Source organism: Podarcis muralis, chromosome 7 (genome assembly GCF_964188315.1).
Source record: "Podarcis muralis chromosome 7, rPodMur119.hap1.1, whole genome shotgun sequence".
Classification (NCBI taxonomy): Eukaryota; Metazoa; Chordata; class Lepidosauria; order Squamata; family Lacertidae; genus Podarcis; species Podarcis muralis.
Window position 1 is genome coordinate 82,056,114 of NC_135661.1, and position 107,265 is coordinate 82,163,378.

General features: G+C 48.7%; 1 protein-coding gene across 2 annotated transcripts; it reads right to left on the reverse strand.

The window, feature by feature from the left end:
* Window positions 1-25,396: 25,396 nt before the first annotated feature.
* BCAM (basal cell adhesion molecule (Lutheran blood group)) lies at window positions 25,397-85,816 on the reverse strand. Of its 2 annotated transcripts, XM_028742233.2 has the most exons (16): window positions 85,393-85,816; window positions 53,085-53,218; window positions 52,760-52,976; window positions 49,037-49,107; window positions 47,904-48,000; window positions 47,021-47,203; window positions 45,491-45,615; window positions 44,683-44,842; window positions 44,066-44,181; window positions 42,656-42,797; window positions 41,109-41,236; window positions 39,052-39,190; window positions 35,234-35,269; window positions 32,565-32,712; window positions 29,929-30,043; window positions 25,397-29,179 (listed from the first exon to the last, which is right to left on the reverse strand). In XM_028742233.2, the coding sequence occupies exons 1-16, from the start codon at window positions 85,466-85,468 to the stop codon at window positions 29,174-29,176; spliced, it is 1,893 nt and encodes a 630-aa protein (XP_028598066.2). In that variant the 5' UTR covers window positions 85,469-85,816; the 3' UTR covers window positions 25,397-29,173. The 2 variants fall into 2 exon arrangements, with proteins under 2 accessions (XP_028598066.2, XP_077788366.1); XM_077932240.1 differs by lacking the exons at window positions 25,397-29,179; window positions 29,929-30,043; window positions 32,565-32,712 and adding an exon at window positions 34,736-35,055.
* Between the last annotated feature and the right edge of the window lie 21,449 nt (window positions 85,817-107,265).

Below are 107,265 nucleotides of genomic sequence, written 5' to 3' on the forward strand. Positions count from 1 at the left end.
TTGTGCCCTCCATCTTTCCCAGCATCAGGGTCTTTTCCAGGGAGTCTTCTCTTCTCATGAGGTGGCCAAAGTAGTGGAGCCTCAGCTTCACGATCTGTCCTTCCAGTGAGTACTCAGGGTTGATTTCCTTCAGAATGGAGAGGTTTGATCTTCTTGCTGTCCATGGGACTCTCAAGAGTCTCCTCCAGCACCATAGTTCAGAAGCATCAATTCTTTGGCGATCAGCCTTCTTTATGGTCCAGCTCTCACTTCCATACATCACTACTGGGAAAACCATAGCTTTAACAAGTTCAGGTTACATAACCTTTAAATTTCAAGTGCAGCGCTGGAAATTGTCCAAGGTTTAGGGTTTCTGCCATTTTAAAACGGATGTCCTATCTGTCCCTTTAGCCACACATGAAAGGGGATGTTTTCATGTGAAGCTCCGCCAGCGCCCACCCGACCTCACCACCACCCCGCCCCTGGCACTACCAATGAGGAAATACTTTGTCTGCGAAATTCCTCCATCTGAGGCTGCAGGATCTGAGCCTGTCAACGAAACCATGTCCCTGAGATGTGCCCAAAATATCAGGCAGGACATCCGAAGGAGGGGGGAAGCAAAGCAAAACACTGAAAGGGCAGGAACAAATAATTTCTCACCAAAAAAAGAGAAAAAGAAAAGGGGCAATGCATTTCCCCTCATATTGCAATTTTTGCAAATGCTAGGAATATTTGCTAGGAAGAAAAAGGAAGCTGGGGACCTGGAGGTTACAGTTTGTTGGAGGGGGGATTCCACACCCCCCCAAAAGATGTTCTCCACTACCTTGACCTGTGTGGCAATTTGCTCCTCCAGCGAGACTATTGATCTCGCTTCCCCAGGGGGAAGGAAGAGGTGGCTCACTGGCTCCGGGTGCTTTGGTGAGATCAGCTCCTATTCCGGGAACTGTTGAGAGCACAGATCAATGCTCTGTGGTGGAATGAAGAGCTCAGGAGGCGAGCAGAATAGAATCTGTGCGAAAACAGAGGAGGCTCAGAAGAAACCCCCCCTCCTTTGGACCGCCAAGGCACAAAGGCAGGTGGTGAAGATGAGGTGCTATTATGAGAGGCGGGTTCGTGGGGTGCAACTTGCTTTCCCCCCTCCCTTTCCTTGGGGGAATAGCAGTTGTGATCCGGCTGGAGGCTCCTATTGGGCAGTGCCCATGCCATCACCACTCGGGGCTTCTTCACAGGGCCATGCTTAGTAGCTCAGTGTCTGAGCGCTGTTGTTTGGGGGGGTTTTGCCCTGGAGTTTTCCCTGGGGAAACCCTCTCTTTAGCGCTCGACTGGAGCAAACATCAATTTGGGGGTTTCCAAATTGTGGACACATGCACCCCCAAACTACGCACCTGCTCCTCCACTGTAGCTCTGTGAGGGGTTAACTACATTTCCCAGGAGTGTTTGGGGGGGGGGAGCAGCAGCCAATAAGGTATAGGACAGCTCTTTAGTTACCCTGTGCTCATCCTTTGTGGCCTAAGCAGAAATGATGCTATTGGCATGGATGTAATTTGCAGTATATATGTTTTTAAATGTATATAGCAGTCACTGAGCTCGTGGGGGGGGGGGCAGGGGGAAGCAAGATCAGGATCCCAGTGGGTGTGGAGGGGGAGTTTAACCCTTTGCAACCCACTGCCTTGATCCCAGCAAAAGCCACCGCCACCCATTCGCCTTCTTCTCCCCACCTGCCTCTGGCGTTTTACCTGTTAACTTAATTCCATTTCTGCCCCACCTCTCATCCCAGGAGCCCAAGGCAGCGTGCGTGGTCTTCCCCCTCATCTCTTGATGTTCTCCTCACAACAACCGTGTGAGGTAGGTCGAGCTGGAAGAGGCAGCAACTGGCCCAAGGCCGCCCAGCTGAATTTTGGGGCTAAGGCTGTGGGATTTGAACCCAGATCTCCCAGGTCCGACACCCCTAACGGACTGGCACTGGAGGGAGAAGCCTTGATCACTGCCGGGCTACAGATCTGCCATTTTCCTCCATAACTCCTAACTCTGTTCTCCATCTGAGGCAAACTGGGCGGCGTGTGGGGGATTTAAATAGCTCCTGCCTCTTCTCCCCCATTCTGGCTCCTGCGATCTTATTTTCTTTCCATCCATCTCCACCCCCCACCCCCCGGGCATCCTACACCCACCCCCCCAGACGCCACTGCGCCAGCTGTAACCACGCTCCATTTCCCATCCAATTTCCCCTCAGCGAGAGCTGGAAGCAAACAAGAGGTGGGGAAGGACATTAGGGAGGGGTAGGCGATGGATAAATCATTGAGAGGCTTCCAAAATGGCCTCTTCCCCACACAACACAAACTGCACGGGCCTGGTGCGACTGACAGGACCAGCGAATGCATTTATCAGAAACGGGAGTCAAAATTCTCCCGCCTGGGGTGAGATATGGGCTGCCACACCCCGCAGAATAAAATATGGCAAGGAACTCGGAGATAATATTGTTGGGCTATTGGGGGGGGATAATCTCCTCCCCTCCCTTGAGGAAAGCAGCCATGGCTCCCGAGCCTATTATGAATCAGGCTAGTCTTGCTGCTGCTGCTCCCGCCATCCATAGGATTTGGTCCAGTTGGCAGGGAGAGAAGAGGCGGTTTCTACGGCAACAGATGAAGTGTCTTGTTCGGACAGTTGATTTCAAGGTTGGGATGGATGGGTGAGTGGGTGGGGGGTTGGGATTTGGGAGGGGGCAACATTGCCGGGAGGGACGTACCACAGAGGAGACTCAGTGAGGGGAAGAGATGGGGTCTGACAGAACTGGGGAGCTGGGGGGGGGAGACAGCCGTCCTAATATAGGGCACTGCCTGGGGCTGCTCAATGCTTCCCTCACAAGTTCCTAGGGGAACGTCGGTCCTCACCCAGGTCCCCTTGACGCCTCAGCCAGTGGACAACATCCCAGACTCCCCTCTCCTCCTGTAAGGTGGGGAGGGGGAGCCAGAGCCGCTCCCCCCCCACATCACTGAACTACATCTCCCATCATCGCATGTGGGCTGGGACTGTTGAGTCCAACTATGACTTGGTGGTTGGTGGCAGACGTTCCCCAGCCCTGATGTAAAGGAAGCTTTTTGCTGCAGGCCTGTGTTAAGAGCCCGGCCAGGGAACTGTATATATACCCTTGTCAATCATTCCGTTGCATCACAGAATGGGAAGCCTGGATCCAGTGGCGAAGATCCGGCTGCCTCTGCGTGCTTGCAACCTTGCACCGAACTTCGCTCACCCAATCTCCTGGAAGACACTTTGTCCCCCAAGTTCTGGGTCGCGTGATGGCTTAGCCCCCTGCTCAATCACCCCCAGGAGCCTGTCCCTTGTGGACATGCACACGAAACCCCTCTTTGTCTTCCTCTGCCGTCACACTCAGGCAGTCCCGGTATGGCGCTGAAAGGCCGGATACTCACCAGCCTTAATAGGGGTTTTCTGGCTCCCTTTGGCGGATGCTGATTTTCTCTGAGTCCATTAAATTGAGCCGGCTCATTAGCCACTCACTGCAGCTCTTCCCCGCCTGCTGCTCTAGCAATCGGAGCAGAGCGGCCCATGTCTCTCATTTCCCCCCCCCCACCTATGCCTTTGCTTTTAAGGGGGCGATCGAAGCTCCTCACACGTCTCCTCGCTTTCTCCTCAACGCAGGAAATGAGCCAAAGGAGGGAGAGGTGCTTAAGCACTCATTCCTGCAGCATGCAGCCTGGCTCACTTCCTCGAGCCAGCCAAAGCGCCCTAGGCCAGGGACAGGGAGCCATTTTCAGTCGAAAGGTGGGGGGGACCTTTGGCACAGGGTTGTGGGGACGCACATGGCAGTGTTGGGCAAAAGCAGGGAGAGCAACAGATGTCAAGTTCACCTTCACACGGTTGGCGACTTTCTACACACAGTGAAACATTCCTGTCTATTTTCCACCCAGGCAAGCGAGAGGCCTTATCGGAGCTGAAGAGCACATTCCAGGCTGGCAAACACTCAAGGAGGGTGCGGAGGAAGGAGGGCGGGTGAGACGGGCACCTGCAGGAATTTTTCTAGCAAACAGCAAGATGAAGCACTGAAAGGAGAGAACCAGCTAGTTTCTCTCTCTCACTAGAAGAGGAAGGAAGGAAGGAAGGAAGGAAGGAAGGAAGGAAGGAAGGAAGGAAGGAGCTGGGAATCTGGAGGTTAAGATTTATCCGGGGACAACTGCTCCTGAGTGTCTGCACTGCTGTGGACTGCCAAAACGGGGCAGGTGTGTCCTGGTGGGAGAGGGGGCTGGCTGAGAGGGAGTGTGGCCTGAGAGATTTTTAAAGGACAGAGAGAGATTGGGGTGGAGGGCTGCATTTAACACGAAAAAGGCACACACCAGACCCCCCAAGTGTCCCTCTTTTCCAGGGATAGACTCCCGAATGTCCAAAGTAAGTCCGTTTTGGGGGCCTAATGTGGCCCGCCGGTTGATTTAATCTGGCCCCCGTGGCAGTACATGTACTGGGGTAAAATCCTAAAAAAATCTCAACAACTTTCGTCGGCCCTCATGCATGTTCACTTCATCAAATTCAGCCCTCTTTGAAAAAAGTTTGGGCACCCCTAATGAGGGTGAAAGAGGAGAGCACAAAATATGGTCTGAAGCTCAACATCAAAAAAACGAAGATCATGGCCACTGGTCCCATCACCTCCTGGCAAATAGAAGGGGAAGAAATGGAGGCAGTGAGAGATTTTACTTTCTTGGGCTCCATGATCACTGCAGATGGTGACAGCAGCCACGAAATTAAAAGACGCCTGCTTCTTGGGAGAAAAGCAATGAGAAACCTAGATAGCATCTTAAAAAGCAGAGACATCACCTTGCCGGCAAAGGTCCGTATAGTTAAAGCTATGGTTTTCCCAGTAGTGATGTATGGAAGTGAGAGCTGGACCATAAAGAAGGCTGATCTCCGAAGAATAAATGCTTTTGAATTATGGTGCTGGAGGAGATTCTTGAGAGTCCCGTGGACTGCAAGAAGATCAAACCTACCCATTCTGAAGGAAATCAGCCCTGAGTGCTCAATGGAAGGTCAGATCCTGAAGCTGAGGCGCCAATACTTTGGCCACCTCATGAGAAGAGAAGACTCCCTGGAGAAGACCCTGATGTTGGGAAAGATGGAGGGCACAAGGAGAAGGGGACGACAGAGGAGGAGATGGTTGGACAGTGTTCTCGAAGCTACCAGCATGAGTTTGACCCAACTGCGGGAGGCAGTGGAAGACAGGAGTGCCTGGCGTGCTCCGGCCCATGGGGTCACAAAGAGTCAGACACGACTAAACAACTAAACAACAACAAAATCATTGATATAAGTAACCATAAGTAACCATACAATCTTTAGGACATGAGAAGGCAGCCCTGGGGATCCTAGGGATCCAAGTTACGCACCAAGGGGAAAGATTTAATGTAGTATCGATATACGCCCCTAATACAAACAAAACCGAGTTCTTTAGTAAACTGGAACAAATATTACTAGATCTAGAAAATAATAAATTAATCTTGTTAGGGGATCTGAATGGAGTCCCGGAACCCGACATTGACAGAAGCGAAAAAAGTAGGAAAGGGAAGCAGGGGAAACTCCCAAAAACTTTCGACGATCTCAAAGAAAATTTAGATCTAATAGACATCTGGAGACACAAAAACCCGACAGAGAAACAGTTTACCCATTTCTCCGGAGTACACCAGAGCTGGGGTAGAATAGACCAGATCTGGGTCTCCAGGGAACTTTCGTTGAGAACGGGGAGATGTACAATAGAACCCAGAACACTATCAGATCACAACTCAATCTTTTTGGAAATAAAGAGTACTTCACCAGGCCCGTATAGATGGAGACTGAACGACTACCTACTGGAACAGGATGAGATCACTGATAAGGCAAAGAAAGCCTTGAAAGAGTATTTTGACCATAACCTACACAAAGAAACAAAAATTAATGTGGTATGGGATGCCAGTAAAGCAGTCCTAAGAGGCTTTCTGATTCAACAGAACAAATATAGAAAGAACCTGAGAGAAGCAAAGAAGGAAGAGGTAGTTAAACAACTAAAAGAAGTAGAGGACAGATTAATAACAAACCCTGGGGATGAGAGGTATATTCAAAATTATAAATTACTACAAACCCAATACTCAATATTGCTGAATCATGAAATAGAATGGGGAATAAAGTCGATGAAACAAAGATACTTTGAAACAGCAAATAAAACTGGTAAGTTGTTAGCGTGGCAATTGAGGAAAAAGCAAAAGCAAAAGGTGATCAGTAAAATTAAAGTTGAAGATCAAATAATAGAGGACCCCAGTGAGGTTAAGGGAAAGTTCCTTCAATACTATGAAAATCTGTACAAAAAGAAAGAGGTAGAAGACATAAGTGAGATGGGAAGGTATTTGGAAAGATACGGGAAAGAAGACTTAACGGATGAGGAAAAGACAATGTTAAACGAGCCAGTAACTATGGATGAGGTTAGAGAAGTAATTAAGAAAATGAAACCCGGGAAAGCTCCCGGCCCAGATGGCCTCTCTCAAAAATACTACAAAGCCCTAGAGGAACAGCTGGTCCCAGTACTCTGTAGTGTAATTAATAATATCCTCCAAGGAGGGGAAATGCCTGATTCGTGGAGAGAGGCACATATCACACTGATACCCAAACCAGACTCTGATACACTTAATATATCAAACTACAGACCAATATCATTGCTTAATAATGACTACAAGATTTTTGCAGGAATAATGGCTAACAGGTTTAAGAAATATTTAAATAGAGTAATCCACAAAGACCAGGCCGGATTTCTGCCGGGTAGGCAGATGAAGGAGAATGTGAGGCATGTAGTTAATATAATCGAATATCTGGATCTTAAGATTGATATCCCTGCCGCCTTAATCTTTATAGACGCCGAAAAGGCTTTTGATAATGTGTCCTGGGAATTCCTCATTAAATGTATGGAGAGGGCAGGAATAAGAGGGCCATTCCTAGAAGGTATTAGAGCAATCTACTCAAACCAAAGAGCGAAACTCATTATCAATGGTAATCTAACAAACTCATTTAAGATCACAAAAGGTACAAGACAGGGGTGTCCTTTATCACCCCTGTTATTCATCATGGTCCTGGAGGTAATATTGAACAAGATCAGAGGAACCCAGGAAATAAGAGGGATTAAGATAGGCAAAAAAGAATATAAAGTTAAGGCTTACGCCGACGATCTTGTAATATCAATAGAAGAACCTCTAGAGAGGATGAATGTAGTCATTGAAGTAATGGAGGAATTTGGGAGATTATCTGGGTTTAAAGTGAATAAAACAAAAACGAAAATGTTGGTAAAGAATCTAGACGAACAAACAAAAAATAAAATTGAAACAGGATCTGGGATAAAGATATCAAAAAAGGTTAAGTATCTGGGTATTTGGCTCTCAACGAAAAATATAAATTTAGTGGAGGATAATTACAACAGAACATGGAGGGAATGCAAAAGGGATCTAGACAGTTGGAGTAGATTATACCTCTCATGGGAGGGGAGAATGGCTGCCATCAAAATGAACATCCTTCCCAAAATGATATTCCTGTTCCAAAATATTCCGGTAATCAGGGGCACAACAATGTTTAAAAACTGGCAGAGGACCCTTTCCAGATTTATTTGGCAGGGTAAAAGGGCCAGAATTAAGTACAAGCTACTCACGGACAAAAGAGATAGAGGTGGATTTGCGCTCCCGAACTTGCAACTTTATTATGAGGCCTCGTGTTTATGTTGGGTGAAGGAATGGATAGTACTGAACAATACCGAATTATTGGACCTGGAGGGTTTTAATGCTAGGTTTGGATGGCACGCCTACCTATGGCAAGATAAGGCAGGTGTGCACAAAGGTTTCTCCAACCATATTATAAGAGGAGCGTTATTGGAAGTGTGGAACAGGTGTAAGAACTTGGTAGAAAAAGATACCCCTCTATGGCTGTCACCCATTGATATTCTAGCAATAAAAAAAACGAATATGGAAGGTAGAAGATGGACCTATGAGGAACTCTTGAAAAGATCTGAGAAAGGATGGGAAATTAGACCCTACGAAGAGTTAAAAGATAAATTAACGGGGTGGATACAATACCATCAAATTCACTCGTTATGGAACGAACATAAAAAGGCTGGTATGAGTAAGAACAAATCCCAATTCCAGTTAGAAATAATAGAAGGGAAGTCTAAGCTCCTAACCAAAATGTATAACCAACTATTAGACTGGGATACTATGGATGAGGAAGTCAAAGAAGTTATGATTAAGTGGGCCATAGATATAGGACATCCCTTAGAATATGAAAAATGGAAAAAACTATGGACCAAAGACATGAAATTCTCAGCATGTGTCGGCCTCCGAGAGAACATGGAAAAGATGATGTACCGCTGGCACATCACTCCAACAAAACTAGCTAAAATGTATAAAACCGGAGATAAGACCTGTTGGAGGTGTAAAAAGAAGGAGGGAGACTTCTTCCATATGTGGTGGTCCTGCGATGTAGTAAAGAAGTTCTGGGGTTCCGTCTATGACGAACTAAAAAAGATGTTAAAGTATACCTTTCCAAAAAAGCCCGAAGCATTCCTTTTAGGAATGGTGGGTAGTGAGATCAGTAAAGACGACCAAACCCTATTCCAGTACGCAACAGTAGCCGCTAGGTTACTGTTGGCGCAGAAATGGAAAAATCCCAGTATTCCAACAATCACGGATTGGCGAACCAAACTAATTGAACACATCGACTTAGCAATAATGACGCAGAAGATTAGGCAGCAGAAAAATACTAAATTTATTAAGGACTGGAACAAATTTTTTTCATACATGGAGATGACATTAGGAGATACCAAAGTCACAGTAGGTATAATTTAAAAACTGCGAAGTAAACATGATAGTTAGTAAAAGACACTGCTGTAAATATTGTTGAGATAGAGATCTCGTCGTGGTGGTGGGAAGTCAAAGAACGGAAATATTGTATATTGATTTTGGACTATTCTATTATGTTTGTTTTTCTTGGACTATTCTATTATGTTTGTTTTTCTTTTTTATTTTTTATTAATAATGTACATGTGTTTTTTAGATGTTGGATTATAATAAAAACTTTAAAAAAAAAAAAAAGAGAGAAGGCAGCCCTGTATAGGGAAGATTTTTTAAAATGTATAATAATAATAATAATAATAATAATAATAATAATAATAATAATAATAATAATTGGAAGCCACCCAGGGTGGCCGGGGCAACCCAGCCAGATGGGCAGGGTATAAAAACAAGGACACTTGGAGGGTTGTGAATTCAGAATACAAACCCACTTTGAAAGGCCTTCATCTTGGGCTCTGTCACATCCGCTGCCCCCCAACTGCCACCGGTTTAGGGTATGGCAGTGCTCAAAGCCCCAGTGCTCTGCCACAAGTCCATGTAGCCAGGCTGGTCAAAGTTGCCTGTGGGGCAGCGCTTCATGAATTTCACTTTGACAGGGCTGCATTAATAGCAGGCAGCGTCAGTGGCTTCCAACCAGGGACACAGGTCTGCCTCCATCCCTTCCTGATAATGAGCATCCCTGAGGCAGCTAGCTGGCTGTCTACCATTAGCAGCCAAAGAAGTGGCCTAGAGTGGAGGACCTTTGGTCTGACCCAGCCGGCGAGCTCTTTGCTTTGGGGTGAGGGGCTGACTAGCGCTCGCCGGGCGAGACCTCTCCCATATGCTCCTCTGGAGGTCAGGTTGATGCCCAGAGGGAAGAGGAGCTGCCAGATGTCGTCTTGCTCATCTAAGTTTTCACCTTGAACATCCCGGCTCCACGCAGCACATAGAGAGGACATCCCTGCTCACAGAATACAGTGGTACCTCTGGTTGTGAACAGGATCCATTCCAGAAGAAGAAGAAGAAGAGTTTGGATTCGATATCCTGCTTTATCACTACCCTAAGGAGTCTCAAAGCGGCTAATATTCTCCTTTCCCTTCCTCCCCCACAACAAACACTCTGTGAGGTGAGTGGGACTGAGAGACTTCGGAGAAGTGTGACTGGCCCAAGGTCACCCAGCAGTTGCATGTGGAGGAGTGGAGATGCGAACCTGGTTCCCCAGATTACGAGGCCACCGCTCTTAACCACTACACCACACTGGCTCCAGAGGCCTATTCGCACCATGAAAAGAGTGCAACTCGCAGCGGCACGTCTGTGCACAAGCGGGTTGCAATTCGCTGCTTCTGCGCATGTGTGTGACGTCATTTTGCGCTTCTGCGCATGCGTGAGTGGCGAAACCCGGAAGTAACCCTTTTCGGTACTTCCGGGTTGCCGCAGGACATAACCTGAAAGAACGTAACATGAAGCGGACATAACATGAGGTATGACTATACTCCAATGCCACTGCTGTCGTTCTAAGAGAACGAGGGAGGCGTTCGCAGAGAGGTCCAGCAGCTTTCTCCCCCCCCCCCCCGGAAAATAGCACTGCGTTTGTGCCACATAAAAGCGGAATATATAGCACAAGCCCAGCGCTCATTTCCATGTTCTTTGCAAATGGGTCTTCTTCTTTTTTCCCTGGAAGGAAAGAACACGAAAACGAGCCCCAAATTTGCGCCACTGTTGTGTTATATTTCCAAAAGTGGCTTTTACACCATGTGAAAGTACAGGTACGTTGCAGAAGTTAACAGTTAAGGAAATGTTGAGGAAACGGAATAAATGGTTTCGTGAAGGCCACCTTGGGAGCGGCTGCATTCAACTGCCATGTCTCAAAAGACAACGCACATGCTTCTCCCATTTCTGCAGGCACCAGGTGCAATTTCTCAGGAGGAACATTTTTGTAGGGTGTACATACTCGGAGAATTCAAACGCTGAGGCCTGAACAACACCAGACCCTCCAAATGTCCCTATTTTCCAGAGACGGTCCCAGATTTACAAAAGCCGTCCCGGTTTCTGATTTGATCCCGGAATGTCCTAAGGACGTCCCTATTTTCATTGGAGAAATGTTGGAGGGTAGGAGTTATGCGACCCCTGAGCCAAGGAGATAAGAAACCATACATTCAGAAGGCATCTGAAGGCAGCTGTGTATAGGGGGGGAAATGTAGTGTTCAGTGTTTTATTATGTTTTTATAAATGTTGGAAGCCACCCAGAGTGGCTGGGGCAACCCAGTAAGATGGGCAGGGTATAAGTAATAAAAATTATTATTGTTGTTGTTGTTGTTGTTGTTGTTGAATAGGAAGTGAGAGCTGGACCATAAAGGCTGATCGCCGAAGAACTGGTGCTTTTGAATTCTGGTGCTGGAGGAGACTCTTGAGAGTCCCATGGACTGCAAGAAGATCAAACCTCTCCATTCTGAAGGAAATCAGCCCTGAGTGCTCACTGGAAGGACAGATCCTGAAGCTGAGGCTCCAAGACTTTGGCCACCTCATGAGAAGAGAAGACTCCCTGGAAAAGACCCTGATGCTGGGAAAGATGGAGGGCACAAGGAGAAGGGGACGACAGAGGACGAGATGGTGGCACAGTGTTCTCGAAGCTACCAGCAAGAGTTTGACCAAACTGCGGGAGGCAGTGGAAGACAGGAGTGCCTGGCGTGCTCTGGTCCAGGGGGTCACGAAGAGTCGGACACGACTAAACGACTCAACAACAACAATTTCTATTGGAGAAATGTTGGCGGGTATGCAGCACCATCGATACCCATAGCAAAAACCAAGAATGGAGCACACCCAGGAATCTGCCTAGACAGACCAGCAGTCGATCCAGATCAGTATTGTAGGCACTGAGTGGCAGCAGCCCTCCAGTAATCCCCCCCCCCCGAAGGCAGTGGGGTTTATTGTGGGTGTTTGTGGACGGGTACCTTCCACCCCTGGAGACTGGCTGTCTGTCAGATTCCTCCTCCTCCGCCTCTGTCTCAGTGCTGCCCCCTGTAGGACTCAGCTGGGAGCAGAAGATGGAGACCAAACGAGAGTCGGTTGCCCCTGCCTCACATTGGCTGTGGCGTCACCTGCTGTTGGGCTCCCCACTTTCCACCCTACCAGTCCCAAATGCCCACCCCACCCCTGCTGGCCGGAGCTGCAAAGGTGTGGGTTGGCTGCAGCTCATGTATTGATTTGAAATAAGTAGGGGCTTCTTGGTTTTGACATCCCACTAAGCCGAGGTCCTGAAGGGAAAGTGTCCTCTGTGTGTGTGTGTGTCACCTCTGAGTGAACCTTCACACACACACACACACACACACACACACACACACACACACACACAGCAAAGCACACTCAACCCCTTGCAAGCACTCAGTTGCTAGGAAATTGGAGCTCCGTCCCAGGGCTGCCCGTGAAGGGAAGGAAATTCACCGCCACTCCCACCCAGCCCTTCCGTCCAAAGGGGAACCCAGCCCAGATTCAGGACCACGGTTGCCTTAATAATCAGGAAAAGTCTCTCTGTGTGTGTCTCTCTCGCTCATGAACACACACATGTGCAGGATCACTTAACCCACACACAAACACCCTTTTCTACAAACCTTTGCTGGATTTCCATGTCTGCAATCAGGACCGCTGAGATTGTACCACCTGCTCACGTTTAATCGTACTTTGCATCGATCGAGCAATCAATTGCATACATATCCTGTCTTTTTTCTTCTTCAGGGAGCCATACATCCTTCCCCCCTCCTCATTCATTCCCCACAACAACCCTGTGAGATAGGTTGGGATGAGAGACAGTGACTGGCCTAAGGCCATCCTACGTGGCCAAGTGGGGATTTGAACCCTGGTCTCCCAGACCCTGGGCCAACACGCTAACCACTACACAGCACTGGCTCTCAAGCGACGACACCCTGTTGCCAGCATCCCATGAGCAACTTCTCAAAGCGGAGGCAGTCTCAGAGAGGGGTCTTTTCCCAGCCCAATCTGGAAGTGTTGAGGATTTGAACCCAGGATCTTCTGCCTACAAAACAGGTGATCAGCCACCGAACCCTGAATCCCTCCAATCTCCTTGTGTGGAGAGGAGGTTGGCATCCCTAGAACTACCTAGATTGCCAACCTTTCTTGGCAGCACCTGCCCCATGACTTAGTGCCATGCTAGGTAAAGACGCGGGTGGCGCTGTGGTCTAAACCACTGAGCCTAGGGCTTGCTGATCAGAAGGTTGGCGGTTTGAATCCCCACGATGGGGGGAGCTCCCGTTGCTCGGTCCCTGCTCCTGCCAACCTTAGCAGTTCGAAAGCACGTCAAAGTGCAAGTAGATAAATAGGTACCACTCCGGTGGGAAGGTAAACGGTGTTTCCGTGCACTGCTCTGGTTCGCCAGAAGCGGCTTAGTCATGCTGGCCACATGACCTGGAAGCTGTATGCCGGCTCCCTCGGCCTATAGAGCAAGATGAGCGCCACAACCCCAGAGTCATCCACGAGGTATCTTTACCTTTACCTTTAGGTAAAGATTCACCTGTAAAGCTTCATCTTGTGGGACGGGGTGCTATTGAAGTCAAAGCAGTGACTTTGCTTTTCGCCTGAGCTCTGCAAGTGCAGCTTTTTCCCGACTGAAGTGCAGAGTGTTTGAGGACCAGGACATTTGCAGGGAAACCAAAATGCTTGTTTACAAAGCTATTGTACTAACAACCTGACTGCATGCTTGTCAGACACTGACCACTTATAAACGCCATCTCCAACTTCTCAAAAGACTGCATCAATGGTGTCTCCGAAAAATGTTACATATCACTTGGGAAGACAGGCGAACTAATGCCAGTGTCCTGGAAGAAGCAAAGATCACCAGTGTCGAAGCAATGATTCTTCAACATCAACTTTGTTGGACTGGTCATGTTGTGCAGATGCCTGAATATCATCTTCCAAAGCAACTGCTCTATTCAGAACTTAAAAATGGAAAGTGTAATGCTGGTGGTCAACAAAAGAGGTTCAAAGACTTTCTCAAGACAAATCTTTAAAAATGTAGTATAAACACTGGCCTGCGAGTGCTCCAACTGGAGAACAGCCTTTACCAAAAGTGTCATAGGTTTTGAAGAAGCTCAAACTCAGAACACAAGGGAGAAACGCGCTAAGAGGAAGGCACACTTGGCAAACCCTCACTGTGATTAACTCCTGCCCGGAAACCTATGTCCCCACTGTGGAAGGACGTGTGGACCCAGAGTTGGCCTCTACACCCACTTACAGACTCACTGTTAAAACCGTGTTTATGGAAGACAATCTTACTAGGCTACGAATGATCACCAAAGATGATGAAGAAGTATTGAAATCAATGCACTGTAGTCCGTAAAGAGCATGGCATGCCTAACTGTATGTGGGGAGACAGCGGTGGGGCCATGTTTTTCCCTGCTGGGTCTTCTGTGCCTTTAATAGAGGGCAGCAACCCACCCGGGAGTCCAGCTCTAAACCCTGCTGCCCAGGAACCAGGAACAGAACCCCAAAAGCTGGCAGCGGGGGTGCTGATGATCTCAAGTGCACTAAAGCATGTGCAGAGTGCTGGTCCCCTGTTAAAGAGTTACTGCAAACAGGCCTCAGCAGAAACTCCCTTGCTTCCTTTTATGGACTGGTTCAGAAATCGCCAGTGATCCTTTCTCTCTTCCGCATCTCAGCAAAGGATGTCATATTTAGCACATCAACACAAGCCCCCAGGGGCCAGAGTTGGCATATGTGTGCGCCAACTGTGCAGGGCATGTCGAGAAGCTGCGCTGCACTGCGGCGCGATGATGGATAACACCTCTTTATGAAGCGAAGGGAGCTGAGAACGGGCCCCATTAAACACAGGCATATTCCTCAGGCGCCTCAATCTGGGGATAAAAGACCTTTCAAGGTCAAAGGACGGAAAATTCACATCGCTCTCAGAGCTGGGGCTTTTCGAAGAAACTGGTATGCAACATACTTAGAGCACATTATACCCCCACTCCCCCCCCAAAAGATTGCTGCGAGCTGCAGTTTAGCCCTCAGATAGCTACAATTCCCAGCACCCTTAGCAAACTATAGTTCCCAGGGTTCTAGAGTGTCTTGGAGTGTGCTTTAAAAGCCTGGTGTTTATGCAGCCAAATGGCCCATTGAGGCTTTGAGGCAGGGTAAGCTTTATTAGGGACACGGGTAGCGCTGTGGGTTAAACCACAGAGCCGAGGGCTTGCTGATCAGAAGTTCGGCGGTTCGAATCCCCGCGACGGGATGAGCTCCCGTTGTTCAGTCCCAGCTCCTGCCAACCTAGCAGTTCGAAAGCACGGCAAAGTGCAAGTAGATAAATAGGTACCGCTCCGGCGGGAAGGTAAACAGCGTTTCCGTGCGCTGCTCTGGTTCGCCAGAAGCGGCTTAGTCATGCTGGCCACATGACCCAGAAGCTGTATGCCGGCTCCCTCGGCCAATAAAGCAAGATGAGCGCCACAACCCCAGAGTCGTCCGCGACTGGACCTAACGGTCAGGGGTCCCTTTACCTTTTACCTTTAAGCTTCATTAATGATTCCAAGTTCTGATGACTTTCAAATTCCTGGAGAACTGGCTGCCTTGCTGCTGACAGCAGCTAGACTAGAAACATCTGGAGGTGGCAGGGGTCACCAAAGGCCAGACAGTTTGACACCCTGGCTAGCCTGAACACAGGGACGTGGTGTTATCAGAGCAATTGGTGTATCACACCCAAGCAGGCGAGAGGCATTGCAGACAGGAGAGAGAGATAAACTTGACATAATTCGGTGGTCACCTCGACGAAGATTTGTGCAAACCTCCATCAAGCCAGATATCAACGGGGAAAAGTTATATTTAAAGGACCGGCGACAGCTTGAGGACATCTGTAGGAAACTTTGCTCCACAGAAAGGACTGTGTCGTTGTACCATGGCGACCTTGTTGTTTCCTGTCTTGATTTGGCAAAAAGTTCAATAAAAACAACTCCTTTGGGAGCATGCAGTTCCTAGCCTCGTTTCGTCCCCAATGGCTCTTCAGTCATTGCATCCCCATGATTTATTTTAGCAGGCACCCACATGGAAACTTGGTGCTCAGCTGCCTGGGTGATTTGGCAGGTTTTGGGTGTGATCACCCTTTGCTTTCTGCCATCTACGCCAACTTGGCTTGTTCTTGGGCGCGGCATTTTGGTTAAGAAGGGATCAGGAAAGATTGTGTGGGACACGCCCAGCCCTCCCCAAATCCCCTGAGAGGTGACGTGATTGCCACCTTCAAATATCCAAAGAGCTGTCACGTGGAAGATGGAGCAAGTTTGTTTTCTACTGCTCCGAAGGGCAGGACTCAAGAAATCTCAAGGAAGGAGATTTCGATGAAACATCAGGAAGAACTTTCTGACAGTAAGAGCTGTTTGGCCATGGAATGGACTCCCTTGGAAGGTGGTGGACTCACCTTCATTGCAGGGTTTTAAGCAGAGGTTGGGTGGCCGTCTGTCATGGATGCTTGAGTTGAGATTCCTGCTTCGCAGGGGGTTGGACTAGATGACCCCTGGGGTCCATTCCAATTCTACAACAACAACAACAACAACAACAACAACAATTTATTATTTATACCCCACCCATCTGGCTGGGCTTCCCCAGCCACTCTGGGCGGCTTCCAACAAAATATTAAAATACCGTAATACATCAAACATTAAAAGCTTCCCTAAACAGGGCTGCCTTCAGATGTCTTCTAAAAGTCTGGTAGTTGTTGTTTTCTTTGACATCTGATTGGAGGGCGTACCGAGAAGGCCCTCTGCCTGGTTCCCTGTAACTTGGCTTCTTGCAGCGCCAGAAGGCCCTCGGCACTGGACCTTAGTGTCCGGGCAGAACGATGAGGGTGGAGACGCTCCTTCAGGTATACTGGACCGAGGCTGTTTAGGGCTTTAAAGGTCAGCACCAACACTTTGAATTCTATGATTCTATGGGAGCTTGGCCAAAGACCCCATATCTGACCCCATTGATCTCAGAAACCTTTAAGCTGGTGTTGATGATGGGGGCTGAGTCCTTCTGCATGCTAAGCATGTGTCCTTCTACCACGGTTTCCCACAAGCACACCTTTATTTCCAAAGTAAGTTGTCAGCCACCACTGTGTCCCTCTGATTTAGCCAGCTGAACGACATCTGTACAGGAGAGAGCCAGAGAGGACGCTGTAACACATCCGGTCAAGGACCACCTATAGAGTTCAGGAAGTGACAGAGTTTCCATCCACCACCCTTCTTCCATTCTCTCTTTTTTTCCCTTCCCCATGGCAGGCAGAAATCCAACAGGTCGAGCTTTCCTTGCCCACTCCATGCTGTTGAATTCCGAACCTGTTGAATTTTGTGTGCAATGCTACCAACCATAAATTAAGAGGTGTGGCTGTCTTTTGCCCGACGAAAGATTTCTGTGTCACACAGACGCTTGCTCGTTTTCTGGCACGCACACACACACAATTTTTTCACAATGCTTTCAGGGTCTCAAATTGCAGATTACACACACTGCATTATTGAACGCTGTAAAACTGAGATCATAAACGTCCCTACATTACTTACTAGATTCTGACTCCCCCGAGGATTTTTAGGTACATGTAAAACACAAAGAAAACTTCATGTTTAAGCCTTGTCTCTCTTCCCCCCGGATTTTTGTGAGTAGAAGTCTTAAACGAAATCAAGGAACGCCCTTGAGACCTAGCCTCCCAGCTTGCTCTTCTCACTTTCAATCATTCAGCACTAGAGCACCAGTTCATTTGAGCATGTACAGAGTGCTATTCCGGGTAGTCACACACAGCCCTCACCTCTTAAGGGTTTTCAAGCCAGAAAGGATTTCAGGTCAGAAAGGGGACTCCCAACTCCCTCTCCCCCATGTCTTTAACAGATACACAGCAGGCGGTAATTCAGCAGGTCCAGCCAAGTGGCCAGAGGTGGGGTGAGGTGCTCTCATAGGTAAACTGGTCCCAAGGGCTTTAGATACTAATAGGGACCCCTGACCGTTAGGTCCAGTCGTGGCTGACTCTGGGGTTGCGGCGCTCATCTCACTTTATTGGCCGAGGGAGCCGGTGTACAGCTTCCGGGTCATGTGGCCAGCATGACTAAGCCGCTCTGGCGAACCAGAGCAGCACACGGAAATGCCGTTTACCTTCCTGCTGGAGCAGTACCTATTTATCTCCTTGCACTTTGATGCGCTTTCGAACTGCTAGGTTGGCAGGAGCAGGGACCGAACCGCCGACCTTCTGATTGGATAGTCCAGTGTTTCCCAACCGGTGTTCCGCGGCACACTAGTGTGCCGCGAGACGTTGCCTGGTGTGCCGCGGGAAAAATTAAAAAATTCGAAAGATATCCAGAGAGGCGGCCTTCAGGCGAGTTTTAATTTTAATTTTCCTTCTCCCACTTAATGCCCCACGCTCGCCCGAGCAGCTTGCAGTCCTCGGTAACCACGGCGACCCGAGGGAGGGGAGGGAACAGGGAAGTCGAGGGCGGCGGCGAGCCGCGATGACGTCAGTGGGCCGCACCGCCTCGCCCTGGCATGGTGTGAGAGCCCCGGCTAGTGGCGCGAGCTTCGGAATATGTGGGATCCGCGTGCGCGAGACCGAGATCGCGGGTAAGGAGCTCAGCCCTGGGCAGGAGGAAGCGGGGCCGCGCGTGCGGGCCACATCCCCACAGAGAGCGAGCCTCCCCCGGCCCACCACTCCGGGCAGGTCCACTCGCATGAGGGGGCGGCGATGGCGACGGCCGGCAGCTTGCCTGCAATGCCATCCCTCGAGCAGGCGAGGAGCCCGGAGGCTACCAGATGTGAGTCCTCTTTCCCACCCTGCTCGGGAGTCCAGAGCACTTGGTCGCATTCAGGATCTAGAGTGGGGAAGCGGGGCTTGTGTCTGGGCTGGACACATTGGGCTGCCTGTGCCGCTCGACCTGCGGGGAGAAATCAGGGTGGGAGTCACGACCGTGAGGCAGGGCTGCCAAATGTGGCAGAAGAGGACACGGCCGTCGCACCTGTCCTTAGGTAGGAGCTTCTTCCGTGTCGACCTGCTGCCCTAAAGTCTTGGCTTTTTTCTTGGCTTTTTGGCGGTTGGCACAGAAGGAAGGCAAGGGGGAGGGGAAAAAATTGAAACTTACACTTTCGTGCGTCCCTCCCGGCGTGACGCTGTGCGCTGACGTCACGGGGCTGTAATGGTGGTGTGCCTCGAGATTTTTTTCATGAAACAAGTGTGCCTTTGCCCAAAAAAGGTTGGGAAACACTGGGATAGTCCTAGGCTCTGTGGTTTAACCCACAGCGCCACCCAAGTCCCTTTAGATACTAATAGTAGCACCTAAAACCTGGCCCGGTAGGAAATTGTAACCAAGGTAGATCTCTGAACACAGGTGTTATATGCTGACAAGACATATATTACTATTAGAAACCCTCTTCCTCAGCTGATCTGGAGAAAATACTCGGAACCAACATCTCTTCCTTGCAACCCCCCAGCAACGCTTTTTCCCTTCTGAGGGATTAATCCTCAGCCTGTGCGTATTCTCCTCAGTTATTGCAAAACAGGGCCTGTAGGTTGTGCCACTGCTGTTATCCCCATAGGGCAGGGAGGGGCCTGATTGACAGCAGTTGCCCTAAGCAAGACCACCTAGAAAGCTGGCTGCAGAAGTGCAAACTTGTTGATGCATGCACTTTTTATTAATTTTGCAAAAAGAAAGAAACAACAACCCACATGATAATTTCCCAGATTTACAGCAAGGGTAAGGAACAAAGGGCACTGCTGAGTGTGACTGCTGTCTCTCTTCACAGGCCCAGCAGCACAGGGTTCGAAACACACTGGCCAATGATCTCCAATGTCAAGTCTTTTCATTCTCAGAAACTCCCTGGTGGTGGTGGTTTGGCCCAGACAGCGGCTAGCCAGGGAGGGGGGTCCTTTCCAGTCAGGGCTGCCAACTTGGCCCCGCGACCGTGAGTGCCTGGGGTCGTGGGTGCTATGCAAGCACGCATGGCCCTGACATTTGTGGGTGCCCAGCCCCTTCATGGGGAATTTTGTGGGCGCTCGGCCACCCACAACCCTGGGGAGTTGGCACCAATGTTTCCATTTCACAATCTTACCAGACACACTCCCGGTTCACAGCCTCCTCTTATCCAGAGTCTACAGAAAAAGTTGGTTGGTTTTAAGAGCACAGGAGCCAAGACCAGGAAGTAAGTTGGCGCCCCTGAAGCAGAACAGGCTGAGTTGGGGCAGGCGAGTGCCCCTGGACATTCCTTGGAAAGAAACGAGGAGGAGAGCTAATGAGTTAAAAGCAAAAAGGGCGTGTGGGGAGTCAAGGGAGTAAGGAAGGATGTCTGACCAAGAAGGCAGGAAGGAACTGCTCCAATTAGCAGCTTATGAATCTTCCAGAGACTGAGAGAGTCCCTGCGGAAGAGGTGCAAAAGATGGGAGAGTCCAATACACTTTCGGGAAGGCGTGTACAGCCGTGGCGGCTGGCCTCGGCATAGACAGATCCAGCTCCGGAATCCACGTTTTATCCCACCCCTGTTCTAACCACAGGAAGGCTAGGTGGGACCTCCGAACAAGTTCACACATGCATGAAGGTCACAACCTGCCTTTGAAGTCCTAACAGGCAGTCAGCTGTGATGTCCCAAAGCAGGAGACATAGGCCATTTCTAACCTGTGATGGGCAATCATGTTTTGACTGCTCTGGTCATCCTTTGATATGGCAAGAACCCAAGAGCTGGGGTGGGAACTCCTTGCAAAGCAGGGGTGGTGAAGGGCATGCCTCAGGGCCGGATGTGGCCCTCTAGGACTCCCTATGTGGTCCTCAGACCATGGCACTTCCTCAGAGTACCGCAGCTGCTCTGGCCTCTCCTGAAATGCTTTCGACTGGCTAGAATGTGCCCGGGAACTGCTGCAATGCCTGATAGAGGGCAGAGAGGGGCTGTCTCAAAATCTGCCTTTTGCATGGTTGGAAAGTCACTGACTGTAGAAAGGCAATCATTGCCCCAAACACCCCCCCCCCCTCTTAAAGGTTGCTCAGGTTGAAAAAATGTACCCCTACTTCTGCGGTGAAGATTTCTGGCCATCTGTGTGCTTGACTGACTCCAGCTCCCATCAGGCCCAGTCAGCATTGCCAATAGCAAAGGATGATGGAAGCCGGAGTCCAACAATCTCAAGTGGCCTGTAGTTCCCTGACCCATTCCATCTCCTACAGCAGGCATGACCAAACTTGGTCCTCCAGCTGTTTTGGGACTACGATTCCCATCATCCCTGACCACTGGTCCTGTTAGCTAGGGATGATGGGAGTTGTAGTCCCCAAACAGCTGGAGGGCCAAGTTTGGCCTTGCCTGTCCCACAGCACACTGAGAGTCCAGGCTGCTTAACCCTGTCCCCACCAGGGTCTTCTGTTCATAACCTTTTCTGGTTGACTTTTCTTTATCTCCCTCACTCCCCCAATGGATGGGGAAACATCTGGGGAAGATTTTGAGCAGGGACCTTGCTAGAATTTAACAGCAGACATGTCTCCCCCTGACAGACGTCGACTCAAACCGGCAGCCTCCTGTACTGTAACTGGGGTTTTCCCTTGCATTAAGAGTAGCAGTGAGATAGTGTGTTTAGACTAGTGTCAGACTCTTAAAAGTGACCTGGATTCAAATTCCCACTCAGCCATGAAGCTCAAATGGCGATCTTGTGCCAGTCAGCCTAACCTACCTCACAGGGGATTAAACGAGGAGGGGGAGATTTCCTTGGAGACGGAGGTGAGATATAAATGCAAGGCAAGGCAATAATAGGACAGGCTCTTGCAGCCGCCAAATGTCACTGTCTACCAGGCTCCTACAGAAAATGGCTGGGCATTTCCAAGCCAAAGCATCCCCTAGGCTTCCCCTCCCAGTCCCGGCTTACGTTTTCTCCTTTGTTCAGGTCTCTGCAGGCAAATCCCTGCTTCCTGAGAAGGAACCTTGGCAGCTGTTCAGACCGGCAGCAGCAACAGGAGCTGCCAAAGGCCTCTGGAAAGGGAAGAAAAAGTTTCCTCCTTCTGTTTCTGTGGGTTCCTGGGCTCTCAACCCTGTACTTTGCCCAGTCTGGCCACGTCCTTAGCTTGCACCAAGGCAAACCACTAGCAGAAAGGGACCTCTGGAGCTCTGGGAGGTGTGGAGCTCCTCTCTTCCCAGTTTTCTTTCTGCTGGCAGAAATCTCACCCTCCTTTCATTGCTGCTTCCTTCTGTAATAAACAAAATCTGCCCTTATTCCCTTATGGGGTACACAAGAGCCCTTATAGAGCCCTTTGTAGGTTCTCCATCGGTAGGAGAAAATAAGAGGCCAACCAGAGAATATTGAGAAGCAAAGCAGCTAGTCAGCTTGATCTTTATTGATCTGTTGCAACAGGGTGCCCCCTCACAGACAGGAGAAAGGAGGAACCCCTAACAAAAGTGTGCCTGCCCTTATATAGACATTTAAAATTACCCACCCTCGAGTCCAAGACCACCCCCAGAAGCATCATACATACATCACAGAAAAGGCAGTCTACAACAGAAATCTGAGTGCATTGTTTATTTCCTGTCTGGCAGGTTACCTGTTACCTACGGGACCGCCTCTCCTGGTATGCCCCACAGAGAAATTTACGGTCTTCAAATAAAAACATCTTGAAGGTCCCTGGTCACAGAGAAGTTAGGCTGGCCTCAACGAGAGCCAGGGCCTTTTCGGCTGTGGCTCCGATCTGGTGGAACACTCTGTCACAAAAGACCAGGGCCCTGCGGGACTTGACATCTTTCCGCAGGGCCTGCAAGACAGAGCTGTTCCACCAGGCCTTTGGCAAGGGCACAGCATGACTCCCTCCTTCGGCAATCTTTGCGGAGCTCTGGCCCAATGGCTGCCAGTGGCTTGAATTAATTAATTTTAGAATGAATGATTTTAGAGTGTTGTTTATGTTGTACTTTTGTACTGTTTTATTGTTGTTAGCCGCCCTGAGCCCGGCTAAGGCTGGGGAGGGCGGGATATAAATAAAATTTATTATTATTATTATTTAATGGTCACTTGATTGGATTGCCTGGGGAGCCTGGCCAGTCTTTTGTAATGATAAATACTCAGTTCCTGAGCCAGGTCACAGGCTCATACCCTATTCATATCTTAAATGTGCCTTTAAGACAGGATTCGTGAGGAAAGAGACAATGGGGAGGTTTCCCACTTTGACCTTGCAGAGAAATACAGTGGTGCCTCGCAAGACGAAATTAATCCATTCCACGAGTTTTGTCGTCTTGCGATTTTTTTCGTCTTGCGAAGCACGGTGTCGGGAAAGTTTTGGAAAAGCTTCAAAAACCTCAAAAAGCTTTAAAAACCTCAAAAAAGGCTACCACACCGCGTTCTATGAGTTGCTCCTCGAAGTCAAGTCGCAACTGTATTAACGGTGTTAAGAAAAAGGAAACAAACTTGCAAGACGTTTCCGTCTTGCGAAGCAAGCCCATAGGGAAAATCGTCTTGCGAAGCAGCTCAAAAAACCAAAAACCCTTTCGTCTAGCGAGTTTTTTGTCTTGCAAGGCATTCGTTTTGCGAGGTACCACTGTATTTGAGGTCAATTTGTTCAGGACTTTTTTTCTGTGGGGTTTCAGACACGTGGTTTATATATTTATGTACGTGTTTGCTTGGTACATTTATGAACATTTTTTACATATCTTTCTGCTGCTCACCCCCAAAGCGAGTTTAACACCAATCTCTGCCTATAGTGACTTTCCTTCTTCGCCAGTAGTGTAACAGAAAACTCAGAAGGGCAGGGTTTCCTTCTCAATAGTCGCAGCCATGCCTCCGTCTAAGATTATACAATGATCTTACAATTGCCTGGGATAGCTCAGTTGGCAGAACACAAGATTCTTAATTGAGGGTCGTGGGTTCAAGCTCCAGATTCCTGTATTGCAGGGAGTTGGAATAGATGAGCCTTGTGGTCATTTCCAAGTGTAGAATTCTATGGTTCTATGAACCTTTTTACACTTGTATTCCCATTTGAATATTTAAGACAGATGCTTCCCGGCTGAGAATTTCTGGCTGGTGCCGAATTTCCAATGGACCACTTAGCGCCTGCCTGTTACTGGGATTATTGCAAGCTGCACTCAACCAAGTTGGGTCCTTGTCTAATTGAGCAACCTTTCTTGGCAACACCTGCCCCATGACTTAGTGCCATGCTAGGTAAAGATTCACCTGTAAAGCTTCATCTTGTGGGATGGGGTGCTATTGAAGTCAAAGCAGCGGCTTTGCTTTTCGCCTGAGCTCTGCAAGTGCAGCATTCTCCCCGACTGAAGTGCAGAGTGTTTGAGGACCAGGACATTTGCAGGGAAACCAAAATGCTTGTTTACAAAGCTATTGTACTAACAACCTGACTGTATGCTTGTCAGACACTGACCACTTAGAAACGCCATCTCCAACTCCTCAAAAGATCCCATCAGTTGTGTCTCCGAAAATTTTTACATATCACTTGGGAAGACAGGCGAACTAATACCAGTGTCCTGGAAGAAGCAAAGATCACCAGTGTTGAAGTGATGATTCTTCAACATCAACTTCGTTGGACTAGTCATGTTGTGTGGATGCCTGATGATCGTCTTCCAAAGCAACTACTCTATTCCGAACTTAAAAATAGAAAGCGTAATGTTGGTGGTCAACAAAAGAGGTTCAAAGACTCTCTCAAGGCAAATCTTAAAAAAAAGTAGTATAAACACCGACAACTGGGAAACACTGGCCTGCAAGCGGTCCAGTTGGAGAACAGCCTTGACCAAAGGTGTTGTGGGCTTTGAAGACACTCAAACTCAGGACGAAAGGGAGAAACGTGCTAGGAGGAAGGCACGCTTGGCAAACCCTCACTGTGATTAACTCCTGCCTGGAAACCAATGTCCCCACTGTGGAATGACGTGTGGATCCAGAATTGGCCTCCACAGTCACTTACGGACTCACTGTCAAAACCGTGTTTATGGGAGACAATCTTACTCGGCTACAAGGGATCCCCAAAGATAGAGAGAAATAGAAGAGACACACCCAATGCACATTTGAAGCACACAATTTCCCCCAAAGAATCCTGGGAATTGTGCTTCCCCCTCCCAGAGCTACAGTTCCCGGCACTCTTAACAAACCACAGTTCCTGGGATTCTTTGATATTGGGGGTGTGGGAGAGAATAATGTGCTTTAAAAGTAGGGATTTGCCTTACTAAAGGAGGATCTCTTAACAAATATCAAGCGTCCCCCACCTTCCACTGCTCAAGAGATCTCAAGCCTGCACTTTCGGCGTTTTCCGCGACAGCGGTGCATCGTGGGAATCCAGGGCCAAAAATAAGCAGGCCACGCAAGGCAGAAGGTCAAACCCAACCACAAGCACCTTGCAAGGAGAAGAACAAAACAAAACAAAACAAAAAACAAAACAAAAAATAAACTCGCTCCCGCTCCCAGCTGAAGTTTCCTTCCCAGGAGGAAGGAAGCCTTAACATCTCCAAAGCCAATGCCAACAGAATTTTTTGCTCCGTCCACGACTAGGGGCGACTCCAAATGGTACGTCCCAGATGAGAGAGATTGCATTTTTCAAAAAATCTAGTTTAAAAGGGGGACTTAGATGAAGGGGCACAAGGTCCGCAGGGAGAAGAAACGAACGCGGGAGCCAAACTGAGGTTACAATATTTTTTATTTGCTAATGTACAGTGTAACCCAGTTGGGGGGGGGGGGCAGCAGGTAACAGAGACATCCGAAGGGTTGGGGAGTGAGAAGCTGGAGCTATGGCAGGAGCCAAGAGGGGTGGCAGGTGGCTGCGTTTGCCAACTGACCTCCTCCTGCGTGGTTTTTGCAGTAAACTTAAGTCTGTGGGTGGATGGGGTGGAGAATGGCAGGTGAAACTTTTCATAGCAGTCTTACCTGCTAGTAGCTTGCAGATCGAACAGCTGTGGAAAGCAGAGGAGCCAGGTATCTGTTTCGTTTTTTAAAAGGTGGCAACCCTAAAAACAGCAGCAGGCACAAGTGAAAAGAGGCCATGAAACAAGGAGGGGTGTAAGGAGGGGGCAGTCTGGGCTAGTGGGCTGTGTTTAAGAGAGACACAACACCATCCCTCGCTAGGAAAATGTGGGGAAGGGCGTGAAGAAGGGGTCGCTAAGGAGTCTTGCAGCTGCCATACCGGGAGGGGAGTTATGGAAAAACCTCACCATCGTTTCTTGCAAGGATGGTTAAAGCTCAGTAGCCAGAATATTGCCCTCAGTGCTGCCTTCTCCCACACCTCCACCCTGGGCTCTGCCATAGCTCAGCGGCCTCAGCTTGCTCTCTAAGATGCAACACCATTACATACACTACATTTTTTAAAAAAGCCCAAAGTCTCCCCACACCCACCCACCCACCCAAACCGGAGCCAGTGTCTCGACAAGACAGTGCAAGAGACAGAGAAAGGACACAAGCCGTTGGGGGGTCAGGGGAGAGTAGGAAGACTAGAACCCCAAAAGGCTTGTCCCGTACAGATAATAGATGCCATTTTTTAAAACAACAACAACAGCAACAACACACACAACCCAATGCATTTCAATGAAGAAAATCAGAACGCCAAGAGATCAGGACGCCCCCTGTAGGCAGGGGTGGTGAACGACGAGAGCACGGACGGAGACGAAATGGGAGTGGCTGCCTAGTGGTAAGACTCAGGTGTTTAGGGGCAGGTCGCCCATTCTCCAGCTGCCGTGGCTTTTTTCATCGTGCGTGGAAAAACGTTAAGGCAGGGTGAGGCTGTAGCCCTCCAAGGCCCATCATCCCTGGCTGGTGGTGATGGGAGCTGAAATCCCAGGGGACCACTCACTCTTGTCAGAAGCGGTGTGTGGATGTGTACACAGAGGAGGAAACGCAGGCGCAGATTTGCTGCTGAATCTGCGAGAAAGATGGCGGCCGTCGAAAGCTGCCTAGAAGCCACAATATCTCTGGTGGCAAGGCCCCGCCGCCAAACCCCTGTAGGACGTAAGGCTGCCTTTAGGGATGGGAGCATTTTGCATAGGGAGACGCAGAGAGGGAGGGAAGCGCTCTCCAACAGCCAGCCTCCGGGAACAGAGATTTTAAAAAAGCAAGATCCTGATGCAACTTATTAGGAACCTGTGCGCCTATTCCGCATTGGGTGTGTGTGTGTGTGTTTGCTGGCATGCTTTATCTGGCACCGGCATGCTGCAAGGTTGCCAGCCGTGTAGCTACGGCAGGGGAACAAGCACACCCAAACCGGCCTGGGCTGCTGCAACAGAGTATTGATCTGCAGGAGAAATCTGCAAGCAAAGCTTTTCTTCTATTTCTTCTTCATGGCGTGGTGCCCTAAACGTCCTCCTTTGCTTGTTTGCTGCAAATCAAACGGTTGTTTAAAAGGGGTAGCCTGGTTCCAGAAGCTGGCTGCTTTAATATGCCAGCTTTAATATTCTAGCACATTGTGAATGTGCTAGAAACACAAATATACTTATGAAATGTATGTGGGTGGCAGCTGTTCTTATTATGGGGGTGGGCACACATGTGTGTTTGTGTGTGTGTGTGTGTAGGCACGCATTCATAAGGCTTCCATAAAACCACACAGCAGAGTAATTGTGGCAAAAGGGTCTCCCTCTGGCAAGTGATAACGAGGCTTTCAAATTCTACTACTGTCCGTGACATATTTGCTGCATTTAAAAAAAAATGTATGGAGCAGAGAGATTTTCTCTGTAGGGCAATGCTTGTTCTTATCTACGCAGATCAGCTGTGTCAAGCCAAGAACCCAGAACTAAAAACAGGAGGGTGAGTGAGCAAGACGGACGGCAGAGTCAGAGATCCTTGCTTGCGCTCATTAAGAGAAGGGAAATTGTTTTCTTAACTGATGGGATTTCTACTTCAGGCCATCAGTTTAAACAGAATAAACACCCCTTTGTGAGATTGTACACATTCCTAAACGAAAGCCGAACCTTGGCTGGCTGAAGATGGACTCTCTTAAAGTTGGGTATCGAACTAGTTTTACTGCTGACTTCAAAGGAACAAACTCCCCAGGTAGTCAGGTGACCTGCAGTCAGGTGATCAAAAAAAGATTTGGTTTTCAAGCGGCCACGGAAGTCCTCTTTCAAAAACTGCCCCAGCGCTCTTCAATTTTGTACTAAAACGCCTCAGAAAATTAAAAACAAGTAACTGATTAGCCAAACCCAACGCTTTCCTGTATTTTGAGGTTTGGTGCCAGAAAATAAGTGTGTGTGTGTGTGTGTGTGTGTGTGTGTGTGTGTGTGTGTGAAGAACAACCCTATAAATCTGAAGGAGACAAAAACAGGCAGAAGCTGTGGAATGAATCACAACTTGAAAGGATTTTTTTTTAAAAAAAAGATGCCATGTGTTTGTCAACCTAGATAAAAGCGTGACAGCATGATCTACTCAGAAGCAGGCATTATTGAGATAAATGGAGCTTAGTATATACAGAATTGCAGCCTGAGCGATATCACTTCATCAGACAGTTTCTGTGCTGATAAATGCATAGGATGCTGTTTGTGCTGTTATTGTGGAGTGGGCTGTCTAGTAGAAATTAATACTCAACTACGATGCCCACAGTTAATTTGCAAAGCCTTGGGTGCATATACACACACGAACATGTTAATGTATGGACGGAACACATTCACAAGCATGTGGGGAGCATGTCAACTTTGCAAGTCTTTGCACGACTTCCCGACAAGCACGCTCAACGGGTGTGGGGGTGTGGATGCGTGACGAAACAAGGGTGTGCCTGTATGTGTTCACTCACATTGCATGCTTCACGTGGAGGATAAAGAAGTGTTTGCAGGAATATAGGTGTCCACATGTCTTTGCCCAACGGCGAAAGACAGACACTGCTAGCCTGGTCACCTATGGCGAGCGAGAATCGCCTCCAAGCGACTAAGCAGGACGGGGTGGGAAGGTTTACAAAAAGCGGGTCCTTTCAGACCACAAGTGGCTAACAGTCGTGTGCCAGCAGAAAGGGGCCAGTCAACTTGTGTGAATTTTCTTCCAAGGCCGTGTTTCCGTGTTCAGGACGTAAGTGCACGTGTGGACTTAGTTCAGGTCCGCAAGTCAGCAAGAGGCATACCGGTGTGTGGAGAGACGGGCCTGTGTGTCGCTGGCACGTCTACTCACCCCAGAGGGGTCCGGGCAAGTGTCAGTTTCTTCAAAAATAATTACAAGAACAATAATAACAATCAGGCGTTTCAAGGAGGAAGAAGTAGTAGTAGCGGCAGCACAACCCCCTCACCTCACCCCATTTGCACACACACAAAAAAGAAGTCCGGACGCAAGGAAGGATGCTCCCCTGCCCTTGAAGAAGGAAGGGCCCCGGAGGGACCGGGTTCCCCTCGCACAGTCCAGCCCTGGTGTCCTCTTTGCCCCGTGGTTTGTGTGGTGCAGAGCAGGCAAGAGGCAGATCCTCCGGAAGAAGGCAACTCCAGGCTTGCTCTCAGCACTGCAGGGAGACAGGATTGGAAAGAGAGGGAGAATGAAACAGAGAGTCTGCGCCCCAGACTTCCCCCTCAGCTCCACCCCCCCAGCCTTCTCCCTAGGGGACCCATTGCAGTCCTGCCACAGAGACACAGGCTGTAACCGTGCGTTTGAAAGCACATCCCCGCACCAAAGAAATCCTGGAAACGGTAGCTTAGCCCTCGCTGTGTTACAATTCCCAGTAGCAAACCACCGTTTCCAGGATTCTTGGGCGGCAGAATATGTTTTCATGGAATCACAGAGCTGGAAGGAACCCCCTCAGGGCAAACTAGCCCAAGCCTCTGCAATGCAGGAATCGTTTGCCCAGCGTGGGGCTCAAAGTTTTTGGTTTTTTTGAAAAGTTTTTATTGTTAAAATAATTCAGCATTAATACACACATACTGCGAATATACAAACATACAATCCTTAAAAATGTTCAAATATACCTACAGTCAATCCCGCAGATAATTCCTTTCCCCATCACCATCCACCCCTCACCCCACTTTTGTGTTAGGGGCTCAAAGTTTTAAATGTGCTTTAAATAGATGTACGCAGCCCTGTTCCTCAAAGCAGGCCCCAGAAACGCTTCTTCTTTGCCCCAGGTCTGCAAAAGGAGTGGGAAACTGCCTTTGTGGAGCTACGATTCCTGGCACCCTCAAGAAAGAGGGAGAATCCCTTGCCCCAAGCTCAGTGAGAGCAGGGTTACCGCCTTCCGCCTTCTCCTCCGCTCCTCACCTCGTTTGCCCCACCGCCACCGCCGCCCCCAGGGCTCAAGAGCCCCGTCTGCTCGTTCCGTTTGTCCGTCTTCATCTCCACCACGGTGTCGTCAGGGTTCCCTTCCTTGGGGGTCCTGGCGAGAGGAGGAAACAGATATATCTGAGCGACGCATTCCGGGAACAGGTGGCAAGAAAGCCAACAGGGTACGGTTACGTCCAGCCTCTCCCCGAACCCACCCCACCCGGCACAACTCCCTAGTCCTTCATCCATTTATGGCTCTGCAGCCCAGGGAAGGCTGGTGAAGATTTACATATAATAAGGGGGGATATCTATCTATCATCTATCATCTATCTATCTATCATCTATCTATCTATCTATCTATCTATCTATCTATCTATCTATCTATCTATCTATCTATCATCTATCTAGGGCCATCTTGGAAGGTAGCCCATCTAAGGGAAGGGAAACTCTGATCCTAAATCTCCACTGTCTTGCAGGATATCTTCAGGAGGAGGAGGAAGAGGAGGAGAAGAAGGAAGAGGGGGAGTTTGGACAAAGAAGAGGAGGAGGAGGAGGAGTTTGGACTTGATATCCCGCCTTTCACTCCCCTTAAGGAGTCTCAAAGTGGCTAACATTCTCCTTTTCCCTTCCTTCCCCATAACAAACGCTCTGTGGGGTGAGTGAGGCTGAGAGACTTCATAGAAGTGTGACTAGCCCAAGGTCACCCAGCAGCTGCATGTGGAGGGGCAGGGAAGCGAACCCAGTTCACCAGATTACGAGTCCACCGCTCTTAACCACTACACCACACTGGCTAAGAAAGGGCTAAGCAGTAATCCGGAGTGGAAACCTTAAGGCGGTTGGATGGAGTCTTGTACGCCTCCTTCTGGCAACTCCTGCAGCTCAGCTGGTGCCCAGCGTCTTGCTCTGCTTTCCTTTGGACCACATCAGCGAGGCTGAGGGGTGTGTGGTGTTCATATCATCGGGGCAGCCCAGGACCTCCATGAACGATGCCCAGGCTTGCACCCTGGAGAGGTCACTTGGGTGCTGCTAATGCAATGCTTTTATGCCGCCCCCGAAGGACCCCTCTGTTGTCTCTCGAGACAGACAGATGCCAACAAAACACCCACATATACGGAACCAGAGGCCACAGGTTCGTCTACATTTACCGTATTTTTCACTCCATAAGACACACTTTTTTCCTCCTAAACAGTAAGGGGAAATGTCTGTGCGTCTTATGGAGCGAATGTGTGGTCCCTGGAGCCGAATCGCCCAGGGGCAAAAAGCAGGTCGTGCTTTTTTTTTTTTTTTTTTTTTGAAAGAGGGAAGGGGGTGTTGAAGCAAAGCTGCTGAGCAGCTGATCGGCAAGCGATTGGAGGGAGATAAGGGACTCTAGCGATAAAGGAGGCTGCCTGGGAGTGGGAAGGTAAAGACAGCGAACTTGCAAGGAGAGGAGACAGGAATACAAAAACAAGCAATGAGGAGAGAAATTAGAAGAAAAGGAGGAGCAAAAAACTGCTCCAGCTAAGGAAAAGACACTAAGGCAAACAAGAGGGAAGGGAGTGTTGAAACAAAGCTGCTGAGCAGCTGATTGGCAAGCGATCGGGGAGGGAGATAAGGGACTCTAGAGATAAAGGAGGCTGCCTTGGAGGGAGGAGGTAAAAGCACATGAATCCTCAGGATTTTTGCACTGGGTCACCCCAAACTCACCGTCAAATCACATATCATGTCTGTGGCCACAGCATGAACCACAAAAATCATATATCCACTGTTCCGTTCAGAATATTTCCCCCCCTTGTTTTCCTCCTCTAAAAACTAGGTGAGCTGGCAGGTAGGTTTTTTAAAAAAAGTGTGGCACCGTTTGGACTTAGCAAGAGTGAAGGGCTGTAGCATATGCCTTCTCCCCTTCCCCGATCAGCCATGATGGAAGAAAGGCAGAGGTCTTTAACCTCCTCCTCCCCAGCACTTCACACAACGCACAAAATAAGGAGCAGCAGAGGGGTTTGCCAGACACCGCTCAATGCATGTGTGTAACTAAGGCACAAACAATGGCAGATGAGGAGTACCGGAGGCCAGAACGCTTGGCGTGTCATTGCCTCTGTGGATCCTGCCGCCTGAGCCGGTCACCATAGATGGGCCGGCCCTGCTACTAGACACTGAAGGCCTTGTGGCTAGTTGCCATTGGTGCTGAGCCCCGCAGAGGCAGAAGGGGCTGTAGGATACATGCAGTTTGAGCAGCCCACGAGGCCTTACGGGTATGGAGCGTGGTATGCCCCGCGGAGGACCTTAAGGTCCACAAATGACAACATTTTGGAGGTCCCAGGTCGCAAGGTGGCTAGATTGGTCTCAACTAGGGCCAGGGCCTTTTCAGTACTGGCCCCTACTTGGTGGAACGCTCTGTCACAATGGACTAGGTCTCTGCGGGACTTGACATCTTTCCGCAGGGCCTGCAAGACAGAGCTGTTCCGCCTGGCCTTTGGTTTGGACTCAGTCTGACCCTTATGTTTCCCTCCCCTTATGGTCTTGATTTATCTTTTAAAATGAGGCTGCATTTTAAATTGTATTTCCCCCCCATTATGTTTTTACTGTGATTTATTGGTGTTAGCCGCCCTGAGGGCAGGGTATAAGTAAAATTTATTATTATTATTATTACTCACAAAGATCTCTTCTCGCCTCCGCCGCAGGGCAGCTGGCCGCGGCGCTGCATGAAGTAGAAGAAGCCCACGATGAGGAGAAGGAGCAAGACGCAGACGCACACGGCAATCACGGCGATGGTGCTGCCGCCCTGGCTCTGTTCCCCGTCCACTGTTGGAGGGAAGGAAGCAGAAAAAGTGAAGGGAGGCTGAGGCCCTGCAGACACTAGATCCTTCCCCAGCCTCCTTGCCTGTAGCCTGCTTCTGTCTGGCAAAGATTGGGAAGGACCACCTGAACAGCGGGGCCATTTTTCTACCCACATTTTTGTTCATTGCTGCAGATAAAAACTTTGTTGTTGCTTTTAAAGCGTTGTGGTTGTTATTATTTATTAGACTTATACGCAGCCCTGCATCGCAAGATCACAGAGCGGTTCACCAGAGAAACGTCTATTGTTAAACGTGCCACAATAACATTTTAATTTATTTTTTGCTGCTATGTAAGGATGTATTTACTGTTATAATACGTATAAATGGAATACATATTACAGTGGTACCTCGGGTTAAGTACTTAATTTGTTCCGGAGGTCCGTTCTTAACCTGAAACTGTTCTTAACCTGAAGAACCACTTTAGCTAACGGGGCCTCCCGCTGCCGCCGCGCGATTTCTGTTCTCATCCTGAAGCAAAGTTCTTAACCCGAGGTACTATTTCTGGGTTAGCGGAGTCTGTAACCTGAAGCGTATGTAACCTGAGGTACCACTGTATCATTAATAAGATCAACAACAATGTTGTTCAGCTTGTAACGAGAACAGCAAATTGCATTCCTGATAATTATAACGGCCATTTAAACTAAATACTCATTAGATAAAATCACACACACACGTGATCATCTGTAGTTCTGATCACTACTATTGCCGAACAGGAGGGCCATTTTGAAGGACCCCATGACTTCTCGTAAAGTTGCAGGAGGCTTACAGTCAATTGTTCCTCACTTACTATTCCAACAGGTACTTTGTGTTCTGGCAATTTAAAGCAGGTCAGTAGGTTGGTCAGGGAATGAATGAATGAATGAATGAATGTTGATCAGGATCTGCTGGTAGATCTCTTGCTTATTTATTTATTTCAACACCACCATTTTGTAATGTATCAGGGCGTTGTACAACATTAAAACAAGAAACACCAATAAAAACTACGTTTTGCAGCAAATCTATGAGGAATCTTACTGTGGAGGCAGGGCATAGCCATTGCGGCTAGTAGCCTTTCTCCTCCCCATGAATTTGCCTCTTAAAGCCATCCAAATTGGTTGGCTCCTGAGGCAGCGAGTTCCAGAGTTTAACTCCGTGCTGCGTGGAGAGGTGCTTTATTTTTATCTGTTCTGGATCTTCCCCAGGGAACCATGGGAAATGTTATTCTGAAGGAGGTGGGGCAAAACCACAATTCTCAGAATTTGGGCTGGAGTGCAGGAGGAAGAGGCAGTTTCTATAGGTCTAGCCGCATTCTCAAACTCAGGTTCTTAAGCTGCTGTTGGACTACAACTCTCATCATCCCTGACCCCTGCTAGGTAGGGATGATGGGAGTTGTAGTCCAACAACAGCTAGGGACTCAAACCTGAGGAAAAACTCGCTCCACGGTGTAGTTTCAGCCACAGGGCAACAGCACAAGGCCACACCTATTCATGTGGTGTGTTTTACACACACACACACACACACACACACACACACACACACACACACACACATATTGAGATCTTGAATTTTTTAAAAAAACCAATAAAACCCAAAACCTCAGGGAGAAATAAACTGTGGTAAGTGAATCATGTACTACTTCAAATTTGGATAGCATTTCTGAGCTCCGAAATTACACACAATGAACCTTCCCTGACCTTATTCCACTTGAAAGCAAAAGAAACCTGCAAGCAAAAACATCTGGGAAATTAATCTATTCCGATCTTTCTGTGGTGGAAAGAGATTCCATGAAAGGCTTCCCTCTTTTATTTCGCCTGTTTTCCCCCTCGCGTGGGGAGGGAGAAGTGGAAATAAGTCAAACCCAGAATACCTATTATTATTATTATTATTATTATTATTATTATTATTAGGCTTCTCCCCCAACCCCCCCCAAAAGGATTATACTCCACTATTTCCCCTTCACAGAGCAGTTGCTCAAAGAGACTTGTGAGTATCAAAGCAAGCAGAAAAGCCAAAGGGACCCAACTGTTAAGACATAAATTATCAAGCTTAAAAACGACAGCGCAAAGGTGACAACCGCAGAGACCAGCAGAGACAATTGATACCTTTAAGCAGCAACAGACTCGAAAGCTTGTTTAAAGGGAATTGTTATTATTTTTAAGGCTGTTTCCTTTATTTGGCTGAATGCAAATAAAGAAGAAGGCAACCCAATTTCTTGGGGCAGGGAGTTCCGCATACAGGGAGCCGCCACCAAAAAGGCCCTGTCTCTACCCTTTCCATATGGCCTGCCTTCTCATCCTCAAACACCCACCTGTCCGGAGCTCGGGGTTCCCTGAGGCAGCATGCATGAGAAGGAAAAAGCAGTTAGCCACCTGAACTGTCAGCAAGCCCACCCAGCTAAGCTGTGCTGTCATTGCCCACCAAGCCCACCCACTGTAATAGCAGTGCAGAGTCTGGGGGCAGCGGGGCGGGAAGAGAATGGAGAAGGAGGGAGGCAAAGAGGGGCTTACCTGCTGGCACAGGAGAGGCAGATGTCGTCGGCACAACTGCTTGGAAAGAGAGACAGGTACGTTAGCAAAGGTACAAGGTGAACTCTTGCTGCGGTCTGCAGTCGCTCAGTCTGCACCCAAATCCCTACTTCCCCTTATCCCTTTCATCATTCAGAGGACCAAAAGACTCCCACATCCGGTTCTGGGCACCACAATTTAAGGAGGAGATATATATATATATATTTACTGAATTTTACAAGAAAAGAAAAGAAAAAAGAAAGAACGATACATAACACTGTAAACACGTTTATATACATGTTTTCCAAAATGCAAACTAAAAAGAAAAAAAAAATACTTTTCATAACCAATAATATTACCAAATTCATGCTTCAGACATTACAATATATAAATCTTAGTTAAAATATTATAGAAGACTTCCACTGCATTCACCGCACGTCTCTTAATTATCTTGCTCGCCTTTACATCTGTTCTTCAATCATTTCCCCTCCTTAGATTCTTTCATAATCAGTCAAATCTTTCTGTTCTCTATATTCTTCACAAGGTTAGTCTAGGCACAACCAAACTTTCGTATTTGAGCCCTGCTTGTATAAATATTCATTTAAGCATCCCCATTGTTTCTGAATTATAATTTTTGGATTTATGCCTTATTAAATCCGTCAATTTTGCTAACTCCAGGTACTCACATAGTTTACTTAACCATTCCCCTTTTGTTGGGATATAATTTCCTTTCCAATGACTGGCTACCAACGTTCTCGCTGCTGTTGTTGCATACAGAAAGATGCTAATTTTGTCTTTCAAGGAGGATATTGACAAGCTGGAAGGTGTGCAGAGGAGGGCGACTAAGATGATCAAGGGTCTGGAAACCAGGCCTGATGAGGAATGGTTGAAGGAGCTGGGTATGTTTAGCCCAGGAAAGAGGAGGCTGAGAGGAGATAAGATAGCCATCTTCAAATATCTCAATGGAATATCTCATGGAAGATGGAGCAAGCTTGTTTTCTCCTTCTCCAGAGGGTAAGACTCAAACCAATGGATTCAAGTCACAAGGAAGGAGATTCCGACTAAACATCAGGAAGAACTTTCTGATAGTAAGAGCTGTTCGGCAGTGGAACAGACTCACACAACAGGTTGTGGGCTCTCCTTCCCTGAAGGTTTTTAAGCAACTGTCATGGATGCTTTAGTTGAGATTCGTGCATCGCAGGGGTTGGACTAGATGACCCTCGGGGTCCCAACCCTACAATTCTGTAACTGCACGGCCCACTAGTGCTTGGATTTCACGAGAGAGGCTCTCCCTTTCTGCAGCGCCCCTGTGTCATTGTGAAACGGCTTTGTACGTTTTTTTTCCGTTCTGAGGGGCTTGTTGGGCAGTTAAAGAAAAACAAGCACCTTTGTTATGTTCCCTTTTTGGGAAGGTGGGGGTGGGGGGAGGAGAGGTGGCTGTTGAAAGAATACAGGCAACGTATGGCGAAATCTTCGATGCTGGGGGAGGAGGAGGAAGCTGAGTACGATTTCTGTTGCTCCAGGAATGAGGCGTATTGCCCCATCCGTCGCCTAGCAGAGGAAGGACCTAGGCATGTTTTCGCAGAAGTAAACACACACCTTGCAAGAAGGCCTAAAGGGCCTTGGCCCAGTATACCTGAAGGAGCGTCTCCACGCCCATCATTCTGCCCAGACGCTGAGGTCCAGCGCCGAGGGCCTTCTGGCGGTTCCCTCACTGCGAGAAGCAAAGCTACAAGGAACCAGGCAGAGGGCCTTCTCGGTAGTGGTGCCCGCCCTGTGGAACGCCCTCCCATCAGATGTCAAAGCGACAAACAACTACCTGACATTCAGAAGACATCTTAAGGCAGCCCTGTTAGGGAAGTTTTTAATTTAATGTGTGACATTTTAGTGTATTTTTGGTCTCTGTGGAAGCCGCCCAGAATGGCTGGGGAAACCCAGCCAGATGGGCGGGGTACAAATAATAAATTATTATTATTATTAAAGTTTGTGGCAGAACTGAGCCTTTCTAAGCGCACACTTTTGGGTCGTGACTTTGTGCAGAGTTAACACAGCCATGGAAAAGGCTCCTTGGGTCATTTCCCAACCTGGTGCCCCCCCCCCCGATGGTCTTGGACTAGGGGCCTGATGGGATTTGTAGTCCAAAATGTTGGAGGGTGCTAGATTGGGGAAGGTTTGTCTAGGAGTCAAGTCAAACCCTAACGTCCACAACCCCTGTGCACAAACGCCACCCCCCCCCCCCAAGATAGGGAACCTGCACAGAAATTGCAACACCCCTCCTCACAAGATTATCCCACGTATCAGCTTGGGACCAGTTTACCTGCACGGCTGTGCACTTGACGGCTTCGGTTTTTAAACTGGCGATTGGGCATTGGGAGCGCAGCTACTTCCAGAATCGGGGAGGCGTGCACATTGAACTCCCGGCTAATACGAAGAGGGGACTCTCAGTTTTAGCAGCAGGTTCAATGCAAACCCCTTCCTGGTTCTGGAGCAAGGCATGACAAGAGCATGCCTTCACAGAGAGGCCCATCGTCACACACCAGGTTCCCCACAACTGGTTTAAATGCAAAGATTAATAATTTGTCAACAGCTTTAATGCCAGGAAATTAGAACGAGAGGCAGACCTACTGAAAAGGGGGTGGAAACGCCCCTTGCAGTGGCCTCAACCGATGTCTGTGGTTGTCTAACCACTGCCATGTGCTCCCTTTCCCTGCCAACCTGTCTACACCTGCCCAGCCCAGGGGGGGGGGGGGAGAGAAAGCAGCCTGAGCGCTCTCAAATGACTAAGCGCCACACCTGGACCAAAAATCTCCACTCATCTGAAGGGTTTGGGCACCCCCAAAACCAATGTAAGCCAGAGCCAAACTGAGCATGTAATTAATTGCACGACTGCAATTTAACATGCCCGACTTTTAAAGATGTCAGTAGCGGCTGTCAGGATTGGGACAGCAGCATGTGGGAGTGAGAAGACTTTGATCATGGATTCTTTAGCTGAGACTCCTGCATTGGGGTCCCTTCTACAATCCTGTGATTTCTGGGTAGGTAGCAGGACAAACCTAGACAGCATCTTAAAAAGCAGAGACATCACCTTGCTGACAAAGGTCTGTATTGTAAAAGCTATGGTTTTCCCAGTAGTGATGTATGGAAGTGAGAGCTGGACCATCAAGAAGGCTGATCGCCAAAGAATTGATGCTTTTGAATTATGGTGCTGGAGGAGACTCTTGAGAGTCCCATGGACTGCAAGAAGATCAAACCTCTCCATTCTGAAGGAAATCAGCCCTGAGTGCTCACTGGAAGGACAGATCGTGAAGCTGAGGCTCCAATACTTTGGCCACCTTGTGAGAAGAGAAGACTCCCTGGAAAAGACCCTGATGTTGGGAAAGATGGAGGGCACAAGGAGAAGGGGATGACAGAGGATGAGATGGTTGGATAGTGTCTTTGAAGCTACAAACATGAGTCTGACCAAACTGCGGAAGGCAGTGGAAGACAGGAGTGCCTGGCATGCTCTGATCCATGGGGTCACAAAGAGTCGGACACGACTAAACGACTAAACAACAACAACAGCAGTTTGGAGTGAGGAGAAGGCCGTGGTGAGCATTTGGGGAGGCAATCCTGCTCTTCCCCCAACCATTACCGCTGCCACTTAAATTTTAAAAACCACGCAGGTTGAATTGCAATTGTGCAGTGAACATTCTGCTTAATTCGGACCCTGGTTTATGCTGCTGCTTGGACTATTTACTACAAGTCATCTGCGAACAAAGATGAGCAGAGGCGTCTGCAGCGAAAGGGTGAAAGGTCCTGCACTTCCCTTTGTGGACACTCACCCATCTGTAACAGGAACGTCTGTTCGGCCTTGCCGTGCTCGTTCTCTGCCCAGCACGTGACCCCGTTCTGGGCCAGTTCAGGGGTCACCTCCACCGACAGTTCGCTGACGACTTTGTTGCCAAAGGTCCTCGCAGACGGCTGGGAAGAGAGAAGCCAAGAATGGCAGCATTTCACATGGGACGGAGTCTCTCTCCATCCCCAGCTCTCTGCCTCGCACCTGATTCACCTTTGTTTCTACCTGGACAGGTGGGTTGGGATGCCAGAGGCCCAACTCCATGCAGGAGCTACAACGAAAGCAGTCAAGAATGCTGCTGCAGAGTAGGGGGTCAAGAGACTGAGCTGAGAACCAGGTTAACGTGTGCAATGCCAGACCCGACCTCATTACAAATAACGACCTACCTAACAAGGTTGTTGCAAGGATGCCCAAGGGCAGAACTACAGCTTACTTTAGCCAATATGTGTCCCCAAACCTCCATAACTATAAGATAATTATACAAGCTATGGAAGACATCTGAAGGCAGCCTTGTACGGTGGTACCTCTGGTTGTGAACGGGATCCGTTCTGGAGGCCTGTTCGCAACATGAAAAGAGCGCAACCTGCAGCAGTGCGTCTGTGCACGCGCGGGTTGCAATTCGCCACTTCTGCGCATGCGCGTGGTGTCATTTTGCGCGTCTGCGCATGCGCGAGTGACGAAACCTGGAAGTAACCCTTTCTGGTACTTCAGGGTCGCCGCGGGACGTAACCTGAAAGAACGTAACATGAAGCGGACGTAACATGAGGTATGACTGTATAGGGGAGTTTTTAACGTTTAATGTTTCATTATGTTTTTGTATAGGCTGCAAGCCACCCAGATGCAACCCAGTCAGATGAACAGATGGAAATCCTCACAGAACGAAGGGAGAATTCTCAGCTCTGTCCTGTGGACTACAATTCCCAGTGTGCCTTGCATGTTGGTGGTGAGGGGGCGGACTGGGGCGAAGTCACAGCAGAGACAGCTCTTCTGTGTCTACTCATGACCTTGAGCTTCTTCTCGCAGCCCCTGCTCGCTCCCTCTGTTCATCTCGGCGCACAAAGAGGCCACCCAGGGAGTCCGCTTCCCCCAGCCTGACAGCTTGAGAGCAGCTGGGTATCAGCAGGCAAGGGTGTGGGGGAGAGAAGGGCCCCTAAAACCAGCGGTTTGCGAACCATCTTCCAGCAGGGAATCCTGCGGACGCTGACTCGCCCACTAATGAACCCCTTGCAAGCCTGCTTTTCAGCTCCAGGACGTTGCAGGGGATTATCTGGGTTCATTTTGGGGCACAGGTGCTGTATAGGGGCCCCCAAGCAGACCTGTCAGGTCTCCTTGTGATCTGTGGGGTGAGCTGCACGCTGCGCTGCCGGCCACGTGGGAACAAAGCCCTCTGGCCTAAGGCAGCAAATCGTCTGCTCCCCAGAATCAAAAGAAAAGACCCAACACACACACACCCCTTGAGGGAAGCTGATCTGCCACCACTGGCCTCATTTGAGAAAGACCCAACCAGCTCCCAAGAAATCCAGCAGAAACACACTCTGCAAACCTCAGTGCCCTCAGGCCCAGAGTAGGGTGAAGGGGAAGGTCCAGCGCCCCTGTAAGGTAAAGGTAAAGGGACCCCTGACCATTAGGTCCAGCCGTGACCGACTCTGGGGTTGCAGCGCTCATCTTGCTTTACTGGCCGAGGGAGCCGGCGTACAGCTTCCGGGTCATGTGGCCAGCATGACTAAGCCGCTTCTGGCGAACCAGAGCAGCGCACGGAAACGCCGTTTACCTTCCCGCCGGAGCGGTACCTATTTATCTACTTGCACTTTGACGTGCTTTCGAACTGCTAGGTTGGCAGGAGCAGGGACCGAGCAACGGGAGCTCATCCCATCACAGGGATTCGAACCGCAGACCTTCTGATCGGCAAGTCCTAGCTCTGTGGTTTAACCCACAGCACCCCCCGCGTCCCCAGCGCACCTGTAGGGTGCTACAATTGCTCCACAATCCTCACCAGCCGGTCCCCTGCGTTTCCCTGACAAAGTTCTTCGCCGCTGGACTCACCTCTTCCCCAGTGACGCTCCACTTGATCTCTGGCTCAGGGTAGCCGAAAGCAGCGCAGGTAAAGGTCAGTTTCTGGCCCAGGCTCTGGTAATGGCGTGTGGACTGGGGCTGCTCCACTTGCGGGGTTCCTGTTTTCGGGAAGGAGGAGGAAGTCAGGACATGACAACCAGGAGGGGGCACATGAACCCTGCCCCCCAAAGGCTTTTAAGTTCTGGGCCAAGGAAAAGGAGGGATTCTGCAACATGCACAGAAAATGCCAACCAGCCTCTCTCTGTGACTAACAGAATGAATTATATCGATCTATGTATTCTAGTGAGCTTCTAATATGGCCTATACACCTTCAAGCTGGTCTTCATAGTCTTAGGGACTGGAAAGTTGCTAAGGAAGGAAGGAAGGAGAGTAATTACAACAGCAAACCGTGTCCCCCGTCCCCCTTTCACAGAATCATGTACGAGATTTGTGTCCAAGATTTGCTTAAACTTGGCCTTTTCTCCAAGGAGCTCCCATTTTTATCGCCACGACAACCCTTTGAGGTAGGCTGGGCTGAGGGACAGCCGTAGGCCCAAGCCTATCCCAAGCAGTCAACAAACGCCCAAACGCCAGTGACTGAAAGACTTTGTCACTCGTGCAATACGTGTTGCGGTGGTTGATATTATTAATGTTTATTAAATTTGTATGCCGCCCTTCATCTGCAGATCTTAGGGCAGCTCATGACGTAACATTACAGCATAAAACCACAAAGCACGCAGTAAAAATATGAAAAACAACAAACCAAATAATCCCCTCTCTCCCACAACACTTTTAAAAGGGCAACGGATGAGAGTTGGAAGAGAAACTGGGAAGGAAGGATTCAAGCTCACCATGTGGCCTTGGGTCAGTTTCTGACTCTCAGGCAAACCTACCTCACAGGGTTGTTGCGGGGGGGAAACCATGCATGCCATCTTGAGAGGCTCAGGACCGCAATACCTCCAGGACTGCCTCTTTCCACATGAACTGCCCTGGACCCTGTGACCTTCCTCTGAGGCCCTTCCTCGTCTGTCTCCTCCACTAAAGGTCTGGAGGGTGGCAAGATGACAACGGGCCTTTTCTGTGGTGGTTCCCTGTTTGTGTCATGCACTCCCCAGGGAGGTCCGCCTGGCTCCTTCATCATAGGCGCCAGGCAAAAATGTCCGTCTCCAACCAGGCCTTCGGCTAATTAACGTCTGACGCCCTTTTAAACGTGTTTGTGAGAGGGGGTGGAGGTTATTGGTTTGTTGTTTTTATTCTGTATTTTGTGCTTTTGTCTTGTATTTTTATGTTGTGAACTGCCCTGAGCCCTACGGATGAAGGGCGGTTTACAAATTTAATTAATTAATCATAATAATAACAACAACACCACCTTGGAGGAATGTATCAAGACAGATAAATAACATGTCCTGTTCTGAGGCTTCCCTTGGGCATCAGGTTGTCTCCACTGTGAGAAAAGGATGCTGGAGTATTATGGGCCATCGGCCTGATTCTGCAGGGCAATTCTTTTCATAGCTTCCGCTGCCCCCCAACCAGCCTACCTTCCACGACGACTTCCACCGTCTGGGTCCGCTGCAGCCCAGGTATGCTGGGCACAGAGGCTTCACAGGTGTATCCGCCGGCCATGTCGTAGCTCAGTGAACTCAGGGGCAAAGTCTCGCCGTCTCCCACCTTAGTCTTTCCCTGCAGGGGGATGGGGGAGGAAAAACAAGAGACTGCATCTGAATGGTGGAATTCCCTCCCAAGAGAGGCTAGCCCAGCTCCCTCTTTGTCATCCGGCAGCCTGAGACCTCCCTGCTCAGGAAACAGAGCAGAAGACGGGATCTGCTCACTCAGCTGCTGTCCAGGCAAAGTGGATCTGAACTGCTGGTCCTAAATGTGTTCTGATGCATTTTAATTATTGTTTTTAGCTAGTTTGTTGCCTCATCCTTTTTAAACGCTGTAAGCCATACCTTGAACCCCAACTTGGGAAAAAGGCCAGACGTAAATGACCTTAAACCATCATCATTACTTCCGAAAGTGGGGTCACCTGCCTCAAGCCTTTGAGAATGGGCAGGATTTTCGGAAGACATTCATATTAGACAAGCCTACCCAGAAAGTTTGTAGGAGTTTTGATTTGTTTCATTCTATTCTACTGCGGTTTAAACTTTCTGCATGTTTTAAATTACGGCTGCAAATCTTTTAGTCATAAGGTTATTGCTTTATCAATTTTTTGTAAAACGCTTTTGAGGCTTTTTCCACAATCAGGCGGTATATAAATTTTATGAAATAAATAACTACAAGGCGAAGTACAATTAAAAACAAACCAGGGGGAGAGATTGCTCCTAGACTCACCACCCACCGCCAGATGAATTTTCCAAGCATCTCTAGTCTTACACTTAAAATGCAAGTTTCTATCCCTCAGTGTTGTCGCAACAGGTCTGATAAGCCACAGGCAGGGTGCCTTTTGAAAAGACTCTGGTATTTGGAGATTCATCCCTTCTGACTGCCTACCATTTCCACCCTTATGACCTGCAGGACAGTCTGCTACCCAACAGGGTGGTTCTCTTGCACAGTCTCCATTTACAACTATGGGAAGCTGGGCAAGAGAACCGTAGGATTCCTTTGAGTGTGCTGCTTTAGGCTTTGTTCTGCTAGCTGCGCCTTTTGACGTTTCAGCCTTGCAAGTTGCAAATTGAAAGACAGTTCTGCAAGACGAGATAAGGCCTGAGTTAAGCTGCTAGAGGAATGAAGACAATAGGGAGAGAAGTGTGGAAACCATCACAACCCGCCCAGGGCACCTGCGGAGTTTGTGCTTTGCAAGAGAGCAAGGACATGAGTCCAACTTCCGCTTGCTCCCCCACCTTCCCCCAGGAAAACCTGATGTTTAGTGCTGAATCGCAACAAATGGCGATACTGAGCTAGATCGTAGCTCCTGCATTATTTCGTAAGCATGTGGTGCCTGCACCCACCTTCTTCCATAGCAACGTGGGCATCTGGGAGCCAGAACCAGAGCAGGTCAGCTCGATGTTTTCGCCCAATCTTGCCATCACCGTCTTGTTTGGGTTCAGAACCAGGGGGTCCAGATCTAAAGTGGGAACAGGGAGAAGGGGGGGGGGAGGAAGAGAGAGAGAGAGACAAAGAGTGAGAGAGGCTGACAATACTCAGGGTTCTGATGGAAGTGCAACAGCAGGGATCATTCAGTTTGTAACTTAAGGGGTTAATTCCGTTCTCAGTGATAGTCAACTACCCAAGAAGGGCGTGTGCGTATGCGGAGGTGTTGCTTGGCAACCAGACAGATTGGCAAGATCTTCCGTGAAGCAGCGAGTGCTCTGGTTGGCTGTGTAGTTTGGAGGAAGTTTCTGCTCTGTATGTTTGGTTGTACATCTCCCTGCTATGTACATTCTCCTCAAATTCTACACCATTTTTGCTTCTTCTCTAAAGTGTTGTGGGGATTACTTTTCTCTCTGGACTCTGTGCTATTGAAGTGACTTTGCTAACAGGTTTCACTGCCGTCCCCCCCCCCCACACCCTGTCTCCCAGCACGAGGCCCTGTTGCCCCTCCCCCAGCAGTCCACGGGGCACTCACAGTTGACAGAGATGGTCACCTCCTTCTCCAGCTCTACGGTACTGGGGCTGTCAAAGTCCAGCACCTGACACCGGTACGTCCCGCCGTCTGCCTTGGTCACGTGCGGAAGGCTCAGGATTCCGTTGGCGCGGGACCCAAGGTCTACCTGTGTGTCTTCGCTCTGGATTTGCAAAAAGGCAAAAAGGGGAGGTCCCCCCCCAAAAAAAAGGTCAGGGGGCCAGTTTTGTCTGGAGTGAAATAGCAATGGCAACCACCACCCAGCCTGAGGCCTGGAGAAGTGACTTCATGCCCACTGCTGTCAGAAAGGATGTCCTTGTTTTTCAACTCATAAAGGTAAAGATAAAGGGACCCCTGACCATTAGGTCCAGTCGTGGCTGACTCTGGGGTTGCGGCACTCGTCTCACTTTATTGGCCGAGGGAGCCGGCGTACAGCTTCCGGATCATGTGGCCAGCAGGACTAAGCCACTTCTGGTGAACCAGAGCAGCGCACAGAAACGCCGTTTACCTTCCTGCCAGAGTGGTACCTATTTATCTACTTGCACTTTGACGTGCTTTCGAACTGCTAGGTTGGCAGGAGCAGGGACCAAGCAACGGGAGCTCACCCCGCTGCAGGGATTTGAACCGCAACCTTCTGATCGGCAAGCCCTAGGCTCTGTGGTTTAACCCACAGCGCCACCTGCGTCCCTCATTTCCAACTCATATCAGCAGATAAAACCAAAACACACAGATCGTCTCAAACCCCTCCCCCACTGCCTCCCCACAGGAAGGAAGAGGTTGGGCATGAATAATGCGTCATGGTCAACGGTACCTTTATTTTGTAAAAGACGTACTCCGGTGGGGGGTAGCCGTCCGCCTGGCATTGCAACTCGATATTATCCCCTTCCTTGATGACCTCTGGGGAATCTACAGAAAACTGCACGTTCTCTGTGAAGTCTGAAGAAAGAGGGTCACACTGAAACCACATGACTATTTATTTCTGTATTATTATTACTAGGTAAAGGTAAAGGGACCCCTGACCATTAGGTCCAGTCGTGACCGACTCTGGGGTTGCGGCGCTCGTCTCGCTCTATAGGCCGAGGGAGCCGGCATTTGTCCACAGACAGCATGGCCAGCATGACTAAGCTGCTTCTGGCGAATCAGAGCAGCGCACGGACACGCCGTTTACCTTCCCGCTGGAGCGGTCCCTATTTATCTACTTGCACATGACATGCTTTCGAACTGCTAGGTTGGCAGGAGCAGGGACTGAGCAACGGGAGCTCACCCCGTCAGGGGGATTTGAACCGCCGACCTTCTGATTGGCAAGTCCTAGGCTCTGTGGTTTAACCCACAGCGCCACCCGCGTCCCATATTTATTGCGTCCCATTATTATTACTACTACTACTACTATTCGTAGATCTCTGCCGTCTGTGGGAGAGTTTCTCCTGCATGTTCCAAAGATCGCGTAAGCCTGCTGCACGGTATTTAATTGCTTATTTCTTGCATTTATAACCCCACCTTTTCCTCCAAGGAGATCAAGGTAGTTTATATGGTTCTCCTCCTCCTTTAATCCCCATAACGACCCTGTGAGGAGGGCTAGGCTGAGAGAATTTGAGCCATGGGACCGTGCACCAATTCCTTTAAGTACCTAGCTACGCCTGACCACGATACAATAAAATTAGAACCAGCAGCAAGATCCTAGAAGCTGGAGCATTAAGGTCATACATCAAAGCCCTCAGCCAGGATTAAAGCAAATTAAAAGCCTGCCGGAACAGATTTATTCTGAACAATATTTGTAATCCTGCACCTTCTACCTGACTAGGAACCTCGGTGCAGCTTGCAACAAATATAATTTTGAAAGCAAAACCAAAAGGCGGGTGTCTTCGTAGACGCACAGAATTAGAAGGGACCACAAGAGTCGTCTCTAGCCCCCCCACCCCCCCCCCCCCAGCATCTTTCACCCAACCCACAACCCTGAGCTTAAGAGTCCCATGTTCTCTCAAATGAGCTATCCCTCAGGTGGCACCTAACCCTTCTGGCTGTACCTCTAAAAGCAGGTCAAAGAGGAAAGCTGCTGGAGGGCATTTTGCAGTCTGCGGGCCACCACCAAAAAGGCCCTGCAGCCATCCACTGGGCCTTCGCTGAGGATCAAAGGCAGGCCTCCAAAGTAGATCTTAAAACTTGGGCAGGGACACGAACATGTGTAAATCGCCTCAGAACGGTGGTTTGGAAGGGAATTAATAAAGCAATAATGATAACATTGACACTTGTCACATGGAAAATGCTTACTGAAGGCCACCACACCTGAAACCATACAGGATGAATGCTCCACAGAAGCTCCCAATATTTCCACGTAACTTACAGTGCAACGTGAGATGGAAGGGGTCCGACTCTGCGGTTCCGACTTTTCCGTGCGGCATTGCGTAGCTGACGTGGCAGAGGAAGCTGGAGTCCTTGTCAGATTTGTTCACCCGCAGGTACAGCGTGCTGGAGACAGAGAGCAGCCCTGACGCCTCTTTCACTGTCCGTGACACGACATACAGCTCTAGGGGGGGGAAACAGGTATAGCGGTGATGCAGAGTGAGGCCAGCCAGCCGAGGGGCACATGGGGAGGCGAGAACTCCACAAATGGGGCAGCACAAGGATATTTTCCAATGCATCATTTTGGTGATTTGAAAGAAATACAGTGGTACCTCGGGTTTCAAACGTAATCCATTCCGGAAGACCGGTCGAGTTCTGAAACATCTGAAAACCGAAAACTCAATAGCCAACAGCTAGGCCTCAGAATCTTGCGCTAAGGGGAAGCCACGTGGCATGTTCGACTTTGGAGGCGTGTTCGAAAACCAAAATGTTTGTCAACATAGACGTTCAAAAACCGAGGTACCATAAAATGGCAACTTTAGTGCAGTTTAAGGATTTAGCAGCTATATGGTTTTCAGCTGTGTGGTGGTTTTGTTTTAATGGGTGGTTTTAAGGTTCTGCAGGAATCGAGGCCTATTTTGAGTGATGCAGGCCTATTTTGAGGGGGGAAATAAATTTAAACAACAGGCAGCACTCTAGCACAGAGCAACCTGAGGAAAGGATGAGAGAGAGCACCTGTTTGTCTACATTTATTCCAAATTAGCCTCAGGGTGGCGTAAGATGCTCAGTGGCAGTCAGGAATGTAAGACTGAAACAGTCGGGGATGTACCTAGAGAGCTCATGTCCTAGAAGGAAAGACAACAGCAGAAAAACAGCTTCCTTACCCTTATTGCGTTCTGTGGAGGCGTTCAGAGAGCGGCCATCTTTGTACCAGCTGATGGTTGGCACTGGGTTGGCATTTTTGCTGGTGCATGTCGCAATCTGGGGAGGAAGGAAAGGCGGTGAATAACTGGTAAGGCCCTGCTATGACCACTTTCCCTCACTCTCCTCAGGAGAGTTCTCCCATCTGGCATGTTAGTTAGCCTTATTTACAGTCACAGCCTCCCACCTTGCCAGCGGGGCTGTACAAAAAAAAAAGAGGAAACGCTAAATTGCGTTGGTTTCTGCAACCTTTCCTAACTTCCTGTTAATCGCTTCCCGGCATAAAACATCCCGAAGCCATTTACAATTAAATATATATATATATATTAAAAGTTTTAGCTGCAACACGGATACGGAATGGGTTAAAATAATCTCTATTTTAAAATGTCTTGTTGAAAAAGGAAGGCATTCAATAGGAACCAATAAGATAATATTGGCAAGGCTGAAGGCCCAATTTTTGCGTCACTTGGAGGGGACCTCCTGAGGAGATGGCAGTTGGCTGGAGCACCATCTCCTGCCGAGCGCAATGAGTGTTTTGCATGATTTATTCTTTCTGCTGATTATGAGGAGAGACAAAGCTATATAGGGCAGAGAAGCCTGACTCCGGACAACTGGAAATCTTATTCAGTGGCCTCCCCTGAGATCCACCAGGCACAGCCCACACAGTTTGAAGCACGAGAGCTAGAAAGATGCTTCCTTTCTTTTTAAAAATGGAACTCAAAATGGAGAAGTAGTTGAAATCTGAGACTGATGCCATATTTAATTCCCATGGAACTGTGGGGTCTTCCAACTTGAAGGGAAGCTAGATCTACACACCCAAGGAAAGTCTTAAAAACCTCCCTCACAATAATAATTACGGGGCAGGGAACACTCTCAAGGCTGTTTCCAGCTCATCTCTTTGAGCCATTTCACTTCAGCACCAGGAAAGGGGCTGGAGAAGGGTGAATTCCTCTAAGCATGTACAGAGTGCTCTCCCTTTGGTGTGAAGGCACCATAGTCCGTGCACCTATTCCAAGCCCTGAGGTCAGGAAAGAAGGTTTTTGGGCACTTCCAAGGTTTTGTTTTTGTCTTTAAGAAAAGGATAGCAGCATCTCACCTCTGAGGCGTCCTCCTCAGTCACAGAGAGGGTCCTGCTGTTAGGTATGACCTCTGGGGCTTCTGGTGCACCTGTTTGAGGAGACAGTAGAGGTCAGACAAAGCAGGGCCATTGACTACTCTGCTCACTTACAAGACTTGCCATGTTCTGCGTGTACATCCCTGTTTATTAAGCTTTTCCTTTGAGGATGGGTCCTGAGTGGGTGACTATGCAAGGCGGGGCCTTTTCACCAGTGGCACCCAAACCACGGAAATTCCTTCCTAGGAAGTCCCACCTCCTCCCATCTTCATTCCCCAGGTTCAAGAGTAAATGAAGAGATTGGGAAAGCAAGCGAGGAGCTCTGGTCTCGGAACAAAATTCAGGGTGATCTCACCCACAAAATGCAGGGGCCCCCCACCAGTAAACAGGTTTCCCAAAATTTGTGGTGCGAAAAGGAAGCTGGGTTTCCTGCTACAAGTCACTAATCAGTATGTGGTATGGAGAGTTGCTTATTTTGCCATAAAGGCTGCTATTTATATAGGAATAAGTATGGAGGTACCTTGGAGATCTGAAAACACAAACGACATACCTTGATATCAGCTTTGTATTACACAAATGGTTGGTTTTTTTAAAGAATATGTTTTAATATGTTTCATGCTTCAGTGTGAATGTTTTCATTTTGCTAATCCTAATTATTAACTTTATGAATTACTGGTTATAAATAGAGAGCATTGAATTTTTTGTGTGCGTTTCTGTTATCTGGTTTAAATTTTTTTATCTCGCTTGGTGCTGCTGCGGTTCAAGGGCAAACACAATAGAAGTTATCTTATTCAATAAGCAAAGTTGGGGGGGGAGTGGACCCCAAAACAAACCAGCGCAGCGCTAGATTCTGGGACCACAAACCCCACTGCTTCCTCTTGATCAGAGAGGGGGAAATGATCAGGCGTCTCTGTTTATCAGCATGGAAGGTGTGTAGACAAACACAGCTGCTTCTCTTGTGCCATTTGTGTTTGCAGGTGCATGACAGAGCCACTGGGATGTTGTTGAAAGCAGCCGTTTGATGTCCCAAAGTCAGGGAGGCTGACCTGAACCTGGAAGACCATGGCCATGGAAGCTCGGCGCATACAAGACCCATCAGCATTAGGTTGCTGGAGGGGGAAAGTACAGACAGAATGAGAGATGCAAGCCACCTTTGGCCAAAGAGTGGAGGTGGCGTCTCCAGGTGTTTTGCTGCGGGCAGGGAAACGATTTCGTAAGGGAAGGAATTACGCATCATCGGGTGAAGAAGCAGCTGGGTGCTGGAGGGAAGGAGGTTGGCCCAGGAGGACTGGGTTGCAGGGAGTTATGAGAAGTCCTAGATAGTCCTAGATTTGGGGAGATCAACCAGGATAGCAAAGAGATGGGGGCACAGGGTATTTCTCGCCAGTTCAGAGCGGGAAGGTTGAGTGATCTCCCTGCAATGCTACAATATGTTCCATCGGTGTTCTGATAGTCGAGGCTCCTGCACCGCAAGGGGGTTGGACAATATGACCCTAGGGGTCCCTTCCAGCCCCACAATTCTATGATGCTATTTTATCTCTAAGAAATTATATCTTTCTCAAGCAGGACCAGCGTTAAGCAAGGCTGGGCTGCCACAAAACCAGGCTCAAGTTGTGTGTCTTGGTTTCTCAATTTGATCCTTCCTTGTGGTTCTGAACGTATTGTGGTATTTTTTGCGTTGTGACTTGCTGTCATTTTCACTGATTATAGTAATTTTTTATTGTACAGTAGTACCTCAGGTTACATACGCTTCAGGTTACATACACTCCAGGTTACAGACTCCGCTAACCCAGAAATAGTATCTCAGGTTAAGAACTTTGCTCCAGGATGAGAACAGAAATCGTGCTCCGGCGTCACGGCAGCAGCAGGAGGCCCCATTAGCTAAAGTGGTGCTTCAGGTTAAGAACAGTTTCAGGTTAAGAACAGACCTCCGGAACGAATTAAGTACGTAACCAGAGGTACCACTGTAATTGTTAAGAGTGAATTGCTATTTGATTGTGATTTGCCTATAATTTAATTTCATTACATACTATTATATTCTAACGGGTTATTTTATTTGACGTAAGTTGTTTATTTTAAAGTTATGTTTCTATTGCGCCTTATTTGTACTGGATCAGATTGTTATAAGGTGCTGTTTCTTCAGCTTGTAAACCGCCTTGCGTATAGTAATACAAGTAGGCGGTATACAAATTAAAAGTGAAATGAAATGAAAAGGAACACAAAAAACAGGGGCCTTCTAAGGAGATAAGGAAACAGGTTGACACAGGTTGAACTGATGCAAGGCAGGCATTTCACAATATCTTAACACTGTGTGTCCTGTCTCCACAAAACACCGGCTTAGTTCTAATTTATCCACAGGTTAATGTGGAGGACGACGCCTAGAGAGGACCGGCCTTATCATTACGCAAGGCAAGGAAGAGGCACCTCAGGCTGCAGCTCTGAGGGCACCATTAAGCTGCCAATCATAGTAATAGCATGAAATATATTACCACCATTATGGATGTTCTGCTTCGGGTACCAGAAATATACTGGGCCATATCAGGGCCTAGAACAGGGGTCTGCAACCCGCGGCTCTGGAGCCGCATGTGGCTCTTTTACACCTTTGCCGCGGCTCTGGGGTGGATACTAGCGAGGGGAGGAGGTGCATTGTGCGCCCCGACACTCCCCACTGTGACGGGCGCTGTACTGGCTGTGACGTCACATGGGGGCGGTCCGTGTGTTAGTCACACACCGTCCCGACGTCACCTTACCGCCCGCTGTCAGATCGCGGCTCCGGAGATATATTTGTTTTGAATGTCGCAATGGTTTTGTGGCTCCCAGTTGTTTTTTTCTTCAGAAATGGGTCCAAGTGGCTCTTTTTGTCTTAAAGGTTGCAGACCCCTGGCCTAGAACTTCCTCTTTAGGAGCCTTTCAGAGCTTGGCAAAGGGAATATGGAGATGACATAAAAGGGCCAAGACACCGGGAACAGAAAAAAAACCACATTTGGCCAAGAAGGGTTGGGCAGCAGGGATTGTTTTTCTTCTATCGATTGGTTCACACAGTGCTTTTAAGTGCTAGTCAAGCCAAGAAGAGCAAGATTTATTTTTACTGATTCACAAGGTGCGTATACAGCTAACTTAAGAGAGTGGGGAGAGGTCTCTGGCTCCAAGGATCTAAATCCCAGCCACAGGGACTTATTTAGGCTTTGTGCCAGTTCATGTGGAGGCCTAAGGGTTAACCAAAAACGGTGTCTTTGAAGGCAAGGTTGGGATCTGAAGGTGGAATCTGCAGGGCCAGTTCAAGACATTTTGCCGCCTGAGGCAGAGCAATAAATCTCCACCCGCCTGCAATTCTCATACAAAAAGCCTGAGGGTGGCCAAATTATTTTGGTCCTGCAGGCAGAAAATCCTATAAGCACCTCTTCTCCTCCTCCTTGCCAATCTACTAGCAATTAATTTAGGTAGCTGGTCATTTGCTAGCATTCTTTGACAGCCAAAACCAGGACCCTGAGACGGCCATTTCACACTGCCCCAACGGTAGGGCCGGCCCAAAGGAGAGTTTCAGGTGCAAGGGGAGCAAGGGTGGAGCCAGGAGAGCTGTGGGCAGGCAGTGAAAACACGGACAAGCCGTAAAGAGAGCTTTACGAGGGAAGGACAAGGAGATAAGATGGCGGCAGGAGCGCCTCGTGGTCCGAATGGCGAGAGAAGCAATGGCAGGAGCCTCACCGTACACCTTGAGTTGCGTCACTCCCATTCCGCTCCCTGCGGCGCCCGCCGTCACCTGGCAGGAGAAGGCTCTCTCGTCAATCACCTCAGCCGCTTTGATGACCAAACTGTGGCCGGCTTCCATGGAGGCGCGGTCCGTGTACTCGGTGCCTCTGTCCACCCCCTGCCGACCCTGATCGCTGTAGGCCACACGCCGCTGCTCCCCATTCTTGTCCGTCTGCAGAGGGTTTCATGGACAAGGACAAAAGGGCTGGTTACTAAGGGCGTCTAAAAGCACCACACCCCCAGCCGCCATGATCCGCCTTCCCAAGACCCGCATACTTACGATGAACCACTCCACCAGGGGCAAGCCATCGTGACCTTCCGTGGTGTGAGTGCAGGAGATGGACACTTTGTGGCCTAGCTGGACCTCCAACAAAGCCGGGACGGACACTTGCACTTCTGCGTGGCATTCTGGGGCTGAGGAGAGGAGAAAAAGAATGAATGAATGAATGAATGGCGATCAGGACTGACCAGAAAACAACCTAAGGTCATGCTCAGTAGTAGATTTTGTCAGAGGTTTCCTCAAAACGGATAGGCCCAAGGCCCACCTGCCTAAGGACCTACCCAAGCAAGCCCCATATCCACCGTCAATGGTTCTTCCATATCCCATATTTTTGCCTCCAAGCTGGCAACTTTGGGGCTTCCTTCTAGGGGGGGCGGATTCAGCTTGGGGGCCGCCAGTTGCTGACCTTTATCTTAACGGCTGTGTCGCTGTCAAGAGCTCATTCACTGTAATCCTCACAAAGTGCTCGGTGCTGCCCACCATTTTTTCACGGGGCATGTACGTTACAGACTCAATTTCCCAAAAATGTTAACCGCCAAAATTAATTACAGAACGAAATGGATGTCGCAGACATAAACATGTACTTTTATTGTGGCCACATAAAGGTCTTAAAAGAGGATTGGACAACTTAACTTAATGTTCAAAGTTGAGCCTGTGGTTTAAATCCATGGGAAGCCACCTTAAACCAAGTCAGACCAATGCTCCATCTACCTCAGTGCTGCCTACACTGATCGGCAGCAGGTCTCCAGGCCCTCAGGGAAGGCCCGACCCGGAGATGCCAGGAATTGAACCGTGGGCCTTCGACAAGAAAGGGCAGCTACGGCTCTCGCCCATCATTTTAAATAACAAATAACAGCAGCGTGTTTTAGGATTTATGCAGCTCCCACAAAGTGTTTTTCAAAGTGCTTCCTCTCAGGCCTCGCCGGTGAAATCCTGCAAGATAGGCATTTATTCTCATATTGCAAAGGTTGAGGCTGAGGAGGGGAAAAAATCCGGGCGAGGAGAGGGGGTGTGTGGTTGGTTATTTGCCCAAAGCTATCTAATAAATTCAGAGCAGAGATGAAATCTGAACCGTGTGCTTCCTGGCTCACAGCACTTGCTCTTATCTATTATGTGACAGCAGCAGCTTTCGCCAGCCTATCTTTTCAACAAACAGGTCATCCCCCCTTCACGGGGCGGCCCTTTCCTCTGCCCCGTCCATGGCAACAGAAGGAGGAGGAGAAACATTGAAATTGGCAGCTCATCTTTTATCACAATGGGTAACATTCCCAATGGGAAGTAAAACGGCCTCTGAAGGGAATGCGATTCATCTCTCTGGCCTATAAATGCCTTGATTTGAAAGGTGTGAAACTTGTTCTGTATAGAATTATGATTCCCACAACATGCGAGGTCTCTCTCGTGTGTGTGTGTGTGTGTGTGTGTGTGTGTGGTTGAAATAAATGCCCTCAGCAGATTCTCTCCTTGCCCCTGTCATCACCAGGGACCATTCTGAAAGGAGAAATTTGATGTTGATCTTAACAAGAAATTCCCCAAATCTGCACTTCTCGAAACATGACTATTCTTTCAAAATCTGCACTTCTCTGAATTTTGCGGCGGAGTTCTTAAAGCAACCAAAGTGTACAAAGTCCTTAATTATAGTAAGGAAAAACTGTACACTTGCGCAAATGTACACTGTACACTTGCGCAAATGTGTACAGTGGTACCTTGGTTTTTGAACAGAATGCGTTCCGGGTATCCATTCGACTCTCGGAAACGTTCAAAAACCAAAGTGTGGCTTCCGATTGGCTGCAGGAGTCTCCTGCAGCCAATCGGAAGCCACGGAAGCTGTGCCGGACCTTCGACTTCCGAAAATCATTCGAAAACCGGAAGACTCACTTCTGGGTTTTGATCGTTCGGGAGCCGATTTGTTTGGGAGCCAAGGCGTTCGGCTTCCAACGACTGTACATTTATCAAACCTGTGTACATGTATGTACATTAGGACAGATTTCCACTAAAAACACTGGCAACTTCTCTGGAGGGCTTCCATGCTTTAAAAAAAACCCCGCATGTGGCTGCAGAAATATGGGGAGCGAGATTTACGACAGGGTTGTTGTGAGGAGTAAATGAAATGGGGAGGAGAAACACATACACAATCTTGAGATCCTTGGAAGATAAAGATGGCATATAAATGTAATAAGTAAATAAAACAAAATTTTAGTGTACACCATGAATGTGGCCCTAGCCTCCACCAAAGAATCCTGGGAACTGTAGTTTGTTAGGAGCACTGAGAGTTGCTAGGAGACCCCCCTATTCCCCTCTCAGAACTACGCTTCCCATGGTAATTTAACCATCCACCTCTCTTCCCAAGCAACTCTGGGAATTGCAAATATGTGGAAAGGCAGACATGCTGCGTTCGGCAGAGTAAGGTCCTTGACATTCACCCTAAAGTCCTGCCCTGAGGGCGGTGCTGGGGGTCTCCACAACTGTTGAAAACCATCAGCTCCCCACAGTACTCAACAAACGTTTTCTAACATTGGTTTTCCCCACCGCTGTTGAGAGAGATGGTTCCAAAGGGAAGTTTGCCCTCGAAAGTTTCTAAGCTGCAAAGCAGAACCACCGAATGCCCGGCTCCTCTTTCCTCAGCCGTTCTAAAAATATCCACGGCTCGTTCTCTCTCTCTCTGCTGCCGTGTCTTAGAAGCAGATAAGGGCCAGGGCAGCTTGGCTTTAAGTGGAAAACACAATCCTTTTATTCTCCACTCGCTGGCCACCACAAGACCGCCTAATGCTTCTGAACCAGAAGCCACGTTCTTTGCAACATCCTGAGGAGAAATTTCAAATTCTAAGTCCCAGAGGTATACTGCTGCAACTTCCGGTTTTACTACTAGAATAAAGTTGGTAAAGTGGGGTCTGAGGATACCCTGACAATTGTACCCAATCCTCCCGCGCTACATAGGATTGTAGCTGGTATGCGTGTACTCATTAATACCCCTCCAAATATTACTATTTTTATTATACGGACTTTCCTTTGAGGTTTTTAAGCAGAGTATGGGTGACCGTTTGCCATGGATGCTATAGACGAGATTCCTGCATTGCAGGGAGTATACTAGGTGACGCTCAGGGTCTCTTCCAAGGCTACAATTATATGATCAATACTCTTCCAGATATACCACCTTTCCTCCTTTCATACGCAACTCAACAATCTGCAAGCTTACACAGGGTTTTTGCACTCCTGCACATCCACACAAATGAACACAGAGCCAAAACTGCATCTTTCCAATTTGCAGAGAAACAACAGCACAGTGGAGAGCAGAAGCTAACCATAGTTTGCTGACCTGGGTGCCATGACAAACTATGGTTAGCTGCAAACAGGAAATGGGGAAGGGAGCCCATGGTTTATGCCCAGTCCTCCAAACCATGGTTAGGGGATCATCTGAACTAAGCAATGGGTCTTTTCATCATAACCCTGTTAACCACAGGTTAGCGTTGTGTGTGGGTTATAGGGAGACTGGTTCATGTGGCATCACACACAAACACCTAACACACACCACACACACACACACACACACACACACACACAGAGCTTTCTCTGCTTCATTGTATGTTGTGCATTTCTCATGCACTCAAAACAGGACAAGCCTGCCCCTTTTCCCTCCATCAAATATCAGATATTATATGCCTTTAGCTACACTTAAGGCAATCTTGATTGAGAATTGCTGGGAGGAGCTGGTATGGGGCGGGGGGGGGGGAGAGAAGAAGAGAGAAGAGGAATAAAGCAGCTATCTGGCGCTGGGGGGGGGGGTGTGAAAGGAGAGAGAGAAATTGGCGATATGAAAGGGCCCACAAGGAAGCAAGCAAGCCGGCAGCTGCTTGGGATTCCAGGCTGGCGCTGAGGGCTTTGTTCCAGGATAAGCCCCTCCAAATGAGGGGGTGGGGGGAGAGAGCCAGCTTTCATCTCCCAGCCGGGTAATGGAGAGGGAGGGGGGGCCTGTTCTGGCAAGGCGGAATGCCCAGAAACTGCTGAGCGCCAGGGAACCAGCTGGGAAAACCCAGGGAAGAAAAAGAGATTGATTCATAAACCCTGGTGCATAGACAGAAGGCTCCTCGTCTTCACGTAACATCTCAAACCAAGGCAGACGGAGGAACGGAGCACGTCCCCCCACCAAAACACCCCCCAAGGGTACCGAAAGTTAGAGGCAGAGACAGGGCTATGATAAGCTCCTCTGTAAAAGATTCTCTGGGAAGGAAGGAACTTATTCGGACTGCAGAGCAGGCAGGCACAAGGCCCAGAGACAGGGAGGGATTGCAAGGTCTAAAGGATGCTGGATGAATGCAATGCCCAAGCGAAGGCAGAAGCATGTCCAGGGTTGAAAATGGGGTGGCAGAGGCATCGCTGTCTCTGAGGTACAACGCACAAATGCCTTTCCCCCCTCTTTCGGTTACACTCAGCTGCTTAAGGTTTTGCAAGGAAAGATTGCTTACTAAGGGGGGTGAATGTTTGTGTTGCAGGGGGGAGGAGGAGGAGTTTGGATTTGATATCCCGCTTTATCACTACCTAAGGTGTCTCAAAGCGGCTAACAATCTCCTTTCCCTTCCTCCCCCACAACAAACACTCTGTGAGGTGAGTGGGGCTGAGAAACTTTAGAGAAGTGTGACCCAGCAGCTGCATGTGGAGGAGTGGGGAAGTGAACCCAGTTCCCCAGATTACGAGACTACCGCTCTTAACCACTACACCACACTGGCTCTCAGGGAAAATATCCCTTGTGTGAAACACCTCCAGCAATCCACAATCCTCCTGGGGAAAGGGGCGTAGCATAGCTCAGGGGTACGGCATGTGTCTTATATGTAAAAGGCACCGGGTTCAATCCTGGCAATCTCCAGGTAAGGCTCAGAACATCCCTTACCTTAAACTCTGGAAAGGAGGTGCCTGTTAGTGAGACAATCCTGAGCTAGCCGGACTCTTTATTAGAAAGAAAAAGTGTGTCAGGTCTACTGAGCACAGCAAATCATCTTTGGTGAGTCTTGTCGCTATGGAGCAGTTGTGGAGGCTGAAGCTCCCTGCCTTCTCACAGCTGCCTAGGTTCCCTCCTATGTAGAGTTTTCCCCAAGCAATCTGAGACTGCACCTTCATGGTGCTAATTTCTCCTCCACCCTCTTCATGCCTCTCCTGGTTCTGGGAGACAAGGGAGGAGGGGAGCTTGTTGGAGCAGGAGGGTGAGCTCTGAGCCTTCTTCCCTTGGGGGTTCCCCACCTGGTTCCTCCCACCATTCCTCTGTGTCCAGCCAGTCCCTGACAGGTACCCTCTAAGGACTCTGTAGTTCTGTCATAGATGCATTCCTAGGGAAATCTAGGAAACTGCATAATACCAAAGTCAGACTATCCATCTAGTTCAGTGCTGTCTACAATGTGAGGCAGTGGCTCTCCAGGGTTCCCGGCAGGAAGTCTGTCCCAGTCCTACCTGGAGATTATCAGGGATTGAACCAAAGGCTTTTTACATCCAAAACCTGTACATTGCCATGGAAGAAGAAGAAGAGTTTGGATTTTATATCCCGCTTTATCAAAAAAATACATAATAAAATAAAAACAAGACAATAACTTCCATCCTACGAACCCATTTAAAAGGCCGTAGAATCAAAGGCCTGGTTGAAGAGGAACGTTTCCACCTGGCGCCTAAAGATATGCAATGGAGGCTCCAGGCAAGCCTCCCTGGGGAGAGCATCCCACCAACAGGGAGCCACCACAGAAAAGGCCCCGTTCTCGTGTTGCCACTCTCCAGACCTCTCGTGGAGGAGGCACACAAAGAAGGGGCTCAGATGATGGTCACAGGGTCTGGGTTGGTTCATATAGAGATAAGCTGTCCTTGAAGTACTGCGGTCCTGAGGACAGGTATCCTGTTCACTGTTCTTTAATTCCAAGTCTTTTGCACGCAATTCTGCCTTGCAGATTCCAGGGTTCTAGAAGTCTGCCTACCCCTGTTCTGAATAACTATTAGAGGTTCAGGACAGCCTTGGGTTTATTTAAGTGCTGCCACCCTAGAATGTTTATGGGGAAAGAGAAAACAGGTGCCCCCAGATAGAAGAGGAAATGAAATTGAAATTAAGAGCACAGCAGGAACAGAGAGGCCAAACCAAAAGCTTTCAGCTCCTGGCATTATTCAGATGCAAGCGCCTTTGTGCTAAAGGACCAGCAGCAAAGCTCAAACAACCCTGTGGCAAAGAGATGCATAAGCAGCTGGCCTGGCAACTTAAAAAGATTTTAGCTTCAAGGCCAACCATTCCCAAATATCCTCCCACACCCCTCTTATCCGTGGTGCTTAACCCTTTTCTCTCTCTTTTTGGCGGATGTTTCTGTTCCACTCTGACTTCTGGGAGCTCAGAGAACTATTGCACTTCATAAGGGGACATGAGGCTGGTGCTGAATGGAGCAGGAACACGTCAAGTTCTCTTTCCCTGTGTCCCAACCAGTAGAGTAATGGTTCAGGGCACAGGGTGTATGTGTCTTGAATACCCCTTACTGTTTCTGCAACGGGGTCCCTGTCTCCAACGTTAGTGTGAAAGTGGGGATTCGTAGTCACTCCGTGCAAAGCTAAGCCTTTAGGAACACTGTTTCAAGAGAACGGTGTGAAATAATAATAATAATAATTTTGTTATGTATATGCCCCCAATCTGACTGAGTTGCCCCAGCCACTCTGGGTGGCTCCCAGCAAAATATTAAACACACAGTAAAACATCAAACATTAAAAACTTCCCTGTACAGGGCTGCCTTCGGATGTCTCCTAAAAGTCAAATAGTTGTTTATCTCTTTGACATTTGGGAGGGTGTTCCACAGGGTGGGTGCCACCACCGAGAAGGCCCTCTGCCTGCTTCCCTGTAGCTTCACTTCTCGCAATGAGCGTACCGCCAGAAGGCCCTCGGAGCTGGACCTCAGTGTACGGGCTGAATGATGGGATTGGAGACGCTCCTTCAGGTATACAGGGCCGAGCCCATTTAGTTCTGTTATGCCCAATGGAACTTGACAGAAAACATAACCCAAGTCACTTCGAAAGAATAACCTCTGAAAACAGTTTGGAAACCCCAGATGGTGCAGAATTTGGCGGCTAGGCTGCTCTCCGGGGCAAGATGGTTTGAGCACACTGCACCGATCCTGGCCTGACTGCACTGGCTGCTGATAAGTTTCCGGACCAAATTCAAAGTGCTAGTTTTGACCTATAAAGCTTTTAACAGCTTGTTGTTGTTTAGTCGTGTCCGACTCTTCGTGACCCCATGGACCAGAGCACGCCAGGCACTCCTGTCTTCCACTGCCTCCCGCAGTTTGGTCAAACTCATGCTGGTAGCTTTGAGAACACTGTCCAACCATCTCGTCCTCTGTCGTCCCCTTCTCCTTGTGCCCTCCATCTTTCCCAGCATCAGGGTCTTTCCCAAGGAGTCTTCTCTTCTCATGAGGTGGCCAAAGTGTGATCGTCATCTGAGGCCCTTCTTTATGTGCCTCCTCCACGAGAGGTCCGGAGGGTGGCAACACAAGGGCAGGCCTTTTCTGTGGTGGCCCCCACTTGTGAAATCCTCTCCTCTCCCCAGCACCAGCATAAACCATTAAAAACAGCGCCATATTTACCCAAATATCACAGGCCTTCGGCCAGGCCGCTGAGAAGAGGCCTTTTAGTTGATAAATTTAAAGAAAATGAATTGATACCCCAGCTCCATTTTATGAAAACCAAAGCCCTGAGGCTTTGCCCTTGTTAGCCTGGACAATACAGTGGTACCTCAGGTTACATATGCTTCAGGTTACATATGCTTCAGGTTACAGACTCCGCTAACCCAGAAATAGTGCTTCAGGTTAAGAACTTTGCTTCATGATGAGAACAGAAATCGTGCTCTGGCGGCGCAGTGGCAGCAGGAGGCCCCATTAGCTAAAGTGGTGCTTCAGGGTAAGAACAGTTTCAGGTTAAGAACGGACCTCTGGAACGAATTAAGTTCTTAACCCAAGGTACCACTGTAATCCGGTCCTGGGCAAAACAGCTTCGATCTCAGACATCAGAAAAAAATACATGAATCAAGGCCAAGGCCATTCTTGAGTGTTCTGCAACATTTTGGAGTAGATGCGCCCATAATCACTCTCCATATAATGCCGTTTTTCATGCTGAGGTATGGAGGGGTGATTCACAGCAGAAAGACATGAAGGCATGGGCCAAGTTCTCAAAGAAAGAACACGTGCTGTTGTTTTAAAATGCCCAAGAGCTGCAGATGCTGAGCAAAACCAATTCGGGTTTCTCTCTTGGGAGAAGCAGAAGCTTTGGTAAAAGAGATGAAAGGGGAGGAGTGGTTACCGAACAAGCCCTTACCATTCTCCTTCCTGCAGCAGGCTAAAACACGCTCCTGAGAAGGCAATTGCCCCGGAGCGAGTGACAAAATGGAGCCGAGAAAATACTGAGCGTTCCTCTCTTGCATACGGTGAGATGAGTGATATGCACAAGATCAGGACTGTGACAGGCAAGTCCTGCGATCCAGTCCCCATACAGGGGCACACTAGCAGGTTTGTCTAAACTACGCAAGTTGATTTATTCACTTTGGAATTTGTTTTTTTCTAGTTGCGGAACAGTGAGAGGAGGAAAGAACTCAATTTCCCCTCCAATTTTCAGCCTCCTGAGTTGGAGATGCAACTCTGGTAAACACCTTATTATCAAAACTCAGAAGAACTTCAAATGCACCCCTATAATGCTGAGAGACAGCATTGTGATTTTGAATGTTTAGGGACAACAGCTTTATGGCTCTGGCTGAATTTAGGCATCCAAAGCATGGTTCCTGTAGTTTTAACTATGGCTTGGCATAATGTCCAAGTTGACAGACCGTGGCTCACAACTGGACAGCAAACTGGAATCCAAAACTGTAGCCTGAAGTGGGTTTGCAAACCATGCTTTAGGTTAACTTAGGATTGGTACGTCTGAGTTGACAAACCCTCATTTTGGCTGGGGCAAGGCAATGGAAAGGAGGGCACTCCTGTCCCCATCAATGAAAGGCGTTTTAGCAGATATACCTTGCCTTGGCCTAGGTGAAAAATGTTCTGTTTGTTTACATTCACCTTTCTTCACAACCACTGACTCCCAGCCTCCGTTAAATATGACTGGAAGACTTTGCAAAAGGAGACCTGCGACCTCCGTTTGCAAAGAGCTGAAACCGTCCATTTTCTCACTTGTCTCCAGAGTGACATAGGTTTATTATGAACAACTGCGGTGGGGGGGGGGGTGTAACTGCTCTGAGCTTGAGAAGGTGCAGCAATCTCACACTTAAGCAACAAGAAAATAAACAACAGCTCACTCCTGGCCTCAGCCTAGAAATTACACAAAAGACAGACGCGGAAATGTTGCAATATGTCCACCGGCTGTAGTCTTCCACTCGCCGAGCACATGCTTAATTGTATGCAAATGAGGTTAATTATGTATAAATAAGATGGGCAGGTTATCTGCCGCCTGTCAGCTCACAATGTGGCTGCCGGAGCTGAACCAACTGTCGGCCACAGAGGTGGCGAGGCTGAACTACAACAGCAAATATGCATTGTTACATTAATCTCCTCTAAACCCAGTAGTGGAAAACTGATGGCCCTAACCAAAGCAATTAAAAATCTCCCTCCCTCCCTCTCTCTTCCCCTGTCTCTCGTTTATATTGCTTACAGATATTTTTAAATTTTAGACCATTCAGCAGGCTTTGCACATAATAATATGTGAGTTTCGACTTGGTTAACTGATGGAAAACAAGGCAGTGTCTCCCCCCCCCCCTCCATGCCGTATCCTTTTAGTGCTTTGTTCGTTAGGACTGGGCAATATCTGGTTTTCAGCATCACGATATATCACCAGGTAAGCATCACAATATCTCGATATATTGCGATGTTTGATAGCGATGGAGATATGAAGAGACCCCCCTGTCTGATCGTATCTTGCGACCGAATGTGGATGCGGAGCTCTGTTTTTCTACAATATATTCCACAATAAACATTACCAACACAAATAACAACCAAAACATTACCAAACATTACCAAAACAATAACAACAACCCTGAAAATGGATGCCCTTTGGCTTAGGATTGGGTGTGCCTGCACGCCTGATGTTCAGAGTGCAAGTCAGGTCTCCCATGGGAAGGAGGCCGAGACAGATGCCAGCGACTGGCAGTCTGTACCAGAAGGCAGCTTGCCAGCTTGCTGCCACCCTGCAGCAGTGAAAACAGAGCTTGGGTGACGCCATGTCTCACAAGAATGGTCGACACCAGGAATCGAAAACACACACACCCATTTTCCCTCCACCTGAGGTGCGCCTCCAGCGGCCTAAAACCGTATGGAACCATATAGACCCACACGCCTTTCTCTAGTCCCCAGGGTGTGCTGTCAGGCCCGTTTTCTCTGGGGATTATTTCATTTTATTTTGGGGACATTAAACTTGGGAAGGCCAACCAGCTGTTTCCATCGTGACTGAGAAAGGACGAGAATGAGGACCTCTGGCCCACATCCAGAGGCTCTTTGGTCAGGCTGGGCCTTGTTGGTTCAGGCCTGTGAAGCACACTTTCCCCTGGGGCCATGCGCATCGAAGAAGCGGGGTGGGAAAGAGATTTCCAAGGGCTCCCCTGTGGGAAGAACATTATTCTCAAAAGGCCTGTATAGATAATGGTGAAGAAAACGCGAGCTGCCAGCCTTAGATGTGTGCCACTCGCTCACTTTGTCTCCTGTCCGCACGGTGAGGGAGACAGGGCCATAGTGGCACACTGGCTGCGCCCAGGCAGAAGGCTCCACTGGGATGCATGGCTTCATGCCTTTCTGTGAGTAGTGGAAAAGCACATTCGGAACATGAACATCTCCCTCCTTCCCTCTCAGTTCGCTGGCACTCAGGAGAGCACGGCAGAGGAAAGTGACGTTGCGCTCTACTGACAGGGAGAAAGTTCATGTGCAACCCAGAACTGTTCCACTTAACCGGGTACATCTGGCACCCGTATCACAAGGTCAGCTCCAGAGAGGGAGTCCATGGCTTAAGTACAATTTGAACCTGAGCAGACCATTATCCTCCCTTGTTTAAGGTAAAGGTAAAGGGACCCCTGACCATTAGGTCCAGTCGTGGCCGACTCTGGGGTTGCGGCACTCATCTCGCTTTATTGGCTGAGGGAGCCGGCATACAGCTTCCGGGTCATGTGGCCAGCATGACTAAGCCGCTTCTGGCAAACCAGAGCAGCACACGGAAACGCCGTTTACCTTCCCACCGGAGTGGTACCTATTTATCTACTTGCACTTTGATGTGCTTTTGAACTGCTAGGTTGGCAGGAGTCCCTTGTTTAGGGAAGCTTTTAATGTTTGATGGACTACTGTATTTTAATATTTTGTTGGAAGCTACCCAGAGTGGCTGGGGAAACCCAGCCAGATGGGCGGGGTATAAATAAATTATTATTATTATTAGCTGTTTTATTAGAAGTTAAGAGCATTGGGTCACGTGGCTCAGTAGTGCGGACATCAAGGGCAGAAGCATAGCTGTCAACTTACAGATTTGAAAATAAGGGACCAGCAGCCTCGAAAATAAGGGATCAGCAGCCAAAATAAGGGATTTTCCGGGCACAGGTATGTTCAACCTCTGAGCCCCTCCAAGCCAAAGGCATAAAGCCCAGCCAGCAGCCAAACGAAGCCTCATCAATAAGGGACAGCACCGGGACATGGCACTGGGATAAGGGACTGTCCCGCCCAGTAAGGGACGCTTGACAGCTATGAGCAGAAGCTCCCTAGAGGTTCAGAAAGGGAGACATTCCCAGCCCTACCAAGAGATTCTAGAGATTGAATTTGGAACCTTCTACATGCAAAGCAGATGTCCTCTTACTGAACTATGTATGGGCCCTTCCGCTTGTGTAGGAGAGGAACCATTACTCATGTAGGTAAACAGTCCCATGGCTCAGCTTGCAACATCCCCAAGCTTTGTTTTGTTTTAAAAGATATCTCTGGTAGCGAGACCAGGGAGGAACTCTGCCAGAGAACATGGCGATCCAGGCTAGACTTGTGGCTTTTCACACTGTGGCTGGGAAACTCCTGCAAGGTTACGGTAATTTTAAGCAGAGGCTGAACGGCCATCTTTCATGGATGATTTAGTTGAGGTCTTGCATTCCAGGGGGTTGGACTAGATGTCCCTTGGGGTCCCTCTGATTTCTCTGCAGGGTGTATTGGCGTGCTCTGAAGAAGGGGTGGGCAGATGCCAGGCTTGTGGAATCTACTTTATTCACCAACAGGAGCCAAATGCAAAACAGAGAGTGGGGAGGGATGGAGAGTGTGGACAAGTCACACTCTTAAAATTAAAGAACACAGCACACATGAACACACACTCAACCTGAGCATTTATTTTCAGAAATGAGCTGGCGGTCATTTCACACACTCCTGCCTAGGGCAGCCTTTCAATTTACATAGGGCCACAGCAAGACTCAATAGGCCTGCAACAAACGCCATGCGTGAGCGAAGCCTTCTCACAAAAACCTGCCCAGAATCCTCTTCATCACAGAAAAGCTCAGGTAATGCGTAGGTATCACTCGAAAGGCAAGTTGAAGCGGAAAATGACCGAGATGCTTAGAGGGGAAAACCACCGGGCTAGATGAAACGGCATCACGAGAGCCAAATTCGCATGTTTACTTATGAAAACTACACAAGATCAAGTGATAAAACATACAGGCAGCGACCTCAACTGTCAACGTGTTTTTCAACCAGCCAGGATTCCCGGCATTACACCCAAAAGCGGAGATTGGGAAAGGGCAAGGAAAGGAAGCCCCATTCACTCAAATGCTGAACCATGCAAGGGTTTTGCCACTCAGATTCAGATAATCTTAGCAGCTGGGTTTAGAAGCATAGGCTAGATTTAAGGCAGTCCCTTGAAGAATGTCCGTCTTGTAATGAGCTTCTGCAGCAGAAAAGTGTCTCCCTTTGGCAGAAGAGGAAGGCTTGTGATTCTGGTAACAACTCACTGAACCCAACGTGTGACTGGCTGGGGGTAAAAAGGTTTTCTGCCCCCTCTGCTGCGTGCCTGCATGCAAACAAATGCACGAGCACATGTACATGTTTGCAAATAGTGTGCAGTTAATCCCCCCTTCCTAGCCATGTGTGTGGGCAAGCAAAAGACCTTGAAAAGCATTTTGTACGCTGCCCGCTTTGCAAAACGAGATTCACCAAGGCTCTTTTGTTTGTGGAGAAACCTTTTTTTTTTTTTTTTCCATATAATTTTTATTGATATAGGAGAAACCTAGCCCTGCTAAGATCCTGGGTGAGCGAGGACTGGCTGTGGTGGCTGCGTCAAGGGAACTGAACTCTGCATGTACCTAGGGGCACTCTCTCCACTACACAAAGGAAATTAGCCTCATGCACATCGGAAGAATGAGATGGTAGGTGTTAACTCCAACACTGAAAAGACTAGATTTTGGAGCCTAAGTCAGCTCACCACTGTTCTGGAAACACAGTACACACAAAATAACTGCTATATTCCCTATCTATCCTGCAGTTTCTTATGAAACACTGCGCTTTGATGCATCTGCCGCCCAAACCATCTCCCATTGAAACTGAGGAACAAAATGAAGCAGCTGAGTTTCACGTTGGGAATGTACACATAGCCATGTTTGTGTTCATCTATTCATCTCCCCACCACCTCCAACCAGATTAGCTTTTGGAGCTATCAAATTCTTGAATTTTATTTTTTATGTAGAAGGGAACATTCAGCTACACGAGGGATCACCATTTGGGGGGGGCACATTTGCAAACCAACAAACAGTTGTGGGCCTCATAGCATGGTTGTGAGGGTAAAATGGGGGGGGGGGGGGTGGACCCTGAACCCTGGTTGTCAAATGAGCCACTGGTGCTTTGAAAAACAAAAATATAAGGAAATGCGCATCTTAACATCCATCTAAAGCCGCATTGCCCTGTATAAAGAACAGCTAAATGGATTTTATCCCGGTGCTAGTTCTCCCAGAATTTGGCAAAGCGTTGCTTTTTTCCCCTTTCTTAAATTTCCTCTCACCGCCCTATCCAAACTGTAAATACCCAGCCACTTCTGACAGCTTAACAGCCCCCTAGATTTCACTCGAAGGTTTTGTTTACTTGTTTTTAAAAGCAAATTCCGAGGCTCTGGCCAAACCCCAATCTGTGACTCCCCACCACCTCCCACTGCAAAAAGCTATGTGAGGCTTGTCTGGTTAGCTTAAAATGTCTGCTTGCAGAAGCTGCCTCGCCCCATATCAGACCGGAGGACCACGGTGTCCCACCTCTGAGGCACGCACACAAAAGCTGTCCCATCTGAGCCCAACCCGGCCATCTTTCTCTCTCCCACCCCCAGCCCCCCAGCCCTGTCTGGGTTCAGGTTGCCCTGTCCTCCCTCAGGCCTTCCCTGCCGGGGAAGAGAAGCTGGAGTGACAGATTAGCCTTGTTAGTGGGATTCCCGCAGAGGGGACGCAGACCAGCGACAGCTGGCGCTGGGGACGCTCCCACACCCCCTCGCCCACACCCACCCCAAATCCCCGAGCCTGTGCCAGACGCAGCCCGCAGTGGCATGGGAAGGGCAGATGAAAGAGGCCGGCGAACACCCAGGCCCGCCTCTTTATTCATATTGAGGAGGGGTCTCCTAAGAATAGCCAACTTCTCTCAGGGCAGAGGAGAAAGCAAAGGGGCGGGGGATTTGCAAAAGCAATGAGACCCTGCAGACAATCTTACTCATGGGTAGGCAAACTAAGGCCCAGGGGCCGGATCTGGCCCAATCGCCTTCGCAATCTGGCCTGTGGACGGTCCAGGAATCAGCATGTTTTTACATGAGTAGAATGTGTCCTTTTATTTAAAACGCATCTCTGGGTTATTTGTGGGGCCTGCCTGGTGTTTTTACATGAGCAGAATGTGTGCTTTTATTTAAAATGGATCTCTGGGTTATTTGTGGGGCATAGGAATTCGTTCATTTCCCCCCCAAAATATAGTCCAGTCCCCCACAAGGTCTGAGGGACAGTGGACCGGCCCTCTGCTGAAAAAGTTTGCTGATGCCTGATCTAACTTTATCAGTTGCACCAGACATTTAAAGCACACTGCCTCCCCTCTAAGAATCCTTGGGAACCGTAGTTCATCCCTCACATATACAATTCCCAGTAACCTTAAGAAACTACAGTTCCCTAGATTCTTGGTGGGATTTTATGTATGTTTAAAGGCTTTACGTGTGTGTTGATTGTGCTCCAAATGTTCAGCCTCTATCTCCTGCATCAAAAAAGAGAATTTTTACCACTGCCAACATGTACAGTGGTACCTCGGGTTAAGTACTTAATTCGTTCTGGAGGTCCGTACTTAACCTGAAACTGTTCTTAACCTGAAGCACCACTTTAGCTAATGGGGCCTCCTGCTGCCGCCGCGCCGCTGAAGCACAATTTCTGTTCTCATCCTGAAGCAAAGTTCTTAACCTGAAGCACCATTTCTGGGTTAGTGGAGTCTGTAACCTGAAGCGTATGTAACCTGAAGCGTATGTAACCTGAAGTGTATGTAACCTGAGGTACCACTGTAGTAAAATGTGGGGTGAAATGTTTGTCTGCTATTACATTTCGATCCCACTTTCACTCCAAGGAGTTGAGGGCGGTCAGTGCACATTGTTCCCCAACCCTCCGCTCCGGCAGCATACACAATTTGATCCTCACAACAACCTTGTGCGGTAGGTTTCGTGACTGGGGAAGGATTTGAACTTGGGTCTCGTCATTTCTCGTTTGGCACTCTAGCCCAGCTTTCCCCAACCAAGTGCCCTCCGGCTGTTTTGGACTACAGTTCCCATCCTGATGTGAGTTTTAGCCCAAACCGTCTAAAGGCCACCATGCTGGGGAAAGCTGCTTTAACCGCTACGCCACACTGCCTCTCAGTGAGCCCCAAATTCCTCGGCTAGTTCCTACAACCCCCTTTTCCCAAACTCTGAAAGTTCCTAATCCCTCCTGCCCTGAACTCTGTCCAGCCAACTCCAGCCAAGCTTTTACCACCTTTTATGGACTCTCCAGATAACCATCCTATCCGTAAGAAAACAGGAAGTTTTTTTCCCTCTCCGCCTCCAAGCACATTTTCAAAACCGGAGCCAAAACAGATTGAAATGCAAGAAATCCCGTCCTCACCAGAACAAACAAAACCGCAACTCTAACACACTTTTTGCTCGTTGAAGACAGAGCTCCTGGAGCGTGAACATTTAGTAAAAATAATGGATCCACCAGAAGTGGGAAGAAGAGAACCCAGGAGTCCTACCTCCCAGCTTGATGGCAGGTTTGCAAATAAATAAATAAATATGTGATCCTTAACTCCTGCCCTGATGCAGAGAAGATTATTCACACCTTGGACCCTACAAGTCTCTTCCCAAAAATGGGAAAAGAAACCAGGGACCTCAGCTGCAAATCTTGACCTTCTTCCTCCCCACCTGAATTCATCCCCTACAGCAGGGATAGCGAACTAGGTACTTTTCACGTATTAAGGTAAAGGTAAAGGGACCCCTGACCATTAGGTCCAGTCGTGACCGACTCTGGGGTTGCGGTGCTCATCTCGCTTTATTGGCCGAGGAAGCCGGTATACAGCTTCCGGGTCATGTGGCCAGCATGACTAAGCCGCTTCTGGCAAACCAGAGCAGCACACGGAAACACCGTTTACCTTCCCGCCGTAGTGGTACCTATTTATCTACTTGCACTTTGATGTGCTTTTGAACTGCTAGGTTGGCAGGAGCAGGGACCGAGCAACGGGAGCTCACCCCGTCGCGGGGATTCGAACCGCCAACCATCTGATCGGCAAGTCCTAGGCTCTGTGGTTTAACCCACAGCGCCACATATTGCTGAACTACAATTCCCATCATTCCTGACCACTGGGCATGCTGGTTGGTTGGTGCCGGTGGGAATTGGAATCGAAACAATACAGTGTCAGGCTATAGGTGTCCCAACTCTGCCTTGCTGAGAGCCATGGAAGTGATGCAATAATCCAGACACATCATCCCTCTCTTCGACACACTAACCTGCGTCCAAAAGAGCGGTTTTCTTTTAACTAAAGTTTCCAAAGCCAGGTCAGCACCCCGCCTCGTTTTTCCCCCCCTTTCTTGTCAGTGCCAAATTACACAAGACACACAAAAGCCTGTTACTGCAGCTTGAAAGCTCTTTCCAAAAGGAAAAAAAGGGGGACATCTTTAGAAGAGACAATTGGGAGCGGAGCAGCGGCAAGTGGAAAGAATCATAGAGTTGGAAGGGACCCTGAGGGTCATCTAGTCCAACCCCCTGCAATGCAGGAATATGTCCCATATGGGGATCGAACCTGCAACCTTGGCATTATCAACACCACATACTAATCGACTGAGCTGTCCGGCAGGTTCAAGGTTTTCCTATACCTACAGCCCTAAAGTGAGCTTTTCTTTTCCGTGTCTCAGGCCACAGCCTCATGAATGGACAGAAAACATGCAATTGGGTCCCAGACATCATAGCCAGAACTGCATATTCCTTGACTGCATGGTGCAGGGGCTAAAATATTTTGAAATGGCGACATAATGCAGCAGCTTAAAATAGATAGCTATATATCAGGGGAAAGGCAGGCTTATGCTTCCAAGTCTTAAAAGCTGGGGAAGGGGCTGGTCAGGATCTCTAGGGAGCAGGGATTTATGGCGCTGCGAGGTTAGTTCCTTGTCGATCCTCAAGTCTAGGAGATTCGATATGTGATGCACAACAGCTGACAATGCATTTTGCTTCACTTATGCCAGTCTCCGAATCCACTTTGCTTTGGTGCAGAATGCGGTGCCTCTTTCACTCCCCAGTATTGATTATCCCCAGCCCCTTTCTGTTCTTATTGCTGTTATTTATCTGTTTATTCCATTTGCCGGTCCACTTTATACAACTGAAAAGCCTCGAAAGCGGATGGGCACAACGAAACACGTCGGAGCAATTTAAAAGCGGAAAAACGGAAAAGTCAATGGCAATGCAAAATACAAAATGAAATCCAGCAACCACTTCTACCCACCTCATTAAAAAGATGCAACATTAACGTACCAAAGGCATTAACGGGGAAACAGGAAGGTCTTAGCCTGCTGCCTAAAAGATGACAAAGGATTTATCTGCATCTCTGGGGAACTGATCTTGCACTAAAGAGCCGGTTTTCAAGGGGAAGAGGTGGGGATTTATATACTAATAGCAACACACTGAACTTGGCCTGCTAGCACAGGGGTTAGCAAACTTTTTCAGCAGGGGGCCAGTCCACTGTCCCTCAGACCTTGTGGGGGGCCGGACTATATTTTGAAAAAATATATATGAATGAATTCCTATGCCCCACAAATAACCCAGGGATGCATTTTAAATAAAAGTACCCATTCTGCTCATGTAAAAAACATCAGGCAGGCCTCACAAATAACCCAAAGATGCATTTTAAATAAAAGGGCACATTCTACTCGTGTAAAAACACGCTGATTCCCAGATTTAGAAGGTGATTGGGCCGGATCCGGCCCCCGGGCCTTAGTTTGCCTACATATGCAGTAGCATATCAGAAACCAGTGCAGCTCTCTGAGCAGAGTTATTATATGCTGACAGGGCCTCACTCCTGTCAGCACTCATACTGCAGCCTTCTGAAACTTAAAAACATAGAATCATAAGAGTTGGAAGGGACCCCCAGGGTCATCTAGTCCAACCCCCTGCAATGCAGGAATCTCAGCTAAAGCATCCATGACAGATGGTCGTCCAACCTCCAAGGAAGGAGAGCCCACAACCTCCTGAGGGAATCCGTTCCACTATCTTAACAGCTTTGGCTGCCAGAAAGTTCTTCCTCTTGTTGAGTCGGAATCTCCTTTCTTGTAACTTGAACCCGCTGCTTCGGGTCCTACCCTCCAGAGCAGGAGAAGACACGCTCGCTCCATCCTCCAGGTGACGGCCCTCAGGTGGGGCACAAAGAGAAGGGCCTCTGGCGAAGGGTTTGGGCTGGTTCATATAAGGAGACCAGGTCCCTGAGATACGCTGGACCTGAGCCATAAATGACTTTAGAGATCAAAAGCAGCCCTTTGGACTGAGCCCAGGAACTAATCGATAGCCACAGCAGAGCAACAGATCCCATGATAAACAAGGAGACCGTCGGAAGGGAACTGCTCTTCTTTGCCAATGCGTAGTCCCTACACCTCTGTAGTGTGACGCGCAGAACGAAAACAGACTCTCTCCAAAGCAAAGAGAAACAATCTGGGTGGCTTGGATGGTTGCCACTGAACATTAATCTATTCGCGAAAGCGTTTATGCTCTGCTTTTCCTGCTATCATCCCAAACAAGTCCTTCTTTTTTGGGGGGGGGGGTGCAAAGCTGATAAAGGGGACAGAGACTGGACAACACCTCTCTGGCCAAGCAGAAGACACTTCCTCAAATTTGGAGGAAGAACAACAAGTCGTCACATAAACAAAGCAATGAAGAAACCCTGTTGCTGGAAAACATCAACAAGGAAGAAGCATTTGTTAACCACCTCAATGTCACACTCTCCTGCCCTGTGTTAATTAATCCAGAATTACCACCCCAATCGCAAACATGCATTAGGACTCCTCTGTATTATCTGGCCTTGAAAAGCTTGAAACCATATAATCTGCAGGTTAATCAGCCAATTGGAGGGAAGGCTCCTAATGGATGGGGCCGAGATGGAAGGGCATGCTTGGCTTGCGGTTTCTCCGTGCCTTCTTGGCCGCGGCGTCTTAATACATTAGGGGAATGAAAGAGAGACCGTAAAGATGACTCGGCTTCCAAACAGGGAGCTGCTGCTGCTGCTGCAGAAGATTTAGTTAAATTGCAACATGTAATTCCTCCAGGTTTTCCTAGCCAGCCGCTTACACCCAGATATATTAAAGTTGCAAGGGTGGTGTGTGGGAGAAGTCACTGCAATGATTCCCACTGGGCAAGAGCTCAGCAAAAAGTTTTGAGGGGTTAGCTAGGCCGTTAAACTTAAAGTCACAACTCAATGGTAGCGAGTACAAGCTGGCACAGTCCATTTACCGTATTTTTCGCTCTATAAGACGCACCAGACCACAAGACGCACTTAGTTTTCGGAGGAGGAAAACAAGAAAAAAAATATTCTGAATCTCAGAAGCCAGAACAGCAAGAGGGATCGCTGCGCAGTGAAAGCAGCAATCCCTCTTGCTGTTCTGGCTTCTGGGATAGCTGCGCCGCCTGCATTCGCTCCATAAGATGCACACACATTTCCCCTTACTTTTTAGGAGGGAAAAAGTGAGTCTTATAGAGCAAAAAATCCGGTAAATCCCTGGCATCTCCCATTTACGAGGATCAGGTAGCAGGTGGTGTAGAACAGCTGTGCCCAACCTGGTGCCCTCCAGCTGCTTCGTTTATTCAATCGATTTCCCACATTTCCTCCAAAGAATAGGAGTAGTCGTAGTCCAAAATAGTTGGAGGGCACCAGGTTGAGGAAGGCTGATGGAGAAGACATCTGCCTGTGAAGCGAGCAGCAGTAAATCACACCGAGTGAGTTGGCGTTAACTCTTTATTAGCCAAACAGATCTCCAGAGGAGTGCTGAGATGGTCTGGCCTATCCTAAGGCAGCTTCTTGGGTTAAGCTAGCTGTTCTGAACATGCACCTTGATATGGTTTCATGTCACAGGAGGAGGAGGGACAGAACGGAGAAACACATTCCTGTCCCCGCCACACGCGTAGCCAGGAGATGTCTACAAGTAGCAGACATGCAGTCACAGCATGAAAAGGCATTTAGGGCACAGCTCTGTCAGGCAGGATGCATGCCCCATCCATGGGGAGCCCAGCAGCACACTTATTTATTTACTTAAAATATTGATGTCTCGTCGCCTGTCTGTTTCTGCTTCTCAGCTTCCCAGAATGGCGTACAGAACAATTCTCTCTCTTCCTCTCTCTCTCACACACATATGCACCAGACAAACCCCACAAAAATTAAATGCAAACCAGCCGCTTAGATAAGAGAAACATCTTGGGGCATAGGGAATAAATATATCATCAGTGTTAGAAATTGAGATATGAAAGCTAGGGGCTAAATGGCAGCTTAAACCTAGGTTATGGGTGCAACGAAGGAATGTCTAGGCTTTTTTAAAGAAGAATACAAAGCTTAATATGAATGAACTACAGCTAAAATATTGTGTTCATTTTTCACATGGTCTAGTCCTTCCCCTGCCCACCCCCCTAATATTCTTAAGAGAATCTCTCTTCTCCAGTCTTCAGAGAGTAGCTGGAAGTGGGGAGGCAGAAAAAGGTCCTCCTTTCCTTCCCCTCTGCAGTTTTAATCTGAAATCTTAGGCGCACTACTGCGCTGAGAGCTCAGAAACTGCTTGCGCTGATGACGCTGGCAAAATGGGCCTAGAACAGGAGTTTTGAACGCTGATCATCAGCCAACCAGGTCAAAGGCCTGCTGAAACAGTTTGATCTTCAAAAGGCACCTGAATTCCGCTTCTGGAAAGGAAAAGAAGAAACACGGAGCAGAAGGAGAAAAGGTGCAGGATTCCGAGGACATGCCCTGAGGCCATGCGCATGTTTCTATGTCATGCTTCCTAGTGGCTTGAGAAGCAGGGCTATTTAGTCACTTCTAAAAAGAGCAAAAGGGGAGGACCCTGATGAAGCCCTAGAAGTGGATCACACAGACCGTTCTCTATTTGCAGATCCCTAGAGGGAGGGATCTCCCTTGCTAGCCTTGTGGGTTCCAGGTCGTCCCCGGGGTGGGGTGGCGGAGACGAAGGAGTTACTGAGAAAGGGGAGGCTGATTAAACAGTAACAGGTGCCGCTGACCCAGGGAACAGCTGTGGCCTGCCATGAAAAAGGAGCCAGGGACAACCAAGGAATAAAAACGGGGGGGGGGGGGGGAGAGGAAGAGCGGGGGGGGGCCGAGGGAGAAGGAGGAGGAACCGAGAGGAAGACGAGCAGCCAAGGACTAATGGGAGCAGAAAGAACGCGGCGTTTCTGCGCCACTGGGATCTGGGCTTGCAACTGCAGCGCTGGGCAGCCAGCTCAAAACTTGGCGCCCTGGGAGTCTCACTCCCTCCTTTGTTAAAGAAAACTGGCTAGCCCTCGTGGCCTTGCAGTATATGAAGAGGTACCAAAGATCAAGAGGCAAACTTCAGTCCCCCTCGCATTGTTTTTTCTTTCCTAGCATCCAACCACGATAACCTACAGGCTCCCCCCCCCCCCCCCCGTGTCCCATACTGCCTCTCCATCATTTCTCTGAAAGAATATGAAAGGATTCCTTGAATATCTGTGCCCTTGAAAACAAAAATGAAGACATGCATGTGCATCTTTTTGCGTCAATCACACAATGCACGATCGATTTACAGTGGTACCTCGGGTTACATACGCTTCAGGTTACATGCGCTTCAGGTTACACACTCCGCTAACCCAGAAACAGTGCTTCAGGTTAAGAACTTTGCTTCAGGATGAGAACAGAAATCGTGCTCTGGCGGTGCAGCGGCAGCGGGAGGCCCCATTAGCTAAAGTGGTACCTCAGGTTAAGAACAGTTTCAGGTTAAGAACGGACCTCCAGAACGAATTAAGTACTTAACCTGAGGTACCACTGTACTTATTTGTTTAATAGGGTTCCTTATTTGATTTTCCCCCACTCTAAAGTTGCATCTGCTTAATTTATTCTTGGGCCCTGCATTGGGAGAAAGGCGGAATACAAATTAAAGAAATCAAAATAAAAAAAAAATCCGGTTTCTGTAGAACTGGAAATAAAAATGAGTGCAAATTCTACAGAAACCGGATTTCCTTGCCATAAAATTAAGATTTTTACAACAAGAATAACAATAATATTTTGCTTGCACACATATACACACACAGCCTAGAGGCGAAAGAGGGAAAGGAAGCTTGATGTGGTATGTAAGGAAACCAGATGTGCAGGCAAAGGCGCCATGGGTCAGTGTGTCTGGCTGTTAACCCGAAGGTCGGTGGTTCGAGCCCACCAAGGGACGGCTGCATTGCAGGCGGTTGGACTAGATGACCTTGGAGTCCCTCCAAACCGACAACACTATGATTCAAAGGACAAGCAAGAAATCAGTTCTGCAGCTGAAATCCGTTTTACAGTCCACAGACCCATCTCTCCATTTTTCTGCCCATTCTCTCCCACCACACACACGTGATCAAGTCTATAATGTTACACCAGATCTGGAAAAGGGCAAATTCTCACCAGAGGAGCAATTCGCACCATCACCCTAGCCCTAACAGCGCCAGTTAGGAAGGGTGTCCAGCTTCGGCACAAAAACATATTGCAATGTTCATATTTATTCTTTGGTTCGTTTTTATTTCGGCTGATTTTCTGTTGCAGTCGCAGAGTAGCTAACAACAGTTTTTAAAAAACTGCAAAATCAATTTGTAACACGTTGGCGATCAATAAAACAAGAGAAAGGAGCAGCGTAGAAAAGCGGTGCAAATAAAGAGGGTTGATCTGCTAAAAAATTGAACCTGAGAGGCCAGATGCATGTTGGAAGAGAAACATCTTGACTAGATGGCAGAAGGTCAAGGGGAGGCTGCATGGACGGCTGGAGATAGCGAGTTCCCTAGTTTACTTAGCAACAGCTGCTGCACAAAGCAGGCTTAGAAAAGTTCACTTAGCAGGGAGAGAGGAAGTTTGGGGACACCCTTCCTGACAGCATGTGCAACCAAGAAATGCTGGGTGCAGCCTCCGGCATTGCAGCATCAGAGCTACTGGTCCTGATGGGGTGTTAGAAATTATCCAATTTGCTACTGATGCTGGTCCAATTGCGACCACATGGAGATCGCTGGGTGCCTCCACCGACACGTCCATCTGGCTGGCCCCTCCGGCGATCTTAAGCAGGGAAGTAGAAGAGCTTTGTTGTTTAGTTGTTTAGTCGTGTCCGACTCTTCGTGACCCCATGGACCAGAGCACTCCAAGCACTCCTGTCTTCCACTGCCTACTGCAGTTTGGTCAAACTCATGCTGGTAGATTCGAGAACACTATCCAGCCATCTCATCATCAGTTGTCCCCTTCGCCTTGTGTCCTCCATCTTTCCCAGCATCAGGGTCTTTCCCAGGGAGTCTTCTCTTCTCATGAGGTGGCCAAAGTCTTGGAGCCTTAGCTTCAGGATCTGTCCTTCCAGTGAGCACTCAGGGCTGATTTCCTTCAGAATAGATAGGTTTGATCTTCTTGCAGTCCATGGGACTCTCAAGAGTCTCCTCCAGCACCATAATTCAAAAGCATCAATTCTTTAGCGACCAGCCTTCTTTATGGTCCAGCTCTCACTTCCATACATCACTACTGGGAAAACCATGGCTTTAACTATACGGACCTTTGTTGGCAAGGTGATGTCTCTGCTTTTTAAGCAGAAGTGCTTATTCACTGCATTTAACTCCCACCCTTTTCCCCAAGGGGTACATGGTTTGTCCCTCTCCTCGGTTAATCCCCCACAACGACCCTGCAAGGTAGGTCAAGAGGCTGTGACTGACTCTGTGAGCATCAGGACTGAGTGGGGATTTGAACGCTGATCTCCCAGGTCCGAGTCTGACATTCTAACCACTACCCCACATTGCCTTCCGAGAGTCCTTCTGCTATGGGGCAGCTCTATAAGATAAGTAGTTAAATAAATAGGGAGAAAGCAACATGTCACTTAAAGAAGTTAAGTTACAGGGAACCAGGCAGAGGGCCTTCTTGGTAGTGGCACCTGCTCTGTGGAACGCCCTCCCAGCAGATGTCAAAGAGAACAACAACTACCAGACTTTTAGAAGACATCTGAAGGCAGCCCTGTTTAGGGAAGCTTTTAATGTTTGATGCACTACTGTATTTTAATATTTTGTTGGAAGCCGCCCAGAGTGGCTGGGGAAGCCCAGCCAGATGGGCGGGGTATAAATAATAAATTATTATTATTATTATTATTATTATTATTATTATGAAGGATCTGAAATATTTTCCTGGTAGCTTGAATTTGTTTTATTCCAGGTTGTTTTATTTCACGTTTTAATGTGTTGTAAATTTCAGCGCCTGGCCGATTTCTCTTCCTCTGTGTGACATTAGCACAATTCTGCAAAGTAAATTCTGCAAGCTCAGGAAGCGGGGATTAAGATTTACTTAATGTGTATAATGTACACAGGTCGCAGAATTCAGCTCATCCGCTTGCAGAATCCAGATTGCCTCGGAAGAGCTTTTGCTTTTTAAAAATCAAGCGCAGAACATGCACACACCCACGGCAAACGTCCCCTGTGGCACATACCTAAGTGTGTTTCTAAGTACATGTAGCAACATGCGTGTCTGCACCACAGACTCTCCTGCGGTTTGCATGCGCACACAAAGTCCCGTGGCGCAGCTTTCCCGCGGATCCGGGGCACGCCAGGTAGCATGCATGCGCGCAGGCTCCTGCTATGTTCGGCACATGGATTCCAGAGGGTGGGAGCAAGGGGGCTGGAATCCGACACAGTTCCTTTGCTCTTCAGCGTCACGTTCAGAGCAAATGACAGCGAGGGACGCTTTCTTTCCCAGCTCCCACAGACCAAATGCCCAGCTATGAATAGATCCAGCCCAGAGCTGCCTGGGGGGACCAGCCCCAAATCCCCAGAGGAGCTAAAAAAAGCCCCGGGGTCTGGAAATAACCACAAGCTGGTGCTAGAGCAAGGACTTTCTGAGCTTTCTCCCCCCACCCCACCCCACAGTGCCAGTCTAAGGATGAAAGGGAAGGCGGTGCTGCTGGGCACATTGTTTATCTCCCTGGCCTCCCAGGGCAGCGATGAGAGCAAGGCATCAGCTCAGCATCCCAGCCGGGCTGGGGCGCCTGCAGACACGCTTAATGAAGCCAGCTAATTAACATGGGGGAGAAGTGGAGTTTGCCTGGTGTGGGAGCTGCCAAATAGAGCAAAGGAAGAGGGAACTTTCAGGAATTTGAGAGCAGGAGGAGGAGCAAGAAGAAGGGGCGCTCCAAGCGGGAAAAAAATCAAAGCCAGAACTCCTGGGTTCTTTCCCCCAGCTCTGAGAAGACAACGCAAATATTTCTGTGCGGTGGCTTCAGAGCGCTTATCAACCACGGCTCCAGAAACCTTGCAAAACCTGCAAGCTATGGATAATCAGCGGAAAGATAAAGGCACTCTGCACGTGCTCAGAGACACCTGCCTCCGCATTTAGCCTCTGCGTTTTAAAATAAAAGGTTCCGGGGTCAATTTCTAGCAGAGCCTTTAGACCATAGGTCTGGAAACAGGATTTCCAGGACTCCGGGGTTCCCTGCGACAGCATGGCTACGTAGAAGAAGCAGAGCACAAAGCCCAGCGTGCGCACAAAAGCGCTCCAGAAGTCAAAATACACAAGTCAAGTGTCCTTTTTGACTGAGTGTACCAGACAATCTTTGCCCAGGCTCTGCCACGGATGCACACGTGTGTGTTTGAAGGGGAGGAATCACACACATTAATTTCTAGCCTGCGATCTGAAGAGAAGTTTACACGCTTGGTCAGATAAACACAATGCGGTGAAGGGGATGGACGGGCGAAGAAGGAGTCAGGCAGAGCGAGAGAAACGGAGGGGGAAGAGAGAGAAATGGGCGTCGGGAAGGGAGAGGCAGAGAAAGACAGCAGGGGAACGAAAATAGGCCTTGCCCCGGGGAGGAAGGAAGCCGGGCAGGTGCCTTTCGATGAAAGGCGTTCCTTGTGGGACGGAACAGGCCTCAACACACCTGAAACCACAGAAGCCGCCACATAAAGGGGCTTTGAGAGGCCTTGATGGGAAAGGCAGGGGAACAAAGCAGAGGACGGTTGCCAAGGGAATAGGGGACGGGGCGCTGCCCCCTTAGGTAGGCCTGAAGGGCGGATTTGGCAACATCCCCTTCTGCAAGGACAGAGCTGCTCTGGGCTCTGAGGGCCCCTTGAAGTGGCCAGACCGGTTGTCTTCCCTCTCTCTGGCTCAGGGATATAAGAGATGTTATCAGGGAATCAGGCTGAGGGGGAGAAGGTGGAGGAAGAGAGCCCAGAGTTGGCAGCGTGGCACTATGAGTGCCACGGCTGGCACACAAGAGCGGCATATTCTGTCACGGGCACTGCTTAGCCGCTTCCTGGCAGGCGCATTTTCTCTCTGGCAAGGGAGAGCGTTTGTGCGGATATGAAGCAAGCGGGCAGGATTTGGAAAAGGAGCGAGAGATGCCCCCGAAAAGACAAAAACGTAGCCCCATCGCCGAGCGAGCCATGACAGGCCTGCTGCACCCGGGCGAGCCCCGGGCTTCTTTGGGCGCAAGGGTCAGCCCACAAGGCAAGCTGTTTGTGTGGAAGAGCCGCCACGGCTGCCTGACCCCTCGCTGCCACACACAGGCCCCATGCGCACCATGTTTAAAGGGCTTTAAGCAGCCATGGGTTCCCCCCAAAGGATTCTGGGAGTTGCCATTTGTTATGGCTTGTTCCCCTCAGGCAGCTACAGTTCCCAAAGTTCCCTGTGTAGAGGGATTGACGGTTAAAACCTCTCTGGGAATTGTAGCTCTGGGAGGGGAACAGAGGGGAACTCTCAGTGCCCCTAACAAACTGCAGCTCCCAGAGTTTAAAGTGGTATCATAGCGCTTTAAACAGTTGGTGCGAATGTAGCCATGCATGCACTCTGCTTGCAGCTCCCAGCAGGATGCAGGACACGGTGTGCTCCATGCACGGCTCCCATGCAGAGGCAATTATTTCTAGCATCCTTCATGCCACTTGTGGAAAGCTGCTCCGAGTCTTGTTTCCCTACGCAGTGAGCCAAGGCAATTTTCACACCTCAAATGTCACACACATGGGCTGGGCAAAAGGCTGCAGGCTCACACCGGTCTCATTCACAATGCCCTGAGGCTGAGCCCGGAAGAGGCATCTCGCAGAATCCAAGCGCCACCCTCTCCCCAGGCAGAGATCTGTCAGCTTGGTATCTGACTCCTAACTTTCCATCCTCTTGAGAACCAAAATAGACACGGAGGCTGCAGTTCTACACACATTTACCTGGGAATACGTTTCACTGAGCACAGGGGACTCACTTCAGAACAAACAAACTGGGTTGCAAATCTCATTTTCTTTCTCCACTCTTTTCTTCCAAACTATAGGCAAGGAGAGGCACTGGTCAGAAGACCGAGTGACCGAAGTGTGGGGTTCGGGGTAAGGAGAGCAGCTACTTCTAAAAAGGAGAAGCAGCATAAAGAAAGCAAGAAAATAGCTACTGAGAAGCCAATTGCAAGCTAGTCCCTCCTTCGACTCTTAAATTTTTCTCCCCTTCCATGAGGACTAGAAACTCAGTTTTTAAAAAAACAAACCAGAAATTCCCACAACAATTTATTTATGCTGCCTTCCCGTAAGAATGTTAGGAATCCACAGTTCAAACCCACCCACCAAAACCGTCATAAAAACGCAATGGCGTAAAAACAACACAGCAGCTATAAACTGCAGGCTTAAAAAATGAAGCAGCGGGAGCAAAAACAACTATCTACCCCCTCAAGGGCTCAAGGCTTCTTCCACGATGCTACACGCAACATAGTCGAGGAGCCCGTTTAGGCTTGTATGAGCGCACTGCTTCTTTATTCTCCTCCCTTTATCCTGTCCCTCATCACCATTAACAAGGACAGGGACCCCTGCATCTGCAAGAAATCAAATCTCCTTACCTCTTTAACCACCTCAATTCAGCAAGTGGGGACTTATTAGGGCAGATATACGGCCACATGGGGAGCTGGCCATCTGCACTGCTTCTACACAGTAGCTGGGGATGATTTCACAGCACATCTGCACCCCATTAGTAATCAGGGGAGTAGATAAAACCCTCCTCGACCCCATGCGCTGGTGCCATACCTCTGTCCGCACAGCTCCTTGATGCTCACCATTAGCAGAGTGCAAGGAGATTTATCATGGGTGTCACAAGCAACTAATGCATTTTAAGCATATAGCATTGCCTTTGGAACTCTTAGTTAATGCCTCCCATTTTATACAGTTCAATAAGATATTGGTTTTAAAAAGTATGTATTCATGTAATAAATATCCTACTTTTCAGCTACACCACCAAGGCAGCATGCATTAATAAAACACACACACACACACACACACACACACTTAAAATGCAGCCTTAAATCCAAAAGGGAGTTGCCGATATTAATTTAAACTGAAGTAAATGAAACTCCTTATCTCGGGCCCTTGTCATTTGAAGCTGCGAACGCAGATAGAGAAACCAGGAATCGTGCCCAGTACACATTATGCCACCCAGGGCGTGGCTGCCAGCTAGCTGCCACACATCCAATTTAAGGTGCGTGTTTTGACCTATAAAGCTCCGAAAGGGTTTGGGACAAGGCTCTCTCCAATATCACCTTTCCCAACGCAGCTCAGGGTGATCTATGCGTGAAGCCCTCCAGACCGGACCCCCGTTTCCTAAAGCCTGATTGGCCAGGGGTTCAGAGGATGGCCTTATCTGTGGTGGCACCCGTTTTGCAGATGAGCTACCAATGGAAATCAGCAAAGCCGTGGAAATGGGCTGCTTTCACAGGCAGTTAAAGACCTTTCTGTTTATCCTGGCATTTGCTATCGATATTGACTTCTCTGCCCTCCTTTTTTAATGTTCTGGCTGCTGTAGTTGCTGAAATTGTACCTGGAGAGGCTTTAATTGCTGTAATTTATTGATTTTCATGGCTCTTATGTACACAAAAAGGGTAAAAAATCTTTGAAGGAGGAGGAGGAGGATACGCCTAAAGAGGGGCTGCGTGAGAACTGAAATCTCAGCCAAGATTCAGTTCTGGAACATGGTGGCGATGGTTGCAGTGAGCATGTGCAGAGTGATGTCTCTTTTTTTCCTCCTCAACAGTCAGGAAACCAGGAGAGCCACCCTGATCTCATACTTCTGGGCCTGGAGAAAAGACTTCAAGATTATGAAGGATGCCCAAGCTGAGCTCGCCAGGATCAGATGAATTAAGCACTTTACAAAATGGGTTCTTAAAGGGGCCTGCCATAAAAGAGGCTTACCAACTGATAATAATCGGATATGTGGTTTTCACAGGGGCTCAAGTCTCAGAACACCTCCTTTTCTAAAGGGTGCTCTGGATGGGAAGGTTTCAAGAAGGGGGGGGACTAGAGGGACACCCCCCAAAATCCTCTCCCAAGGTGCTTGCTGTTGCCTCCGCCTGGGGTGAGGCAGAGCTGCCTTGGAGCAGCAATCTCAGCCACTGCCCGGAGGGGTAAAAGGGAGCGGTTCTTGAAGAGCCCAGGAGGCTGGGAAAAGCTAACGCAGGGGACCAGGAATGCAAAGAGGCTGGGGCTGAGCAAACAACGAGCTGGGTCTTGTTTGGGTAAGAGCATCCCTCCCAGTACTCCAAGCTGGGGGAAGGGGACTGGGGGAGACTTACAACTGAGTTATACCTCCTCCTCCTCCTCCTCGACTCTTCTGGGCACCCCCTGCCTCATTCCAGCAGAGCCCTCCACACCCAACCCAGCACCATTCCAGCATCCGAGCCCATCCGCCTCCCTAAGAGCAGATTGTATAAACATCCTCCCCTGTGTGCCAGCCTCTGGCATCTACAAAATCCAGCGCGAGGGGGTCATGACTCAGGGGGTGTTGGCGGGGTGGGGCAAAACCCTGTGTCCTGAGAGAAAGGGTCCCCCAAAATGATTTGAAAGGGAGTGGGGGAGGAAAGTGTACTTGAGGGGTAACTTTGAACCCAAGCGAAAAGGCTCTGCAGAGCTTGTTTTCTGAATCTCGGGCCGCTAGATCCATTCTTTGCTACAGTACCAATGAGGAGGACTGAAAGCTGGGTTGTAGCTTTTGGTTTATTTTTTTCAAGCAGCAAGAATTAGAGGTGCTGGATCTCACCCCTGTGTCCTAATCCCAAATATGTAAAGGTGGGCTGAGCCGCGGTTCCTTAGATATTTTTCTATAAAAAAACTCTGCACATGCCCAGAGGCACTCTTTTGTTTTAATCCTCAGCCTTAGCACTCAAAACAGCTTTTTTTCCAGATGATAAGGACTAAACACCTTCCATAATCCAGATGGTTAAGGAAAGGCTGAGGTTTTAAGTTTGGGATTTTTTAATGCAAGCTTCCTACAACAAGTGAGCAAGAACGTGGACAGAACCAGGCTTCAGGATTTATTCCAGGTTAAATTAGCCTGGAATAAAATAGCACCATCTGGTGTGTGTGGACGAAAAGAGGTGCGTCTGAGTCCAGGATGGCACCCTTCTCCACAGCTCCGCTTCTGTATTTGATGGGGGGGGGGTAAGGAACTCGCACATTATTTTTCCTCCCTTAATTACGTTCCAAATCACCTCACCCTGCCCATGAGTCACTTAAGAACGGTCAAGTCACCGCTGAGCAAGAAAGAGTGCCAGGAAATGAGAATCGGTGCCAAGAAAGGATGGGGAGGATATGAGTGGGGTGGGGAGCAGGGAACAGGAGCAGTCCTGGGGCAGCAAGGAGGGACTGGGAAGGTGAAAGCGCAGAGAGCTGTGGGGTGGGGAGAGAAAGAAGGGGGGGTCACAGGCTTTATGTTGCGGTGACCCCAAGGGGAACCTAGATCTTGCCAAGGGGCTCTGTAGCATATTAATTGGAGAGGTGGTGCAGAATGCGGGCGGTGTCAGAGGGCAGGATGGAGAAGGCAGAGATGGGATCTTTGGCTGGTCCCCCACCAGGAGACGCTTACACTCCAGCCCCAGACTTTTCCAAGCACTAAGCTGAATTCCTAGTAAAGAGGCGAAACCTATTCAGTAACACAGAGAACTATTCCCAGTCCCTGCACCCCACCCTGATCTACTAGGTCCCCCCCCCCCGTCCTCTCCACCTCCCCTAGAACTGAACCTGGCCCCCGCCAACCCCACCACCCCGCCCCATTCATTTTGGGCTCTCTCTTCCCTGGGATTGGAGAAGAGAACGCATGGCGCCTTTCCTGGTCCCGAAAGGTGGTTGGCTAAAAGGGATCGGGTAGAAAAGAAGGATCATCTGCCACAAAACGCAACTAACCGAGAAAGAAAGAGATCCTTCTGCGGGGCGAGGTGGCAGGCTGGCTGCTCGCAAAAAGAGTTAGGGGGGCAGATCGCAGGTGCAAGGCGACCCCCCCCCCACCTCTCTTCGCCACCAAATTCTTCCTCCCGCGGACGCGTAAAAGTTGCCAGAAACTTGGGAAGGGAGGGACTTGCGGAGCAGAGCAGGTGGATCCGACGCTTAAACCCGCGGAGGGGGAGAAAGAAAGACCGGGGAAGCTTCCTCGGTGGGCAAAGAGGTGTTTTGAGGAAGGGGGGTGTCCGAAAGCGCAGGGAGATCCCGGGCGAGCTGCGCTGCCATTCCCGGCGCGGCTGCGCTCGGTCTCTTTCTTTCTTCTCACCCCGGGGCGCGCGCGCCCGGGCTCCCGCTTTCCCTTTCCATTCCCGGCTGGCAAAGGAAGCAGCCGCCGCCGCGATCGGGGGTCTTCCCCGAGCCCCTTACCTGAGCAGGCGAGCAGAAAGAGCCCCAGCACGAGGCCGCGCAAAGGGATCGCCGTCGGGGAGCGAGCGGAGCCCATGGTGCGCCTTTGGTGCGTCCGAGAGGAGCTGCAGCGAGCGACTCCGGCACCCCAGCCGCCGCCGCCAGCTCGCCCCCTCCGGCCCGGCGAGACGGCCCGCCCCCCGGCCCGCCCCCAGCGGCTCAGCGCCAGCCCCAGCCGCGCCCCCCGGGTCTGCGGGAGAGCGAGCGAGCGAGCGAGGCTCCCCAGCCGGCGGAGGCCGGCGGGGAGACGGTCGCCAGCTCGGCGCGCGATCCGAGCCGCCTCTCCTCGGAAGTAAGCCCTGTTGTATTCAACGGAGCTTACTCCCAAGTAAAGGGGGTTGCCGTCCCGCTTTTCCGCGCCGAGATCCCCCCCCACACCCGCCCCTCTCCCTGGGGGCTTGGTTTCTAAAAAGCCAGGTGCTGGGACTCAGCCCTCCTTTGCGCAGGGCTTCGTTGGACCCGGATTTCAGGCCCGGAGCCTCTCTTTTTTTTTGGCCAAATAATATTTCTTAGTTTTCCAGTTTTTAAACAGATCAGTGCCAAATTAAATCAAATTTAATAAAAAATTCCCAAAATAGTTTCCTCCTCCTAGATGCGTCCCTAGTTTTCCCCTTTGCATAAATATTCCATATTTATCTCTAACTCACATTTCAGTCCATATATACAATTTGCAATTATTTCTTAATTTGTATTATTTTTTATTTCCCATTATCCATCAGCTGTCAATTTATCAATTCCTGCTCCTATAGTTTCATTACAATATAACAACAATATATCATCTTAAAATACAAATGAGGTTATCATTTTCCTTGCCTATCCACTTTTAAGCGCAGAGATTGAGACCTAGAAATAAGAAGAGAGGACCTCTGAGCAAGTGCAGAGTGTCGTTCTCTTCTTGATGCAGATAGCTGTCACTCAAGCTGATGCTTTGTGTGCTGTAATGAGACACATGGAATCTTATGACAATAAACCTAGTCTTTCAGGTGCCAAAGATTCTTTGGGGAGGGGGTGCTGCCACTCCAGAAATTAGTATTGCTTTATACAGCCTATTTACCTATCTTAAGTATTTTTACCTCCTATTTTTGCTCAAATGGGTCTCCAAGGCAGCTTAGAATTAAACAACAGCAACAACCCCAAATAGTGAAATCCACAGTACAGTATAGCTGTAACAAAGCAATGGCCATGGTAATAATAGCCACAATTTATTTATATACCGGAGTTTCCATAAATACATCTGTGCTCAAAGCAGTTCACATAAGCAGTCAAGTAAAAAAACTCCAATCGCATCCAGAAGTAAAATTAAAAGTGGAAGAAAATTGAAAGACTGTCTAAAATGCATTCGTGGCAAGAGGAAGAAGAAAATTCAGATCAAACCAAGAACTTGGCTCATTTTTAACAGGTGGCTGGGAAGCCATGAAGGGAGGGAAGCCAGTTGAGCTTGAGTTCCATGCTCCGGGCACCACAACCAAGAAGGCCCTGAGGAACAATCTTGGCCTGGATCAAAGCCTCAGATTTCGCATGCAAGGGGTGAGCAGGTTCAGGCTGGCGGAAGAGGGGCCCCCCTGTCAAATCGCCTGGTCCCAGACAGTTTTAGAGCTTCATAGCAGCACTTCAAACTGAGCACTGAAGCCAATGCAAATTGAACAGAAGTTTCGCAAACCGCAGTCAATTCTCTGGCTGAGGTTTGTGGAAACTTTTCAAAGACCGTCCCCACGCAGATGCGATGTAGTAATCTAATCTGGATGCGATCAAGGCACGAGCGGCAGAGGACGAAGTTGTTTGTTCCAGTAAAAGAGTACAACTGAGCTGGCATGTTAACCAGTGCTGTGCAAATTCACTCCTAGACACTGCCGGATTTACGTATAAGCTTAAACACGCTATAGCTTAGGGCCCCACTCTCTTGTGGACCCCAAAAAAATTAAAGGAAAAAAAACCCCTGGATATACATTTCCAAAATATAAGATAAAAAATAAAACCTACATACAGCAATAGTGTTTTGTGTTGTGTAGGCTCCTGTGATGTAATTAATGGGCCCCACCTGTATTTCACTATTAATATACTTCTTCTTGTATTTCAGTTCAACAATTACTTTGATAAAATACATATTTTGTTATGTGCAAATGGCGTTAGATAGCTATTAGATCCATAAATTACCATATAGCATATATTCAACACAAAAAACAGCAACAGTTTGTTATTGACAAAGGACAGCTGGACATATAAAGGGTCCAATTACCTGCAATAGCTTAGGGCCTCATCAAACCTAAATCCAGCCCTGATCCTAGACATAGCTGCAACCGGGTTGTCCCAAGAGTTGCGATGGCTCCAGCCTGCAAGCCTGAACTCTTCCAGAAGATGACTGTGTGGTCCTGTCTAAAACCAGTTGCATTCCTAATCCTGAAATCTCTCTCCTGCTCCTCAACAGATATCCCTTCTGCACTGTCCGCTAGATTAAGGCGAACTAATGTCAGTGCACTGGAAGAAGCAAAGATCACCAGTGTTGAAGCAATGATTCTTCAACATCAACTTCGTTGGACTGGTCCTGTTGTGTGGATGCCTGATGGTCGTCTTCCAAAGCAATTACTCTATTCCGAACTTCAAAATGGAAAGCGTAATGCTGGTGGTCAACAAAAGAGGTTCAAAGACTGTCTCAAGGCAAATCTTTAAAAATGTAGTATAAACACCGAAATCTGGGAAACACTGGCCTGCGAGCGCTCCAGTTGGAGAACAGCCTTTCCCAAAGGTGTCGTGGGCTTTGAAGACACTCAAGCTCAGGACACAAGGAAGAAACGTGCTAAGAGGAAGGCATGCTTGGAAAATCCACACCGTGATCAACTCCCACCCAGAAACCAATGTCCCCCCTGTGGAAGGATGTGTGGATCCAGAATTGGCCTCCACAGTCACTTACGGACTCATTGTTAAAACCTTGTTTATGGAAGACCATCTTACTCAGCTACAAGGGATCGCCAAAGAAGAAGAAGAAAGGCTACATGGACACCCAACATCTAAAGCATATTCAAAGCACATGGTCGTCGTCCCCCAAATAATAATCATGGGAACTGTAGTTTGCCCCTCGCAGAACTACAATCCCCAGCACCCTTAAACTACAGTTCCTAGGATTCTTTGGGAGAAATCTGCTAGACATGATGGCAGCGGTGGACTTGGGGCTCTCAAATTTCAGTGTGGCGCTAAAAAATTCAGTGTGGCGCTAAAAATTCAGTGCTGGACTAGATGTACACAAGGGACGCGGGTGGCGCTGTGGGTAAAACCTCAGCGCCTAGGACTTGCCGATCGCATGGTCGGCGGTTTGAATCCCCGCGGCGGGGTGCGCTCCCGTTGCTTGGTCCCAGCGCCTGCCAACCTAGGAGTTCGAAAGCATCCCTGGGTGCAAGTAGATAAATAGGGACCGCTTACTGGCGGGAAGGTAAACGGTGTTTCCTTGTGCTGCGCTGGCTCGCCAGAGCAGCTTTGTCACGCTAGCCACGTGACCCGGAAGTGTCTTCGGACAGCGCTGGCTCCCGGCCTCTAGAGTGAGATGAGCGCACAACCCTAGAGTCTGTCAAGACTGGCCTGTACGGGCAGGGGTACCTTTACCTTTAGATGTACACAGCCTACGTCTTGGCTTGTGAGTCCCCATCCGGCCCTTTTAGGATCTCTAACACCTTGCTCCTGCCCCCCCCCCCCCCGACCTCAAATTCCTGGGCAGCCTCTCCCAACCGTTTCATGTAGATGCTAAAAAGCATCAGGGACCTTGAAGGACTCTGACCAAGGAGATGAACAGCAACTCCCCCCCCCCACCTTTTGGAATCTCCCCAATTACATTGGCTAAGTGAGAGAGGAAATATACGGAGTAAAATTATTAACTGGAGGAAGAAGGGGGGGGGAAAACTCTCACACATCTGGGTTTAGAGATAATGTCTGCTTGGGCACTTTTTGGTTTTGAAAATAAGCATCTCTCCAGTGTATCTCCTGCTATATGTGAAAGGGGGGGGGGGAGCTGGTCTATAATGTTTAAATTAACTCATTGCAAAAGAATACATATAGACTCGTGGAGAAAATAAGGAGGGGGGGCAGGTTTGCAATGTTTCGGAATAATAGGTTTATTGATAATGTTCATCCTTGTGCTGCTTTCAAGTTGTTGTAAGACTAAGAGTATTTTCCCAAAGTGTCTTTATTTACTTTACTAGATCTAAAATTAACAAAGCTGCAAAATGAGAAAATAAGCAGCCCTCTTCCAAGAAACAAGCCTTCTGCGTTCTCAGATGTGTTGGCGCATGCCCTGGTCTCTCAGGGGTGCAAAAGACACCCTGCATGTGCTCAGAAGCGCTATTGATTATTACTACTTAATTCCAGCCCTCCACTCTCCATAGCGCTGACTCCAGGCTCCAAAACCTCCCTGCGCAGATTACCATCAGTCACCAACTCCACCATTGGCTCCCCACATACCGTAATTCACAATCCCGACCTCACCACTGATCCCCACCCTCCAGAGGAGCTGTTTTCAAATGTTGTATCCTTAGAGAACCCTTCCCAATGAACCTTTGAGCACACAGGCGTTGCTGTGGGTGGGCATGTAGGGCAGAGACCCCCAAATATTTTTCTGAGTTCCCCAAGTGTTTCTGGGTTGGCAATGAATTCAGGAGGAATCGAATGGGCAATGTTCTGGATTGCTGAGCAGGATATTAATTTGGGCGCAATAAATTAATTTCAGATGGCTTTATCTAGAGATGATTTGGGATAATGAAGGCAATAAATGAAGGGGAACTGAACTGATTTTGAGCAGGGTCTTTGGGGAAGTTAATTAGGGAGAAATGAATGAAAGGGGAACTGATTAGAGAGGGTGATTTGGGATGCGGCGCAAATTAATTGAAGTGTTTATCTGGGGTGATTTGGACGGAAGATTAGTTGTGACATCTAAATTCTAAATTTGCATTTATACATCTAAATTACCAGAAGGCCAAAACTACAAAGGCTCTTGTAAGAGCGACGACATTAATTAAGGCATCGGCTTTTTGCAAACTTTCAGAACCACAGTGTCTGATGAAGTCCACAAAAAGCCGATGCCATAATACGTTTGTTAAAATTCCACAAGGCTCTTTTGTCATATACATACATGTACATAGAAAAATATTTACAAATAAATCCACGTATGAAAATGTAAACAAAATTGTTTCTATGGAGCCATGCCTTGCCACGGAAGGAGACCCTGTACGTTGCAGAAGATTCTATGGCGCATAGCTCATACGGACCGTTTTCCAAAACTTTCTTGCATCGCCTCTTGCAGAAAGAAGTCGGCAATTAGTGGGATTTTTTTCTTTCTGTCAGGGAAGCTTATGCATTATTACTAATTTTCTCCTTGAGAAACTCCCCATAGGCTCTCAGAGAATCCAGGGTTGGCTGGCTCTGGCTTCTGTTTCCAGGCACCTGAGGTTGGATGTTATGAGAAAATGGTAGTGATTTAATACATTGCTATTGTGTTTTTACTGCCAGGGAGAGGTGCTTGCGGGATTTGATGCCTCAGGGGTCAAAATGGCCCTGGACATTTGCTGTTCTGTCTCAGACAGCCTCAGGTACCAAAATGTTTTGGGCTGGGCTGGATACCTCAGAAAACAATTTGGAAACCTCTTCTCTTCAGCATCCCTTATTTATCTTCCCTGGGACACGTATTCTGTGCATCTGGAGGCTTCACTTTGCTGCGCCATCCAGTGGTTAAGCCAAAACGCCTTCACAAAATTTGCCCAAACAACATCAGACACAACATTCGGAAACAGAAATCCCAAATGTCAGCGTTGCTTTTCCTCACAGCGTTTGAAACCTGAGCACCTTAGACTTGTTCATATATATCTTCATGGTTTTCATTATGGCAGGTGCCGTCCAGCCGAAAGTTTCAAAAGGCTAAAAGCAGTCTGATAGGAAACACCATTGCATGTCGGTGACGAAATAATGCCGGACACCATAGCATGTCAGATATCGTGTACCAAATAATTAAACTGAGTTATCGGTATATTTATGGCCAGCATCAAACCTTCTGGAAATATTTGATTAACCAGAGAATGCTAGGGCGATACTGAGCATTAGCGTTTAGAGAATTCTGAGTGAGGAGGCAATTCATTTCAGTTTTATCCAACGAGGCCCCATCTGCGCTGAAAAAATAAAGCATTATCATGCCACCTTAAGCAGGCAAGCTGTCTCCCAAAGAATCCTGGGTGTTGTAGTATGTTAAAGGTGCGGAGAGTTGTTAGTAGACCCCATTTCCCAGAGTTCCCTGGGAACAGAGATGGTTTGTTGAACCACTCTTGAGAACTGCAACTCTGTGAAGAGAATTGGGGTCAAAAAGACTCCTGCATTGCAGGGGGCTGGACTAGATGACTGTGGGGACCCCTTCCAGTTCTATGAAACTCTCAGCACCCTGAACAAACTACAACTCCCAAGATTCAGTGGGGGACACCGTGGCTGTTTAAGGTGCCATGATACTGCTTTAAATGCAGGGCACAGATGGGGCCTAAGGCGGTGGGGGCAGCTGTTTCAAGGCCCCATGTTTGGAGAATTAGTTCTATTACTGGCATGCAGGATATTCCTTTTTTCACATCCCCCCTGCTGTAAAAACTCCTTTGCACCCCCACACGGCCTTGCCCCCTTCTGGCCTGGGTATCCCAGCAAACCGCTGGGCTCTGTTGCAAGGTCAGAAATCTCTCCTAGCCTTTCCTATCGGGCTAACCTGGGTCAGCAGCTGTTTAATTGCGGTCCGGATGAATCCTCCGGCAAACGGACAGCCCAGCTGTCCCAAGTAGATAGGACCAGCTCAAGGCTAGCCAGGCAAAACAGGAAAAAAAAGAAGGTTGGGTAAACAAACTGGGCTGAGGACCTGGGAATTCCCTGCGTGGTCTTTCATGCCTGTATTTTCTCTTCCCAGGTGGGGAGGAGGGGGCAATTCGCTGTTATTTATTCCATTGCATTTGCACCAGGAAGACGGCAGGTAGAGGAGGGTGAAACAGACCCTTCCCCCATTCGGATCCAAACTGGAGAACTGCTTTGAAGTGAAACAACGTCAGAGATCCGATCATGTTTTGGCCGCAAGCCAATCTTCTTCTCCCATCTCAAAGCCGGAGGAGACTCACAAAGGCTTTCTGTTGGAGGCCAGGCAGCCAACTCCACGCCATGCTTTTCAAAGCGCCGCGATGCCACTTTAAACGGCTTCCCCCAGAGAATTCTGGGAACTGTAGTTTGTTACACACTACCTGGGCTTGCGTCCCGGGGAGGTCACTGCAGTACGGCTAACGCAGTGGCTTGACTTCACCCCTGGAGGCACACTCCATTGTTTCTCGAGACTGATGCCAACAGACAGACTTCCCCCAAAGGATTCTGGGAGCCGCTGAGCGTTGTGAGGCGAACCCTATTCTCCGTGCAGAGCTACAATTCCCAGAGTTCCCTGTGAAGAGGGATTGCTTGTTAAACCGCTCAGCGAATTGTAGCTCTGGGAGGGGAACAGGGGTCTCCTAACAACTCCCAGCACCCTTGGCAAACTATAACTCCCAGGGGGAGGGAGCCATTTAAAGCAGTGTTGCAAATGCATGATGCGAGCAAGGACTCAGCTTTTGCCAAGGTCAGGGGTCAGCAACCTTTTTCAGCCATGGGCTGGTCCACTGTTCCTCAGACCATGTGGTGAGCCGGACTATATTTTGGGAAAGGAAAAAAAAAGAACGAATTCCTATGCCCCACAAATAACCCAGAGACGCATTTTAAATAAAAGGACACATTCTACTCATGTAGAAACACGCTGATTCCCGGACCGTCCACGGGCTGGATTGAGAAGGCGATTGAGCCGGATCCGGCCCCTGGGCCTTAGGTTGCCTACCCCTGGTCAAGGTGGTACCCATTGCAGGGGGTTGGACTAGAAAACCCATGGGGAACCCCCAACTCTACAATTCTATGAACTCCCATCAACAGTAAGCCTGCCAAGTCACTTGGTCACAGTTCCCCCCACTATAGTGAGCTCTATTTCCCCCCAATTTCCCTTTAAATTACAGCAATCATTTCTCTATGGGCATCTATAACACAAGCCAGCACATGCAGATGTGATGAGAGAATCCTTTGATATCTTTTCTGGCTGTGGGTAAGTGTTCGCTCAAAGGCTGCTAACCTTGACTGCTGCCCAAATGTTTCTGTTTCCCCGTCTTCCTTTTTAATGATAAAAGGGAAATTTCCCTCAGTATTGAAAAGCATTGTAACAAAAGGGGAGGGGGATTTCCTTTACCTTCTTAGGAAACAGCAAACAGGTGGCGTTCTAATTTTGCCCGTTTCAAGAAAGCTACGCTTTCTGTTCTTGTAAGTCGTGCCTCCAAAATGAGCTGGTTTAAAGGATTTCTATCTGCTCACACTTTTTTATTTTAAGTTTTTATTTAAACTTTTCAAGTTTATACATTTCATTAGTTTTACAATCAATTTAACATTGTAAAGTTTGACTTCCTTCCCCCTCTTCCTGGGGTTCCTTAAATTTGTTTTTTAATATCTTCTGCATAACCAAATTCATTTAAGTTGCTTATTTAATTATCTACTTTAAATATGCACTCTTATGAAACTGCAGGTTATTACAGTAATCCTGCCAATGTTTTTATCTGTTTGCAATTTATCCGTAAATATCCAAACAAACCATTTCCACTCTTTTATAAAAAGTTTGTTATCTTGACTTTTTATTCTTTCGGTAAGTTTCACCATTTCTGCATATTCCATAGGTTTTTGTATTTGTTCTTCCTTTGCTGGGACTTCTGCTTCTTTCCACTTTGGGGCAAGTAGCATTCTTGCTGCTGACAGGTAATTCTGTCCCTATAATTCCCAAAAGAAAAGCTTCTGGGTTTGTTTTTCTTTTTACAAAAGTTATTTTGAACATCCTTTTCAATTCATTATATATCGTTTCCCAGTAAGCATTAACCTTACTACAAGACTACTATGTATCTGCTCACACTTGTCAGCCTCAGCCTGTTGCACTGAGGAGAGGAACTTGTACAAAGTTGCGGTTCTTCCACCATATGAAGGAGCCTCTCTTTGCTGTAGAATCATAGAATTGTAGTGTTGGGAGGGACTAAGAGGGTTGTCCAGTCCAGCTCCTCACAATGCAGGAATCCTTTGCTTAACGTGGGGCTCAAACCCATGACCCTGAGATTAAGAGTCTTATGCTCCTAGGTTCCGAAATCCCAAAGGAGCAGAAAATGTTGTTGTTGTTGTTTAGTCATGTCCGACTCTTCGTGACCCCATGGACCAGAGCACGCCAGGCACTCCTGTCTTCCACTGCCTCCCGCAGTTTGGTCAAACTCATGCTGGTAGCTTCGAGAACACTGTCCAACCATCTCGTCCTCTGTCGTCCCCTTCTCCTTGTGCCCTCCATCTTTCCCAACATCAGGGTCTTTTCCAGGGAGGCTTCTCTTCTCATGAGGTGGCCAAAGTATTGGAGCCTCAGCTTCAGGATCTGTCCTTCCAGTGAGTGCTTAGGGCTGATTTCCTAAAGAATGGATAGGTTTGATCTTCTTGCAGTCCATGGGGCTCTCAAGAGTCTCCTCCAGCACCACAGTTCAAAAGCATCAATTCTTCGGCGATCAGCCTTCTTTATGGTCCAGCTCTCACTTCCATACATCACTACTGGGGAATCCATAGCTTTAACTATACGGAGCAGAACATACTCTTTATGTATGCAACAGCAGCCGCACGGATTTTACCAGGCCAGAGATGGAAGCATGAAAGAGTCCCTATCAGAGAGGAATGGCAAATCAAGCTATTGGACTACAGTGGTACCTCGGGTTAAGTACTTAATTCGTTCTGGAGGTCTGTTCTTAACCTGAAACTGTTCTTAATCTGAAGCACCACTTTAGCTAATGGGGCCTCCTGCTGCTGCCGTGTCACCGGAGCACGATTTCTGTTCTCATCCTGAAGCAAAGTTCTTAACCCGAGGTACTATTTCTGGGTTAGCGGAGTCTGTAGCCTGAAGTGTCTGTAACCTGAACCGTCTGTAACCCGAGGTTCCACTGTACGCTGAAATGGCAAAACTGACTGGAAAGCTCAGGAACCAGGCGACAAAGACTTTAAGGGGAAAAAATGGGGGGAATTCATAATTTATTTAGGAGACCACTGTAAGCAGGTGGAAACATCAGCTGGATTCTAAGGGCACTTGTAACGTAACAAACACTATGGGCAATATGGACAGATGCAAAATAGAGATTATGAAATGATATGTGGTTGAAAATGTCGACAATAGGACCCAGGGAGGAGATGGTGGGAAGACTCGAGATTCAGAGAAATTTCTTTATACAGATATGTATAAAATCAAATAAAAACATTTTAATAATAATAATAAATAATAATAATAAAATAATAGAGTCTCATGCTCCTGTACTGCAGGGGTTAGACTAAATGACCCTTGGGTCCCTTTTCAACCCTGCAAGTCTATGATTCTATGATTGCCAGACCCTTTTATTAGAAGGGCAATTTGGTGTGTGTTGCTGTTGGCCTGCGGTGAGGAGACTGCAAGCTCTCCCCTCTTTCTTGTGGCTGTTTGGTGGTTTTAGTGCACTTTGCTGTGAAATTCCCCTTTCCTATGGAAGGAAATTTACAAACCTTTGACATTTCAGAAGGCCGGAAAAGGGGAAGGCTGGTTGCAAATAAGCGCTGGGGTGTGGCAAAATCCCAGGATTCAGCTCCGTGTTCTGTCATAATAATGTCAAATAATAATTTAATTTTGTTGTTGTTGTTTAGTCAATTAGTCGTGTCTGACTCTTCGTGACCCCCTGGACCAGAGCATGCCAGGCACTCCTGTCTTCCACTGCCTCCCGCAGTTTGGTCAAACTCATGCTGGTAGCTTCGAGAACACTGTCCCACCATCTCGTCCTCTGTCGACCCCTTCTCCTTGTGCCCTCCATCTTTCCCAACATCAGGGTCTTTTCCAGGGAGTCTTCTCTTCTCATGAGGTGGTCAAAGTATTGGAGCCTCAGCTTCAGGATCTGTCCTTCCAGTGAGCACTCAGGGCTGATTTCCTTAAGAATGTAGAGGTTTGATCTTCTTGCAGTCCATGGGACTCTCAAGAGTCTCCTCCAGCACCATAATTCAAAAGCATCCATTCTTCAGCGATCAGCCTTCTTTATGGTCCAGCTCTCACTTCCATACATCACTACTGGGAAAACCATAGCATTAACTATACGGACCTTTGATGGCAAGGTGATGTCTCTGCTTTTTAAGATGCTGTCTAGGTTTGTCATTGCTTTTCTCCCAAGAAGCAGGCGTCTTTTAATTTCGTGGCTGCTGTCACCATCTGCAGTGATCATGGAGCCCAAGAAAGTAAAATCTCTCACTGCCTCCATTTCTTCCCCTTCTATTTGCCAGGAGGTGATGGGACCAGTGTCCATGATCTTCGTTTTTTTGATGTTGCGCTCTCCTCTTTCACCCTCATTAAAAGGTTCTTTAATTCCTCCTCACTTTCTGCCATCAAGGTTGTGTCATATATATATATAAAATACCAAGACACCTTCACTGAGCAATACAGGCTCAGAGAGAAAGAAGGGTAAAGCCAGTCAGACATGTTCTCCATCTACCTTAGTATGGCCTGCCCTGGCTGGAAGCAGCTTTCCAGGGCTTCGCGCAAGCAATGTCCCCAACCCCACCTAGAGATGTCTGGATTGGAACGTGAGGCTTTTCTGTGTGGAAAGCAGATGCTGTTGCACTGAGCTATGCCGTTTTACCAACTAGGAGTTGGGAAAAGGGGTGAGGCAGGTATAGGTAGCGATGAGGAACCCCTTAGACCCTTTCAGGAAATTTGGGGGTCTTAACGCAATTAATGTGTCCTCAAAATGCCGCTCCCTGTAAAACCAATTCACCAGCCAAGGCTCTAGATCTCTCTCCCCCCCCCCCCCCCCCGGCTGCCTTTTGCTGGCCAGGGAAGACATTTTTTAATCTTGGCAGGCTTCTACCTCGCTAAGTAGTCGATGTTTTATTTAAAGGCTGTGTTTTATCGGTAGCTGTGGCCTCTGTTGTAGTTGTTGGATATATTGTTTTGAACGTCGAGTGTGATTTTAAAGTGTTGCCATCCGCCCAGAATAGGGCATAGGCGTTTCAAGGGCAGATAGACATTTCTGCATGAGAAGAGCTTTGGGTTTTGACGCCATATTTTATGGGAGGGGAGGGTTGTTCCTGCAGTTCACCAGAAGCGCGTCAAGGGATCCTTTGACGAGAAGACCAGGTGTGGCAGGCAGGCTCTCCCGGATTATAGTTTGACCACAATGGCCCACTTTGAGTGCGTTTCTGATGGATTCCTGAGGCACGAGGGGCAGTACTGAGCACAGACCCTCCTAGTGCCCCTATTTTCCAGGGACAGTCCTGGATTTACAGAAGCCATGCCGGTTTCTTATATGATGCCAGAATATCCCGCTTTTCCTTAGGACGTCCCTATTTTCATTGGAGAAACATTGGAGGGTATGGAATAGGACTCCCCTATTGAAAGTGAGGAGGAATTAAAGAACCTTTTAATGAGGGGAAAAGAGGAGAGCGCAAAATATGTTCTGAAGCTCAACATCAAAAAAATGAAGATCATGGCCGCTGGTCCCATCACCTCCTGGCAAATAGAAGGGGAAGAAATGGAGGCAGTGAGAGATTTTACTTTCTTGGGCTCCATGATCACTGCAGATGGTGACAGCAGTCACAAAATTAAAAGTCGCCTGCTTCTTGGGAGAAAAGCAATGACAAACCTAGACAGCATCTTAAAAAGCAGAGACATCACCTTGCCGACAAAAGTCCGTATAATTAAAGCTATGGTTTTCCTAGTAGTGATGTATGGAAGTGAGAGCTGGACCATAAGGAAGGTTGATAGCTGAATAATTGATGCTTCTGAATTATGGTGCTGGAGGAGACTCTTGAGAGTCCCATGGACTGCAAGAAGATCAAACCTATCCATTCTGAAGGAAATCAGCCCTGAGTGCTCACTGGAAGGACAGATCCTGAAGCTGAGGCTCCAATACTTTGGCCACCTCATGAGAAGAGAAGACTCCCTGGGAAAGACCCTGATGTTGGGAAAGATGGAGGGCACAAGGAGAAGGGGACGACAGAGGACGAAATGGTTGGATAGTGTTCTCAAAGCTACCAGCATGAGTCTGAAGAAACTGCGGGAGGCAGTGGAAGACAGGAGTGCCTGGCGTGCTCTGGTCCATGGGGTCATGAAGAGTCGGACACGACTAAACGACTAAACAACAACATTTTCATTGGAGAAACTTTGGAGGGTATGGAATAGGACATCCCTATTTTCATTGGAGAAATGTTGGAGGGTTTGCTGAGGCAGAGCAGTTTACACTGCTTAGTGCTATGTAAAGCGAGTGTGCAACACACTCTAGAATCTGACCCACAATCCTCTGCAATGCTGCTCCTTGACAGGCACTCATGGGCTCCTTGGACAAAGGATCCCTGAAGGTAGAAACTTTGAAAACCTGTTATCTTGATGTAGGAGCAGAAGCCAGGAGGTCTGTCCATCTCTAGGCTGTGACCTCTCTTTGCCACTAGCACGCCGGAGCTTGCCCCCTCGCTTTCCCAGTCAGCAGGGAACCAGAGCCTGCATTTCGCACATTCCAGTAATGTTCCACTGGGATGAAGCAACACTGCAGCCCCCACAACTTTTGGATAAAGGTCGCTCTCCTGTCGGGGGGGGGGGATAAGGAGGGAGTCCTGGTTTCGGCTAAGGCCGGTGTCTCCAGGGATGTGAGACAGGCCTCCTGCTCAAACTCTCCCCTCCGACTTAACAAATTTGCATGGCGACACATTTAAAGCAGCGTCTTTAAACACTCGTGGTTTCTTGCCAAAGAATCTTCAGAACTGTAGTTTGTCCAGGGTGCCAAGAATGGTTAGGATAACCCCTCACAGGGCTACGATTCCCACAGTTCATAGGGAAGAGGGTTGGACCTGTGAATTGCAGCTGTTGTATATTGGGTTTAACACATTTTATGTTACAAGGTTGGGACGCGGGTGGCGCTGTGGGTTAAACCACAGAGCCTAGGATTTGCCGATCAGAAGGTCGGCGGTTTGAATCCCCACGACGGGGTGAGCTCCCATTGTTCGGTCCCTGCTCCTGCCAACCTAGCAGCCCGAAAGCACATCAAAGTGCAAGTAGATAAATAGGTATCTGGCGGGAAGGTAAACGGCGTTTCCGTGCGCTGCTCTGGTTCGCCAGAAGCGGCTTAGTCATGCTGGCCACATGACCTGGAAGCTGTATGCCAGCTTCCTCAGCCAATAAAGCGAGATGAGCTCTGCAACGCCAGTCGGCCACGAATGGACCTAATGGTCAGGGGTCCCTTTACCTTTACCTTTATGTTACAAGGTGCGTTCTAACCACTTGTATAAGTGTTGGTTGACCAAACTGCGGGAGGCAGTGTAAGACAGGAGTGCTGGCGTGCTCTGCCAGTGGCGTAGTGTGGGGGGTGCAGGGGGGCCGGCCGCACTGGCGCAACATCTGGGGGGCGCGCTCGCCGCCTCCGGAGTTGCCGAAGAGCCTCGGGCGCAGGCTGTAGCAGAGCCCCATGTCTCACGGAACCGACAAGCTGGCAGCGGCTCTCAGCGCTCGCCGCAGTCCCCGCGCGTCAGGGCCGCGGAGGGCGCACCAGGCAGCCCCTCCTCACAGCCCCGCCGCCGCCGCCGCTGCTGCAGCTGCTGGGCCATGTTGCATTTTCCTCGCCTCTCTGCCCTCCTCCTCCTCTGGGCAAGCGGCGTCGTTTGGGCAGCAGCACCAGCGGCAACTCACCTCAGATCACCTGACACGGACCCGCCGCCGCCGCCGTGGCTACCTTACCGTAAATACCCCAGCCCAGGCAGCAGCAAGAAGAAGCTGGCAGTGGAGGCAGGTTAGGGGTTAGGGGGCGCAAATTACTTGTCTTGCCCCAGGTTAGGGGGCACAAATTACTTGCCTTGCCCCGGGTTAGGGGGTGCAAATTACTTGCCTTGCCCCGGGTGCTGACAACCCACGCTACGCCGCTGTGCTCTGCTCCATGGGGTCACAAAGAGTCGGACACGACTAAACAACTAAAGAGCAACAACAACAATCTGTTTACTTTCATATATTTCTGACATGATATCTAGGAATCAGATCCCTGTTTGGGAGCCAAGGGGACGTGCTTGCTGCTGTTAGGAATTGCAATTCAATATTTTGTTTTTTGTTTACCTGGCAGTGTGCTGTATTTCTGAAGGGCTGTGTTATCTTTATGGATTTGCCTTGTTGCAAACTGCCCTGTGGCTCCTGCAAAGGGACGGAATGGAAATCATCGAAATGAAATGAAGAAAGGCATTGGCATTTACGATGCTACAGCTACCAAGGTTACTTTGAGCCAATCGCTGTCCGCCTCTGGACATAACACTAAGCCCTGGTTTGTTTAGGTTATCTCTCGGGCTCACCTATCTTCCAAGGTTATTGGGAGGACAAAGGAAGGAGTTCTGCGGACGCTGCCCTGAGTGCCTTGGAGAGAGGGTGGATGTTTCTGTTTATGATGATGTTTAAGAGGACGAGTTGTGAGACAAAACCCTGACATTTGACCCACTGAGATGTATATTTTTAGGACCCACCCTATTTTTTGTGACTGTAAAGGGGGCTGAAAATCATTTTTATTGTTTTAGATGAATATTGCGTTTGCATAGATAAACGTATGCAATTGGTTCCAAATTTATCCATCGTTTAAAAGAATAACCCGAACTCATGTTTGATCCTGGCACAATGCAAACACATTGGAAGGTTGCAAGTGGCTTTAAACTGTTTGTTTTTTAATGGTTGCAACCCTCCCATGGACCGTAGGGTGAAGGGGGTGTAATAAATTAAAATAATAGGAATAGGAAACCCCTGATTCCACTTGCATGGAAGATCACCTGGGTACCTGGTGTACACAGGTCGGCATCAGCATCATCTGGTTGGCAGCTATGAGACCCGTTTTGAGAAGGGATGGGTCTTATCAGCCCGAGGGCCAAATTCCTTACTAAGGAAGCTTCCAGGGGCCACATACCAATGACAGGCAGGGCTACCCGCAAAAGTGGACAAAGCAAGGAATACAAAATTTTCCTGCGTATGGTAAAGGTAAAGGGACCCCTGACCATTAGGTTCAGTCGTGGCCGACTCTGGAGTTGCGGCGCTCATCTTGCTTTATTGGCTGAGGGAGCCGGAGTACAGCTTCTGGGTCATGTGGTCAGCATGACTAAGCCGCTTCTGGCGAACCAGAGCAGCGCACGGAAACGCCCTTTACCTTCCCGCTGGAGTGGTACCTATTTATCTATTTGCACTTTGACATGCTTTCGAACTGCTAGGTTGGCAGGAGCAGGGACTGAGCACCAGGAGCTCACTCTGTCGCAGGGATTCGAACCGCCGACCTTCTGATCGGCAAGTCCTAGGCTCTGTCTCTGTGGTTTAACCCACAGCATGGTAGTATACAGTGGTGCCTCACAAGACGAAATTAATTCGTTCCGCGAGTTTTTTCGTCTTGCAATTTTTTTCGTCTTGCGAAGCACGGTTTTGGGAAAGTTTTGGAAAAGCTTCAAAAATCACCAAAGTCTTCAAAAACCTCAAAAAAGGCTACCACACCGCGTGCTATGAGTTGCTCCTCGAAGTCAAGTCGCAACTGTATTAACGGTGTTAAGAAAAAGGAAACAAACTTGCAAGACGTTTCCGTCTTGCGAAGCAAGCCCATAGGGAAAATCGTCTTGCGAAGCAGCTCAAAAAACCAAAAACCCTTTCGTCTTGCGAGTTTTTTGTCTTGCGAGGCATTCGTCTTGCGAGGTACCACTGTAGTTTAAAAACAGACGCACATGCACGCACCTCTGATTCCTCCATCCGGAAAAAGCAAGAAACATTATCAGAGTTCAAGGATGCCCTGCATTCAGACAAAGACATTCAGGGTGCAAGGCAGGACCTGTGAGGGGTGTGGCTTAGCAAGAGGAGGTGTGGCCTGGGGATAATTCCAAAGTCCAGATGGAGATACCTGGAGCCCCGCTTCTAGTAAGGTTCCCCACCCATGGAGTCAGCAGTGATGGGTTTCTATCCAGCCTCCCCAAAAGCTGCCCACAAGCCGCTGCTTCCTCAACTTTTCCTTTTGTGATTGGAAGTCCAGGGGTTTCCTAGGGCAGGGCTTTCCAAGCTGTGGTCTGGGGATTCCCAGTGGTCCGTGGACTTCATCCATGTCAGGGTCAGCAAGTTTTTTCAGCAGGGGGGCGGTCCACTGTCCCTCAGACCTTGGGGAGGGCGGACTATATTTTGGAAAAAAATATGAACGAATTCCTATGCCCCACAAACAACCCAGAGATGTATTTTAAATAAAAGGACACATTCTACTCATGTAAAAACATGCTGATTCTTGGACTGTCCGCCACCCAGATTTAGAAGGCGATTGGGCCGGATCCGGCCCCCAGGCCTTAGTTTGCCTACCCATGATCCCGGTGGTCCGTGGCATATCTAAGTGAAATATTCACATACGTTTTTTAATTGTACTTCTTTTTCCTCTTATTTATGACGTTGCATTTTACTGCGTTGCAATTTGAGCCCTGCAGAATGCAGGCAAAACCCCAGTACAAGAAATGAGGGAAGCGATAAAACTGCGATTAAAAATCGCACGGCGTGTAGCACAGCGCATTACGGATGCTACGACAGATAGGGGAATCCGCTAAGTGGTCCTCCAAGAGACCCTCGGCTATTTTCAAGTGGTCTGGGGAAAGAGAAAAGGATTGAGGACCGCAAATCAGATCAAATGCTGGTCCCTGACCATAAACATAAAAGATTTGGCTTTGTTTTGTTTGTGAACCGCTGCTCCAGGGAATGACTGTTGCTGATCCTTTGTATACCTGAGGCTATAATGTGGTTGTGGCTCACCTTCACTGATAAACTGGCTTAAGTCAACTATGAGTCTTTCACTAACAATTGAGTAATCACAGGCAGCCTTCACACAGCTAAGATGGAGGAGGGAGGGGCAAGGCTCCCAGGTCAGATGGTTAGACTTCCAGAAACACACATGCTCCACCGCAGCATGTTAACTGGCCATGAAGGGATCTTTATCTCCACCAGAAGATTATCACAGGTCAGCAGTGCGCTGAACTGAAGAAAATGTGCACACGGGCGATGTTTTTGCCTTGTTTGAGAACTGGATCCCGGGGCTTTCTTGGAGAAAGATTCTGGACGTTCCTATTCAGCGCCTGAGTGCAAAGCATGAATTTATCTGAAAGCTGGCACCGCGTAATTCCTAAAAGGGCAAGCCTGGGAGTTCAAATCTCACCGGACCTATACACTCTCAGCCTTAGATTCTACGTCTTCAAAATAAATAGGTTTGCTGATAAAAACAACAGTACCGGCCGCTTTCACTGTGAAGTGATAAAGATTACTGCTGTGAAAATGTTTAATTATTATTTCTACCCCGCCTTTTCTCCAAGGAGCTGGACGTGGTATACGTGGTTATGCCCCTCCCTGTTTTATCCGCACAACAATCCTGGGAGGTAGGCGAGGCAGAGAGGCTGTGACTGGCCCAAGGCTGAGTGGCGGGATTTGAACTCAGATCTCCTGGGCCCTAGTCTGACACTCTAACCACTACACCACTAAGAGCAGGGGTCAGCAAACTTTTTCAGCAGGGGGCTGGTCCACTGTCCCTCAGACCTTGTGGGGGGCCGGACTATATTTTTTTGGGGGGGAATGAACGAATTCCTTGTTGTTGTTTAGTTGTTTAGTCGTGTCCGACGCTTCATGACCCCCTGGACCAGAGCACGCTAGGCACTCCTGTCTTCCACTGCCTCCCGCAGTTAGGTCAAACTCATGCTGGTAGCTTCGAGAACACTGTCCAACCATCTCGTCCTCTGTCGTCCCCTTCTCCTTGTGCCCTCCATCTTTCCCAACATCAGGGTCTTTTCCAGGGAGTCTTCTCTTCTCATGAGGTGGGTTGCAGAATATGGGTTGCTACGATTTCCAGAATGCTTTAACAACCAGTCCCTTTCCCCTGGGAACTCTGGGAACTGTAGTTCTGAGAGGAGGGAAGGCATCTCCTTAACAGCTCTCAACGCCCTTTGCAAACTGCAGCTCCCAGAATCCTCGGGGGCAGGGAGAAGCCACGAGTGTTTAAAGTGGCATCGTAGCGCTTTCAAGGCATGGTGTGAATGTGGCGACACTCTCTCCTTTCCGGAACATTCCTTGTATCTGCAGCTCCCGGATCGAGAGAGGGGGAAGTGCAGGAAGGCCGTGATTCGGAGGAGAACGTCATATGGCCAATGGAGAATTGATGGAGGCAAGGGAAGCTGACCCTCCAACATTTCTCTGATGAAAATAGAGACGCCCCATCCGACATTTCTCTGAGGAAAACAGGGACGTCCTAAGGAAAAGCGGGACATTCCGGGATCAAATAAAAAACCGGGATGGCTTCTGCAAATCGGGGACCGTCCCTGGAAAATAGGGAGACTTGGAGGGTCTGTTAATCTCTGCATTAAATGACACTATAGGTGAGCCTTCATTCCTTAGTCTTGGTGTACTGAGTTGAATAGGATCCAAAATGCAGCAGTCTGATTGGTCCTAGATCAATAGGATTCAGAATGCAGCAGTCTGATTGGTCCTAGAACAATAGGATCCGGAATGCAGCAGGTCTGATTGGTCCTAGAACAATAGGATCCGGAATGCAGCAGTCTGATTGGTCCTAGAACAATAGGATCCGGAATGCAGCCGTCTGATTGGTCCACAGGAGCCACCCAATCCAGCTCCTAGTGGAAGGGAATCCGCAACCTGATTGGCCTACAGGTGAATCCCGGAATTAGCCAATCACGTGGGGCCCATTGTGTAAATAATGTATATAAAGCAGACATTCTGGGGGAACTTCCATTCCTCCTCACCACTATGAGCTGAATAAAGAGCATGAAATCCACTCTCGACTCAGAGTATATTTCACTTGGGGACCACCACAACAACCACAGCGCCACCTAAAATTCCCTGGGCACCTGTGCCATTTTTTCCACAGGTGCTGCAGAAGAGAGAAGAGGTTTCTTCATTTCTCTGGCTTGCTGTCCTGCTGCCAACCTGTTTTTCCTTTCCCCCCTGAGTAACATAAAAGGAGGATTACCGTCCCTTCCCCGCCCCTTCAAATCTGGGAAGGCCTGCAAATGTTCACCGAAGGCATGCGTAGTATTCAGCCAGAGCTGCTGCCCGGCCTTGCTGCACCCTCTTAGAGTAGGCCTGGGCCTCTGCCATGTCGGGTGGGCATACTCAGGGATTAGGGGCATAGACAGGTTGGCCGGCTGCCAGCTGCGAGGGCTCGGTCCAGGCAGGAATCTCCCCTCCGCTGGGCGCTCTTCCCGCAATGTTCCTTCTCCCACCCTCTCTCTCCCCCCCTTCCTCCCCTCAGGTTGCCAGCGGCTACGGCAGAGTTTTGCACATGGAGGAGGCCTGGCACACTTCTCCCCCCCCCCCCCCATCCTCGGACCGATCGCAGGGATTAACTCCCTTTGGCCTAGGGAAGGTCTGCATAAGCCAACTGAACTTGCAGGGCACCTGGTGTGTGTGTGTGTGTGGAAAGAGAGAGAGAGAGACCGCAAAAACGGGCAGCACTTGTGTGCCAGGCGGATAGTAATGCGGGAGAGTAAATGTGAGCTGCAGTGTGTTTCTCGGGGCCCACAGCTTGTGCATCCGTGTCCCTAGCTGGGAGAGAAATCAGACTCAGTTCCCGGTTAAAGGCGAATCTTTCAAATCTGCGTTTCCTGGAACAACACATGAGCCAAAACACAGGCGCACGTCAAAACTGGCGCTTTTATGAATTTTTTTGCACTGCAGTCCCCCAGCCAGGTATATAGGCATATACTCAACCAAAGTGTGCGTTAACCTGAGTGGAAATAAAATACAGTGGTACCTCGGGTTACATACTCTTCAGGTTGCATACGCTTCAGGTTACAGACTCCGCTAACCCAGAAATATTACCTCGGGTTAAGAACTTTGCTTCAGGATGAGAACAGAAATCGTGCTCCGGCAGCGCGGCAGCAGCAGGAGGCCCCGTTAGCTAAAGTGGTGCTTCAGATTAAGAACAGTTTCAGGTTAAGAACAGACCTCCAGAACGAATTAAATACTTAACCCGAGGTACCACTGTACAGCTGCATTTTATTGGGGGAAAGGTGCTTTGCTAGAGTGGTGCATGCTCTGGTTATCTCCTGCTTGGACTACTGCAATGCACTCTACATGGGGCTACCTTTGAAGGTGACTCGGAAACTACAACTAGCCCAGAATGCGGCAGCTAGACTGGTAACTGGGAGTGGCCGAAAAGACCATATAACACTGGTCCTGAAAGACCTACATTGGCTCCCAGTATGTTTCCAAGCAGGGACGCGGGTGGCACTGTGGATAAAAGCCTCAGCGCCTAGGGCTTGCCGATCGAAAGGTCGGCGGTTCGAATCCCCACGGTGGGGTGTGCTCCTGTTGCTCGGTCCCAGCGCCTGCCAACCTAGCAGTTCGAAAGCACCCCCGGGTACAAGTTGATAAATAGGGACCGCTTACTGGCGGGAAGGTAAACGGGGTTTCCGTGTGCTGCACTGGCTCGCCAGATGCAGCTTGTCACGCTGGCCACGTGACCCGGAAGTGTCTCCGGACAGCGCTGGCCCCCAGCCTCTTAAGTGAGATGGGCGCACAACCCTAGAGTCTGTCAAGACTGGCCCGTACGGGCAGGAGTACCTTTACCTTTACCTTTATGTTTCCAAGCACAATTCAAAGTGTTGGAGCTGAGCTTTAAAGCCCTAAACCAGAGGTCAGCAACCTAAGGAACCGGCCCATGAGCTTCCTGGAACCGGCCCTCGGCCATTCCATGGATCGGCGTGGGGATTCTGTGCTTTCCC

What these genes read in the sequence shown, in the direction of transcription:
- BCAM (XM_028742233.2), bottom strand. Translation starts at nt 85,468, where the DNA reads ATGGGCTCCGCTCGCTCCCCGACGGCGATCCCTTTGCGCGGCCTCGTG. An exon ending in CCCTGGTGGAGTGGTTCATC is followed by an intron (nt 52,977 to 53,084) that starts GTAAGTATGCGG and finishes AACCCTCTGCAG; the next exon opens with ACGGACAAGAATGGGGAGCA. An exon ending in CTCCACAGAACGCAATAAGG is followed by an intron (nt 47,204 to 47,903) that starts GTAAGGAAGCTG and finishes TCCCCCCCCTAG; the next exon opens with AGCTGTATGTCGTGTCACGG.